The sequence below is a fragment of the Pipistrellus hanaki genome, assembly GCF_964339955.1.
Source record: "Pipistrellus hanaki genome assembly, chromosome: 5".
Lineage (NCBI taxonomy): Eukaryota > Metazoa > Chordata > Mammalia > Chiroptera > Vespertilionidae > Pipistrellus > Pipistrellus hanaki.
The window spans coordinates 82,687,423-82,830,635 of NC_140507.1; the positions used below are offsets into that span (position 1 = coordinate 82,687,423).

A 143,213-nucleotide genomic window follows, 5' to 3' on the forward strand; every position below is an offset into this window, starting at 1 on the left:
ACCACACACTCACACCCACCACACGCTCACACCCACCACTCACACATACAAACACATGCACTCATACCCACCACACACTCACACCCACCACACACACACCCACCACGCACTCATACTCACCACACACTCACACCCATCACACACTCACACCCACCACTCACACACCACACACTCACACATACAGACACATGCACTCATACCCACCACACATTCAAACATATACACCACACACTCACACCCACCACACACTCACACCCACCACACGATCACACCCACCACACACACTCACACATACAGACACACACTCATACCCACCACACACTCACACCCACCACACACACACACACACACACACACACACACACCACACTCATATCCACCACACACTCACACCCACACATACACTCACACAGATACACACTCACACTCACACACACCTTGCAAGTCCTAATTTTCAACATCAACTTGAAAACATCTGGTCCAGAGGAAAGCAGTATTGTCTTTTTGCTGGTTTACCCTGAGGGTATGTGTGTGCGTACCCTCTGGGAATCGTAAGGAGGAAAATACCTCCTGAAGGAAGCTATTGCAAGATGGCAGAAAGGGAAATGGAGCCTGAGACACTGCTTTTCTCAGGCACTGGAAGCAGGAGGGGCTGGTGACCGATGGGGAAAGCCGGGCTGTGGGCTGGGGTCCTGCGGTTTGCCTGTGGCGGTGCCTTTCCAGGATGCCAGCTCTGCCTGGGAGCTGCCAACGGGCCCCTCCTGTTTTCTAAGTATAGCCTCTGAGACCCAACCAGATGGGAGCCGGAGCCAGGATTTCCCTGGAAAGAGTTTGCTTTCACAGAGGCCTGGCGGGGCGCTGGGCAGGAGGCTGGCGGGCTGGAGGGTGGGCCAAGGTGCTCAGCCGCCTGGAGGGCCCTTGTCCATACAGATGGTCCTGAGGCCTGAGAGGGTGGTCCTCGCCCTCCGGTCTGATCGTGGGCAAAGCTGGAGCCAGAGCAGACCAAGCTCAGACTGGCGTTTTCAGGGGCTGGAGGAAGCGGGGTCCTGGAGGGCGGGGGCCGCTCTGATGGGCGGTGGAGGGGAAAAGCTAGGTGACCTTGGACCGGCTGACACTGGCCACTCACCACTGCTCCCTGGCTGTGCCTGTGCCCAGCTCCCCGCCTGGAGCCCCGCAATTTCCCTGACCCCTTCTCCTTTGGATTGGGAAATACTTGAGAACTCCATTCACTTTTCGGGGATCATCTCTCCTGGGATATTCATACTTCTGAACGCTTGCCCCAAAGAACAAAAAAATTTCATGCCTTTCTAGCATGAAATTTCAGGATTCTGGGATGGGAAGGGCTGTGCTGAGGGCGGGGGTCGGGGCTCCCTTCATCTGTGGGCAGGAGGGCAAGAGGAGCTCGGACACTACTCTGTGGCCTGCCCGGGACAGGGGACCGGGCTGTAGCCAGGGTGGAAAAAGAGGCAGCCTGGTGTCTGCATGATGGCCTCAACCAGGCCTCATGGCCAGGGACCTAGGCTAAGGTGACCAGACATCCTGCTTTTGGCGGGACAGTCCCGATTTTTAACAATTTGTCCCGCATCCTGTGGCGATTTCAAGAAGTCAAGATTTTCGGCTTCCCGAGTCACAGCGTCTTCCTGTGTGAAATGCAGGGCCCTATGGGGGTAGGTGCAAGTGCAGGTTTGGGAAGCCATGCAGCCCAGCCAGTGCCCCCAATTTCCCTTCCCTGGGCCTGGCCGGCACCCCCACCCCCCTGGCCTGCTCTGCTGCACCCCAGCTTCCTGCATGGAAAAACCAGCCGAGCAAAGGGAGCCTTGGCTTTGCACTAAGGTGACCAGACATCCCGCTTTTGGGGTAACCTTACACCCACAGGCTGTGAGCACTGGGCCCAAGAAGGCACCACTGGTGATGGGTCATGGCAGGCAAATCCTCCTGTTACTTCTGGGGTCAGGATTCCATTTGCCTCACCTGTCACCGACCATAAACGCTGTCATGAGCCACTTACTGTTCAATTAGCCCTAATGGAGGCAGTGGGGGCGGGGAGCAGGAGGGGGAATCTGTGCCTGTGTGTGCACATGTGTGGTTGTGAGTGTGCGCTGAGAGGCAGGGCTGAGTGGGGGAGGGGCCCTGTGTGAGGAAGGGCTGCCCTTGGGTGGGGAGCTCCCTTTGGCTGGGGTTTTGGTGGGTCACAAGCTGGCTCAGGCCCAGGCCTGTTCCGCACCCCCCCTCCCCCCCCCCCTTGCAAATTCCTCTTTGTTCCTCTCTTCCCCAGCTGCGCCCTCTTCCCCCAGGGCTTTCCCTTTGAGCCAGCCTTCTGGAGTTGAGACGGGGTAGCAGGGCGGGGGGAGACAGCTGATCAGAATCAGTCAGCTGTACCCCCGGGGCTGCAGCTTTGCTGGGGCCTCGGGAGCCTGGCTGCCGCTGTGGTTCATCACAGATGGAAGCCGTGGCATTGCGTTCACAAACAATAATCAGCTTGGCGAACAAGTTGTGATGGTAATAATAGTAGCCACACCAGCTTGGTTTATTGGGCATTATCTCATTTGATCGTCCAAACAATCTTCTGTGCCTGCACAACCGCAGCACAGGGTTAAGGAACTTGTCCAAGGTCAAGGGGCAGCTGTGGTGCAGCCAGCGCAGAATCCGCAGATGGAGCACGTGACCCCTGGCCACCCTGCTTTCCATGCAGGCACCTGGGCCTCCCATCCGGGCACCTGGGCCTCCCATCCGGGCACCTGGGCCTCCCATGCAGGCACCTGGGCCTCAGGTGGAACGGGACGGGGCAGCAGAGGAGGTTTTCTCACAAAGGTCATGACCGACAAGAAGACTGTCTTGGTGTTACTGAGCCCATATGGATGGTAGAGGTGACATTTCAGTGAATAGACTTTGATCAGCGGTTAGGTTCAGGTTTGCCGGGCTAGGTGTTGGAACCATAAACTGGAGAGGCTTGAAGCCCACTGAGAGCATTCGGAGGTCAGCGGGAAGCCCCCGAAGGGTGTGAGCAGAGGAGGGCGTGGTGGGAGCAGCACGGGGGGTACAGCCGCCTCTGTGTGCCGGTGTGTTTGATGGACCAGCATGGGGCACAGGAACCAGCAGGGTCAGCAGGGTCATCACGGTGACTGGGTCTGCCATGCTCTAGCTGTGTGACCTTAGGGAAGTCCTTTCCAGTCTCTCTGTAGCACATCTGTCAGTGAGGTGGGTGGAATGAGATGTCCTGGGCGTTCTGTGGTTCTGAAACTGAAGTATGGTAGCAACCATACTTAGGTAAAAACTGCTGTTTGAATTTTAACCCTGCTATCCTGGCTGCTGCACTCATTTACTTGTTTAAACAATAGGGTAGTTGTCTCAGCTTCCAGATTGAGACCTGGAAGCTAAGGCAATTTTCCTGTGCCTGGGACCAGGTCCACAGGAGATTGATTCCCATTGATTCAGTAGCTCCAGGAGTTGAAATTGCAGATAACCTGTAGAGATTAACTGCTCAGCTCTGCTTCTGTACTATCTGCTTTCGCAAGATAGGTCCACATTTCAACATCCAGCAGGATGTGGCTGGGAATGACCCTGTGGGCTGTTCCCAGCCTTTAGAATTTAGAATTTCGAACAAAAAAATTTTTTTGGTGGTTTAGACCTTTAAAAGGACTGCCTACACCTGAAACAGCATGGTCGTGAGGGTGGCCACCTGCGTGTGGTGCTCTTGTGGCCGTCCTGGCCAGTTTAATAAATCCTTGCCTGCTTTTTTAAAATCAATTAGCAGCCTCCGGTGGTCTTATTTTTTACTCCAGGGTTCAACCCCATAGCAAAACAAACTCAGCCGGGCCAGTGGATGCAGGAAGGAGAGAGGAGGGAGGCGAGGGCTTTAAGAACTAGACGCCACAGGACCTAGGCTCTGATTGGAGAGAGGATCAAGGAAAAGCAGGGCCCAAGTCAGTTCCCACTGCAAGACCACACTGGGATTTGAGAATAAAGCAGTCCTGGGGACGGTTCCAGTTATGCAGTGAGCTGGATGCATGTCTGCGGAGGCCCCAGCCAAGCTGGCCCTCCCGCCCCAACCAACAGACGTTTAAAAATACGTGTAGGTGGATACATTAATCGAGCATTTCTAAGCAAGTTACACGGAAACTTTGGCATCCACACAAGGATCATGCCATTTCACCAAGTGCTGGTTTTCACTGGCACACGTGGAAGAGCGATGCCTAATGCACCAGGCTCGTCCGTGGCCTTCATGGGACGTGATGGGCGGAGCTGTTTCGTGGGAGAGGAAGCGGGGCTCCAGGCTGCTCGGGGCTGCGGAGACACCCAGGTGTGGCAAGGAGAGATGCTGCGCTAGAGGACAGCGGGGAGCCTGCCAGGAAGCTGTCTGCTGAGGCCCCGGGAAGGGAAGATTTCCCAGAGAACCTGGGGAGGTGGGGGGCGCGGAGGGGGGGGGGGGAGGAAGGAGTGGGGAGAGGCCCCAGTTAGGAAAGGACAGTGGAAGGAGGGGAGCTCCCCTTTCCCTGTAGCAATTCCCCCTCCCTCTGCCTTCCAGCCCAGCACTGTCTGTGCACAGACCACGGTGCCCCTGTCTCCCTGGCAGCGCTCAGGGTCACCGGGATGGAGGGAGGCGCCCCCGCTTTATCTGTCACCCCCACCGCGTGAGGCCTGCGAGGGAAAGGGCCTCAGCTGCTTGCGTCCACCCTGCATCTCTCGTATCTGGATCAGAGCGTGGCGCCCAGTGGGACCCGGTAAATATTTGCTGAGTGAACGAGGGGATAGAGGGATGTTGGATGCGGTGCCTGTGACGCACGGCTTGCGCAGGGATCCGGGAGCGGCGTGGCCTTCCTCCCGGCACTCAGGAAGCACCAGCTGCGGAGGCTGCGTGGGGGCCGTGGCCCCTGCCTCCCTCCCCACAAGCTCGGTGGCAGGTGCACCCCGTCCCTGGCCCCATGAGCACGCCTGTGACCGCGCTGGGCGGGCCATGTTGAGGATCCCTCTGCTTGCTCTGGTCTCTCTCCCCCCCCACCCCACCCCTCTCATATTTGCCTTTTGTTCCCCCCTCCCCCCAAATAATAAGCAGGTTTGGAAGCTCAAGGAAGGCCTGTGTCTCCAGAGGAAGTGGGAGTGGGGAAAGCCATTGCTGCCCTCGTGGCTGCCAGCTCCTGTGGCTGGAAGTCACTTCCTGGCCTTCCCTCTCTGAGCCCTCTTCTTCCTTGCCCTTTGCCCTTCAGAGGGAGAGAGGCTTGCTGGCGTGGCCTGTCAGGGGCCTGGCTGCCGAGAGGGGTTAGTTATTTACTGCTAAGCCACATGATCACCCCTCCTCCCCCCATCGAGGGCGTAAGGACACTGCCATTTGATGTGTGCTGGGCGCTGAGGCCGGGGCTCTGGAAGGGCAGAAGCGAGAGGCCTCTGTTCCTCAGAACTGGCTGGGCCCCTGGTCACTGGCTCGGCTGCTCTTAGCTGGGGCCCAGCTGGGACAACAGGGCCTCCTGCCTCAGGGCGTCTCTCTAGTGGACTTGGGGGGCTTCTTACAAGGCAGCTCAGGGCCCCCAAGAGTATAAAAGTGGAAGGTGCAAGTGAGTCCCAGACGTGCCTGAGCTCCAGGGGAGGGGGCTACCCGGGAGTGAACAGGGAGACATAGTCCAGGGGTGTCACCCATGCAACAGCCTAGCAGCCTTGGGCTACATCGAGGAGGAAGACTGGACAGGGTCACCCCAGGCCGGACAGGACCCCTTTGCCTGGGAATGTGACCGATGAGGGATCTAATTCTGGCTTGGTCACTGCCCTTCCTCGGGCTGGAGGCTCATGGCAGCCTGGCCTTCCTCCCTCTGCAACGTGCTCCTGGCACCTGTGTGGGCGGAGGGGCCCTGGATGGTGTGAATGCAGGTCCTGGGATGAGTTTCTTTTCTTTCTTTCTTTTTAAAAATATATATTTTATTGAGTTTTTACAGAGAGGAAGAGAGAGGGATAGAGAGCCAGAAACATCGATGAGAGAGAAACATTGATCAGCTGCCTTTTGCACAACCTCTACTGGGGATGTGCCTGCAACCAAGGTACAGGCTCTTGATTGGAATAGAACCTGGGACCTTTCAGTCCGCAGGCCAACGTTCTAGCTGCTGAGCCAAACCTGTTTCAGCTCTTTTCCTTTTAAAATATATTTTTATTGATTTTTTTTTTTTTTTTTTTTACAAAGAGGAAGGAGTGGGATAGAGAGTCAGAAACATCGATGAGAGAGAAACATCGATCAGCTGCCTCCTGCACACCCTCCCACTGGAGATGTGCCCATAACCAAGGTATGTGCCCTTGACTGGAATTGAACCTGGGACCCCTCAGTCCACAGGCTGACACTCTACCTACTGAGCCAAACCGGTTTTGGCTGGGATGAGTTTCTTATTTCTCCCTCCTCCCACTCCACTCATGTCCCGCCCTTGCCCCTAACCCCTCCTGCCTGCCACCTTCCCCGGACATTCTGATCAGCCCCCTGCAGAGGCACTATCTCCCTTCTACCCTCACCCGGTCCACAGGCTGCCTCGTGTGCCTAGTTCCCTCTTTCCACAGCACCTGCTACCTGAGTGGACCCCCATTAAGCCTAGGACCTGAGCCCAGGGAAGCAGGTGACCCTGGTCCTGATAAATAAGGTGGACAGAGAGCAGGAGGCTGGCCAGATGGCCATGGTAGTGCCTGCACCTTCCCAGCTGGGAGGCCCTGAGCAGTGGACTCCTGCCAAAGTGGCCACGGGCAACAGACTAAGGGGCTGGCTGGTGAGGTGAGCGTGTGGGGGCGTGAGGCCTGGAAGGCCTCAGATGGGGCTGGGGGAGGGGCTCTTTTGGAAGGGACCCTCCTCGTTTGCAGAGGACCATGCCCCTTGGTCACCTTTTCCCTGCTCGGGGTCAGCCCAGGACCCATTCATAGGTAAGGCACAGGGTTGGTGAGTGGCAGGGTCCCACCGGCCAATACCGACCTCATAAGGCCTCCCACCTTCCCCAGTGGGAAGGGCGGCACCTCTGTTTCAAATGGAAAGGCCCCCGGACCACAGCCCAGGAAGGAGGGTGGCTGGCGTGGACAAAAGTGGCCATGGAAGACAGGAGAAATGGCATTCTTTATTCATAAATAAAAACATAAAATCACCAGAAATAGTTTACATGGCCAAAAGGGGCATCAAAAATAAAATAAAACGAAGCTGTCAAAAGCAAAGCAAACAAAACAAGAAGCAACCGAGAGAAAAATAACTGTACATATTCTTCCAAACGCTAGTCTGTCCAAAGGCAGCCTGGCTGGGGGTTCCGGCTCTGCCTGCAGACGCGGCACAGACGCTCCACACTGGAGTGCGTGGGGAGGGGTGGGGGGAGGTGGCTCCAGCTCAGGAGAACTCGGGATGCATGGACCGCCCCTCCTGAAGCTGCTGCTCCACCAGCCCAGCTGGCCTCACCCTGGGCAGCCTGGCTAGGTGGGGCAAGGCCAGAGGCTCAGCAGTTGCCTCTCAGGGAGAGACGGCCCCCACTCCCCAGAGCTCAGTGTCCATAGTGGGCGCCTGCCTGTGAGTCTGGTCGTCCCATGTCCCAGAGGCAGAAACCCCTCCTTGGAGAGGGGGTGCGGGCTGCTGTGCTCTCTGCAGACAGCTGGAGCATGTTTAGGCCAGGCACTCAGGGGCGCAAGCAAGCCAGCCAGCAGGAGTGCTCAGAGGGGAGGGCCCTGGGCCAGGCTGCCTGCCCCGAGGTGCAGTCGTCCAACCTCCCCAGTCCCTGCCAGCCTCTGCTGTCCAGAGCCCCGTCTGGAGAGGCTGGGTCTGGCGGGCACGGTCCAGGAGTGAGGACTGGAGAGGCTGAGTCTGGCGGGCATCCAGGAGGAGTAAGGAGTTTCCACAGGGTGGGAGGGGAAGAGAGCCACACGGTGGTGAGGTTGCTATGTTACAAGTCACTGATGCACCTGGTACCACCGTGGGCCATCCTGGGGCCTTGGGCCGGTGGCAGCCCAGGGTGAGATCCAAGGATTGGCTGAGGGCAGGGCTGTGGGGTGCAGGGCACAGTCATACCCCGGTTAGCACCCACCTCTTCTTGGGTGAGGCACTGCTCTTTGGGAGGGGCGTCGGGGTGTCTCCGGCCTGGGGAGGGGCCAGCAGCCCCGTTCTCTTGCCTGCGGGGCAGTCTCACCAGGAGGAAGGACTCAAGGCCCGGCTGGTGGGAATGGAGGGGGATGGGCTCAGCACGAGGAACGGGACATCTTTGACTTGGGGCTCTGCACTAGGCCCAGGGGAGGGGGCTCCTGGCCTGTGGATTCCAGGTGCAAATCTGGCTTATGACTAAGGGCCATGGCTTCGAATTCCAGAAGAGCTCCTCTGTTGTGTGAAGGCAGCAGGACAGGCACAGCGTCACCCGGGGGTGGAAAGGCAGAGCAACCCCAGAGAAGGTGGCCCTGCCCTCACCCCCGACTCGAACTCGGGGAAGAAATGTGGAGGGCCCTGGAGGGGCCGGGGCAGAAAGAGGAGCAGCTTCATTCCCACCAGGAGCCTGTAGCCAAAGGTCAGAGGTCGGGAGGCAGAAGGGGATTGGTGTGGAACTGCCAAGTGCCCCAGGGAGGCCCCCCTCCCCCGCCCCTCCCGCCACAGGCAGGCATGAGGTGCGGGCACCCAGCAAGGGCTGGCTGTCCTAGGAACAGCAGCTGTGCCTAGAGTCAAAAATAGAACATGGAACAGCCTGGCTGCCTGCTCGATATGGCTTCCTTTTAAAAAGACAAGGAAGAAAGAAAAAGAAATAAAAAAATAAAAAAAATCCTGAAACAAGCAACTGAGCAGCTCTACCTTTTCTGTCCTCCCCAGCGCTGCACATCCTGAGAAAGGAGACCCGCCTCCCCCGGAGCCGGCCCAGCTCCCAGCAGCTGCACCTCTGGCTTCCTGACAGTCCGGCTGGCGGGGTTCGGGGTGGAGGGAGGCCCGCGGTGGCCCTGGGACATGCACAGGCTGTGTCTGCGCCTCTCCCTCTCCCTGCCTGCACTCTGGGGACCCCTCCTGACCAGACAGGACTCTTGCCTGAACTGGCCCTGGAGCCGTGAGGGGAGGAGGCATGCCGCCGCCCAGGTCATCCTGACCATCCTAGCAGATACAGGTTATTTTGGATCCAGCAAGGGCTGGGCTCTTGGGAAGAAAACAAGGTCCACATGGCCGCTGGCCAACTGAGCCAGGTGGGGAAGCCGTGCTTCCAGACCCGAGCAGGCACTATCCGAGGGACAGCTGGAAAGCACATCCACGTGTGTCCCCGTGCCTGCAACCTTCCCTTCCCGGCACCTACCCAGGTCTCTATGGCTTTAAGAAAAGTGGTCACTGAGATCAGAGGCCACCAGCTGCCCAGAGGCCGCTCACCTTGTTGGCAGGCCCAGCAGGGTCGGGTCAGACTACTGAGCATCTCCCTCTGCCCCTGGGTCCTCACTGTCCTGAGCTACCCAGCTCTCCCTTCCTCTCTGTGGCTTGCCAGCTTTGGGACCACAGCGCTGATGTGGCTAAGCCAGCTTCTCAGCACCCCACCCCAACCCTTGCACCTCCTCAGCAAGAGGAACTCAGGTTATGACTGGGTCAGATTACAAGGATTCCAGTCACAAATGGCTTTGTTCTATTTCCAAGGCATCCCAGTGTGTCAGGGGAGAAAGACGGTGGGAAGGGGGTCGCTGGCCTCCATGGCAGCCACCACCATCCCTGGGGAAGGGTATCTCTAAGTACTTGAATAAAGGCCAAGGTGTAGGGAGACCTTGATCAAATGATGGAGACGCCTGGCCCATCTCGGGAAGGCTAGAGAGCTGGTGGGCGGCAGAATGGTGAGCACTGCGCCATGGGAATGGGGAGTAGGGACCATGGGGCAGTTCCTTCTCTCCCCTCTGCTTCCCTCCCTGGGAGGATCCCGGGTCTGTGCCTGGGCAGGCTTCTCTCAGAGAGGCTCCGCTAGTGAGCAGGGAGGAGGGGAGGGAGTGCCCTGGACAGGCCCTGCACCCTGCCTCCCCATGCCGGGCCCCGGCTCTCCCCCTCCCAGGAGGCTCCTCAGATCTCGGTGGCTATGATGTCCTCATAGGGGATGTCAGCCCCTTCCAGGTCGATCTCCAGCGGCTCCCCCGCACCGTCTCTGTGGGCCAGCTGCTGCAGGGCCTTCTCCAGGCGCTGGTTCCGCTGGTACATGGCCAGGTAGCTCTGCTGCAGCTGCTTCTGGTACTGGATCACCTTCTCCTTCTCCTCCTTCCACACCAGCCGCTCGTGCTGGAAGTCTGAGGACATCTGGTCGTGGCCTTGCTGCTCCTCCTTGAGCTCAGCCCGCAGCCGCTCCAGCTCCCGCTGCAGGGCGGGGATGTCCTCGGAGAAGGTGGGCCCCGGCCCCCGGGGCGTGCAGTCCCGCTGCAGGGCGGCCTGCGCCCGCAGGTCCTGCAGCTCCTGCTCCAGCAGGTTCACCTTCTCCCGCAGGAGCTCCGACTCGTTCTTCTTGCGCTGCAGCTCGTTCTCGCAGACCTCCAGCTCCAGGCCCTTGGTGTGCAGCGCGCTCTCCAGATCCCGCGTCTTCAGCTCCACGCCCTCCAGCTTGCCCCGCGTGTCCTTCAGCTGCGCCTTCAGGCTGAGGATCTCGCTGGCCTTGGCGTTGACCTCCAACTGGGACTCCTTCAGCTGCTGCTTCAGGAGGGAGATCTCGCCCGACTTCTGGCACACCTGCCGAGGGCCAGGCCGGGGTGGGAGAGAGGAGAGAGGGGGAGGTGAGAGGCCGTGGCCAGGGCGGGCGAGGGCTCTGCTGCCTCACAGAAGGAAGCTGTCCTGACGGCTCCCAGACAAGCTGGTCTGAGTGACCATGAAGGCCCCGCCCCTCCTTGAAAATCAGTAGCCTGGCTCGTTCTGTCCACATCCCTCCCTCACCCCCAATTCACAGTCAAAATCTCAGTCTATACCCACGCCTATAGTCACATGCAATTGATAACAGGGGTTTAACCTGCCTACTGCTGGCATCTCCATCATTCACATTTAATCAACATAAGTGGTATCGATTCCCATGTCTGCCACATCTCCATCACCATGTTTATGCACAAACACCCTGACCTCACCCCTGCACACACCCGGCTCCCCTGTCCTCCCTCCTGGGGTGAAGATCACATTCATGCATTCGCCCCACGATGAGGGCCACGCCTGGCTCAGAGACACCCCGATTCTGAGCTACCAAATGGCGGGCGATTGTGTTCTGCCGGCCCCCATGCCTCCACCATTTCTGTTCCTGTTCCCCAACGAATTTGGCCAAGATCCACAAATAACACCCAAGGCACTGGAGCAGACCGGTGTGTTTCTGGGTCTGGGTCATTCAGGGCCGTGAGTGGCTCAGAAGAAGGCCAAGGCCTGTCTGGGTGTGTGTCGCAGAGTGCCTCCTGCTGCCCTGGGAAGGCTGGTGGGATGAGCCCGGGGCCCGGGCCTCTAACAGGAGGGATTCTGGGAGCAAGGCTGGAAGCCACCTGAACATGTCTCACTTTTCCTCGGGATCCTCCTTGTCATGAACTACCTTGGAAGCACTGACTGGGACCAAGAACGCCTCTCCAGGGCGAAGCCTGTATCTGTTTATGGAGGGAGCAGCAGGAGTGATGGCTGAGGCACGGGCCTGGCTTGGGATCCTGACTTGACCCTTAGGACCTGAGTGACCCCTAGCATAGTGGCTGTATGGTATAGGGATTAGATATTTGAACTCTGGGGCCACGCTGTCAGGATCAAGTCCTGGCTCTGAGATTTATGAGGCGGTGGCCATGGGCGAGCCATTTCACTAGCTACTCTCTATCAGAACCTCTCTGTGCCTCAGTCTCCATAATTCAAAAAACTGAGGATTAGGAACAGTACCTCCTCCGTAGGGTAAGGAGTAGATGAGAGAACCTAGGGCCTGGCATTTAATAAACACTCTACACATTATCATCACGAATGGTTGAATATACTTATCTATAATAATAAAAGCATAATATGCTAATTAGACCAGACAGCCGAACGTCCTTCCTGACGACCTTCTGGACGAAGCAGGGGCTGTGAGGGCCGAGGCAAGGCGCTGTGGATGCCAGGGCTGAGCCCCTTGCACGAATTTCATGCATTGGGCCTCTAGTATAAATGTTTAATTGAATTTATTTAACTTATTGTTTTACTATATAGCCTGACTGGACAACCTGGGAGCAAGGTTTGCAGCCATGTCCACGGACAAGGAGGGATGCCCAATGCCAGCACTAGCTTACATCTCGGAGACGCCCCCAGGGGTCCCCAGGGCTGGCTGAGAAACGGTTGCTGCGGGAGGGTGTGCTGTGCCCACGTGGACATGGAGGAAGGCACTGCTCTCACGGCTCCCATTCCTTCCGCCCCAGAAAACCTGCACACAGGAAGTGGTGGTGCCCTCCTCCCCTGCCCCGTCCCCATCCATCTCTCCCACAGAAGGGATCTTTCCCTCTACAACTACGGGCAACACTTCATTCTGACTGCCGGGATCAGCACACACAGCTCTAGAGCAAACAGATGTTTGTGCTGCTAGGGTAGTGGTGCCAGTCCAACCAGACCCAGTGGCCCTTCGGTCCCTTTCCACACAGAGTTTGCGGGGCGGGGAGGAGGGGGGGTGTCACAGAGCTGCTATGCACACACTCCCGCCTGTCCCAGCACACCTCCCGGGGCCACCCGGGGAGAAAGGCTGCCTGCAGGCAGCAGGATGGGGTCTGAGCTGGTTCTCCAGCAGCCAGATGCAGAGGCCTCACCGCCAGGGTGTCATGTGCCTGCGTGAGCCCTTGTCTTCCTGTCCTGTTTCCATCTCAGACATGTGACAGAACCCCCATTGACACTTCTGGGGGGGTGATCCGTTCTGTCACTGAGACCTGCCACACATGGCGGCACTCTCACCAGTGGGTGGGGACCCTCCCCTCAAAAGCAACACATCCTATATTCTCATGGCTCTCGGACCGGCATGCACTCAGGTATGGCCGTGCTTCCACTGGGCCTCCTTGAGCAGAGGAAGCGAGCTGGCCCGCAGACACCCGCTGGGCCTTGCTTCCTATGGTTCCAGCGTCTTGGTCAGTGACTTGGTCAATAAATTCAATTCTAGGGGCCACGAGGCTCTGAGAAGGGAACAGAATGGGAAGCGCAGACCACCTGCATCCCTCATATGGGAGTCCCTCGCTGGGGTCAGGAAGCTGGCCCTTTAGTGCAGCGTGCTGGGCAGTTTGTGTCCACACACCGCTGTCCTGTAGGACCTGGAGGAAGGGACGGGAAGGGCTGGGCACCAGGCAGGGCGAGCCCTCCCCTGCCTTACCTCCCACTGCGTCTCCTCCAGCGCGGGGCCGAAGCTGGTCTTCTCCTTCTCGTAGGTCCGCAGCTTGCTCTCCAGCAGGTCCTGCTCCTTCATGAGGCTCTCGAGCTCCTGTCGGAGCTGCCGCTTCTCCTGCTGGAGCTGGAGCACCTGCAGGTGCAGCACCTGCTGGGCGCGCGGGCCCTTCTGCGAGGCCTTCAGCCGGCCGCCGCTCCTGGGCTCGGGCCCCTCCGGCTCCTCGGGGTAGCGCCACGGCCGCTCCTCGTAGGCCGGGCCGGAGGCCAGCTCCTTCTCCTCGAAGCTGCGCCGCAGCTTCTGCAGCTCGCCCTCCCGCTCCAGCAGCTTCTGCTCGAGCTCCTGGATGGCGCACTCGTCCGTGGAGATGGGCGAGCGCACGCACGAGGGGCCCCTGTCCGCCTTGCCCGGGTGGGCCAGCTTGCTGCCGCCGTCGGAGAAGGACAGCGCCTTCAGGCTCATCATGTTGCTGTCCTGGAGGAGGATGCCCTGCGTGATGTTGTGGGCCGAGCCCCCGAAACGGCTGGCGGGCCCCACGGCCGGGACCAGCGGGTCCAGCTGGTAGCTGCTGCTGGTGCTGTGCGTGGGCAGGCTGGACATGGAGTTGCGGCCGGAGTCGGACAGAGCCCCCGAGCACTGGCCGGGCCTCAGCTCCTGCTCCTTGGGCTTGTCCGGGGGGGCGGGGTGCAGCTGGTGGCCGGTGCCCTCGGGGGAGGCGTGCAGGACGGCTCCTGATCGTGGCAGCACCGGCTTGAAGGCCGTGGGCCGCACCGCACCCTTCTCTGAGGCCTGGGGAGAAAAAGAACCACGTGACCTTGGGGTTCCCTGTCCCCCCAGCCACGTGGCACCCTTCTTAGTCACAGCCCTAGGCGACCTCGCCTAGTACTCTGAGGCTGCCGAATATGCTGAATCTCTCAAGGAGAAGCCACTCTGTGCCATGAGCTGCCACCTGCCACCAGCTCCTCCCAGCCTCCCGAGAGGAACGGCTCCGGCTGCCCTGTGTGGTGCCGGCAGGGGCCCGGGGCTGGGTGGGCATGGCCTCCCTGCAGAAGTCCCTGCTCACCTTACCGCCCTTCCAGCAGACACCACCTTGGTCTCCTCAAAGGGTTTGTGAGGAGAACTTGACATAAACCCTTTTCTTAAAATCGTCATTTTCATGGGTAGCGCATTTGCAGTCTACCATCCCTTTTAAGCTGAAAAGGGTTCCATGCAGACACACGGGGCCACTTCCTAGTGCAGGGATTTTCAAACTATGGCCCGCGGGCCACATGCGGCCCGCAGAGGAGTCTGATCCGGCCCGCCAGGTTTTTTGGGCAGTGAGCGCAGCCGAGGTGTTACAGTAGGAATTAGTAGTTCATATAGTCCGGCCCTCCAGCTCTCTGAGGGACCGTGATCTGGCCCCCACTTTAAAAAGTTTGAGGACCCCTGTCCTAGTGGATCTAAGCCCACGTAACACCGGGGCTGAAGTAGGAACGTGGTTTCTGGCACCCACCCGTGGGCCCCATGAGAGCTTAATCTGGACTGAGGACCGGCTTTCTGGAGTCTGTAGGACTCTTCTGCCCTCATTGCTGCTAAAGATGATGGCAAGGAACTCACAGCCAGCTCCTGGCCCGGCTCGAGACGAGCTGCCACACCACCCAGCCGCACACGAGGATCTGCTCGCACAAGAGAAGCTGCCAGCTCTCCAGGCCGACTCTCCATCTGCTCCTCCGGGCGAGACCAGGGCTCCCTCTCCTTCCCATGCGCTTGAAAATGCAGCTGGTGGTCTTACGTTGACCGCCAGTTACACCCGGGAGCTCAGCAAGCCCTTCACTTCCCCTGCGCTTGGCTGAATGCTCACCTAAGATTGACCAACCTTTGGTCTCTGGTGAGCATTTCGGAGATCTGAATGTTTAGGTCACTCACTGCCACTGTGCTCTCCACCCTACCATGTTGCTCTCACCTGCCATTCCTACCCACCCGTCCTTACCAGAGAGACCCCCGACTTACCATTTCTAGCTGGTTGGAGAAGGGCATGAGCTTGGGTGGGGTAGACGGGCCGAAGTCCACCCCAACCTGGCCCCCCAGGTCCCCGCTGGACAGAGCAGTGTAGTCGGGGTGGTGGGCGCCCCGGGCCTTCTGGCTGACCTTAATGTAGAAGAAGTCTTCGCTCTTGCCCATTTTGGAGCTGGACTTGCCGTGCCCTGAGTCCTGGGAGAAGCCGAACCGGAGCAGCCCGTCCGAGTAGCGGTTGAGCTTCTTGAGGTGCGAGGACTTGCGCAGCTTGTACTGCGAGGCGCGGCAGTGCTTGCTGTGGAAGCCGTGGCCGGAGATGAGGCTGCTGACGCTGCCCATGGCGACGCGGGGCGGGGGAATGGGCAGGGCAGTGCGGGCACCTGGAGAGGCTGCAGCAGTGAGGGGCAGTCCTGGCTCCGGGAGGGGGCTGCGGTCATAGCAAAGGCCTCCAGGGCCTGGGAGAGTGCGGATCTGGAAGAGACACAGGGCAGCAGTCAGCAGGGCTGGCCGGGCAGTTCTGGTGGGACGGGAAGAGGAGTCCTCGCGGCTGGCTCTGGCGGTGGAGACACGCGTGCAGTCCTGTCCCTACGCTCTCCTTTCGTCCTTTGTCCCCAGATTCATCAGCGTTCCCTGAGGGCCCTGCTTCTGGAGTGGGGAGATAGGGTGGAGACTAAGACACTTACTGCCCCTGTGTCCAGGGGCACGTGTTCAGGGTGGTATGGATGGGCCATGGACAGCGTGCACCATCTCTAGTGACAGAGGTGCTACTGGGTAAAGCAGAGCACCTGGGACGGAATTCGGGGGGCTATTTATACATGGAGCACCAGGTGACAATGGCCTCTCTGCTGGGGGTACCATTTAAAAAGACCCCCCAAATGGGGGAGCGAGCTGCATGAGAATGTGGGGGGGAATGAAGCAGCTCAGAAGCAGCCCGCGTGCAGGCCCAAGTCCCCGCGGTGCAGCGTGCCAGGCGATGTGACCAGCGAGGGGGCCAGTCAGCTGGAAGCTGGTCAGCAGCAGGGAGGGGAGGGGAAGCCAGAGGCTAGCGGGCCCGGGCTGCACAGAGCCTGGGGCCCCAGGGCTTTGGCTGTTACTCTGTGGCTTTCAGCAGCAACACCATGATCTGCCTGATGCTATGGAGGGGCCTGGGTGGACATGGTGGGCTGATTATGCTAGGCCAGTGGTCGGCAAACTGCGGCTCGCGAGCCATATGAGGCTCTTTGGCCCCTTGAGTTTTTAGCAAAGGCCAGCTTAGGAGTACCCTAATCAAGTTAAAAACAATGTCCTACCTAAATAGTTTAAGTTTAAAAAATTTGGCTCTCAAAAGAAATTTTAATCGTTGCACTGTTGATATTTGGCTCTGTTGACTAATGAGTTTGCCGACCACTGTGCTAGGCAAGAGATACCATGGCTGGGATGGGGGTAGCTTTGGATCACAGGTTAGATTTAAGTTTCAGCTGCTAGGATTTGCTACCGGATCAATGCAGGGAGAAGAGAAAGAGAGGAAGGGGTCTAGTCAAGTAACTAGAATAAGTATGTTGCCATTTATTGAGATGTAAAGACCACAAAGGAGCCAGTTTAGGATGAAGCAGGGGTGGAAACGTCGGGAAGATGGTAAGGCCTGCTGGAGAGTAGGCAGCAGGGCGGGCGGGAGCTGCAGATTTGTGTGAACTGGAACCCTCTCCAATGAGGCCTTTCCTCCCACCAAACCGCTCTTGCTGAGGCCACCGGTGACCCCATGGCCAAATCCGCCCGCCAGTCCTCAGCCATCATCTTACTTCAGCAGTCCTGGCTCCATCCTCTTCCCCAGACGACTTCTTTCCGTGGCTGCCTTAGGCCTCCCGCATCAGCTGGGTGCTTCTTAGTTTCTCTTCCTCAGACTCCTCACCTCCTACCACCCTGAGTGGATCCTCAGACTTCTCTCTTTCCTCTCTTTCTCTTGCTCCCTGCATTGCTCCTGTAGCAAATTCTAGCAGCTGAAACTTAAATCTAAAGTGTAATCCAAAGCTACCTCCTGTCCCAGCCATGGTATCACTTGCCTAGCACAGTGGTCGGAGAGAAGCCAGCTCTGAGAGCAGAGGAGGCCGCGGAGGAAGCGGAGGCAGGAAGAGAGAGAAGTCTGAGGATCCGCTCGGGGTGGTAGGAGGTGAGGAGTCTGAGGAAGAGAAGCTGAGAAGCTCCCAGCTGATGCGGAAGGCCTAAGGCAGCCACGGAAAGAAGTCGTCTGGGGAAGAGGATGGAGCCAGGACTGCTGGAGTGAGATGATGGCTGAGCACTGGCGGGCGGATTTGGCCGTGGGGTCACTGGTGGCCTCAGCAAGAGCCGTTTTGGTGGAGTGGCGGGAGGAAAGGCCTCATTGGAGAGGGTTCCAGAGAGAATGAGGCGGGGAATAATTACACGCTTGAATGTTGAGCAGCAGTGATGGAAGGTTTGGATTCCCAGTTATGAGCCCTGCCTGCTACGACATGTGAGGCAAACTCTCTAACATCTTCAACCTTCAGTTTCATATACTAATGCTGAGACACACAATTTTTTTTTGTAAGTAATAGGAAGGCATCTTATAATAAATGCTGAAAACAATAATAACAACCTTGCCCCTCATTGGACAGAGGAATGAATACATTGGGATGTCAATGCCAACACACGCTGATCCAATTAAGAAAGACAGAGCTACACACTTAATAAAATGGGAAGTCAGACGCACCCTGTGCTCTTTATCCTGCTCTAAAGGATACTGTTAGCCCGGAAGGGGCAAAAGATGCCCAGGCAGGTCATGGAGAGGTGTGTGTGCACAGCGGGAGGAGCCAGAAGACTCCTCAACTCTGCATGTGAGGGCTTGGATTCAACTGAGCATTGCTATCCTGAAGAATCAAGAGGTTATGCATGACTAAATGTGTTCTATGTTCCATTAGTAAAAGCAGCACAGCAAAACAAGTTAATGGTCTCTTAGAATCTCGGAACGATATCCATACCTACTCCAGAGGTTCGTCATGAGGCGTGTGTGAGATACCACTGTAAGCTAAACGGTATGTATAGGCATTCAATAAATGGTGGCATTTTCATTGGTATCTATTATTATGTTATTACCATGGTTCCCTCCAGAATTCATCAACCTTGTAATCTTCAATGCCCCCCATTTCCAGAACAAGTTATCGCTTTTCTACATGCGACTTTCTTTCATCCTATTCCCTGACAATGCTACCTATGAGTATGGAGTTCCTCTGTTCGCTTAACAGGTGACAATGACTATATTTCTCATCCCCCAGGTCACCCATCTCTTGCTTAGCTGAGACCTTCAGGTCCTCTGAGACAAAGATTCTTCCGTTTTCCATATGTAGGAAAGCTAGTGTTGGCCAAAAGACTCCCCTGCACTCTGCACAGTATATCCCTTGGGCAACTGGTGACTTACTTTTGCCCATCCAGTTGCATATTTTTGAGCATCTGTAGGGGCAGTGTTGTGGAGATACGGCAGATCTGGATTTGAAAATCAACTCCTCTGAGGTTTCTTTGCTTACAAAATAAAAATAATCATTCCTTCCCAAGGACCAGCATGCTGATGAAGCAAACCGACAGCAGTCAAGGGCAACGCTCGCACATGGTAGGCACGCTGCAGGTGTGCAATCAATGCAAGGATGAGACGGGAGTGTTGCCCTCGAGAAGCGTAGACGAGTTAGATTACAAGTAGTGTCAGGCTCCATGGACCTGTTTGCATTCTTCTGCTCCACTGCCAGCTCCTCTCACTTGCACCTTCAGACAGACTCCAAACTTGTCTTTCCCCAGTCTGTTCACTTAGGCATCAGAAGGGGCACAACCGTCACACACCCTGTGAAACCCTTCAAGGCTTCCCACTGCCCTTGGAGTAAAGCAGACTCCTCACCAAACCCCGCAGGCCCCTGGCAGGCCTTGGTTTTGCTCCAATCACATCTCACCCCATTCTTCCCCTGCTCATAACTACAGTTGCAGCCCTCAACTTTTTCTATTGGTTGAACATAGCAAGCCTTTCCCCACCAATGGCCTTTTGCCCCTGCTGTTGCCTTTGCAGACAAGTCTGTCCCCTTAGCTCTTTACACAGAACATCCTCTCATCCATTAGTTCTCAACCCAAATATCACCTCCGAAAAGTAGTTTTCTCTGGTTGCCCTGGAAAAATCCATCTCCCCCATTACTCCCTATTACTCCAATCTATTCACTCTTTTGTAACACTTGCTTTAACCTGTAATAATAATCTTTTTAAATGTGTGTGTTGTGATGTGTCCAACAGGATATAAGCTCCATGAGAGCCAAGACTTTGCATCGATAGCTCCTGGTACAAAAATGAGGAATATGACGCACAGACTCAGAGAGGTCGGCATGGCCCTTGTTATTTGGTGACCAGTGACTCTGGGGGAACCTCGACCCAAGTTCATGAATCCACGCTACAGACACTGCTGAGGATTTTAGGTGAGGCTCAGGGATGTTAAGGTCAGTCCTAGATAGTAAAGTGAGTTTCCAGGTAGGAAGAAAAAGCCTGGAGTTCAACTCAAGATCGTCACTTCTAGCCATGGCTTCATTCCCTTTTGGGTGGCTGACAACAAGGTTCTGAGTACAGGTGAGCCCCTTTGCTTCCTGAGCAGCAGCCTGGATGCCTTGTGAAGCACAAGCACTGCCCTAGGCTCAAGGGCAGTGGTTCTCAACCTTTTTAATACCGCAACCCTTCAATACAGTTCCTCATGTTGTGGTGACCCCCAACCATAACGTTATTTTCGTTGCTACTTCATAACTGTAATTTTGCTACTGTTAATGAATCGTAATGTAAATATCTGAGTTTTCCGATGGTCTTAGCTGAGACTTTCAGGTCCTTTGAGGCAGGTTGAGAACCGCTAGCAGGGTCGTCGAAGACCATAGGAAAACACAGATATTTACATTACCATTCATAACAGTAGCGAAATTACAGCTATGAAGTAGCAACAAAAATAATTTTATGGTTGGGGTCACCACCACATGAGGAGCTGTATTAAAGGGTTGTGGTATTAAAAAGGTTGAGAACCACTGCCCTAGGGGATGGAGAGGAAAAGTCCAATGATGCGGGGAGCAGATGAGAGGAGGGGGTGAAGGATGGTGCCTCTGGCCTCCGAGTGCATCCTTAGCCCCTGATCCCTGCCCTCCCTCCACTCCCCAGGTCATGACATACAGAGGAGCTTTGAAGCTTGAGATTATCCCCAGATCCACTTGGAGCTAAACTAATTACCTTTAAATGCCTGGGCTCGTTCTGTTTTTAACTTGGAAAGAACTTCAGAGAAAACTTGGCGGTGGTCCAGCCCTAGTTTTCCCACCCGCCCAGCCTCGCAGGATTGTGTCTCTGTGCTCAGGGGGAAGGGCACGTTTTTATTTCTGGGAACCAAGCCCCACTGGCCAGGAGTACATACTCGGGGTGGAGATGAGCACACAGATCTTGGCGATCGAGCAGGAGAGAAGGAAGAGGGGAGGACTGGGGAGGGAAAAGGAAGGAACCATGGAACTCACACTGATCATGTTGGAGGAACCTTGTTCTGCATGACTTCCTACTGACTTCAGAGAAGGAATCCAGCAAGAATGAGATTTCAGGTCTTAAGGCAAGAGAGAACAGCCAGTGGAAAAGGATCCCCTCCCCCCATGCTATACTCAGAATCTGACCACAGAGAACTCAGGAGACTTCCCCCAGACTCAGTGCCTACCCTCCTCTCCCCTTCTTATTCCCTCCCCTAAATTACTAAGGCTTCTACACAAAGACAGACAATGACCTGGATCCTGGGACACCCCCAGCTTTGGCTGCTTCTACTCCCACCACAGCTGCCTTCCCTGACTCCATTCTGCACCCTCCTTCCCTTCCTGAAACATGGAGATAGAGGCATGGAGGTGAAGAGGGGCCTGTCTAGACTCGGGTGAGAAATAATGCTACACACCCTCCCAACCCAAACCACAGGGAGGAGCAGCTCTGGCCTACTCACATCAATCCAAACTTCTGGCCCTGGGAGGGGAGGCTCCATACCTGCCCTCTCCTCTCCCCTGGGCCTGGAGAGGTCACCACCAGATCAGGATGCTCAGCCTCGTTACCTCACTCCTTCTCACCCCCCATATTGCCCTTCCTGCTCCATTTTCTATCCCTTCTCCGCCCTCCTCATCTATTCTCTCCCCACACCCTCCCAGGGAAAGGTCCTGGCGGGAAGGTCAACCAGACACCACAGTCACCTTGGCATCTCCGTTCTCCTGCCAAGGAGGTGCCACCACCTAGTGCACACCCACAGGGACTCACAGAACTCGGGGAGGCTGTGCCAGTTCCGATGTGTAGCTTCCTCCAGCACCCAGGCTGAGCTGTGCTGCCCACTCCCGAGCCCACTGGCGGGGTGTGTCCCAGTAACTGCCGTGCCTTGTCACCTGCAGGCTAAGCCTGGATGATAGGGCCATATATATGGGGTTCATTCAATCATTTATTTGTTGAATATTTATTCAGCAACTGACAAGGACCAAGTATGCAAAATGCAGGGGGAGGGGGGAAAGGAGAACAGTAAGCACATAGAATGAAAAACAAAAGCCACAGAGATAGGAAGGAACGGGTGTGCACGCGCATTCACTGCTTCCCTGGCAGTGCCCAGTGAAGGCCTCTGAGACGGCACTCAGAGACGGCACTCAGAAACAGGCAGCCTGGTGACATTTCTGACAGAACGGTCCTTCGGGGAGAACAGCAATGTGAAAGCCTGAGGTACAGCGGTGGTTCTCAAGGTGTGTGTGTGTGTGTGTGTGTGTGTGTGTGTGTGTGTGTGACTTGGCAGGTTTGGAGACAGTCATGACTGCTATGACTGGGATCTAGGGACATGGCGACAGCACAGCCCCTATCTAGTCCATGTGACAAAAACAGCACCTTATGACAAAGAATGATCTGACCCAAACTGTCACTAGCACTGAGGGCGAGAAGTGTGGTTTTAGAGTAATAGAAAGAAAAATTTTACAACCTCAGTCCGGCCATCGACTGGGTGTGACTTACAGCAAGTGCCTCGAGGGCTCCGTGCGTTTCCTCACTTGTGAAGTGGAGGCAACCACGCCTGCTTTGCCACAGGACATCTGTCTTGACAACGGGTGGTCACCGGCACCAGGTCAGCACCAACTGGAAGCCCGATGTGAGGTGAAGCAAACTTAATTACTGCAAGCACCTTAATGGTGATGGCGCATGGCTGAGAACACATCAACCCTACTATAGAGTATGGCCCTGGGGCCAGGCCCCTCTTCCACCAGGAACTTCCGCTCTGCTCACAGATCTACTCACAGGTGCACCCGGGGACCTTCTCCAGTGTTCCAGTTCCAGCAGGGAAAACGAAGTCTTCCATCGGGGAAAGCGCATTCTCCTAGCCAATGAGGAGCTGGCTTATATAGACAGACATTCCCATCCCTGGCCCCTGATTGGCCAGAACAAAGCTGCTCTGATTGGTCAGAGCTGCGCAGCTCTGATTGGATGCAGAAAGCCTCAGTCCTATTGGTTGAAGTAGGACTCCAGGAGCTCTTTTATAAGGGCTGGTTCACAGGGCAGCAACACAGGCCAGGCCAGCAGTTTTGCAGCCCAAAGGTGGACAGAGGCTTCTCCCCAAATGAGAGGCCCCTGTGCAGAAATGGCTGATAGGCTGTTTTTTGTTGTGTGTGTGTGTGTGTGTTTAATTTGAGCACATTTAGCCACCAGGAGCATTTCTTAGCAGTTGTCTTTTCCTTTTTTAAATTCAAGGTTCACAGTCTGAACATGAAGGGAAGTTAGAGCTTAGCACGTATTTGGAGAAATCACCAGTGCTGGTTATTGTTGGTGTTGTTTTTCATTACTCTCCAGGCCAGTTCGCTGAGATATTCAATTATACAAGAGATGGCTTATTGCAGGAGCGCCCTGCACTCCCAGATCAACCTGGCCGACCTCCGTGGTCTGAGGACTGCGGCTTCCCATGATGCCCCTGTACCAGGGAGACACAGACGAGGGGCCAGGTGTAACCTCCCTTTACTGCACTGGGCCCAAGCATGAGCGGCTGGGTTCAGCTCAGTTCTCTGAGGCCTCTGGAGAATGAGTGGGAGCTGCTGACCCCCTCCTCACCAGTGCCTCCCCTCCAAGATTTGCTTATGGCTTCTCAGGGTTCCTTGACCCGCAATGCCCCTCGATTGACCCACGTTAAGCAGATTAATATATCCTGTGCTGGGGGATCAAATGTGAGCTTGGGGCTGTGAGGAGGGACAAATAACTTGGTCTTAGATTCTTGTCTTAACTAATGAGTCCCGGCTTTCCTTGGACTGGGGAGGTGGGAGCAAGGAGAGGAAGTGAAACGAAGGATACTTATCACCTCAGTGCAGCCTGCCCCTCCCAAACTCGGAAGCCAAGGCCTCGCAGCCCCCCTTCCCAGGACTGGGACAGATCTTCAGACCTACTTCAAAGAGGGTCATAAAATGAAAGGGGGGGCCAGGCAGGCAGAGGGGCTGCCACCTGGACCATGATGAGCAAGATTCTGGGTGGACACCTCATCAATGCTCGCCCGGGTCGCGACATGTCGCTATTTGAGCTTTCTTCTCCTATTTAACTTTGATTATTAAAATACCAGAAAGCTACAAAAATAACCTGGGTCGCTCATGCAGAATTGGCAACTGTTAAAAGTCATCATATTTGTTTCAGAAATAACATCTAAGTTGTAATCCTCATTCCCTATTCCTTTCTTTCCCCATCACTACCTCCCTAGGGTGGGGGTGGGGGTCCCTATCATGCATTTCCTGGGTACATTTTTTATATTAAACATATTTTTAACAGACTATTCTATATTGCCTTGTTTTCATCTTTTATAAATGGTATCATGTTGTATCATTCTGCAACCTCGAGTGTTTTATTTAACCTTTTGCATGCTGCGTAGTCATCCTGACACATTTTGCTGACCATTCCCTACTCAGGAGCTTCCATTTTGTTGCTAAAACCCTCTTACATATGATTACTTCCCCAGATGTGTGGGATTTTTGTAAGATTTACTTTCTTTGAGTCTTGGAAGACACCTAGTTTTTAAGGCCCCTCCCCTTTCCATTGAAACTTGCAGAAGAGGTGGTATCTGAAATCCATAGTGGCCAACATATCAAAGGAGGCAACAAGAGTGGGGCCAGAGCCCCAAATCCCACTTCCCCATTTTACTCCAGGGTGGAGGAGGCATGTCATTGTTATTAAGAAGAGGGTGCCACTGGCAGAGCAGAGGTGGAGGGGAAGGAGTCTTGGCCAGAGACACTGTCCTGCTGCAGGTGATAAGGGACCTTCCAGCTCTGAGGCAGCCTGGATACGGATCAAAACTCCAAAAAGCTGAAGCTGTTCAGGACCTTAGAGATAGTGTACTCCAAGTCTTTCATGACCCACAGAGACCAGGAGCAAGGAAGGGACTTACCCAGTCACATAAAAAGTTCTGGACTTGAGACCAGCATCCTTTCCATTTTACCAACAAGACAGGACTTCCATTTTCCAGACCCAGCAAGGGAGGGAGTGAGCAGCTAGCTCCCTGTATGAGTGGGCCAAGTGTGTAAGGGAGAGTGTGTGTGCACACGCATGCGTGTAAGGCTGCCTGATACAGATGGGATTCTATCCTGTGAGCTCTCAGCTCTTGGCACGGCTTCAATAAGAGATGATCCCCCTGGGGGTTGGTGCCTGGGAAGGCAGAGGAAGCAGCTTCGGGCAGGCTCTGCTTGGGCCCAGCCATGGGGAAAGAGGGAGCTGACCTGAGTCCAGCAATGGCTGATGGTTGCTGGGCCGAGCCCAGAGCTCTCTGCCTGCAGCTGTCTCCCTGACTCGGGGGGCATCACAGTCCAGGACAATTCCTATCAGCCTGGGAAGCCACGCCTTTGCTTTCTCAGTTCAGTTCTATCTGTGGAACCTGGATGACACACACTCACTATTATTCATTCCCGTTGTCCTTCAGGGTAGACCACGTGCCAAATATCACCTAGGGTGCCTTAAGAAGACAGGCAAGCCTGTCACAAAGAACTGGAACCTCGCAGTGAACCCTCAGCTTCCTTTCAAAGGAAGAATCTTGGGTGTCCCCACCCCGGGAAGCCTTGAAGACCACAGGAAGTCCCTCTGCAGGACGCAGACCCTTTGGTGCTCTGCCCACTGCACACTCAGTGATGAAGCCGGGACCACTTTTGCATTAGGGATGAAGGGTGATCTCTTCATTATCTTTAACCCTCCTGGAAGGCAGCAATGAGAGCAGCTTCTCTGTGCCCCACACAGTGCTGAGCACAGCGCTAAGGACACAATACATTCTCAGTGCAAGTTTTACTAAGATCAGCTCTCAGGCCACTGGCTGCGTTTGCCGAAGGGCAGGTGAGGCCCAGGGAGAGGTGGGATGAGGTCGGGTCCCACATGCAGACCGGAAGCCAGGTCTACAGAACTAGAACCCAAATCTGGCTTCAACTCAAACTTCCAGCTCTCAGACTGACTTTGAGTCAGTGGTCACCTTGGGGAGAAGGAGATTTACCCTCTCCTTGTTCCTCACATCCCAGTCCTGTTCAAAGGTTTCAGCCAAGACAAAAAAAATATATGCGGCAGTCTCTGTTTTCAGGGGATGGTGGAGAGACAATACAGGTAAGTAAAAAGCAGCACTAGTTGAACTAAGGCTTATGGCATATGAGTGGTGTTTAATGTTTTCTTTTATACAGAAGTGAGGTAAAAGTTCTCACTCTACTGTCTGCCTATTATGGACTAAAAGTTTGTGTGCCCCTAACATTCATGCATTGAAGCCCTAACCCCCAATAGATGGTACCAGGTGATCATCCTGGGAGGTGATTAAGGTGAGATGAGCATGAGGGTGGGGTCCTCATGGTGGGATTAGTGTCCTTAAAGAGACTAGAGAGCTCCTCCCTCCCTCCCTCCCTCCCTCCCTCCCTCCCTCCCTCCCTCCCTCCCTCCCTCCCTCCTTCCTTCCCTCCCTCCCTCCCTCCCTCTGCCTCTCCTCCCACCATGTGAGGACACAGCAAGAAGATACTTTCTACAAGGAAAGAAGAGAGGTCACACTAGAGACAGAATCCACCATTGCCTTGATTCTGGACTTCCAGACTCCAGAACTGTGAGAAGTAAATGTGTGTTGTTTAGGCCCCCATTTGTAGTATTTTGTTATAGCAGCCCAGCTAAGACACTGGCCCCTCTGCCCGCACCAGACACCCTGGCAGAAGATGCTATGTCGGTCACCCTATTTCTGGCATTGTCCTTATGTTCTTCCCTCCTGCTTCTCTGTCCACATGGTGCTGATTGCTCCGAAGTGCTCAGACCTGCTGTTGTTTGGGGACAGTCCTATAGCAGAATAATGCTTGGTGGAGGTTAGGGAAGCTCAGCTCTACCTCTGGTTCTGCCTCCTCCAGCTCTGAGACATGCAGCAAGCAGGTTGAGTTTCTGGCTCTGCTCACTGTGACTTTTTGCCCCTTCAGGCAACCCCCCTGAGGGCAGAGCCTGTGCCTGCAGAGCTATGAGTCCACAGGAGGGAGCCATCAGCACCATTCAGCAGGCCCCTACATGATGTATATGCCACCTGCATGATGGCATTAGGCTCTTGACCAAGGTTCACTGATTGGCGGACCTGTTTTGTCCCCTGGCATAAGGTTTAACCTTCCTGTGTCTCTATTCCACATGTGTCAGATAAGCACAGATGACACCTACCTCACCGGGGTGGCATTCATATGATTAGATTATATGTATATATATATTAGAGGCCCAGTGCACGGATTCGTGCACATTGAAAGGAAATTAATTAGAAGGTGGTTGGTGGGGCTGACTGGACGAGATGGGCCAGATATAACCTGGAGCCAACCTCCCGAGGTCCCTCCCGGCTGGCCACACCTGGGGCGGTGCCAGGGCTCGCAGGGTGTCTGTGGAGTGAGTGGGTCCCTCTGGCAGGTGGGGTCTCTCGGCCTGGCCTGCGGGGATTGGGCCGAAACCAGCAGTCCGAGATCCCCTGAGGGGTCCTGGAGTATGAGAGGACACTCTGCAAAGTTGTTGTTGCTCAGCAGCTCCTGCATGGAGCGTCTCCCCCCTGGTAGTCAGTGCACATCATAGCTACCGGCCGGACAGTCAAATGGTCAGACAGTCACTTAGGCTTTTATATATATGAAAATACTTGACTACAGTAATAAGAATATAGTGGATAAATTTACACCAAAGTGCTTATGAAATTATAAAGCAGTGTGGAAAGATGCTAGAACTAGATCCTCATGTCTTGAAATTAAAAAAGCAGATCTTTAGGGAAGGATGACCACCCCACCCCCACCCCACCTCCATCTCCTTGTGGAGAGTAGGGCCGGCCAGATCTGCCTCTCAGCCTGCTGGAGGGCAGTGGGGCTTGCAGAGTGTGAGAGCAGTCCAGTAGCATCTGCCTGCTGGGGCTGGGGGTGCTGGGATGGCCCCCAGCAGAGGTCTCCCTGGGGCTAAACAGGGCACATGCCCAGGGATTACCGGACTCCCCTTTCAAGATGACTCTTCCCCTGACCCTCTGTCCCCCACCCCAGTACACTGCCTGACTCAGCTTTCCTTATCTGGAATTCCAGTGTTTGTATTACTGTCCTTGACCTCTCCTGCCATTTGCTGCTCTGGATAAGGAATGGGGGAGAGGGGAGCTGGGGCCAGGGCTGGGGCAGGGGTGAGCCTGGGAGCTGGTTAATCATTTCAGCCCAATCTGCAACCCTCCCCATGCTTGCTTTGCTGGTGCCTGGAGGGCCCCATGTGCAAAGCTCAATACATATTTCTGGGTGAATGGCTGAATGAAAAAGAGGTGAGGAGGGAGAAGGGAGGAGGTAGGGGAGCGTGGGCAGTGCAGAGAGGCTGAGGGGGGACGGTTGCAGGTGGGCTGGGAGCAGGGGCCCACGCAGCTCTCAGTAAGAGCACTTGGGTTCCGTGGAAAGGCAGCAAGTGAAAGGGAAATCGCTGGTGGGCTGAGTCATCGCATTGGGTGAAGAATAGAAAGCAATTCTGCTTCCCACTGCTGGGAGGAGTCAAAAGCCATTCCGCCCGGCAGCCTTTTGTGAGCGGATCGGTCAGCTGCTGGCTGAGCCTTCCTGCTCCCCAGCGGGCAGTCTGTATCCCAACAGCGCTGATTGATGGCTCTTCTTAGGAACATGATTGCCCACCAACCCCACCCTGCCCTTCTCCTTCCCAAAATTAAACCACAGTTAACATGCAAAGCTCATGCAAATTTCACCCCTGCTGCGGTGAGTGAGCACAGCGGCTGCTCCCACGTGAGACAGCAGAAGGTGAGCCTCATCCATGCCTGTGACCAGGGCATCATGGGACATCGGGGCCCACTTCTCCCTCTTTAACTGTTCATAGTGGTGACTCCAGCGCTCAGAGGGGTAGCCTGTCCGACGGGGACTGTGTGCACCACACAGGAACCTGTGACCGTTCCTGACTGGTCTCTACACGTCCTGAGTTAATCCTCTCTTGGTACCAACTGATGCGTGCGACTAGGGAATTTTGACTTCTGGGTCACCTCTGCCCTGATTTCTTACCCTCGCTGTGTCCTCTTCCAGGGAGCGTTCCTGTTGGGGACCTGACAGCCTTGCAGCTGCTGACGGGCATCAGGTAACCCTGCTCCCCTGTAGAAGCCCCCTGCCCCCGCCGCCGCCGCCCTGACAGTGGGGTAATTACTGGAAAACCTGGGGATCCCTCAGGGTTGGCCAACAGCTGCTCCTGGAGCCCCTCACAACTGTCCCCTTCACCCTGGGATATTTTAACAGAGCTGCAGAGAGAGGCTCTGAAGAGCCTTTGGAGATGCTGGGACTAGAAGGTCGCTCCTGCTTCGCTGCTGCCCCTCCAGTGACGCTCACGGTTCCCCAAACTGCCTCTCAGTGCTTTGCCACACGGTCTGCCCTCTGCCAGGAAGGACCTCCCGGACCTGCCTGTTTCTCAGGGGAAGGCAGACAATCACCTCTCCTTCCTCAAGTGTGTCTGAAGGAGGCGATGCCAGTCCAATGCCGCATTGGGAAATCAAATCCAAGGCCACAGATACCCATTCCCTGAACTCTGGGGGAGGAGATCTCAGAGAAGACGTGCGATCTGGGCAGGAGGAGGGACCGCTAGCTGGGGAATCTTAAAGAACCCGGCAACATCTCCTGTGCTGTGTCCCCTTGACACTGTTTTGAGCTGGCATGGCAAAATGAGTCACCTCGTCCCTCAGTGCCTCTGTGGACATTAACCGCATCTACTTCATGTGATTTCTGTGAGGATTCAATGAACAATGCAAGCTGAACACAGACAGACACCCAATGCCCAGCACATCCTAAGCACTCAGCAATTGTTAGCTATCATCCTTGGATATCCTAAACCTTATTCACCTCAAGACCCACCTCGCGTGCTGCCTCTCTGGGGAGCTTCCCACATGAATTCAAGGCCTGTGGCTCTCTAGATGCTCTTTGGCAATGGTTCTCAGAGCACGGCCCCCAGCCCAGCCCAGCGTCCTCAGGGACCTTGTTAGACATGCACATTCTCAGGCCACCCCAACCCAGATTCCTGGGGCCCACTCATCTGTATTTTATCACCCCTCCAGAGGATTCTGATGCAGGGTAAAGCTTGAGAACCACTGTATTGGTATGTTCTCTGTAATTTATCATTGTATTGATCATGTGATTTAGCCTGACCTGAATTATTAAAAAAGCTCCTTGAGGGTAGACCTCGTCTTATATTCTGAGGAAAGGTTGGATAAGTCCATGTGATTTTGAATTAGATGAACATTTTAGTTAGATTTCATCTGAATAATTCCTAACCTTGCATTCTCTCTACCTCCATCCCCCTCAACCTTCCTATCCATCCAAGGCCCTGGGGAAATTTTTACCCTCCTTCACTCAGTAAAAGAAGATTTCCTCCTCTTCCCTCTCTCCCTTGCTTCATCCCTTCCTCCTCCCAACCTCCCTCCCTCCCATCTTCCAAGGTAGCCACTTAGGGCTCAAGAAAATGACAATGCAGAATAAGGGTGAAAGGTACTTTTGGAATGTTAGGAAACTCTAGATATTTAAGTTTGTGTCGGGGATATATATATATATATATATATATATCATATATAAACATTTTTTATTGATTTGAGAGAGGAAGGGAGAGGGAGAGAGAGATAGAAACACCAATGATGAGAGAGAATCATTGATCAGCTGACTCCTGCACACTCCCACTGGGGATTGAGCCTGCAACTGGAGCAAGTGCCTTGACTGGGAATCAAACCCTGACCTCCTGGTTCATAGGTTGACGGCTCAACCACTGAGCCATACCTGCTGGGTGGGGGGATATAAGATGTTGAGCTGTTCTCTCAAAATGCAAAACCAGGGCAAGGGAGTCTGGTCCTAAGCCCCTTGTACACAGATTCCTTACAGGATACTGACCACCTGCTTGTTGTAACCCATGGCATTACAGCCAACTGGCAGAGGGCCGGGGGCACCAGGACTCCCTTTAATACCTTCCCCATTGCCACTGTGCTGGCTGTGGGGCTCCTTTCCCAGGCCCTGAGGGCAGTATAGCTGAACGCTGTGGGAGACTATGGCCAAGGAAACATTATGTGCACATAAACATGTGATTTAGCCAAGCTGCCTGCCACTCTTAGTCCTCTCTGTGTCCAACTGAAGCCACTATCTCATGAAACACAAAGCTGTGAACAGAACACAGGCTATCTATCAGTAAGGTGATCATATGATTTGGACATGTTTAAGAGTAAATGAGGCACTGGTATTAATTACACTAGGACAGCAGACGTAAAGTGGGACGTGTAGTCACCTTACATATCCGCCATATTTCCTCCCATGAGGGCCAGGCCAGGAGTGAGGATATTGAGGAGGGAGGTTTGGTGTCTATTGGTTCCCTGCCTTCCCCCTTCAGCTACTTAGTGCTCAGTTCACTATAAGAGACAAGGAACGGAAGCAACTAGGAACTAGTGAGCGCCAGCTAAACGGACCACTTACCAGGTGCTCTGCCTACAGTGATACCTAGGGTACTGTGGCACCTTGTACTTCAAGCACCTACACAGCGGGTCCTTATCTCATCTGTCCTCTCCAGAGCCAGGGACAGGTAACAGAGCTCCAGGGTCACAGCTGGAAGAGCTGGTTCTAGAACCCAGGACTTCTAGCTCATAGGCCAGAGCTGATCCACTGCCACACAGCCCAGCCGTGGGGCAAGCAAGGTGAAAGCAGGATGGATATATCTGGCTGGGCAGGCATGGCTGTATGTCACCTTGCAGGACCTGTGTCAGTAGTTGCTTTGATAGGTAGAGACATCTGTCACTATGGGGTGAGCTGCTGGGAGCATGTGTACCTTTGTTTAACATTCACAGGGATTTTGTGAGCATTTATGACAGACAGTCACCATCAGGGCCCATAGACACAGCCGTGAGCAGAACAGAGCCTGCCCTTATCAACATACACAATGTCTCAGAAAGTGACAATCTAGCTTGCATTCAAGGCCCTGTACAATCTAACCCCAAGTTCTCGTCTCACCCCACCTGCCATTATCACAAGCTACACCAACTAAGCAAGCTTCCTGACTGGTCCAGGACATAGGGTCATTGATATGCAAGGGTGCAGCTGACATCTAGAGTGACCTCCTGGCCAGCATCCCTGAGCTCTCTCAGGGTCCATGTAGCCCTTTCCCTTCTACATGCCTTTGTCATGCCGCCGCCTCCCATCTGAGGCATAGTCCCTGACCCTCTCCTAGATCCATCCCTCCTGGTTTCTCCTGCTCAGAAGACTCAACATTGCTGACTAGTGTTTTTGTCACCTAGAGGGTCAACTCTCTTTGAGCCCATATTCTGATGGGCATACCAAGAAAAATCAAGAATCTCCAAGCAAGCCTTGGCTCTTGCTGCTGCCTTTTGTATTTCTCAAGTCAAATCTATGAAACCTTCTCCACTCTGCAAGCCTGTACCCACCTCTGCGCTTGACTCCTGCAGGCAACTTCATCTGTAAATCTCTCAATTCCTCAACGCAATTGAACTGCTTCTTGCCTCTTTGTGCCTCTCACTATGGCATGCCCTCACATCAAGTCATCCTTCCAGCTTTGCTCTGATTCCATCAACTCCAGCCTTCTCGGGGGTCTTGCTCCAAGGATCATGTTCTCTTCCTCCTATTTCAAGGTTTGGCTTTCTTTAATTCTCTCCCATGTGCACTTAAAGGTGCACATGTCTGCCAACTCAAAAGCAAAACACTAAATCCTACACTCATTTTCCCTCCAGGAACAACCATCGTTCCTCCCATTCACAGCCATGCTTCTGGAGAGAGAAGCTATACGCATTATTGCCACTTGGTCATTTCCAACTTGTCCTCAGTCCACAAAAGCCTGACCTCTGTTCCTACCAACCCTCTAGAACTGTTCTCCAGGGATATGGCTAAATCCAATGGACATTCTTCAATAGTTATCAAACTTGACCTCTTTGGCTCCATGTTTTGTTTGTTTTTTTCAACACCATCTTTTGAGACCATCTTTCCTTGGCCTCTCCTTCATTGTCCTTTTTAACCTCTTTCATCATGGAATGCTGGTTCTCTTTTGGGATTCCATCCTGAGCCTGTCCTCTGCTCCTGGTGGGCCCTTCCTTTCCCATGGTTTCCGCTGTATCCACCTGGTGATGAATTTTGGATCTGTGTCTGCAGCCCAATCCTCTCTCCTGAGCTCCTGACCTGAACCTCTAACTGCCTGCCAGCCATCTTCCCTTGGATGGGCTACCACGCCTCACACTGAGCATGTCCAAAATGGAATCTAACAGTTCCTCTTCCCTGCCATCACTCGCCTTCTCCCAACACGTCCTTGCTTCTGGCTCCTAGTCTTAGAGAATGGCACAACCAAGCCAGCAATCTGATTCTAAGAAATCTGACCAACAGTTGGGTATTAAACTTATCGGGGTCACCACTTTGTAAGTTATATAAATGTTTAATCACTATGTTGTACACTTGAAGCTAATATAATATTGTATGTCAGCTGCAATTGGGGGTGGGGGGGGAACTTGACCAAGCCAGAAAGCCTTGATTCCTTCTTCTCTCTCACCCCATCTGAAGAATCACTACATCCTGTCTTATGATTGAGTTTCTTCAAAGCCAGCATTCCACTCCAGCTCCACTTCTTCTACCTCACTCTCATTAGTCAACCGAGCCAAATATCAACAGTACAACGATCGAAATTTCTTTTGAGAGCCAAATTTTTTAAACTTAAACTTCTTCTAACGCCACTTCTTCAAAATAGACTCGCCCAGGCCATGGTATTTTGTTGAAGAGCCACACTCAAGGGGGTCAAAGAGCCGCATGTGGCTCGCGAGCCGCAGTTTGCCAACCACGGCCTTACTCTAAGTTTCTGCCATATTTTTCTTGGGATATTAATAGGCCTGTTATTTGCTCTTTTCCAAGGTCTCCCAAGGATTCCCTCTTGTCCAAAGGATAAAGTCCAAGTCCCCTAACATGGCAGAGAAGGCCGTCCTGATTACGACTGTTCACCCTTGCACCTTCCTGCTGTGTGGCACCACTGCGCCCGCACCCCTCCTGCCCTCCACCCATCCGACTGGTAGGAGTCGGGGTGCAGAGGTCTCCTCCTGGCCCTCTCCCGGTTTCCCTGTGCTGCTCCTTAGGCCTCCGTCCCTGGGATCTGCTGAGAAGGGCTTCTGTGAGGCCTTCCGTCCTCAGCGCACACCCTGCTTGTTCTTACACAGCGTTAATCACACCACAGCTCAGGGCCTCCTGACTCACATCTAGAAGACCGTGTTTTATTCAACACTGCATCCCTAGCTTCTAAGCCCAGTAGCTGCCCTGGAGTCCAATAAATGTTTGTGAAATGAATGGATAAGCATGAGTTTAAAATTCATATTCTATTTTATGGCTCCGCGAGCAGCACCCTTTCCTAGCTCAACACCATAAAACACGGCACAGTGGTTTACAAACCTTTTCAGTTAACCCCCTCCCCAGGGGGCTCCTTGGACCACACTGGGTAGCCTGAAGCAGAGCTGTGAGAACCCTCCATGCCCTAGAGGCGCCTTCTCTTGTGCCTCAGTGGCTCCCAGGTTTGAGTGTCTGGACCAGGGCAGGGCAGGGGTTTGCAAGCCCATGTAAGACCTTCCTTGTGCTGTAGGAGCGCAGCTGAATGGCTGGGCGCGCAGGGTACACATTTATGCACTGGACTCAGCATCCCTATTAGCATTAGGCTTCTCTAAGGCGTCTGCACTCTGAGCTCCATTTTGTGCAGAGAATCTGGGACTCACAGAGTGAGTGACCCGCTGACCAGATTTGCCTGGGACTGTGGGAATCCTGGGGTGTGAGAATTCAGCACTGAAACAGGAAAGTCCCAGGAAAACTGGGATGAGTGGGTGGCCTTATCTAGTCGGAAGTTGGAGTTAGTACAAAAGAAGATTGAATTAGTCCTAGTGACATCCTGACCTGACCCTCGACCCCTCACTGAGTGGCTCCCTGGAGTGATGTGATAGAAAACAAAGGTGGAGTAACTGCTTGTGTGTGGACGCGCACACGCAAAGGGTTACCTATCAGCGGTGTGATGCTGGGCTCCTGGAGGGAAATGTCTGTAGGGTCATGAGTTGAGGGCAAAGTAAAAGCCATAAAGAGGGGGAAACGTGAATCTTTACTGGTAAGCTGGGGGCCAAAAGAAAAGGAAGAACTGAGCACATCAGTTAGTCCCCATCCCTCCTCCTTCCTGACTGAAGCTTTCCTGAAGACCCCAGAGAGAGGTGAGCAGGAGCAGGTCTAAGAGCATTAGGGAAGGGTGGGACCCCAAAGGGTGAAGGGAAATCTGGGGAGGGGGAGAATAGAGAAAAGAGGGAGGAGGAGGGGAGGGAAAGTGCTGGTTGGCTCATCTGGGAGGCTCGGTTGGAAAGGGCGTTCATTTTTCAAATTTTATTTTATTTTATTGATTTTTTTACAGAGAGGAAGGGAGAGGGATAGAAGGGATAGAGAGCTAGAAACATCGATGAGAGAGAAACATCGACCAGCTGACTCCTGCACACCCTCCACCGGGGATGTGCCTGCAACCAATGTACATGCCCTTGACTAGAATCGAACCTGAGACCCTTCAGTCCGCAGGCCGACGCTCTATCCACTGAGCCAAACCGGTTTTGGCGAAAAGGGCCTTCACTGTGATGTAAATGCAGTGACCGAGAAGCGGGGTGGGGAGCTGCGTGTGGAAGGTGAGGGTCCTGCAGAAACATCAGTGGAGATAAAGGCAGAGATTATATCATAGCTGCTGGTTACGGAGATCTGATTTCTTCTGTGCACATGTCACATGCTGGATGAGCTGTTATTAACTCAAAGAAGTCAGGGCTTAGTAGTGAGCGGGTGTGTGGCTGAGTGCACTTTGGTACGGTGGAATCAGAAATCTCGCCGCCTGCAGAAATGAAGGCGGCTGTCAGGGACCCCCACACGTTTTAATAGGAAGAGACGTCGCTAACCAGTAGCCACCCACTCCCCCCATCACCACCACTATCAGCAAGAGAAGTAAAATAAAATATAAGTGTGAGAGAGGCCTGCAGGTTATCAACAAATAACAGAATGCAGAAGTAGACCTGCTTTATTTTATCCATTTTAAGGTACAATGGCTTGAAGAGTAGATAATTATTGGAGGTTTGCCCAGGAGTGAAGGAAAATATAGAAGATTGGTATTCCTTCCCCCCCCCCCCTCCCCCGCCTGGTATTAATTTTAACCAAGAAAAGAACGGTTTAAGAACTGGGCTTTGAACCAGGCACTTCACTTTGGAGGTCACTCTGAGTGGGAGGGAGGAGGGAGAATGCTAGAAAGCCCCAGCAGGCACCCTGTCCTGGAAGCACCTCCTTCTCTCTTTTACCCGCCGCAGAGCCAAGAATCTCCTGCAAGAGCCAAAACAACAGGATTCGTCAGCGTTCTGGAAATTTCCCAGAGGGGCTATCAGTGTCGATTGCCAACTCTGACTCGGTGCGGTTTGGGAATTCTGGGCCTGCAGGGAAGCTGGCGGGAGGACAATGAGAGTGGAGAGCCTCCCATGCACCCAGGCGTGCCCGGGAGGGGCGTGCGGCAACAGCCCCATTGACGGCGAGCCGCTGGGACTGTCTCTGTAGCACAGCGCCTGGCACACGGCTGGAGTGTTCATCGAGTAAATGAACTTGAGAAATGTTCATCGAGTAAATGGACGAGCAGCCGAAACCGGTTTGGCTCAGTGGATAGAGCGTCGGCCTGCGGATTGAAGGGTCCCAGGTTCGATTCCGGTCAAGGGCATGTACATTGGTTGTGGGCACATCCCCAGTGGGGGGTGTGCAGGAGGCAGCTGATGGATGTATCTCTCTCATCGATATTTCTGACTCTCTATTCCTTTCCCTTTCTCTGTAAAAAAATCAATAAAATGTTTAAAAAAAGAAAATAAAATGCAGAAATGTGTCATTCTATAAAAATAAAAAATAAATAAGTGAACGAGCAGACTTCCCGCCTTAGGTCTGTCTCTTCTAGCTCAGACAGGGCTTCCACATTGAACACTAAAAGCCGCCTTTCTGAAACACAGACCAGACATCGGGTCGACGGCCTTTTCAGCGTCTCCCCTTTGGAGTTAATGTCCTAATTTCCTTCCTCAGACACCTGTGCGTCCAGGGCATTCACGACTCTGCGTGACCTGGGCCCCAAGCCCTCTTCCCATTTCTGTTCCACGTTTTACCCTCCAAGACCGTTTTCCTCACCATTTAATACGACCCGCCTAGTCTTGCTCAGGTCCACCTAGAATCTCTTCCACAACTTCCCGTGACCCCAGCGTTCAGCCTGGGATAACCTTCAGAGTCCCACTCAAATACCGCTTCCTCGGGGAAGCCCTCCTGCATCTCCCCGGCCTCTTCTATCAGTCATTTCGCATCAGGGGGCCCGACTCCGGCCTGTCTCTTACATTGCTTGTTCTTTACCTATCATCCTGCATTCGTAATTGGGCTTCTTGAAGAACACTTTGTATGTGTCCCCACAGACTCAGCTTAATGACTCGTAAAGGAAGGAGGGAGAGAAGCCAGAGAGGCTGGAGGAAGAAACGCTAATGGGGTGGCGGTGGCGGTTGGAAAATACAGAACGGCAGACACCTAGCCCTTTGCCTCGGAAATTGCTGTCATTGGCACTGATTTCCTTTCCCCGATTTAGCTTCCATCCTGAGAAGCTGAACTGCTAATGAAAGAGGGGAGATGAGGGCGCCTCATTGCCCCCAACCCCACCAAGTTCCACCAGAGAGAAGCTGAGACTGGGTTTCCCTCCTTCCTTCCTCGGTTCTTCCCTCCAGCTCTGATCTGAGAGCTTCCCACAGCGAGGCCGCACCTTCCTCTCTCTCCCCTTTCATCTGCCCGGGCCCAGGCCTGACGGGAGGGCTTCCTCTCCCGCAGCCCTGCTGCGTCTGGCGTGAAAGCCCCCTCTCACTTTCTGGATGCGGCTGCTGCTCGGGCTGGCACCCTTCCTTGGAGCCCAGCTGTCATTCAGGCCCCATGAAAGGCGCCTCACAACGCGCCATTCACTGCGCCGCATTGTTCCCGGCCATTCACGGCCATTCACGGGCTGATTCCTCCTGTGCCACGTGCGGGAGGCGCGTGCACAGGCGGCCGGACCCGTGTTCCATTAGCCGTGAGGACACTTGAAAGAAAGGGCAGCGCTGGGCCCTCCCCCTCCGACAGCTGGGGCGGCCGCTGCGCAGTGTTATTTCAAGAAGCAGAGGGAGAAGTAGGGGAGGGAGGAGGGGGGGGGCGGGGGACGGGGGGGGGGGGGCCTCCGCAGAGCAGGCAGGGAGGAAGGGGCAGGGGCATCCCTACAACTCCTTTCTCTAAACACTGGCAGCTGCCTCACTCCAGACCGACCAACGCTGCTCTCCCTCCCAAGTGCCTGTTAGTTCTGGAGACCCAGCCCCTGCCTTCCTCTAGGCTGTCAGCCTGGCATCCAGAGGTCTCCACCAGCTGGCTCTCAAGGACCTTCCAGGCTCATGTGCTGCCTCCTCCCTCCACAGAGCCCTACCCCCTCCACCCAGGGCTGCTGCTGCGATCTGCTCGCACGCTTTGCTTAAGGCGTCTTTGAATCACTGCTGAGGGGCCAGGCGGGCACAATGCAACTCAGAGGAAACACTCTTTTCAGCGTTTTTTAAGGTAATGGTTAAGAAGACGGCTGTTAGGGCATGAAGAAGTCATTAGAGGAAGCAGGGCACATGTCAGACCAAGAAGGAGACAGAGGTGAGAGTGAGCGGTCTATTCTATCACTCGTCTGCCAAACCAGAGCCCCGCTTCCCCCGCCCAGGCCTGGCCTCAGAGTCAGGCTCATTCAGATGACAGGACCCCAATTCTCCCCTGAGCACTGAGGCCCCACTAAGAGGCTCCTAAGACCTACTCTAGGTCCACCTTCCCATAGGGAGACATCCCTGATTCCCACGGGGGCCCACACGCCTTCTGATGCCCACGGGCTTCTGGGCAATACCCTCACCTGGCACTTACCAGGCCCCTCCATGTGCACATGCTGTAACCACTCAGTGAGATCCCATCCCGTCACCCTCCAGAGAGAGCGCCTGCACCTGAGCAGCTGCTCCCCAAGCTCACGGGCTTTGGGTTAGGGGGTACAGCTGCCTGTCTGTTTGCAGAGTGAGAAAAACCTGTCCTCTCCCGGACAGGGGGCACTTTCTCTTGAACGGGGCATTTTGTAAGCACAGAAGTATGGGCTTTTGGGTCAGACAGATGCAGACAGCACGCAGCTTGGCCGCTGCCCAGCTATAAGGTCTCAGGGCAGCTGCTTGGCTCTGAACGCCAGTGTCTCTGTGTGCATTTGTAAATTGCAATTGGGTCTGCAGCCCTGGCATATTGACAAGTTGGGCGAGATCATTCTTTGTTGTGAGGGGCTGTCCTGGGTATTTAGGACGTTTAGCAGGATCCCCGGCCTCTAGCTACTAGATGCCAACGATACCTACTCTCCACCCTCTCCCAGTTGTGACAGAAATGTCTTAGGCATTGCAAAAGGTCCCGGGAGACAAAGTCTTTCTGGGCGGAAAAGCACTAATATGTACGCCCTGGGGTTGTTCTAAAGATGAGACAACGTCATCGCAGGCGTAAAGTGTCTGACACACAGAGCAGGTGCTCAATGAAGGTTAGTCCCATTCGGTATTTTAGGTAAAATCTGGCAGTCTGCCTGCCACCCTCACCTGCCAGGGCAGGTCCCTGGGCCTCGGAAGTGGGTGGAGTGGGGCAGCTCCGGGAAGAGCTCAGTGGAAGGTGTCTGAGCCCAACCCTCTCTCCAGTGGCTTCACTCTCTCAGGGGAGACGGCTCAGGCAGTCTCAGGAGTGCCTCGTGGGAAAGAGGTGGCGTAGCTGGAGGTCCAGAAAGGTTTCCACAGAAAGCCTTTTCCAAGCAGGCAGCCTGTTTCTGCTTCTCTCTCTCCTCCCCACCTGGCGGCTCTGGGGAGACACACAGCTCTTTCTAGATGAGGGACTCCAGCTTACAAAGAGCAGCAGTTTGTCCCAGCGAGGAGAACGTGTGGAAGACCCTGCCGAGAAGCTGGCATGGCCGGGGCACGGGAGGAAAGGGCATAGTACAACGGCTGAAACTGCAGGCCTCAGAGGACAGCCTGCCTGTCCGCCCACCCAGCCCTGGGCACATCTGGCCTTTGAAGCTGCCCCGCCCTCCTGCCCGCCCAGCTCCAGGCCTCCCACTGGGGCAGGAAGACAGAGGAAGGGGAGAGGTCTCTGGAGGCTGTACTTCCTTTGTCCCATGGACGTCCAAGTCCAGAAGTGGGTTGTATGAGAGTCAAAACTAGCCCAATATGGGAACCTCAGTGTTGTCCAAGTTATAGCCACCCCACCTCCTCGGGCTGGTTTTTCTAAACAGTGGAGTAGAAATGACAATGGGCTAGGGGCTTGAACTTGCTCCTCTGGACCAGTTGCCTGGTCCTGAGTGAGTCATTCTCTCCTGCACTCCCTTCATCATCTCCCTGGGGCAGCGTCAGGACTGCTCTCTCTGATACAGACTCTGAGAGGCTCTGGTGAGATCAACGACCAAACACACTTGGAGAAGAGAGAAAGGACGGCTGGTGTCCACCACCGCCAAGTTCAGCCTCGTGCTGAGGGAGCACGGGGCACAGCAGCGCCGTTTAAAAGGGAGTCACCGGATGAAAGGACTGAGCTAACAAGAGGAGCGCAAGCCAAGGAGGGTCCCCTCTGGGAGGCCTGAGGGCGCGGCCCTCTGAAGGTTAATAAGTTCAGTGTGTAACAGGAGCTGGAGCCAGCCCTCACCCCGTGAAGAGGCAGTCCAGCGGAGCAGATGTGGGACAGTTTGTTGTTTTGGGTTTAGATTTAATTATGAGATTAGCTGCCTGATCTGTGACTCCCTCCTCTGCACTGCTCCCTCCTCCCTCTCGGAGGGTCTGCATCCTCCCAGGCCCACCCCGTGGCTACAACCTTCAGGATGGCCTGCTGCCTCCCATTCTGCACAAAGGTCTTCTGAACACAGATTTCAACACTCTCATCACTTATCTTCCTGATAACCTTTCTGCTCCCATGGCCGAGCTCATCAAGACCCGCGCCACCATCTGCTCGTGTTACAGAACCTCTCCATTACCTGGTGAAACCCACCTTACTGCTTCCTTCCTCATGGTGAGACTTTGGCCAGGCCTTTTCACGCTGAGCCCTTTCCTCATCTCTGAAAATGGCCTTGCGTGTGTCCTCATGTGCAGTGAGGATCAATGACAGAGAGGATGTACCACCGTTACAATTCACTCAGGTCTCTTCCACCTTTCTCAAGGCCCATCCGAGATGGTTTTCTCCTGTTGTTTCTCTCCATAGGGATTTTCCCTCCTTCAACTGGCCAGCCAAGTCCTGCCCTCCAGGGCTCACTGGTCTTCTCATCCCGAGGTCCCCCTTCACTAAATGCACCTTTGGTACCCAGTCCCTATCCTGCCTCGGTTCTTTTGCACCCAGACAGGAGTTAGTGAGCCTCTCGCAATATGCCTGGGGTTAATCCATGACCTCATTCAATCCTTGCAATAAATGTAGCAAAGTGTCTGGATTCAAGGTCTGTATTCAAAAAACAATTGCACTTCTATATACTAGCACCAAATTAAAAAAAAATTTTTTAAACGTACCATTTAGAAAATATAGATGCCTGGGAACAACTATCGTTATACATGATCTCTACACTGAAAACTGTAAAGTACTGTTATGATGAATTAAAGGGAATCTAAGCAGACGCAGATTCATGGATTTGGAAGACTTAATATTCTAAAGATGTTCATTCTCTCCTAATCAATCTATAGCAGTGGTCAGCAAACTCATTAGTCAACAGAGCCAATTATCAACAGTACAACGATTGAAATTTCTTTTGAGAGCCAAATTTTTTAAACTTAAACTTCTTCTAGCACCACTTCTTTAAAATAGACTCGCCCAGGCCGTGGTATTTTGTGGAAGAGCCACACTCAAGGGGTCAAAGAACTGCATGTGGCTCGTGAGCCACGGTTTGCCGACCACGGATCTACGGGGTCAATTCAGCCCCAATCAAAATCCCAGCACTTATATAGGGTGTATTCACACTCCCAAAATGTATTCAAACACTGTGAATAATTATAAAGGCAATGTTTATTAAAATACATTTCATTTTCAAAATTGAGCTATCAGCTGTTAAAGTATGTATATAGGGGGGACATCCTATATAGTAAAATGCAAAGGGACAGGAATAACCAAGACCATTTTGATAAAAACAAAGCTGGAGGTGCATGTTACCAGACTATGAAGTGAGAGTAACGAAGACAATGTCAGATCAACAAACAGCTAGAGAAACTGACCACTGGGACAGAATAGTGTCACTTGACTTATGACAAAGGGGAGAGTGCAGAGCAGTGGGAAAATAAAGTTACGTTTAATTGCTGCTGGTTAACTGGTACCCATTTATAAAAGAAAATAAATTTTGACTCCTATGTCACCCTACCCACACAAATAGTTCCAGATGACCTGTAGATATAAATATGAAAGGTAACAGACTAAAGCTTCTAGAAGAAAACATAAAAAACAACTTTTTGGTCTTTGGATAGACAAAAATTTCTTAACAAGGACATCTAAAACACCAACCACACAGAAAATAATACTGACAAATTAAGGAGTTCTCTTCCTCAAAGGTCTCCCCTGAAATTAAACTGCAAAACAGAGTGGAAGGAGGTGTTTCTAAGACATATATCTGACAAAGGACTCCCATCCCAATACCAAAAAGAGCTCGTGTAAATCTCGATGGAAAGGCAGAAACCAAATTAAAATTGAACAAGAGATTTTAAGGAAGCACTTCATAAAACAGAATATGCCAAAGGCAAAAAATGTATAGACAGGCACTCCTCAGGATAATGCAAATTAAAACCGTGATTAAATACCACTGCACAACCATTGCAGTGGGTAAACGAGGAAGCCTTAGAACTCAAGTTCTGGCGAGGACATGATGCCAGTGGGGCATCTCACAGTGCCGGGGGCAGGGCAGGTGCCCTCGACCTCACTGAGAGGGGTTGGCAGATGCAAATCTTTTGCCCAGGGTTTGCACTTCTAGATGTGCACCCAGGAGACATGTTCCCACATTTACTAAAACGTTTACTAAAAAACCTAGCAGCATTGTGTGTACGAGTCCCCAACTGGAAGCACTGGGAAACCTCAATCCTATCCCCAGTGGAATATTTGTACAGTAGCACATTACGGAGCTATGAGAATGCCAGAACTACTGTTGCACACAACCACAGGACCTGCCTCCCCAAGGATCCATACAGGAGATTCTCTTAATAAGCTGTTTACAGAGAGGTAAGCATTGGTGCGGGCTGTGTGTGTGTGTGTGTGTGTGTGTGTGTGTGTGTGTGTACACGTAATCCAAAGAGGAGCAGAGCAGTTCCTGTAGTACCATTATGTTCTGTCTTCTGCCTTGGGTTTTATTTATATGAAAACTGTGAAAAATCATCTGACTGTCCATCCTGCCCGGGTACTTGTTCTGGCAATTAAGAAGGGTTCAGCAATCTGGAGAGAGGCTGTGTGCAACTTAAGTAAAAGTCCAGACACAAAAGATAATTTTGAAAGGCATTGAGGGTCAGAGGAGTCTTGCTAAAGAAACCTACCCTGTTTCCCCGAAAATAAGACAGTGTCTTATATTAATTTTTTCTCCCAAGGTTGAGCTAGGTCATATTTTCAGGGGATGTCTCATCTTTCCATGCGCTAGGTCTTATTTTCGGAGGATGTCTTATTTTCGGGGAAACACGGTAGTTCCCCTTGTCTCAGGACCCCTTGCTTTTTATTAACCCAAACTGTTCTAAAGCAAGGTGGAGATATACCCTTCAAAGGGTAGGGTTTAGTCTATAGAGTCCATTGTTAGAATGGGGAGTAGCCTATGGCTGTTCAGGTGTTTGGCCAGTAGGAGGCGATAACATGTAGATTAAGATGCCCTGAGCTGTCTGGTAGCAAACAATCAATTTAATGCATCCTTTTCAGGTTTGGGATAATGCCTTTAGCCATTCCAGCAGGTGACAACATATGTGACTCAGACCTTGTTGAGTCTCCAAGTTCCATCAACCTTTTGATGAAACTCTTGCAGTTATGACATGCTGGAATTGGCTTCCAGCATATCCATGAGTTGTGCATATTCTTGTATGTATATTATACTTGAATAAAAATTTCACTTAAAAAATTTCTACAAGGTGGTTTTTCATTTCATCCCCATTTACCAATGAGGAGACTGGGCTCAGAGAGAACAAGGAACTGGTCTCAGGTCACCTGGGGATGAGAGGTGGAGAGGATTCAAACCCACCTGGGAGGGCCCCAAAGCACCATATTCTGACTTGAGGCCAGTGCTGCTCTCTCCCTCAGTCGCTCAGTTCCTCACAGGGTTTTGCACCCTCACAGACAGGAACCCTGACCTTCCTGCTTTGTGCACCCCTTGCTGTCAGCACACGTCTGTGCACTGCAGCCCAAGGGATGCTCGGAGCTATGGACTGAATGCTTCTATCCCCCCCAAAGTCACACATAGAAGGCCTAACCCCAAGATGGTATTTGGAGGTGGAGCCTTTGGAGGGTGATGAGGTTGGAGGAGGTCACAAGGGTGGAGCCCCTTGACGGGATTAGTGCCCTTATAAGATAAGAAGAGGAAGAGACCAAGACCCTCTTTCTCCACCAGAAGGACACAGCAAGAAGGTGGCCATCTGCAAAGCAGGAAGCGGGCTATCAGCAGATGCCAAATCTGCCGGCACCTGGACCTGAGACGTCCCAGCCCCCAGCACTGTGAGAAATGCATGGTTATTGTTTCCGCCACCCACTATGGTATTTTGTTATAGCAGCCTGAGCTAAGACACAGGAGAGGAAGGCTGAAAGCTAAATTTATAAACTCACCCACCTGCCCTTTTTTTCCCTTCCTCCCTCCCTCCCTTTCTCTCCTGGGCTCTGAAAAGTGTTCTCCAGCTTGCCAGGCTCTTGACTCCGCCTACTGACTTGGCAGAAAGGTGTCACCTTTAGGATGGGGCTGGCAGGTGGCTTCAGCAGTGCTCCCAGACCTGGGGGTTCTCCTCCTTCACTCAGCTGCTCCTTGTGAGACCCTGCCAGGCACAGGGCGCTGGACGGCAGTGTCTGCTCACTCTCAACCCTCCTGGCTCCTCCAGCTCCCTCTCACCCTCGCAGCTCTTTTCTCCAAGGAAAGGGGTGGGGTGAAGCATGTTGGCAGATCACTGAGCAGTGCTTCCTTCCCACTGCCTCTCCCCTTCTTCCCCCGCACAGCTGGGGATCCTTAAGTCTCTGTCTCCCTGAAGAACCAGGACTGGAAGCTGTTGGCAGCCTCCTCTGGAAAAGCTGAGCACCAGCCCCCCCAGGGCTCAGGAATGGGGGCGCTGCTGCCCAGGAAAGGCCGTGGGAGCTGCCCTCCCCTCCCATCTCCTTTGCCAGAGGAGGATGTCCAAGCAGGACAGCAGAGGCCGGTGATGCCAAGAGTGGGAAGAGCTTCCTCATCAGCTCCCAGTGCTGAGAGTTTCCTTAGGTTTGGACTAAGCACCATGCACTCATGATCTGGTGCAAGCTGCACCCCAAAGCACCCCGAGAGCGAGGTCCTATCCTGATCCCCACTTGATGGACCAACAAATGAGGCCTCAGGTTTTGTACTGGCAAATGCAAGACCTGGCTTTGACCCTGAGTTGTGGTGAGTAACTAATCTGGTTCTTTATCTCCAGCAGTAGTCTCACCCCTGGTGGTGGTCTCCCTGGCCTCTACCCCCTGCCTCCTCCCTACAGGCCGGCAGCTTCTCCAGACCTCACCCTAACTGTGCCTGGTAGCCCAGCCCCTGCTCCATCACCCCCTGAGCTGTGGGTCAACCCTCGTCTTTGGCCACACTGCAACCCCTCCACACTCTGCTTCCTTCTGCAGACTGGAGCTGACGGCAGCGCCCGCCTCGCAGGGCTTCTGTGCAAATGGAGAGAAGTTTTCACTGCAAAGGCACTAGGATATAAGCAAGAGCTTAACAAATGGCAGCAGGTTTTGTTGTTGTTTCTAGACATATGGGGCTTGGTGACTCAAGACACCGCTGGGCTCTGAGGCTAGGCTCAAACTCCTGACCTATTTCTTTCCAACTCTGCAGGCCCCTGGTCTCCACCCTTTTCCTGGCATCAGCTAAAGAACTGGGGACACTTCCATTTGGGGCATTTAGCGATTAGATTTTTAAGAAGATGAGTAATCACTTATCAATTGTTTATAAGAATTGCTCTTAAAGGACTTAGGACTCACTGACCTGACAGGTAGATGGTAACACCACCCCTCAGGTCCCTGCCTCCCCCTTCCACTCCCCCTGCACAGAGTCTGCCAGGCAGGACTCCGGAGGCTCAAGGAGAGGAGCAGACAGTCAGCAGCTCACTGTGCAGGGGGAGCAGTCCCAGCCTCTGGCCTTGGTGAACAGAGGGTAGAGGTGAGGTGTGTGCAGCGGTAGCATCTCCTGCTCTGCAGTGCCTGGTGCTCCCAGAGGCATTTCTGTGCATCTCTGCCCTGCGGTCCTCCTGGGCTGCAGCACTGCCTCTGGTCTCCACTCTCAGCCCACATTTCCACCACTCCCTCCTGGAGGAAAACTAAACTTCACCTGTGGGGGCCCTTCCATCCGAGTCCAGGAAGGGGCAAGGAGAGGACAGGGGCCTGGGCAGAAAGAGTGACCGGGAGGCAGTGCCCTGAGCTGATGCACATTGAACACCCCTGGTTTTCTTGCAAAAGAAACCGTCCTAGTCACCAACTGCTCTTAGGAGCCAGCCTTTCTTCTGCCGGCGACCTTCTGTGACTCAATGTGGAAACACTTTTGCTGGCAAAGGCTGAGATCCTCTAAGGCCTCTGGTCCTCCGGAAAATGGGGTCCCCCGCCATCGGCTCCTGCAGAGCTGTCCTGGCTGCCTCAGCAGTGCTGTGCGGCCAGCACGGGTCTGGGGGAGGCAGGGAGGCAGCACTGTGATGACACCAGATCTGCAATTGACTGCTCCCAGAAATCCCCGCGCCTCCCTGCCCCAGCGCTGGTTGCTCAGGTTTGGGTGATGGAGCACAGTCCTCGGCTGCTGTGGAAAGGTGTGCGGGAGGGTGTGTGCTGCCATGCCCTGGCCCATCTCTGAGGACTGCTGGGCAGAGCCATCTGAAGCAGGCCTGTGTTCCCTTACCCAGGTCCCGGTCTCTGTCAGCTTCTCAGTCACAGAGCTCAGTCAGGGGGTGGTTCATAGACTGTCCAAGAGACTGTGAAGAGGGCAGTCAGTCCTTTGAACTTTGTTGGGAGGTGGGCAGGCAGATGCCCATTTTAGGGTGGGGGGCAGAGATGGCCCCAGGTAAGTCCCAGGACTTCTCTGTTCCTGGGCAGCGCTTTGAGATCTTTCCAAACTCTCCTGGTCCCACAATAGAGGCTTCTACAGCTGGGCTGGCACCCCTTCTCCCTAAATGCCATGTGAACCCCACGATGGTAGAGGCACTGCCTTCTCCCCCGTAGATACCAACATACAAGGACAGAGAAACCGCGAACCTAACGGCTGTGTGCCCTGGAGGAAATCCCTTCCCCTCTCTGGGCCTCACTATTAAAGCCAAGTTCTTTCTACTAAAAAAAAAAGCATCCAGAGGAAGAGGAGAGGCAGGCGGAAGGTGCGTTCAGTGCCCCCTGCTTGTTTCACGGGGAAGATGGGTGTCTGTGTGGCTGCTGGGGAATGTGTCCAACAGGAGTGGCTTCTCCTTGGTCTGGTCCGCCCTGCCCCGCCCCACCCCGCCAGGTGGGTGCCATAAATGATCTAATTTTCCAGTGCAGAATTCAGTCAGTTGTTTGTGTGATGCAGCCAGACCTTGGGCCCCCTCACATCTGTGCATCCCCCTCAACTGAATGCACAGAGAAGTTTCAGTTCACTTGTTTTTCTCTCTCCCCCTTCCCTGACCTTACGTGCTGCATCATCCAGATAGCAGTCCAAATGGGAAAGGCACTGGCCTGGAAGCGCGAGGCAGGAGGAAGGAAGGGACACAGCACATGCCCCTTCCATCCAGCCCTTCGTCCTGGGGGGAACCGTCCTCCATCTAGGTGCTGGAGTGGAGCTGCCGGTCTTCCCTGAGGCAGTGGGAACGCCCAGCTGAGCCCCGGCCTCTGGGCCCTCCTCCCACCTCCTTCTCTCCTTCTCACACATGGCTTACGCCCGAAATGAGCAAGGTATACTTTCAGCACCGAGTCTCAACCTAGGACATTCAATGATGTCTCCCTTACTGCTTCTGCCTCACCTCCTAGCTCAAATCAAAATGGAGTCACATTGACAGAGTGGATGGAGACCCCAGTGACAAGGTGGAGTGGTTCCCTCACATTGTTGTCAGCGACAATGGTCTCCCTTGGCAGAGGAAGCAGATAAGAAGGTAGTTGACACAGAAAATTCAGCCTGATTCCAAAGTTGGCCCTCCCTGACCCCCGGACATGTGCTTGGACCCCGGGCTCAGGAGCCTCCCAAACAGAGAAGTTACTCCTATGTCTGGCTCCCTTCCCTTGGAGCTGATGGGAGGGGGCTGAGGTTAACACAAATGAAGCTGATACTGTGTTTCATGTGTCTTTACTCATTTTGGCTCATGGAATTTTCATAAAAACTCTATACGGGACACAACGCATTTTACAGATGAGAAAAATGAGGCTCAGAGAGCCGAAGTGACATGCCCAATGCCACACAGCTAACAGTACGCATAGCTGGGATCAAAACCGTAGTCTCTGATTCCTTCTGCTGTCCGCCCCCAAACTTCCCACACTGGTTTCATGGAATCTTCAAGCAGGAAAAAGCCCATGTCTCACCTTTGGGACTTGCCTGCTCCCTCTGCCAGGGCTGTGGCTGCCACCCAGGTGAAGACGAATGTGGCAGGGGCTGAATTATTTCTGGAGGAAGGTGCCATGTACAGGTGTCACTTCACTCGAGACTTCACAGGACACTGCCCTGGTGTTGCCCTCTCTTGACCATGCAGGTAGTTAGCAAGCAAGAAGCAAGCTCTTGGGCAGGTGCCAGGCTGAGGAGCCTTGCAGAAGAAGGTGGGGAATAGTGTTCTGAGAGCTTCCTGGCTGTTCTCCTGAGAGTAATGGAGGTCCCTGACTTGACCAAGACCTGCCTCCTGTATGGAACTCTGCCCATGTGGCATCAACACTCTGGGCGGTTAGCATGGCTGATTGGCACCCACAACCTTTGCGTTTTGTTTGGATTTGGTTTAAACTGAGCTCGGGTGAGACAGAGGCAGAGAACAGGTTTTTCATTTCTGAAAGGCGCCAACTGGTAGTAAGCTTCATTGTCACAGCAGCTGGGAACGTCTCAGAACCCTCAGAACCAAGGAAAAGGCAGAGGAACAGAGGGAAACAAAAGGTCAGAAGCAGTCAGAGAGTAAGAAAGAAGACAGGAGAGAAGACGGAGGCCATGGCTATCAGCGGTCCCTGACATCCGGGGCTCCCTTGGCCTGCTGGGGAGAAATCCAGACCGAGAGCACTCACTGTGGATGTTCTTACGGGTCCCTGGGGCACACCTGCTGAACGTTCATGGTTGAGGATCTGACTAACTCTACTGGCCCTGCAGTCCTTGCTCCCTCTTACCTTGGGCGGCAAAAAGAGGAGGAGGAGGAGAAGGAGGAGGAGGAGGAGGAAGAGGAAGGAAGGAAGGAAGGCAGGCAGGCAGGCAGGCAGGCAGGCGAGCTGTGATTGGTCCCGGGTCCAAAGCAGTCCAAAGCAAGGTGTTAGTCATGTCTCCTGTTATAAGTCCTCCACATGGCACATGAACCCTGACCTTTGACCTCGGACGAGGAACTCCCCTTTCCTGGAGGCCTGGCCCCCCCACATTTCCAGGCTGCATGACATCTCTAAGAACATGAGTGATCAACAGGCAGACAGGGAGGATAGAGAGGCATTCTAACAAATGATGTTATTTCTGGAAAGTGTTCCCCTCTCACCTCCATTCTACACTCCATTGCTAGGTGAGCCTGCTAAAGCCCAGGTCTGCTCAGCCTGCTAAAGCCCAGGTCTGCTCCATCCCCTCCTATGGCTCCCCTCTGCTGCAGAACAGCACTCGAACCTAGAGCTGGGTGGGCAGGGTGCTCCTCAATTTGACTCATCTTGCCTTTGTTTCCCTGCCACTTATTGTCCCCATCTCTGCCACCCTCTCCGTCTTAAAATCTCTTAAAATCACTGCCAGCCCTAGCCGGCTTGGCTCAGTGGACAGAGCCTCAATCTACGGACTGAGGGGTCCCAGGTTTGATTCCAGTCAAGGGCACATCCCTCGGTTGCAGGCTCAATCCCTGGTCCTGATTGGGGTGTGTACAGGAGGCAACCAATTGATGTGTGTCTCTCCCATCGGTGTTTCTCTCCTTCTCTCCCCCTCCTTTCCACTCCCTCTAAAAATCAATGGGTGAGGATTAATCATAAGTATATAAATGAATAAAAATTTTAAAATTAAAAAAAAAAATCACAGCCAGCCCACAGGGTCCTTCTCAAATCCTACATCTTTGTCAGGTGATACATTTTAAGGTGTCTGTCTGCTCCCCCAATTCCAGGCCAGCTCTGCCACATTATCTGGGAACGTCTCAGAACCCTCAGAACCAGAGGGCTTGACAGGGACATAGCATCCTATGTCTTTGAAGGAATGGAACTAAAATAGAAAGAACTGTGTTCCTGGGTCCAGAATAGCCATTCTTGGAAGTAAGCAGGGAAAGAAGAGACAATTTGGGGGAGGAGATTTTGCTGGGGGTGGGGAAGGCGGCATGCAGACGGGGACTTAAAGATCCCTTCAACCCCAAGATTGTGTGTTTCTATGCAGAGCACTGGCCATCTCTTTAACGCAGGCTCTTCTGTTTCCAGGTAAATCCTGGACCCTGAGCTTGGAGGTCCTGCTGTAGCTCCAGCATAAAAGCAACTCTGTCAAAAATAGCAAGTTTCTAAGTCAACAGATGGCCCTGGCGCAGCGAGGAGGGAGGTCTGGGGAAGCTGAAAGCCTGGCTTCTAGTCTTCCAGGTGGATGAGGAAATGTCGCGTCAGGAAAAGCCCCGCATCCCACCCCCAGGCGCCCCGAGCTGGTGCAGAGCCTTCGGGCGGGAGAGGCTGTGGGCCAGCCGGGGAGGAGGCAGCAGCTGGAGGCCCTCCTGGTCCGGCTGCTCCCTTTCCAGGGCAGGTGGCGGCTGGGGGCTGCCTGGGGCTCGCTTTCCCCCACCTGCCTGCAGTGCGGTTTGTCTGCTGGCGCCACGGAGACGTGGGGGCTGGGGGAATTTGATCAGCAAGGAGCGGGAGGCTGTCTCCCCAAGACCTGAGCCCAGTCTAATCCTTCCCTCCTCCTCCTCCTGCACTGCAGAGAAGCCCTTCCCTGGGGCGCCAAAGGGAGCCCAAGCAGCCGAGTCTGAAGGTTGCAACCAATAAGGGAGGGTCCTGAGTGCTTCAAGTGTCTTCTGAAGCCCCCCCCCCTCTCCCCCCCCCCCCCCCCCCCCGCCCCCGACCTCACCGCTGAGGTGGTGGGGCAGCCCCGCAGGCCTCCGGAGACACTCAGACAGTCTGCCTCTTGGCGACTGGCAGAAGGTCAAGAGCGGGGCTCACTCCCCAGACTTCTGACCCTTGACATTCGGAGTGTGGTTTCCCAGTGCCCCTGCCTCCCCCCTAGCTGTGTAGCGGCTTTTGTTCTCAGAGTTTCCCCATTATCTTCCTGGAGGAGGGGGTGGGAGGGAACAGGGTGAGGGCCCACCACGTTCCAAGCTGGTGTGGGCTGTTGCTGTGTTCCCCTTCCACCCTGCCCCTGGCAGACCAAACAAATGTTATCAGGGACTCCGAGCACCTCCTGTCAGGGTCACCCTGACCTTGCCCGGTGATGTCTCTGCTGTCTGATGGGAGAGCCGCTCGTGGTCACCTCCTGCCAGCCCCAGGGTAATGCTGGATGAGCCATCCTGGAGCCGCAACGCACAGCAACGCACAGCACCGCACCGGAGCCTCCGCACCGGGACACGGGGCTCCGAGTGTCCGCTTCCCCAGCTGGCCCGCTTTCCCTCCCTGCAACTTCCTCCCCAGGATGGGAGGCCAACCCTGAAGCTCCTCTGTCATTCCTGCTACTCTTAAAAAAAAAAAAAAAAAAAAAAAAAATATATATATATATATATATATATATATATATATATATATATATATTTTATTGTTTTTTTTACAGAGAGAAAGGGAGAGGGATAGAGAGTTAGAAACATTGATCAGCCGCCTCCTGCACACCCCCCCACCAGGGATGTGCCTGCAACCAAGGTACATGCCCTTGACGGGAATCGAGCCCGGGACCCTTCAGTCTGCAGGCCGACGCTCTATCCACTGAGCCAGACCGGTTTTGGCTCATTCCTGCTAGTCTTGGCTGCCTTGGTCCAGATCCGGAGCCCCTTGGGCAGCACGGGGAGATCTGAAGTCGCTGGGCAGGAAGGACCACGGCAGGCTCTCCATTATCAGTCTCATCCGTTTGGGGCTGAGCCCTGACTGTGTCCAGGGCCTGGCGCTACACACCTGAGGCATGACACACTTCCTCTTTCAAGGGGTTTATAGTCTAGGCAGGGAGTAGGGGAGCGATGAGAAATAATCACACTTGGGAACAGGCGCTCACTGGGCGTGAAGCACCTACTGTAGAACTTAGAGACCAGGGAGCTAAGGAGGGTGAGGTCTCTCTCTCCCCACAGCTGATGTCCTTTCCCCCCTCCAGACCGAACAGGGGCTGCCCCTCAGTAGTGTGTGTTCCCCTCTCACCCTCTCACCCCTGCTGCTCCTCCTGCTGAGCCCAGACCCGCACAACCCATGCTCACTGCCCCTTCTGCCCTCCAACATTATTGGGGTCAGGGGGAAAGGTGCTGGGGGACCCAAGCTTTGTTTCCCTGCCTCCTTCACTTTCTCTTAGCTCCTTCCCTCTCTCCTTCCCTTGCCTGCCTTATACTCAATTCTCTCGCTTTTCAGCAGGAATATAATGTTCGGCTGCTTTACACCCACTCTCTGAAAGCTGCCAGTGAATAATGACTAAGGTGGTGGGTGGAAGTACAGCAAGTTGAGACCAATTTAGCAGTCCGGGGTGCCAGGAGGAGGCTGACTGAGCAGCAAATGGCTTTGCCACAGCAAGGAGAGTGCGGCTGCCCCGGAGCCAGCAGGCCAGCCAGCCTCCTGCACAGCCCCGGGGCCCGGCGGGCACTGCCTCGGCCACCCACAGCCTGGGCACAGCGTTGTAGCCATGCATGGGGCTGGGTTTGTCCTCAGACACGATTGGATTTCCAGAGCTATACCCATCCCACCCGATCTTAGCTCTGCTTCTGGCCCCCTCAAGGGGCTGTTTCCTTGTCCATTCCCTGGGCTGGGAGTTCCACCCAGCCCTTTATCTCTGCTTCTGAGGGATGCTTTGGCCTGGGGGGCATCAGCAGCTCTAAAGGGCTGATGGCAGCCAATCTGACTGCTCTGGGCATGGCAGAAATGGAGGTCCTGGGTGTCAGGGAGGTCGGCTGCCCGAGTATACACCACATCATGCCACCGAGAGGCCAACCCAGATGCAACTGTGAGTGTGGGCACCACAGGAGGGCATGTCTGAGAGGGAGAAATGACAAGACTGGATAAATGAATGAGTGTGAGTGTGTGTGTGTGTGTGTGTGTGTGTGTGTGTGTGTGCTGGCTGCCATCCTGAAGGCAGTCATCTTCTCCCACAGTGACTCACTGACATGGAAGCAAATCTATGGGTGATCTGGGTACAGTAGCTCTTCACTGCCTTTGTTCCAGGTCCTAGATATAACCCACATCATCTGTTCGAATACAAATTTGGCCTGTCACTTAGTAAGAAAAATCACCTCTCTGCTGGATTGATTAGAAGAGCAATTAGTGAGCGCGCGTGTGCCTCTCCCCCATCCCCCCCTTTCCCCATCCCTGCTCCATTCGAATCTCTCCTAAACGTCTCCTCATTGGAGGCAGCCTCCACGTGCGACCACCTCCCAAGCCTGGTTCCCACGCTCTGCTCACATTGCCAGGGGGGAGACTGCCAGCCCACTTTTCTTTGGAACTTACTTCGTGCCCATGGCGGACACACTGACAAAGAGAATGCAGTCAAGTTTGGTATTCCAGTGAAATGTCATGCATTCAGATTCTGTGAAGGCAAAATCTGCTATAATTTCAATGTGGAGGAATGAAACCTTACGGATTGACCAGCTATAAAGAAAGAACTGATGTGAGAGAAAAGTTCATTTCCTAAAGTGAATCTCCAGTAGACATTCCATTATTCGAGATACGTCCTAATTTATTGTTGATTGATTCAACAGACATGCATGACAAGTGGTTAGGGAGAAGGCAGCTTAGAAAAAGTGAAGAAAACTCTGACTCCCATCACGCTTGTGATCATAATAATTACGAAAGCAACTGAGTTCTCATGATTTTAAAAATATATATATTTTTTGCCCAGTTGGCATGGTTGAGCATTGACCTAAGAAATATTTGTTTTGCCCAGTTGGCATGGTTGAGCATTGACCTAAGAACCAAGAGGTCACGGTTTGATTCCCAGTCAGGGCACATGCCTGAACTGCGGGCTCCATCCCCAGCGTGGGGCACACAGGAGGCAGCTGATTAATGATTCTCTCTCATCATTGATATTTCTCTCTCTCTCTCCCTATGAAATCAGGAAAAAAATATCTTTTTAAAATATGCCCCCCTCCCTCTAAAGATTAAACATTTGCCCAGATTGGCAGTCAGGATGGCTGGCTGGGTTCAAATCCCAGCGTTCCACTTAAAATCTTGGGTAAACTCTTTTACCTCGGAAGAGCTCACTCAGTTTTCTCCTCTGTCACATTGTAGACGAAATCTTCCTACAAAGCCGTTAATAACAACGTCCCTTTTAAGATGTAAAGTCCTGGACAGATAAAGGGGCTATTGGAACCATTACTGCAGGAAGGCCAGGAACGGCGTTCACCGTCTGGTGGAAGTCGATGTCTGGCAGGAAGCAAGCGAGTGAGAGAAGCAGGATGGAGATCGCAGACACAGAGGCAGCCGTGCCAAGGGCAGCTCGCCCAAACCGAAGCCCAACTCCACTGTGCTCGGCTGCGACACCTCCCCACGCACGCACGGCTCTCAATCCTTGGAGGAGGAGGCCCGGGCCAGGCTGCACACTCGTTTGGCTGCAGGCAGTTGTAAGAGGTGAGCCCTCCCACCTTCATTCCCTGTCTGAGCAGGGTGACTGGCTGAGTGGGAAAGGAGGTAACAGGGTGCCCCCAGGGCTCCTCCTGGAAGACAAAGCCCCGTCCCCTCAGCTCTCAGCTTTCATCCTGGAGCTGTGACCTGGCTGCTCCGTCTCCTCTCTCCTACCTTCTTGAGGGTCAGTCCACCATCACTTCCTTCTTCCTGACATCCTTGAGCTCACCTTCCTCAGGCTGAGCTGCTGCTTCGTTTAAAGTTAGTATAATCTGCCCTAGCCGGTTTGGCTCAGTGGATAGAGTGATGGCCTGTGGACTGAGGGGTCCCGGGTTCGATTCCGGCCAGGGGCACGTGCCCAGGCTGTGGGCTCTATCCCCAGTAGGGGGCATGCAGGAGGTAGCCGATCAATGATTCTCTCTCATCATTGATGTTTCTATCTATCCCTCTCCCTTCTTCTCTGAAATCATTAAAGAAATATATTTTAAAAAAATAAATAAAGTTAGTATAATTTGTCATTGATTCCTGTGTGCTGCCCTCCTTCCCAATTCTCATCACAAAATATTTAGCCTTTTTTTTTTTTTTTTTTTTAAGATCTCCCATCAACCTGATGGAAATTCATGATGTACTTTGCACTGGGAGTTCATGAACTCAGGAAGGTCCGTGACCTTGAATGGGTAAGACCTTTTACAAACAGAGAAATGCAGAGTTTTTCAAACGTGAGTCATGATCTTTGAGAGGAAAACTGAAGTCATCACAATCCCTGCGAAGGCATGGGGCAACCCTGATGAGAAATAACGGGGTGGTCCTAAAAGCTTTGGAAGGGAGACGCCAGACTGTGCCTGGGTGACCTTGGGCAAATCACGGCCAGATTACCTCCCCAAACATGGCAGCAATTCACCCTGGCAGCAGCAGAGTCAGAGTGTCCAGTTGAGATCAGTGGCTTTCAAACGCAGCAACACAAAGACCTGTTCACAAAGACCTATTCAAAAGGAAGCTCGAAGACCAGCCGTGTAAATTGCCTGAAGATTCCCCAGGCCTTTGGACACTTCTTTGCTGGCCAAGTGCCAGAAACACCTCATCATTGCCCTGGAACCACTGGCCCCCTGGGGTTCCAAGTCTAGATCACACATAGCGCCTCCCTGTATCATCCTACTTGTGGGTTGACTGGGCTGGAAATGGAGTGGATTGACAGATAGAATGGGGGGTAGCGGGGTAGGAGGTAGGCTTTCTTAGGCTCCCAGACTATTGGAGGCAGGAGCTGGGATGGAGAAGCCCTGATGAGGCAGAGCCTCTGAAGGAACTGGCGCAAAGCAGAGGCCGGGAGTATCAGAGGCCAGGCCACACAGCTGCTGTTGGGAAGAGTGCTCCCTGCCCAGGGTCTCTCTTTTCTCTCCTATCACTCCATTAAACAAGCATTGACTAAGGGCCTACACAGAGTAGCCAGACATTGTACTTTGGGCTGGGAATTCATGACACAATCTCCGCCTCTAAGAACGTTGCTGGCTCTTGAGGAGCCAGTGGGCACAGGTGGGATAGCATGGATGATGACAGGAACTGTGGAAGGCCCGGGACCCAGGCTTAAGGAAAGAAAGGAGATGGTTTCTTGGAGGGGTTGATTCATGTGGTTAAAAGCAGAAGTGCAAGCGGGGGCTAGCTAGGTGGAGGGACTGGGCAAGAACGTTTTACAGAGAAGGAACACGTATTTCTACGTTCAAAGGTAGCAGGAGAAGAGCCAGGATGGAGAGCTGAGGTCAAATCTTCGCTCCCTCCTCCATTTGCTATCTCCTCCTCAGATCATCACACATACCCTGTAGGGCTGAGATAATGGATGGATGAGATAATGGATAAAAAAAATACCGGGCACAGAGTACGCAGTGGACGTTATTAGATGTCGTGAACTATTACCCATTACGCTCCTCTGTAAGCTGCTTAATGACAGGTTTGCCATCATTACTTTACTCATCTTTGAAGCCTCACCGCCTGGCCCAGAGCCTTGCATTTTGTTGGCACCGGCTGAATACTTATTAAATGAACGTGGAATGCACGTAAAGGTATATAAATAAATGTGGGAAATGAGAAGGCCGTATTTTATGGCTGAAGCCCACCTACCTCTCGGTCTATACAGGCAGGTGCCCGGCTTCTCAAAACTGCCCGGCAAATCCTCGCCTGACACATGCCCAATGCTCAGGCTCTCCCAACGCACACAAGTGCACAGCAGCGCCCCATGATGGCAGCTAATCTGCCACAGGTCTACCGAGGCACACGCACAGACACACATGCACACGCTGAACGGCTGAAGCAGGTTTTACCTCGAGAAGCACACAGAGGCGGCCGTGATGTTAAATGACAAATATCCTCCCTCTTGTTCGCCCACACCTTCGAGAGACACCCTTCTTCCTCCACCTGAGCTTCTCCTCGCAGCTCAAGCCCAGTGAGTCCCCCACTCACATCTGTCCAGCTGAGACTTCGTACTTGAACTCCCAGTGGCTGAGTCCAAGTCTGCTCCCCTTAGCTGTGGGCCCCGGGGAAAGCCCTGCCCCTCTGGGTGCCTCAGTCTCCTCACTGGTAAACACGGAGAGGTAACCATGCTTCCTGCCCACCTGGTGGTTATGGTGTCAGGATAATGGAGATAGCAAAGAAGATAGCATCTGTGAGAGGCAGAAAGTGCCTCAGAAGAAAGGCGCTGGATAAATATAAGGTGCAGACACCACGCCTGGTTAGCGTATATGCCTCTGCCCACGGACCTGGCTCTTTTCCACCCGGGAGCACAGACGCCCTTCCCCCTGCGAACTTGGTCTCTCATGCCCACTTCCACGTGCATGCATAGACATTCTCCCAGCACCTGCCTTTCCCCCAGCAAATTGTTTTTGAACTTGGAGGAAGCTCAGGTTACAAACACTCTTGCTCCCACAGACCATTCTCAAGGGTCTCCCAAGAATCGCCAAGCAGACAGCTCATCTCCCTGCCCGTGGCTGGGCTCCTCTGCTCCCACAATTATAATGAGGCTGCACTTCCAGCAGGGCAGGCGCCCCTTATCTGGCGCAGCTCCTGCCAAGAGCTCCCCAGAACCCGGAGCCTCCTCGTTCATTTGCCAGCACCCAAGACCCGTACGGAGGGAATAGAGAGGAAGAAGGATCTGGGAACTTCAGATGCTCAGAGCCCCAAGCACTCCTTGTTCCTGGGAAAAGTGAGGGCTCTGAAGCTAATAAGCCTGGGACACTTTTCCTGAGGCTGACATGCTCGTGGGCGAGCGGAACACTCATTTGCTCCGCAGTCCAATCCTTTCCACTTGGAGCAAGAAAGGGAAAGATCACCTGGCTCTTGTTTCGGTGCCTGAAGCATGTGGAAGGGTGTGTGTGTGTGTAGGAGTGCAGAGTGGTGGTGGTGGTGGGGGGGGTTGGCTGCCTGTGGTGGGAGAGAGAAATAAGTGAATGTGATGTGTGTGTGTGTGTGTGTGTGTGTGTGTGTGTTGTGTTGTGTGCATGTTCAGGACTGATCCTGGTGGCTTGCAGTACCAGGGGGTCACTTAAATTCTGGGGTTATCAGCCCCCTCTCTATCTACCTCATCCTTTGTGACATACTCCTCCAGGGAAATATTGCAAACCTCTAACTGCATCAGTGTCCCTTGCCACTGATGCGGACACAGCCCATCACCAAAGTCCCAGAAGGCCAAGTTCAGGGATCAAGGCTTCAGCTGTCAAACTCTCTGTCTGGGGCCAGGGCCCCTCCAGCCTCACCATCACCTCTGGCTCCCTCATCAGTGTCACCCAACACTTTTGCCTATCAGATTCGGGGCTGGGAGTAGATACACCCCGTCTGCAGGAGACAGAGATGAAGACAGAAGGACAGACATACCATCATTCTCTCTTCTGGGCTGGGACCAGCCAGCAGACCCACCCTGGCGGAGGGGAGACCCTGACAGTTAACGTACAGAGACAAAGACACCTAGACAGACCGGGCGCACACAAAGACTGACGGATGCGCGGACGCGCTGCACCCCTCGGGGAGCGCGGGGTCCCCCGGAACCTGGGCGTCCTCCGTGGCAACAGACCCTTGTGGAGGCGAGCGAGACCCCACGTTCGCCGCACCTTACCTGCCCCCGCGCCTCGGGTTGACTTGAGAATGATTTCTCAGTGGCTCTGCAGTTTGCTTTCGCCCCTCCTTTCTCAGAGGTGCGGGGTGGCTATGGGTCCCGGGACGAAGCGGGCGGAGAAACTTCGGCCGCTCCTCCCGCGCGCTGCCCGCCGCCCGCCCGCTCCCAGCGCGCCTGCCTCTGCTCGGTGTCCCGGAGCCACGGGCGCGCAGGCGGGAGGGGCCGCGGGCGGGGCGGGGCGGGGCGAGACAGGCACTTCTCATTGGCCATGTCTGGTATGGGCGGAGCCTCGGGCGGGGATGGGCGGGGCCAGAGCCGGGCCCGGCGCCGCTCATTGGCCGGGGCGGGGCAGAGTAGCGGCAGGCGGGGCGGGGCCGGTCATTGGTCAGAGCAGGGCGGGGCGGGACGAGCGCCGGCGCCGGCGCCGCTCATTGGCTCAGGCGCGGCCCGCAGCCTCCCCCTCCCCTCTCCGTGGCCTTTGTTTCTGGCTGACAGCTGGGGCTGCTGGCGACCTCCGGGCTCCTGTGCGTCCCTGTGCGAGAGCAGAGTCTCTGGCCCCCATATCCCCGCTCTCACTTCCAGCAAAACCCGCCGAGCGGCCCTGGGTCTTTCTCTCCTCCCTTCCTCCCAATGTTCCCATCTCACTCTTCTCCTCTCCCTCTTTTCTTTAGTTACCTGCACTCGGTTCTGACTCCAATTTCCTTTATCCATTCCTTCTCTTTCTCCTCTTCTCCGTATTTGCCGTCTTACAAGGTTTCCCCACTCCAAGCCCCAAACCCCGCCAAAGGGCTGGATTTCTAGGTTCAGAGACTTGACCAGCAGCCTAGTGAGGGGCATTGCTTCCCCATGCCAGCATTCCAGACTGGAACCCAGAGCCTGGCATTCTTACTCCCAAGACATTTCAAAGGCAAACTTTTTCAGTTCCCTCCCAGGGACTGCGCTTCAGGGAAAAGCTGAGGCCTGTTTCAAGTTTATAGCTATTAATTTCACCCAGTGCCTTTCCAACACTATCATTTTCTTTTACCACACTCACTTTCAACTGTTCGTAATTGAGCTAGGAGGAAAACCAAGCTTACAAGCTTTGGTTGGACAGTTAAACGGGGTGCCAGGTGTTGCATGAAGCTCTGGTTCTGAGGGTGCACTGGAGATAATCCTCTAAAAGCCAAGCCTGGCTCTGCCCAGGCAGCATCAACCTTAGACAAAAGAGGTGTGTGTGTGTGTGTGTGTGTGTGTGTGTGTGTGATGGCGGGGAATATTTAGTAGCTGACCTCTGATTATAAGTAGAATGGAGGAAGACAACACCCTTTTGTTTCTGCCACCCTCTGCTCAGTACCCTGTAGGAGATCCTTCTAGACCCTTCCTAGAAGCCAGCATAGCACGGGGCTTGAGAGCACAGGCAGGTTCTGTCACTTATTATCTGTGTGACCCTGAGCAGTGCTTTAACCTCCTTAGATCTCAGTTTTTTTTCATGTGTAACACGGGGGTGACAATTCCCAGTATGTAAACTCTCGAGGGCAGGGACTATTCTCATGTTCATGGCCGAGGGAGTCAGTCTTGTTTTGTTCATGGATGTATATTCCCAACACCTAGAACTTGCCTGGCATGTAGTGGGCACTCAATAAATTCTTGTTAAATAATGAATTCATAGATTGTAGTTTGTTGTGAGGATTCAGTGAGAATCCTGACATGTGGTCAATACTTACCCATGGGAATTATTATAAGTAATACGACAGCTTCTCTGTGTCCCCCAAAGGCTATTCATTCTTCTCTGAACTTCACCTCTTCTCTCCCACTTTGTGTATACTTGTTCCTCCACTGAAAAGCCTTTCTCTACCTGTCAAAAATTTGAGACCTACCAATGCACACCTTCTCTGATCACCCCAGGCAGAATTATGGTCCCTTTATCTAAAGCCCCAGGCTTTCTGTAGCCCATTCATGGACATAGCATACGCATGCTTGCTTGCATGGTGGCTGACACTGTAGGTCTGCTTCCCTAGAGTGTGAGTGGCCCTTAGTCAGGAACTGGACTTTATACAAAGCTCCAGAGACAAATGTGGTGCCTCCCAGGTGGCAGTTTCTCAGGAATATTTGCTGAGTGGGTTAATATTGACCAAACAGCCCAGCCCCTTAAGTAAAGGGTAGAATCTTAGAAGGTAGAGTAAGGGATCAGGGGGGCTCCAGACTTCAGTCAAACTCATTTGTGGTTACTTCAGATGTGGAATTCTATGGAAGAGGCAAACGGCTTCTGGAGGCCTGCTGCTCCTGGTTTTGATCCCACCAATGACTATTTAAATGCTCTTGGGAAAGCCATGTCCTTGGCTAGGCCTCAGTTTCTCCCCTCCCTCCCCTCTCCCCCTTTCTCCCAATGTTCCCATCTTACTCTTCTCCCCTCCCTCTTTCCTTTTATCACCTGCACTCCACTCTGACTCCAGGTTTCCTTTATCCATTCATTCTCTTTCTCCTCTTCTCTGTATTTGCCATCTTCTTTATCTATTTCTCCCTACACCGCCTCTCCTCTCCCTTGTATTCTCTCTAAAAATCAATGGGAAAAATACCCTTACTTTAGGTGAGGATTTAAAAAAAGGAAGAGACATCCTGGGCAAGGGATGCTTCAGAGATAAAGGTGCGTTGACCATAGAGGTGGAAATAAGGGAGTGAAATGGAGGGAGGAGAGCGGTGATGGTATAGTCTCTCTCTCTCTCTCTCTCTCTCTCTCTCTCTCTCTCTCTCTCTGTGTGTGTGCGTGTGTGTGTGTGTGTGTGTGTGTGTGTGAGTGCAGTTCATAAAAGCCTCAGGAATGTGGTTTCCAGGCGCACAAAGCCATAATTACTCCCTGATTCAGCCGTTTGGTATGGTAATGCAATGGCTGGGTGTGTCTGCCCCTAAAACCCCTGGTGAGATTCTCAGTGTGGCCCCTCTTCCTGCCTTCCTCTCCTGAAGAAGTGCTGCTGTTCCTGGGCCCTGGGTATCCCCTTTGGACATCTGCATCACTCAGGCTTGCCCTTGTCTGAGCTATAGTCTGGAAAGCTGGGTTATGAAGCATGTTCTTATAAAAAGTCTTTTGCCGTCTTCATCCACTCATCACTCAAGACCAAGCAGTTTACTGTTCTGGCTTATCATTTTGTTCTTCATCTCTGGAACGTAGGATTGGCCATATAGGGCAGTTCCATGGACCAGCAGCTTGTCTGGATGAGGACCATCTCCGCCTTTCCAATGGACTTATCACAGTTCAAATAATTGTCTTCCTTATCGTTCACCGTCAACTCTTCTGTAAGTTTCTCATTCAAGACCAATTCTTTCTTATTCAGCATTAAATCCCCAACACATTGTTGGTGTTTGGCAAACACTCAAAAAATACTTGATCCAAAACCAGTTTGGCTCAGTGGATAGAGCGTCAGTCTGTGGACTGAGGGGTCCCAAGTTCGGTTTCAGTCAGGGGTATATACATCTGTTGCGGGCACATCCCCGGTGGGGGGTGTGGAGGAGGCAGCTGGTCGATGTTTCTCTCTCATCAATGTTTCTAGCTCTCTATTCCTCTCCCTTCCTTTCTGTAAAAAATCAATAATATATATATATTCTTTTTTTAAAAAAAAATCCTTGAATGAGTTCTATGGAGGGGGCAGAATGATGTCTCAGAAAGGCATGGACTCACACACAGAAGATCTGCATCGACTCCCACTTTTCACACATGTGCTCTTGTCATAACCTTTTAGACTCAGTTTGCTCACTGGTAAAATGGGCCCAATAACATTTGCCCTATTTGTCTTGTGGCAATGACACAAAGACGAAAAGAATGAATAAAGGCAGAGGTGTTAAGAAAAGTAAAAATGTTAAATAATTTTTTAATTTCTTTTAAGTCTAAAAATCCAGGGCCTTGTATTGGGAGATAGAAAGGCTAGCTAGCCCTGGCCAGTGTTGCTCAGTAGTTATTAGAGCGCTGGCCCATGCACCAAAGGGTCACAGTTTCTATTCTGGTCAAGGGCACATACCTTGTTGCAGGTTCAATTCCCAGCCCTGAGTTGGGGTGGGGTGGACTGGAGACATATATGTGAGACAACCAATTAATGTATCTCTATCACATCTCTCTCTCTCTCTCTCTCTCTCTCTCTCTCTCTCTCTCTCTCTCTCTCCCCTTACTCTTTTTTTCTTCCTCCCTTTCACTCTCTCTAAAAATCAATGGAAATAAAGGCTGACTATAGTTGAGGTTAAGTACTCTCCAAAAGTAAATGAGAAAAGATCATTGAGAAAAGCTTTCAGGGAACAGGCTTCCACTACTCCATTTATCTCCCACTAACCAGAAAAAGTACAAGACTTTTTTCCTGCAGGTGGAGCCAGGCCTTCTGACCTTAAAGGTCCTGTCTCCCTTTAGGGTACAAAATGGGTCCCCAGGAGTTGCCTTGGATGTGTAGCTCTTAGAACCAGACTCTACCTTCCCCACCTGTAAGGCCTGGGGCACCTTGCCTCTTATCTCTGTGCTTCAATAAACTCTCCTTTGTATGAAAAGAGCTCCTCCTAGACTTGTCTGAGTGTTAAGTGAGATAAAATGCAAGGGGCATTTCTCATTTTCTAGGAAGTACTACCAGACTTCAAGGAATTGTTTATCACTACCATTATCCTCCTCACCATCAGTAGCATCATTGTCTATAGCGATGCTGAGTGTTGTGTTCAGGCTCAGGCAACCAGGGTAAAGTAGAGGGAACAAATTCTTCAGGGCCCTAGGGGAAACTTACTGACCTCAGAATTCCTGTCCAAGGGTGACTCAACCCAACGAGCATGCTCAAGTTACATCAGGAAAGATGTCCACCCCACTCTTTCATCAAAAGGAAAACTGAGTCCAAGGGCAAGAGAATAAACGGATTCAGTTTCACGGAAGATAGGACCCCCGGGGTTGAAGGCATGTGTCCCTTTCCTGCCTCAGAAACCGTGTAAGTGATGCGGTGCCTCGAGGTGGTTTGGTTTGGGCAGTGTAGCCCTTAGGCAGTCAGCCTTCCCCTGAGAACGGTGAACCAGACATCTTGGCTAATGTAAAACAGGACTCAAATGGCACTAACTAGCTTCTAGTGCAAATATACTTTAGTTAGCCTCTAGTTGACAAGGCTCATGATAATCGTTTAGCAAACCCTTCGATATAAATGCAGGGTGGAATAAGGTGACAGAGAAATAAGAAGGAAATATTCAAATTTTACTTCCCTCACCCCCAAACACCATTTCAAATGGATACTGATAGATTAAATAGAGAAGGTAGACCAGAGACCGAGATGGCAGGACACACAGGCTTTATTGAGGGAAGGGTACCCCTGCCAGCTGCTTCCACCGAGAGGTGCAGAAGAGAGTGAGTGAGGGGCTTACAAGCACCTTTAAGGATAGAGGGTGGGGCTTAGGGAACTCAGCACACGCTGATTGATTAGGGACCTAGGGTCTTAGGAATGGGGGCTTAGGGTATTTGGCAGGTTCAGAGCTCAGGAATGTCTGGCTGCAGGTGGGGTTTATGTCTGTCCATCAACTGAGGGAAGGGAGGATCTATCAGATACAATAGACTATTTCTTTTTTCTTTCTTTCTTTTTTTCTTTTTCTTTTTTTTTACTTAGCAATTTAGTAGCTTTAATAAAGAGATCTTATTACCTGGGGGGATATGGACAACTGAGGGACAAGGAAACATTTGTAAAAAGAAAAATGTGTTGTTGGCTAGCTAGGATGCACTGAGACGTGTGTCCATCCTGTCTGCAGAATCAATGAGTGGATGTGGGGACAGCTTTATCATGTGATGGAAAGCAATCAGTGACCAATGACTTCTTTACAATAGACTATTTCTAATTCAGTATCCTCACTCTGAAAGGTCCAGGCCCATCCAAAGGTTCTGGAATCTATCTCTTCCATGGTTTTGACTAGTTTCTCTAAAGCTGTGAATCAGGAAGATGTTTCCACTTACAGCTAACAAAAACAAAACAACAAACAAACAAACAAACAAACAAAGCCAAATCACACTGGCTTAAACAATAGAAAATACTTCATGAAAGAGATAAGTTAAGAGATCACCTCCCAGGTTACTTCATACCTTGGCTTCACGGCGTCATCAGAGAAGTATCTTTCCTAGGATCAAGGAAACCTTTCCTGAAAGGCTCTCGGCCGACTCTGGACAGGCTTGGCAACATCATCTGACAATCATCGGCAAGCTCAAGGAGATTACCATGGTTGGCTTTGACCAATTGGATAGGGTGGAATAGATATAGGGATATATCTGGTCTTTCCATCTCTATGTGCTTACAATCCAGAGTACAGCTCTCCTTCTGGATGGCTGCTTCAGGACTGCGCCCATAGGTCTAGTAGTCACACCCAGAACCAGCAGTGGGCTGAGGAATAAAAGGCCTTTGTTCCTACATCTCTTTCCTGGGATCAAGGAAACCTTTCCTGGAAGGCTCTTGGCAACATCATCTGACAATCATTGGCAAGCTCAAGGAGATTACCATGGTTGGCTTTCACCACTTGGTTAGGGTGGAATAGATATAGGGATATATCTGTATATCTCATCTTTGTCTTCCAGGAGAAAGGGGAAAGCTGGAGGAAAACAGTCATTGCTGCCTATTATGCACCATGGTTTTTGCTGGACTGTTTAATCTATGGGATTTTATTTAATACAGTAATCATTATTGCTATTTTCTAAATAAAGGCATTGCAACTCAGGGTGGTTCAATGATGTGCCTCAAATTCCACCACTAATATATAGAGAAAAAAAGGACTGAATCAGGTCCATCTAAAGCCTTGTCTCTCTGTCTGCTGGTCCAGCTGGCTCTCGAGAGTTGACTCTTCCCAACTCTACCCAAGTCCAGAGACCCCAAACTGAGCCAGAGCCTTCCTCTTACCATCAAGTTTGCACTTCTTTGCTTAGCTCTAAACACCTCGACACTGTGACCCCATCCTTACCTACTCCCCCCATTTCTCCCTCTTCCCCAACGTGTACCTCTCCTCAGTTCCATGCTGCTTCCCATCTCCATCAAGGCCATGTCCTCCTCCTAGCTCTTGCTCTCCTTCAAGCCAGAATGAAAGTGTCTTTGAAGACCCTTCCCAATCCCTGACCCAGCCCTCCTGGGTCCCCCATCCCCACCCCATTGAAGTCCCATTAAAGAGCCCATCCATGTCCTGCTGTTCTTTCCTTCACTGTGCACGTTGTAACTTGTGTTCTGTTGTTCCAGGTGAATGAAGCTCATTTTCCTACTGGGTTTTTAAGTGCTCAGCTCAGTGCCCGGCATACCATGGGCACTCAACAAATATTTAATGGTAAATGAAGGCAGGGACCACCTCTTGTTTCTCTAATAACACCCAGCCTACTGCTGAGCACATGGGGGGTGACTAATGGGTTAATTGACTTTGGGCTAATTTCTCCCCAGGGCTGAGGAAGAGCACGCAGACAGAGACGTTGGCATGACCTTTGTCAGTTCTGAGAGAGGCCTTCGGCAAACGGGTCCCGTCAAGCTTACATTTGCTGTAGCCCTAAACTCATTTAAGCAAATAGAACACATGAGACCAGGACGCCAGGGAGATCATTTAGTTCCCCCATGGGGAATGTTGGCTCGCTCGTTTCCTCCTCCCAGGAGGGCAGAAACAAATAGCAGAGGCTTTTACATCCCGCGTGTTGAAATTTAATTTACACATGGACTCAGCCATTTCTCAGGAAGTCCTAAATGACAAGGCCCATGCTGTCCCCTAGGAGCTCGTGGGGTCAGAGACAGGAAAGTCTGGGACAAAGGACCGTCCTGGGCTTGGGCTCCTGCTGGCCCACCTGGCTCTCTAATGGAATCCTCCAGGTCCCTGCCCCTCTCAGCTAGAACTGCCAGTCTCCCCACATGTCTTCCGAGATTAACCTCACTCCCTTTACTTTTGTATATCAGATTCTCTAGGTGTCGGCCACATCCTTGGCTTTATTTCCAGACTGAATGTGGTCTCTATCAGAAGGCCTCAATCTTATCACTGGCAAAAATAAAGGAGGAGGAGGAGGAGAGAAGGGAACAGAGGGGAGGCAAGTGCCTGCGGCTGCCTCAGGTTATCTCCACGGTCACTTCTAGCATTTTCTGACTCTTTAGCTGGAGGGTGTCTGGGAGCAGCTCAGGACTGCTGCAGTGGCCCCAGGAGAGGCTGTAGGTAAACTTGGAGGGATTTTCTCTTTTGCCTTGAGTACAGTCGAGGCAAAGTGGGAAACAGCATCCGTTAGCCTGAGGTTTCCGGTACCAGTGCCCACATGCCTGTGTGGCTGGGAGGGTTTGATATTTGTGATGTGGGTGGCACAGCACCCGCCAGACAGGAACCCCCTACTGTTGTTGTTCCTCACCAACTGCCTCCCCCAGTGCAGACCCAGAGCCTTTTCTACCCTAAATCTCCTCATCGGAATCAGCCTCCTGATTTGTCCTGAAGCAGACTCAGCAAGGGGTGAGGGGAAGTGAACAGCATTTTGAGTCTAGGCTGGAGGTGAGATCTGGGTTTGAATTCGACTGTACTTAGTAGCTGCATGACCTTGGCCCATTCTCTTGCCCTCATAGCCTCAGTTTTAGGAACATTGACAGTATAACTCCACAGGCAGGGGGACAGGGACGCACATAGAGCAGACTAAATGACATTTACTACCGTTCTTGGGGCTACTGGTACTGCCACCAAATAGAGCTCTTCACACCAAGTGGTGTGTGACACACAGCTTCTCGCTGCTTCCTTCCCAGCTCCACCTCCCATCCCCTTCTCTAGGGGGGAAGCGTTTGAATTTTATCAAAGAAGATAAGCTAACTGTATGAGCTTTCTGGCACAAGCTGTGGGCAGAGGAGGTACTGGGGAGGTCAGTGGGGCTGCATCTTGTCCTTGAGATCCCAAGGTCAGGTTCCCAGCAGAGCGGGAATGCTGAGTGCGGAGGAGCTAGCTCAAAGTCAAGGGCGGGCAGGCAGTGGGGAGCCGGTCCAAAATGGCAGCTTGAGAGGAAGTCTGGGCTGCCTGTTCTGGAACCTCTCAGCGCGGTGTTTAGCATGTTCTCTCATTAATCCTATTTAAAGCCCGGCTGCTGAGAGGGGAGGCGGGGAGTCCTGTTTCAACTTGCAGCGGTGAAGTTCCCTGTGCTGCAGGGCTGAGCCCGGCGCGGGGAGGGGGGGGGGCTTTCTGGGACCACCGGGAAGCCTTTTAGAAGAGCTTCTGAGGCTTCCCGGTAGACCTGCACCTCCCTGGGGCGACCCCTGCCTTTCCCCGCCGGCCCTGGCCCTGACCTGTGCTGAGGGAGAGGCTGCTTGCTCAGAGAGCCGGAGTGTGGGCTGCAGGCTGGGCCCCAGTGGGTTGGTGACAGGTGAGGAACGCTTCCCTGTGGTGCAGGCTGGGGAGGGAGGGACAAAAGAGAGTGGGCTCTTGTGCAAGAGTGTTTGCTGGGAAAGCCCCTCTCCCTCTGGGCATGGGCAGCCTCAGCTGGTCTACAGGCTGATGGCAAACACTCCCAGCTTCTGTCACCGGGGTCCTCCTGGAGAAGCCAGATGCAAGTGACCTCGAAGGGGAAACGTGTGAGCGAGCCCACTGTTGATGCCAACAGAGGGTCAGCCTTTTGCAGAGAGGGACTCATGGACAGTGTTTGCTTCTCTGGCATTGCTTCTGGGAGACTGAAAAGAAACTTCCTAAGTCTATCACTGTAAAGGAGAGTTGATGCTTGAGATTCTTGGTCGGCAAACTCATTAGTCAACAGAGCCAAATATCAATGGTACAACTATTGAAATTCCTTTGGAGAGCCAAAACTTTTAAACTTAAACTTCTTCTAATGCCACTTCTTCAAAATAGACTCGTCCAGGCCGTGGTATTTTGTGGAAGAGCCACACTCAAGGGGCCAAAGAGCCGCATGTGGCAGTTTGCCGACCATGGTACTAGGGCCAGGCAAAATCTGCTAGTCTTGTCCAAAAACCAGAGTTGATGGGAGCTCTGACATTTACCAGCTACATGACCATGGGTGCCATTTAATCTCAGCTGATTTTCTATAAAGTGAAGAGAGAGCCACCCCAGCTCCCACACCCCCATCTGTCATACATCCCCCTGGGTTGTCACCGAATTTGCGATCAGATCAGGAGACAATATGAAAGTTCTTTTAAGTTGCAAGTCAATGTACACCTGTGGCGGATGCACCCCTTTTACTCAGCCAGACATTAAGCTTGTTCCCTATTAGTCTGATAAGCTTCTAGGGCTGACCACTGGAATTCACAGCAGAGTTAAGGTTGCTCTCATAGTTACTTCCTCTAGTTCTGAGGACCCTTAATTTAAAAAAATTTTAAATTGATTTTGAGAGAGAGAGAGAGAAATCAATTGGCTGGAGAGAAAGAGAGAGAGAGAGAGAGAGAGAGAGAGAGAGAGAGAGAGAGAGAGAGAAAGATCAATTGGCTGCTGTACAACTTGGGTATGTGCTCTGACCAGGAATCAAACCCACCACTTTTTGGTGTACAGGACTACGTTCCAACCAACTCAGCCACATGCACCCAGGCCTAAGGACTCTTCCCTCACCTGGGCCTTCTTTGGATTGTCTGAGAAGGTGTCATGATCAAGGTCAGAGCCTTTCTTAGTAAGATCCACACACCATGATCATGACTGGATTGGAGTAGAATCAACCCATGGAAAAGGCAGGAGCATCTGACGATGTCTGAAGATTTAGTAGCAAGAGTGACGTGCTAGTAGGAAGCCAACTTTGTAAGCTCAGGTCCAGCGCTGCTGGGACCAAGTGAGATCTATGAAAAGGCACTTAATTGTTTTGTATCTTAGTTTTTCCTCTCAGTAAAATGGGGATAATAAAACCCAACTTGTGGTTCCATTTGGCTTATGGTGATGGGGGGTTGGGAAGGAAAGGCTGAGATGTAAGGTAATTTAGGCCCCGGCGACTGTCAGGCTGTCCTTGATAAAAGCCTATTTGGCGGCACTCTCGCTGTCTTGAAGCACAGCCAGCCTCACTATGATTTGCATGAAACTCCCACAATGCCAGGCGCCATTCTCATTGCCTTGAAAGCAGGAAAGCAGTTGGGCAGAATATGCTATTTTAAGACTTAAAACTGAAGGAAAAAAAAAAATCAATGTGAGCATAAGGGATAATTTAACAGAATTGTACTCATGAGGAAAGGGAAGAGACATTATATGTTAACTTCGAGTCAGGTGCAAGTTGACATTTATGTACCAAGTGAAATCACTACAACTAAAAAGAACAAGTTAACAGCCCTATTATCACCAGGCAGGGACAGAGAGGGAGAGGTTCAACACTTCTCTAAAATGTCCAGAGGGAACCGAGGAAAAACACTTGTTTTAGCCTGACAGTGTCTTGGCCTGGACTTCAGAAGACCTGGTACTTCAGAATTTCCATTTCTTCCCCTGGAGCAATATTTGTAGAACACTTCACACTTTTGAAATCCAAACATCGTCTCATTTGATCTTGGCCAACCTTTTAATGGAGGAAAGACAGGTATTATTATCCCACTTAGCAGCTGAGAAAGCTGAGGCTCAGGAAGATTAAGTCTCATACTTAACAGGCCACAGATTGAGGCAGAAGCCACTTCATTCTTTGATTCACATTCCACATGTCCAAGCTGGAACAGCCCGCAGTTAGAATTTCCATAAAATTCCAAATTCCATAGAATTGATGGAGCTAAACGTCCCAACCTCACCCAACCCTAGAATCCTCACAACAGCACACATAGCAGGTGGCTGTCCAACTCTGGTTGGAGATTTATATTAACAGAGAACCCATCATTTTATGAGATGAACCATTCTATGTTAGACGTCTGTAAATGTTGGGTAGTTTGAAAGAAAAACCCCCACCTCTCTCTCCCTAATGCCTGGCCACTAAATGTTGAATCCTGAACAGAACTTAGAAAGGATGAAATAATGGCTCAGGTCTAAGAGATGAGACTCCTGTGGGTTGGGGAGTGAGTTCAGGGCCATGAGTACCAGCCAGGGCCTCGTGGGTCTGCCACACCATGCTCACTGCACTATGAGCAACCCAAATAAGCTTTCTCCTTCTTCCACCGGAAAATCTTGCACATACTCAAAAACCACAATCCAGTCCACTTGGGTTTCTTCCTTTCCAAATTGAATGTTGCCATTTTACTTTGCCATTATTCATATGATGTGATTTTTCTCATTTATTCAATAAATATTTCAAGAGAACCAACCATACTCATCACTGTGCCAGGTGCTAGGAACATAGCAAGAACAAGACAGATATGTCCTTGTGTTCACGAAGCTTACCGTCTGGCATGGAATATGGTCACCGAGCAAAGAAAATAAGATGTGGTGAATGCAGTGCTATGGGAGGTGAGGTACAGGACATCTAGGATCTATGTTGGGAAGCCACCTAAACTGTGCTGCCATTGACCACTCTTTTAAAAAAAATGTTTTTATTGATTTTAGAGAGAGGAAGAGAGAGGGAGAGGGAAACATCGATCTGAGAAAGAAAGATCCATTGGTTGCCTCCCATAGGCCCCCTGACCAGGAGTTGAACCTGCAACTTGGAAATGTGCCTTGATCAGCAACCTTTCAGTGCACAGGAGGATGCTCAACCCACTGAACCACACCAGTCAGGACTGCCACTAACCACTCTTGTTATTATGCGCCCATATGCTGTCTAGTTAGAGACATTCTCCCTCCTGCCCTCTCCTCTCCTCCCTCTCTCTCATTTTCCACACTAAAATTCTGGTAAGGCAAGCTAAGACTGAGTTTGCTCCGCCCCCCCCCCCTCCCCAAATGCTGGATTTTTAATAAATTAAGCTCCCCTCAAATCTTTACAATCTACTGTCCAGACAGACCTGATTAATTTTTAAAATTGAAATGAAGCAATTCACAATTTACTCATATTACATCTCATCCATTTGGTTTGGGCCCAAGGTTATATTCTTGTCTCTCTATAACAAAGCTATGTTTGCAGGAACTAGAAACACACTCATGTTATCTCAATTTATGGGAGCATTGTAAGGACAAGGAAAGCTTCTGCAGACGCCCAGCGAGGGCTCTCAGAGGATGGAGAAGAGGTAACCACAGCAGCTGCAAAAGGGGAACCAGCCTGGGGACCTGTCTGACACTTAAGCAGTCTTCTTCCTCCACCTCTCCTTTCTGCTCCTCTGTCTATTTTTTCCTTCCTCCTTCTGCCTTTTTTTTTTTTTTTTTTTTTTTAATTCTTGGCTTCCTTTTGCTCTTTCTGTGTTTCCATTTCTACACTGTTCTGTCAGCTGCTTTTAATCTGATTTAAGCTAGCCATCCCTCTCAAGAATCAAGAACCCTTATAGCCCTGGCTATTTGACTCAAGCTCTGTCCCCAAACTAATCAATGATGGGCGGGACTGTGTGGCATCCCTACGCACAAGGGGTCTCTCAAAAGAGACATGTGGATGTGCAGCCCCAGAGAAGAGCCTCTTAAACTCTAAAAGTGTCTGAGTGCTTCACCATTATCCCCTTACCTATCTCTCTCAACGTATGTTTTCGTTTTCTGGGTTTTATCTGTTTGTGTTTCCGTTTTAGACCTCATACCTTCCCTTTCAAAATGAGCACTTTCACTTTTCCTCTTCACGGACATGCTAAGAGCAAAGACCATGATCCCAAACACTTGTCACATTTAATGTAAATTATGCATGGAATAAGAGGAATGTCTTATGCATCAAAGAAGATAATGTTCAAACTTCTGGTTATTCAATTTCCCTTCTTGTTACCACATCCAGCCTTTGAAGGACATCAGGGAAAGGAGACTCAGGGCTGGTTCTCTGAGGTGGAGACATACGCCTCTGTGGTCAGCCATTCCAACACTTTTTGTTTGGGACAATGTCATAGTTTTTGCAGAACTTGAAAGCTGCCATTCAAAGTCGTATCTGACCAAGTTCATTAGCTACTGCCTATTTCAACATGGAATAAATGCAATTACTCCTCCGACTGCCAGCAAGCGAAGAATGAAGGTAGCCAACTTGTGGCTGGCCTTTATAACTTCTGAGCTTATATATCTACTAGAGGCCTGGTGCACAAAATTTGTGCACTGGGTGTGGTGGTGGTGGGGGGGATGTCCCTCAGCTTAGCCTGGGCCCTTTTGCAGTCCAGGAGTCCTCAGAGAATGTCTGGCAGTCAGACATCCTTAGTGCTGCCATGGAAGTGGGAAAAGCTACCGCCACCACTGCTGTGCTCGCCAGCCGTGAGTCTGGCTTCTGGCTGAACAGTGCTCCCCCTAAGCTCCTGCGTTGAATATCTGCCCCCTGATAGTCAGTGTGCATCATAGTGACTGGTCATTCTGCCTTTTGGTCAATTGCATATTAGCCTTTTATTATATAGGATAGACATAACAGCATAATTAAGATCGATAAGGGAAGACAGGTCCTTTAAATATGACATTAAATTATTATTCAAGGATAATTGTGTCATAGCATCAATATACTCCTATTGTTTTCTTGTTATTTTCAAAGTTTAAAAATTTTTTAGAAATCCAAATTCTCGGGCACCACCCCCACCTACTGGATCAGAAACTTTGGGACCAGAGACCACCAATCTGTGTTTTAACAGGTGGTCTTAATGCACACTCAAGTTGGAGAATCACTGCTTTTAGTCTGAGAACCAGGGACATTTTTACAAATATTACTAAGCAAGGTAAAGGTCAAAATAGATCTGCATTATATAAAAAATAGATGTGCATTATATAGAGATTTATAATTGTAAATAAAACTGTGTGTATGTGCATATTGTATGTAAATATATTTAATATACATCTTACATTTATATATTTCATATATATACACCAATATGTATATTTATATTTTATGAAATTATTTTTATAAAATATGGGAAATATTATAAAATATATAAATATTTTATTTCTAATATTTATAAAATTATCCTATATAATGAAAGGCTAATAGGCAAATTGATCAAACTGTGGAATGACTGGTTGCTATGATGCACACAGACCACCATGGAACAGGCAGGCCACCAGGGGAGCAGGCCTAAGCTATCAGTCAGACATCCCTGAGGGCTCCTGGACTGTGAGAGGGTGCAGGCCAGGCTAAAGGACTCACCTTCCCCCAAGTGCATAAATTTCATACACCGGGCCTCTAGTATTTTATATAGTACACACAGGTGTGTGTATGAGTATTTAAAATAAGCCTTGTCAACTACTATACAACTTGAAGATGATGTTCTTTTGTGGGTTTAAATAGGACCATTCTTTTCTACTTTGCGTTCACAACCAATTGTCAATAAGACAAAAAAAAAAAAAAAAAAAAAAGTGGATGGAGTTAAAAACTCATCACAACACCTTTATTACTAACAAAGCCCAGATTGGAGAATGTGGATGGAGTCAGTGGGCAAATGTTCTTGTTAATATACCAAGAAATGCTCCTGTGGGGAGACAGAGAAAAGTCAGGAATGCCACACTTCATATCAAGAATGGCGACAAAGTATTTCTCTCAAACAACCCTGGATACTTAACCCATGGGGTTTAGCCCTTAAGCCAAGAGTCAACCAAGAATATGGCCTCCAGCTCACTCTCCCCAGGCTGGACATCAGAACAGCAATGCTCCTCCCCCCCCCCGCCCCCCCAGTGCCCACTTCCCAGAACCAGCTGTGGCCTTTGAGTATCTTCCTGGGACCTCTGATGACCCGGAAGGTTCTGAAATGGGTCCAAACAGTCCACTAGTTTAATAAAACTAAGACTTCTCTGTACCCATGGTTGAAAACTGACTCATTTTCCCATCTCAAATTATGTCGAACCACGTTTTCCAACAGCATAGCAGGTTCTTCATTGATATTGAATGACTCATTGAGATCTTTCAATTATAAATGTATAAAGACAACTCCATAATAAAATGGGAATTGTCAACAATTTAGGAATGCTCCAGATTTTAATATAAGTGTCCCTCATTATCAAATTCCCAGGGAGAATTTGAAGTTCAAAGAGTCAATTTCCTTGGCAAGTCTAAGTACAAAGAAGCTGATCTCTATAATCAAATTCACTTGATTTTATGAGTTGAAGTTAAGGAAATTAAAGTCTGAACTTCATCCTCTGCCATTTCTTACTGTGTTGAAACTCAGCCAGAGAACTTCCTGATGGTTGGGTTGAACTGGAGTTCCTTTAAAAGATGTACCCTGAACTCTCAATGGATGGTGAATATTTTTAGGGCCTTGGGAGTTTTATTAATCCAATGCCGAGCCTCAACCGCCTCCCTTTTAAAGAGCTTGATCAATTAATATAATACATAGCTTATCAAGTACAGACCTCATAGGTCCCCATACCCCCGACAAAGATTCTCTCCTGGACCAAACTCTAAGCAGGCTTCTCTAAGCCCATTTTCAACCAGGCCCAGCTCTTGGGCATGTTTTCAAGAGCTCAATTTTAAAGATTTTTAAAATATATATTTTTTATTTATTTCAGAAAGGAATGGAGAGGGAAAGAGAGGTAGAAATATCAAAGATGAAAAAGAATCATTGATCAGCTTCTTCCTGCATGCCCCCTACTGAAGATTAAGCCCACAACCTAGGAATATGCCCTTGACCAGAACTGAACCCGGGACCCTCAGTCCGCAGTGTGATGCTCTAGCCACTGAGCCAAACCAGGTAGGGCAAGAGCTTAATTTTAGCAAGAATTCTGCTAGGTCAGTTCAGCCAGAATTCCCCATCCTGGATATCTGATCATCTGCGATTTCTAATCAGGTTCTTCATCCTCCACATCCCCAGTTGATATCTGATTATTCTGGCCAGTCTTTAGCAAGACTCCTGTTAGGACAAGTTAACCAAAATTTCCCCTTATTCCTGACGTTTCCTCTTGGTAATTTTCCATCCACCTGTAATCAAGTAAAAGCTTGACCATCTTGAGAAAGTACAGAATTCACGCTTCTTTTATGTCAGGGGAAGGGGGAATGGGAGGGGTTTGAGGTTAGGAGGTGATTGATGACTACAGACATCTGGACATGAGCAAGGGTCCAAGGGGAATGGTGAAACTTCAAATTCTAGTTGCGATATTCCCAGTCATGAGATACCTGTAAATCTTTTGATAAGCAATCATTATTTTTATACATACCTTTCTTATCTCCTTGGGGAGATATTTTTGAGCAGGGAGGTTGTTTCAATAATTCCTAGGCTACAGGTTAGATTCCTTTAATGATTAGCATATCTATGTGCACAACTAGGCATGTTATGGGAACTGGGCAGGCTCGAGCAAGATGCAGTTAGGAAGACTGATTATTATATTCTATTACACACTGACTCCCATCAGCTTCTTTTCTTTTCCTTGTATTCTAAGTTGAACCCAATCTCTCTCCCCTACTGCAAAACCCCAATTGCAGTGGTCCCGATATTTCTCATGATATTTCCCCTGAATAAAGTCCACCTTACCTTTCTTTAACAAGTGCTGGAAGGAATACTTCTTTTCTTTAACAGTTCCAGTTGACAGAACCATTCAACCTCCAGCAGTTATCCTAAGCAAAGTTGTGTTCTCAAATTGCAATTATTTAGTGCTGCCCAAGGACTATTCTACCTGAGGGGAGAAAGAAAGACAAACAGAATCTTGGCTTCTGTTTCATCATTCTGCCTCTCAGTGACTTCAGTCGTTTGGAATCCACAGCTGATGAACTTAACTTCAACTGAAGGAAAGCTCGTAGTAAGAGATTAATTTTGGCACTGAGCATTGATTTTGGCACCATGTTTACCTAAACCAGGCAAGAGTCCACCTGTGCATACTGCCTGCACTCTCTGAGAAGGGCATTGAGACACTGTTGCCTTCTTGCAGAGCTTGCAAATTTGCATAAGCATTGCTCCTCTAGGCCTGAAGTCCTGGATTTTCAGTGTTGCATTGAGTGTGAGCCTCATCTGGTAGCATGGCTTCTGCTCTATCTCCTGAGCAGACATTTTTAGTTCTGGGGTCACACAGGGGGATATTACTGTCCCTTATTTTGGAATTTTTAGGACCAAGGTCCTTCTGAACATTTGCTTCAGTTGGAAAATCATCCTCTGTTGGTTCTGGCTGGGAGCTACTGGACTTCTAAACCTTTGCCCCTGTGACCTAGAAAGCACCAATGCCTTCATCTTGACTTCTCAAAACACTGTATTTTCTTGACTTGTGAATTCCATACATTTCTTGGCCCTGTTCCCTCAGGACCCAGGCACAGGACCCAAATGCCCACCAACATAACTGTAATACTTTGAAACACACCTGTTAACACTTTCATTATTTTCTTCTCTTGTACCCCAGGATAAGCCTCGTGAATACAGTCAGTTCTTTCAGACACACCTCTTTGACCCTATTAAAGAAGGAAATTCAACCTAGTAAATTTGACTATCTAATTTGCTTTTATTAAGCAATTCAAATGAATCTGGAAGCATCCCATCTAGCAACTAAAAGGGTGGGGCAAAGGAGCTATTAGCAAAAAAAAAAAAAAAAAAAAAAAAGGAAGAATTATTTTTATTTTTTAAAATATATTTTATTGATTTTTTACAGAGAGGAAGAGAGAGAGATAGAGAGCTAGAAACGTTGATGAGAGAGAAACATCAACCAGCTGCCTCTTGCACATCCCCTACTGGGGATGTGCCTGCAACCCAGGTACATGCCCTTGTCCGGAATGGAACCTGGGACCTTTCAGTCCGCAGACCAATGTTCTACCACTGAGCCAAACCGGTTTAGGCGGAAGGATTATTTTTAATCCAGAAAGTCTTTTAGGGGAAGGAAAAGGTAAGAATTTTATCATGCAGATTTCCTCGTCTTCCTATAAAGATCAAGAGCCCACCTGACAGATTACTTCAGTGGCGTTGACCAGAGAATTCCAGATTGGTTAAGATTACATTTCTGGTTAAGGTTGAAACTGCATTTAGCACAAGTGATACCATTTTGGGCTTGTGCTTTTCTCTTAGACAACTCTGACCCCAAATGGAATTTGGGGAAAAGGTGGCTTTGCCAATCTGAGCTGACATTAAGGATGAGAAGCTAAAACCCAGCTAATGTCTATAACACCCAGGAAATTGCACTGCCTAGCAGTTTCCAAGGAACTAACCTTGTTCTGCCCACCAAGGCCTGCGAAGTTTTAACCTGTGACACAAGTCCAAGCTGCTTCTTTACAGTGAGTTGCAGCAGCCTGCATGGGGACTACTGCTTCTCTGCTGAAGCCAAGATGGCCACTTGGGGCTGGCTAGTCTTGCATGTGCCCGGATCAACCATGTGACCCAAGTACCTTTGCTTAAGGCAGTTATGACCTGGGCATCGTTTGCTTGAAGTTACCTGTCATTCAATCTTGTCTTTGTGGGTACAGTCACTCTCCTGAGGATAAAACAAACATAAGCTTCTGCTCAGGGCACAGTGTTAAAAGACAACTGGTAAAAACACACAATGGTAAGCCCTAACCAGTTTGGCTCAGTGGATAGAGTGTTGGCCTACGGACTGAAAGGTCCCAGGTTCAAGTCCAGTAAAGACCACGTGCCTTGGTTGCAGGCACATCCCCATAGGGAGTGTGTGGAAGGCGGCAGATGGATGTTTCTAACTCTCTAACCCTCTCCCTTCCTCTCTGTAAAAAATCAATTCAATATATTTAAAACAGTTGGATATCCCCTGAGGGGTCCCAAATTGGAGAGGGTGCAGGCAGGACTAAAGGACATGCCCCCCTCCTGCACAAACCGGACCTCTAATATATATATATATATATATATATATATATATATATATATATATATATATATATATATATATATAAAAGCCTAAGCAACTGAACGACTGAACAACCAAACGGCTGAACCATCTCTGTCCAAGACTTTCTTTAACAGACATTCTTCTGTCACTGTGCTGAGCACTGTCCCTGATGCCGCCTCCAGGAAACCAAACCTGGTCTCTTGCCATGTTGAGCCCTGGACCATCAGCCCTTCTCTTTCCCCCAGCTTCTGTCATCACCCTCGTTCCACCTCCACTCTCTTCCTAGACTTTCCAACTTCTTTTCTGGCAAGCAGTACCGGGAAGAGAGGAACACAGAATCTGAAGTCAGACAAGCCCAAATCAGCACCTGCCCTTCTCTTGTTAACAGTATAAACTAAGAGAAGTTACTTACCCCCTCATCGTTAGGTGGAGATAATTATAGCTCCCAGAGAAGGTGGGTGGTGGTGGTGGTGTGAAGATTAAATGAGATCATGCAACTAAGGCATTTAGCGGTGTCTGGCCCCTGGAACATGGTCTGAAATTGGTAGCAGCTGTTATTATTTCTGCCTTGGGCTGGGCCAGAAGCTCACTCCAGTGGGGTGCAGAGGTGCCCTAGTCAGCTACGGCCCCCAGCCTCAGCCTGTGCTGTTCCCTAACCTTCCATTTCTTTGTGAATTAGCTCTGCCATTGAACTCTGACAAGGGGAGGCAGGAGTCCAGTTACCAAAATGTCTAACACCGTGACTTGACTCTAGTCCTCCCAAGTTTGAGGCTTTTAGGTTTGTTACTGGGGCTGGGGCTGGAGGAGGGGGCAGGGCTACATGGCTGCCTCCACACATATTTCTGCAGCCTTGCCTCAGGAAGCTCATCTATCCCCTTCCAACCACTCAAATGTGGAGAAAAGTCAGCCCTCCCTTCAATGTTCAAATACATTTCTGCATGGAGGTGCCTAGGCCATGGGCATTTTCCAGCCACCTCCCATCCCATCCCAGCCCCTCCCCACCCCACACTCTCCAAGGGCCACAGTGTTCTTTCCCAGGGCTGGTGTTGTTTCAGGCAGTCAGAACAGGCTGGTCCTCAGAGTCCCTGAGCAGCTCCCAAGCCTGGAGATGTTTCTTCATTTCCCCCCCTAGTGCACAGTACTCAATAGTGCTCAGTCAGTATTTCTGGACCCATGAGTCACCTGGGTTCCTTTCCTTCTCTGGGAGCCCAGCTGAGTTTGGAATGAAAGGGAAGTGAAGTAAACATCTCAGGCCCCATAGCCCATCGGGGCCAAGACATTCACAGCACCGGGTGAGTCAGAGCTGACCCTCCTTTGTCTTCTCCCCAGGCGGAACTAAGAGCATAAACAGAGGCAGAAGGGGAGGAGGGTTTCTGCATCCAGGGACTTGTCTCTGGGTAATGCTCTGTCAAACCCACAGTTCTCAGCAATACACTTCTGGTAGAAATGCGTTAGAGCCTGACTAGCTGTGAGTGTCTGTGTACAGAAGATGTTAAACTCTCATAATGCCTTTATGAGGGATGTTTTTTTTGCAAGTTAAAAGGCAGTCAAAGCCATGATCAAGTTGTTCTTCTTTAGCTTATTTTTAAAGACTTTCATTGCATCGGAGCAGGAAGGCACATGGTCTGTCTAGTTTAGGGGTGTCGAACTCAATCAGAGAAGGGGCCAAAATCTAAAATCCAGCCTAAATCGCGGGCCGAATGGTTTACTGAACAGTTATAAACTGACAATGTCATAAACTGACAGCGGAGTGCAGTGATGACAGCGCGGTGCGGGCCACATTGCAAGGCCTGGCGGGCTGGATTTGGCCCGCGGGCCTTGTGTTTGACACATGTGGTCTAGTTAGATAGGTGGCCAGGGTATGGAAAAGGGGAGATGTTTCACCAGGAACTGTCTGTTATTAGATAGGCTGAGGGCCTGTGATTCCAAGTTAGATTTTCAATTTTGCCTACAGGCATTTGATGGAGTCATTTAAGGGTGTTTTCTCAGGCTCATAATAAATGTTGAGTTGAAACCCTTTCCTATTCCTCTTTGTTTACAGATGCTCCAGAAATAGAATGGAGAAAGGTGAAGTGATTTGCTCAAAGCACGTGATCTGTTAGGCTCAGTGCTAAGACCAGGACCAAGGTTGTCTGCTTTCCAGTTCACGGCTCTTTTCAACCCATCAGGCTATTTCTTCCCCTGTCTGTGCTTCACTTTTCCCTCTACCTATGGAGATCTATTGACTGAGAAAATATTAAGAGTTTGGAGACACCGTAGAGATCATTTAGCTTGAAGCCTCTCAAACTTTTCTCCTGAAAGCAAAGCAGAGTAAACATCTCCCCAGTAATGTCATATACATTTCTCTTTTGATCTTGTGTTTTTCATTGTAAAAATCATGTCTATATCTGGTGCCCCTCTCCACCAATTGGTCCATAGGGCCAGCCTCTAAGCAACTTTCTCACCTTAACTAAAGAACTTAGTCATTTAGATGTTATCTATTGGGAATTTGAAGTTTAAACCAAAACAGACTCAAAGTTAGTGGTCTAGAAGGAAAATATCAGGAACTCCTACCGCTGAGGCCTTCAGAGTTGCTCTGGCTCCACCACTTACCAATGCCATCTTGTTCTAACTGAGATTTGCCTCAAATAACTTCCTCTATTGCTCTGGGCAGTTGGAATTCAGTGCTTCTCAGATCTAGGATAACTAAGTATTACAAAGGAATTCTAGAGTTTTACCCAAGAAAATCTCACCAAGTGAAAAGGGTGACCATAAAAGTTCTAAATTTTATTCCTTGTGCTTTATCTTCTTGGAAATCTTTTGCCTTTATCCCTGTTGCCAGAGCCACACCAGACTTCTGGGTGCTTGTTCTGTAGCTCTCTATTGCTCAAACCTAGGTTGATTTTATAGCTTAGTTTACAACACAGATACAAGACTTCCACATCAGTTCATGTTGGAATACCTACGACTATACTTACCTTCCTGCTGTAAACAACTAGAAAACTGAGAAAAATACTGTATATCAGGCATTCGTATGTCTCATCTTAATTTTGTACACTGGGCAATAAGTAGTTAAGGACTGTGGTCCCGAGGGAAAGAAAAAAAGATAAGGTGAGCTCTAAGATTGCTTCAACTTTCTGCCTGGAGGCACTCTGGATGTCAGCTCACAGTGGTAACCCCAAATAGAACAGCAGCCTTTCAGAGTGGAGCTGAGAACAGAGTTTGGGAAGGCTAAGGGAGTCAGAACTTCTGTAACAGTGTTCCAAAGACGAGAGAGCTGCCTGGGAAAAGAGCCTCAGAAGTCTACAAGGTAGTCCCCTTAAATCTACTCTCAGTAATAAGCTACACATGCCTAGGGAGAAACTCTACAAGGCCAGGGTAAGGAGAATTCAGGGAAACACAGAACTGAACACAGTCTGGAAGATGTTTGAGTTCTGACCAGCAGGAGTGTAGGCTCCTCACTGAGCACTTACAGGGCTTGCAGTGAAAACTCCAGGGAGTATCTCTAAAGCCACTGTACTAAAGCTTTAAAAGAAGCTCTGGAAGGATTAAGCATATACATAAGGAACTTAACTGTCGGCTAGAATTAAGTGTAATACTACTAATATATTAAAAAATATTCAGCACACCAAATATAAAACATGATTTCTAGCATTTCATGAAAAATTACTAGACTATGAAGAAACAGAAGTATGAGATCCACAATCAGGAAAAGCATCAGCTAATAGAAATAGCCACAGAAATGACAGAAATAATGAAATTAGTTGACTAGGACTTTTAAAACAACTAATATTTAATATGCTCAAAAATTCAAGGGAACATATAACTAAAGAAAAAATATATTTAAAAAGAAACAAATGAAACTTCTAGGAATTAAAAAAAATATAAAATGAAAAAATCATTGGATGGAATTAATAAAAGTTTGGAGACTGGAAACAAAGATTAGTGAACTTGAAGACATAACAATAGAAATTCAATAAGGTGCATTTCCACTTTAAGGAGCTAGATAAAAAAATGAGTGAATAAGTCTAAAGTACCTACAAGGAAAAATAAAGAGCAGAAATCAACAAAACAAATAATTGGCAAAAATAGGGGGGGGGGATCCCACAAAAAAACCAACAAAGCAGAACAAAAACTTATTCTTTAAAAAGATAAATAAAATGTATAAACCTCTAGCTAGGCTGATCTCAACAAATAAAAAGAGAAATCATAAATTAACAATGTCAGGAATGCAAGAGAGATCTGCATTCGGCAAAACGGACTCATGTCCCTGCTTGATGCGTGGGCTGAGGCTGTGGTGAAGACATTGAAGATGCTAGAGGTCTTTGTAGAGTGAGTTCAGATGGTCTCTGCCATCACGAGGAAGCAGGTTGCGTGTAGAAAGAATGGGCAGAAGTAGTGGGAAACAAGCTAAAGATGAGTAAACTGTATTTTGTGTCACCCTTGTAAAAGTATTAACTCACTTAGAAGACACATCGTGTCACTATGAAGACTCATAGAGTTATGTCACATCTAAAGAACAACCATCTAAGCAGAGGTCAGATTGCTACTGTTATCTCCCCTAGTCTGCCAGGGGGATAGAAGTATAGCTCATAGACCCTCCTATTATTAACATCTCCTCTCCTCACCTATTCTCTAGGGCTCAGCAATTCCTCGAAACCTCTAACTCATCTACTCAAGAAAGTAATCTTACTCTTCATGTTTTCCTGTTTCCACAACATCGTTCTCTTCACTATCTCCCTTAATATGGCCATGTCCTTCAGAAAAATGTGCTTCAAATACTTGACCCCTCTATCCTCCCAGGCAAAATTCCCTAGGGAGTGTATTACATCTTCATTTTGACTGGTTTTTATTTCTGGAATTTAATTGTTTGGATTTTGTCCACGTTTTTCTCTTAAAATAGAAATGAAGATGGAGGCTATGATGGTGGTGTGATGGTGGGATAAATTTTTGAATCCTCACACAAACACTTAATTCTGACATATTTGTGAAGGTCGGCTATTTAGCTTGGTATTATTTTAGGCATGTATTTAAATGTTCTTGAACTCATAAATATTTTGTTAAATTTATGTTTTACAATTTGTGCTTATGGGAAAAATATAAAATTTGTAGAAGAAAAATTAGCATAGTTTATCATATACCTCAAAGATATGCAACTTTTTTACAAATTTTATTTCTAAGAAAAAATCTTAATAAAATCATTATGAAGTTATGCAAAAACAAGGATATTTCTATAACAATGATGACAAAAAGTGATGTGTTCTAAAGAATCTTATATCCAAGTGGAAAGAAGTTAAAAAAATAAATTATGGTATATACAACCTAAAACAATGTTATAAAATACTTCTTAATGGCAAGGCTTTAAAATGTCCAATAGGTTTTAATATGTAGTTCAATAATTATAGAAAACCACATAATTAAAAGATGTCATTTTTATTGAAAAACGTAGTTGATTCATATTGAGGAAAGACGGAGTCATCTGCAACAAATAGCATAATAGTCGGGTGACACAATTTTTCATCTTTGAGCTTTTCTGTTTTTTGACAGTGTATGTGTATATGAGTTAGGGAAGCTCTTGGTTACCTATAAATTACAAAAACCCAACTTTAGTGGATCAATTAAAGAGATTCCCCCTCCACTAACTAGAAATCTCAAAATGGATGGATTCTAGTCCTGGCTCAGCATCTTGACAATGTCGGGGAAGACCAGCATCTTTGAGACTTTTGTCTTCTTCCTCACATTTGTCCCCTTGGCCACAAGTTGGCTGCTGAAGTTCTAGCAGTCATGCCTGCATCCCAGGCAGAAAGAACAAATAAGGGGAAAGTGGCCACACAACAGGCCATCACTTCAGTCCTATTGGCCAAAATTCAAATGTGTGCCCTCTGCCCCTCCTCAACTCCAAGGAATAATGGGAAGTTGAGTGTCTTAGCTTTTCCAGCCTCATAATTACAGGGAGAAATGTCCAAGAAAGCTTGGTTGAGCCAACCTCTGGTGTGTGTAATTTTGTATGTAATATGTCAGTATGCATTACTTTGATAATTAGATTAAATTTTAAAAAAGAGATTACTAAAAATTAATATATCACTTAAAATGGAGGCCAAGTAAATAATGTAGAATAAAGAATTTGATGATATGGGTTGTTTGTTTATAAAATTTTTTGTTTTTTTAAATATATTTTATTGATTTTTTACAGAGAGGTAAGGAGAGGGATAGAGAGTTAGAAACATTGATGAGAGAGAAACATGGACCAGCTGCCTCCTGCACACCCCCTACCAGGGATGTGCTCGGAACCAAGGTACATGCCCTTGATCGGAATCGAACCTAGGACCTTTCAGTCCCTCAGGCTGACGCTCTATCCACTGAGCCAAACTGGTTTCAGCATTGCTTTTTTATTTAAATTAAAAAATGCCCAATTCTAGCCGAAACTGGTTTTGCTCAGTGGATAGAGCATCGGTCTGCAGACTGAAAGGTCCCAGGTTTGATTCTGGTCAAGGGCATGTACATTGGTTGTGGGCACATCCCCGGTAGGGGATGTGCAGGAGGCAGCTGGTCGATGTTTCTCTCTCATCAATGTTTCTAGCTCTCTATCCCTCTTTCTTCCTCTCTGTGGAAAATCAATAAAATATATTTAAAAAAAATGCCCAATTCTATAATATATCCTCTCTATGTTGTATTGTGTGTTCACCACCCCAAGTCAAGTCAAGTACATCACCCCCTATACCTTTTTCTACTTCCCCATGCCCTCCTTTTCCTCTTGTGATAATATTTATTGTTTAAAATTGTTGATGTACATAATTATTGTGAACAGAATTGTACAAAATGTTATGGAGACAAAGGGAACTTCTGACATGATTAGCCATTGAAACACTTGTAATCTAGTTTAGGATACATGTCCTGTATTCAGAACATAGTATAGACTACAACAAGGAAAAAGTAGAGAAGCCAATGGTAGAGGCAATTATTGCCCTGACATGTCAGCAAAGAACTAGGTAGGGGCAGAGAAGCTTCTGGAGGAGACAGCACTTGAGCTGGAATTTAAAGGGTGGGCATAAGGAAGGACTCTCTGAGCTGGGCAATATCCCTGGAGAAAGCCGCAGAGATGGCAATGCAAATTTCATGTGTGGGTCAGTGCAGAGGTTGGGCAAACTTAAAATGAAGAGCTGGGAGTGCTACAGTGAACGTGAGCAGATTGTCAAACAGATATGAAAATATTTTCATTCCAAGGTGAAGGGATGGCCACGTGTCCCTCCAGGGAGCTCTTACCCCATCCCTGTGGCCTCAGCATCTCTGCAGGCTCCTTCCTGTTATTTCCAAGAGCCTAGAAAACCAGAGAGATTCCTACCACTAGGCACCTGCCTGCACTTTTTGTCCTCTCAGGGGCTGCTCTGCTTAGACGTCTGTCTCCTGGCCTCACACAGCTGCTTTGCCAACTCTGCCATTTCTTTTCTACCTCCCACCAGGAAGAAACCTGGCCATGACTTTAGGAGGCCACCTCAAGTGCCAGCCTCTGTCTGGGGTTTGTGCTTTGTGCTGACACTGGGATCTATTATAAGAATGCTTGGAGATAGTGATTTCAGGCAGTCCGACAACATGAGATAAAAGGCAGGAATAATATTGACCCAGGGAGGGATGGTGTCAATGTTATAGGGACAGGAGACTGTCATCAATGTGACTGCCTCCAGTGCTCCCAGTGCACCTTCATGATGGTCCCTTGCTCCATAATACATCCTGGGTGAGTACTGCACTTCAAGTTGCTCTCAGCTTGGTGAGGAAGCAGACACATATGTTGATATTGCAACATAAATAGTAACGGCTGGGGCCGAGTTAATTCAGGGAACCAATGGGTGTGGTGATTCAGGAGAGCTGCCCTAGAGGAGGTAATGTCTATTGTGAGAAGTAAACGTTGAAAAACAGTGGTGATCAAATCAAAGAGACAGTAATTACCCGACATAGCTGCCAGGGACACAAATCATTGACCATTTGCTCCCTAGGGTTTGTCCTGCTTTGCCTCTAACTTTTGAACTTGTGTTAATAACCAAAATATAACTGAATCAATTTGAAGATATAATTGGCTTTATTAAATGATTCATGAATCAGGCAGCATCTTATCTAGCAAGCAGAGAGATACTCCTAGGCTTGAAAGAAAGAAGGGTTGGACAAGGAAGCCATCTTGTAAGAGCAAAATGAAGTTTTATGGAAGGAAAGCAAGAGTTCAGGTGACTACAGCTCTTATTGGCTGAGCTGTGGTGTTTCAGTTGGTTGGGATTGTTGCTGGGCAGGAGGAAAATCTTCCTCCTGTTGGGGTAGTAAAGTAGTTGCACTTCCTGTTTGGGAGTGCAAGGTACAAGGTACATCTCCTCCTGTTGGGGTCTGCAATTGACCTCTTCCTGTTGGGGTAACTGATGAGTGGCAGGGCATGAGAACTGTCTCTACAGGTTTCCCAACTCCAATTTTAGTTGAGGTTTCCTTGATTAATTTTCACATTAGTTGCTTCCTTTATACTTTGATGAGTGGAAAGAATATAAGAAATGGAGTCAGGAGACCTGGGCTGCTGTCCTAGCTCCTTGTGATTTATGACATGACCTAGGTCATTCACTTCATCTCTGGATCACTGTTGCCTCTGCTATAATATGAAGGGTACATGGACATTTGTCTTTGAATCCCTTTCTCCATTTGGTGAATCCCTCATGTAAACATTTTTGGTCTAAAGTGGAGTTCACTTCTCACCAAAGAACCTATCTATCTATATAAAAGCCTAAGCAACCATTATGATGGAATGACCAGAATGACCAGAACAACTGAAACAACTGGTCGCTATGACATGCTCTGTCCACCAGGGGCAGATGCTCAACACAGGAGCTGCCTCCAACCTGCAGGCCCCGATTGCTGATGGGGCCTGCTGGCCAACCTCCCGGTCCCTCCCCCTGGCCAGCAGGTTCTGATCACCCAATTAGGACTGGGACCCTGGACTAGGTGGCAGTGGATACGGCCCCTTTCCCAGGGGGACTGAGGGTCGGCTCCCTCCTTGGAGTGGGCAGTCAACAACCCAGGCCCTTCCCTTGTCCCTCCACGCGGCTGGCAGGCCCAGATCGCCCGATGGGGGCCTGCTGGCCAACCTCCTGATCCCTCCCCTCCCCCAGCCGGGCTCTGAGCTGGGATGGGGAACTAGGGGTGGGTGGTGGAGGATGTGGGTGAAAGAAGGAGGAGGCAGTGAACCTGGTCGCCAGCCAGGCCTAGGGACCCCACCCATGCACTGGGCTTCTAATGAGAAAATATACTTGTTTCCTGCCCTCCTTTTTATTTTTATTTTTAAAAAATATTTTTATTGATTTTTTACAGAGAGGAAGGGAGAGGGATAGAGAGTTAGAAACACTGATGAGAGAGAAACATTGATCAGCTGCCTCCTGCTCACCTCCTACTGGGAATGTGCCTGCAGCCAATGTACATGCCCTTGACCGGAATCGAACCTGGGACCCTTCAGTCCGCAGACTGACTCTCTATCCACTGAGCCAAACTGGTTTCAGCCTTGCCCTCCTTTTTAGCTGGAGTGGAGACTGGTGGCATAGAATCTTCCAATCAGAATCTGAGTCAGAATCTGAGTCAAAAAAGCAAGGACAGCCAAAACCGGTTTGGCTCAGTGGATAGAGTGACTGCCTGCGGACTGAGAGGTCCCGGGTTCGATTCCAGTCAAGGGCATGTACCTTGGTTGTGGGCACATCCCCAGTAGGAGACAGCTGATCAGTGTTTTTCTCTCATCGATGTTTCAAACTCTCTATCCCTCTTTCTCCCTTCCTCTCTGTAAAAAATCAATAAAATATATTAAAAAAAAAAAAGCAAGACAATGGAGGCTCCTCCTGGGAGCGTCATAAACAGGAAGTACAAGCCATGAAGTCCAGTGCCCCCTGAGAGTGGCAACAGTTCTCCCCTGACCATGATGATGGGCTTTGCAGGGCTCCAGGCCCCATTCTCCAACTCCCCCACTATCCTTTTAATATATTCCTTTCCTGCCTAGGGTAGCCCATATCAGTTTCCACGGCTTGCATCTACTAGTCAGTATCTTAATTGACACCAGCACTTGAACCAGATGCCTTCCAAGGTTCCTTCCAGTCGGTATTCTGTGATTCAGATCTTGTCTTCTGACTGGCTGGGCCCTTAATGAATGCTAACTGACGAAATAGGCACAGGTCTGTCTTAGACTTCCTCTTCCCTAGGCTTTTCCTGAGCTCACTTAGAGATCTAAGCCACACCTGCAAGAAGGTAGCGGGAGCCACATCAGCAAGAACGAGAAAGCACTGTCTCCCGGCATGGTGTTTTGCCAGAAGGAGGCAGGAGATGTGGGAGGCATGCTGTGTGTCCCCGAAGAGCTACAGTCTGATTAGCACAATGAGATGAGCACATTTTAAATGCTCAGTGCTAATGATGTGGAAGACACCTGGGCTCGGAGAATGGAGAATCCAGTGAACAGAGAGAAAGAAGTCACGTAGGGTGTAGTTTGAGTGGGATTTAGATGAGCAGGAGGAAGTTCTTACCTGGTGAGGAACACGGCACAAGCAGGGGCTGGAGGGGTGGCATGAGAACGAGCGGGGAAAGTGTGTGGTGTGGGGGAGTCACCCTGGGGCGGCAGGAACAGAGGTGAAGCCCCGTCTCCAGAGCTGTGATCGCACCGTGACTATGAGAACCAGCGCATTCCATATTTTACTTATGGGTCCAGAAAACAAAGAACAGGAACAGCAAAAAGGGAAACCGCTGGCCCAATTCAGAAGGAAATCATTCGGAGACTGAACAGGGAGAATTCAATTTGATTCTGTAAGTACTCTGAGTGCTGTTGTGTGTCAGGCATTGTTCCAGAAACAAGCAAAACCTAGTTTGTTTTCATGGAGTCTGTGTTCTCTTAGGGCCATTGATATCTCTCCCTCTCTCTCTCTCTCTCTCTCTCCCTCTCCCTCTCTCTCTCTCTCTCACACACACACACACACACACACACACACGCTCAGGTGGTGATGAATATCTAGAGAAAATGAAGCAGAAAGAGGGGATGAATTGTATATGGGGAGGTCAGGTCACTATCTGAAAAGGTGATGTTTGAGCAGAAATGAAAGGAAGAGAGTTCTTTGGATATCTGAGGGAAGACTCTTCTACAGACAAAACAGCAAGGGCAAGGCCCTGAGGCACGTTTGATGTGTTTGAGGAGTAAGAAGAAAGCTAGTGAGGCTGAAGCCAAAGGAGCCAGGGGAGAGAGATAGTAGGGAAGTCGGGGGGGGGGGGGGGCTACATCCTGATAGGCCGTGGAAAACAACCCACTTGGTGCACCAGAGTAAACATTATCCACTGCAACCCATCCTCCTCCTCCCCCCTGCGTTTGGATGATTTAGGTACATCAGGAGCTGTACCTGGAATTCTAGACCTCCTAAGGGAGTGCTGGTGTGGAGAGAATGTGTCCCCACTCCTTCCGTTTCCACTGAAGTCCTCCCCGGGAGCCCCACTTCCCTGCTCTGTCACACCGTCAGCTGGTCTTCTGATCCAGTGGTCGGCAAACTCATTAGTCAACAGAGCCAAATATCAACAGTAAAACGATTGAAATATCTTTAGAGAGCCGAAAGCCGACTTCTGCGCATGGGCCACGAAGTTTCAATCACACTGTAAGTGCACGCCCGCACGTGGTATTTTGTGGAAGAGCCACACTCAAGGGGTCAAAGAGCCTCATGTGGCTCGTGAGCTGCAGTTTGCCGACCACTGTGCTAATGTCATGCCATCAGGAGTGAAGCTGGCTTGGTTCACGCTCCCCCTGGGCCTGTGCTGGCTATGACAACATGCAGGAGGTGCTGGGTTTCCACGGGTGACAATAGAAGTGACTGGTGATGGTACCTCTAGGAACTCTTGTTCCGAATGCCTATTTGGGCCATGTCAGCAATCGCCACGGGCACATAGCACTGAAGCTCTGAGATTCTCTCCTTTCTCTCTTTAAGGATACCCACCAGGGTTATGGCTCCCTATCTGCCCAAAGGGTGGTGGACCCCTTGCCTGTAACCCTAGTTTTCTCAACAACCAATACTATGAGGATCCACTCTTCTTCAGCATCTTCTAATATCGTTCCCATCCTCTGGGGGCTTCTTCCTTTGCATCGCTATTAAACACCTACAGGAAGAAAACACAGTCTAGTGTGGTTGTTGCTAGGTGATCTAAAAGTGGGGGGATCTTTGGGGTTTTTACAAGATCAGAGCAGGGCAGAATTGCACAGAAATGGAAAGGACAGGTTTGGGAGCAGCCTGGCTAATCTTAGGCTGACAGGAAAGCCAGCTGCCTCTAGGAAGCTCTGTGTCAGCTGATCTCCAAGTGGCAGCCCACAGGAGTGGCTCAGGATGTCCTTGAAGGTAGGGGCTCACAGCAGCCAGAGGGGGAGTCTCTGACTCTTCAGTCGCCCCACCTCGCCAGGGCTCTGAAGTCTCTCAGTGGCATCATGCCCTTCCCTGCGTGCTTCCACCCTCAGTGACCTGTGACTGACCTGAGGGGCCGGGCAGTGGATGCTCCAGCCCCTGGGCTCTGAGCCAGACAGCCTGGCTTCCACCCGGCTGTGTAGGTTTCTAGCCTGAGACCTTGGGCGAGTGACTCAGCATCTCTGTGCCTCCATCTCATTATCTGCAAAGTGGGATAGTGACAGCCCCTACTTTCAAGGCTGTTGTAAGGTTTATTCGGGTAAATACAGGTAAAGCTCTTGGAATCACTGATGCACAAAAAGCAGCCAGCACTTCTATTGATGTAACTAACTCCACAGCATTTGCTGGCTCAAGGTCCGGTGAAGTCTCCCAGGCCTTTGCCTGTCTCTGTCTAGAGTCCGCCAGCATGAATGATACGTGCAGATATAGGTACTGTCTCTTTTTAATGAATGAAGAAATGAATGAACAAGCACAGGGAACCTCAGATTGTTAAACAAATAGATAAGCTCTCTTTCATAGCCACCTCCTTGGAGCTATAGCTTCTTTTTGCCTATATAGAGAAGAATCTAGAATAGGAAAGTTAGGGTGAGGGAGCGTGCAGAAAAATGGTCTTATGCAAACTGAGACCTCTCTTCCCTTGGTTAATACACACACTTGACTTCGCATTAGACCACCACAAAGGAGATTTAAAAATTAGCAGGATATACCAGCTGGTATGGCTCAGTGGTTGAATGTCGACCTATGAGCCAGAAGGATATGGTTTGATTTCTGATCAAGGGCATATGCATGGGTTGCAGGCTCGATACCCAGCAGGGGTGTGCAGGAGGCAGCCCATCAATGATTTTCTCTAATTTTTGTTGAAATTGTTGTACATTAGCAATCAATCTCTTTTGACCTCTCCCTTCCTCTCTAAAATCAATAAAAAGTTAACAAGATTTGATTTTTTCCTTTCAAAGGACTTACAATTTTCATCGGTGTTGTTAAGCCTCACCTGAGGATATATTTTCCATTGATTTCTTTTTAGAGAGAGTGGAAGGAAAGGAGAGTTAGAGATAGAAACATCGATGGGAGACACATTGGTTGGCTGCCTCCTGTACCATACCCTGACTGGGGCAGTGGATCGAGCCTGCAACCGAGGTATGTGCCCTTGTCCAGAATTGAACTCTAGATCTTCAGTTTGAGGACTGACGCTCTATCCACTGAGTTAAACTCACCAAAGCTTGGAACTTACACTCTTATTAAAAGATAAGATAAAAAAAAAATGAGGTGCTGAATCCAGTGAGAGGTTAGAGAGAAGGGGAATGTGGATGAGGGTTAGAGTGTGCTGGGAGGCAGTCTTCACTACAGAGACAGGTCCATTTGAGCAGGTGGGAGGGAGAGCATTTCAGTGGAGTGCGGGCACCAAGGCAAGGATGGGCATAGGATTCATCCATAAAGAGAGCCAGGGAAGCAAGTTTACATCCCGGGAGGGTCCCAATCTCAAAGAATCTGCATCATTTATCTTCAATTCTACAGGCTTTCCTCTGTGTTTGGGATAGCAAGTCTGTGTCTCTAGGGTAATAGAAAACTCTTGACAGCCCTCCATTCATAAGCCTCGTGTAAAGGACAGGTCTAACTAACAGCGATCAAGGCAGTATTTTTTAAAACAAATAGCTCATTTACATAACGGAATACTATGCAGGCGAGATAATAGGGCGGGACCTGGGGATTATTATACAAAGTGGAATAGGCCAGTCAGAGAAGGACAAATAGTGCATGACCTCACTTATATGTGGAGTCTAATGAACAAAATAAACTGATGAATGGAATAAAACCAGTGTCATGGATTATAGAACCATTCCAAAGTAGACTGAGGAATCTCAGAGGGAAGGAGAGAGGGGAGAAGGAGAAGAGATTAACCCAAAAACGTATAGGCACATACACATTGCCCATGGACACAGGCAATAGGGTGGTGAAGGCCTAGGGTGGGGCGGGACATCTGTAATACTCTCAGCAATAGAGATTGAAAAAATAAAATTCCTTGCTCATTAACAAAAATAATAATAATTAAAAAAAACCCCTAGATACCTCATACAATGGCACTAAAGATGGTGTTCCTGCACGTGTCTTACCTATGGAGTCAGGAGATCAAAGGGGAGAAGGTCTATATCACGCTGCTGAGCTGGTGAGTGTCAGCATGGAGGTCTGGACCCCATGGCTTTTCCCACAGGGGGACTCCAAGTTCACTTGCTGCAGGAGGAAGGGAGGGCCTTTAGGGGTGCTTGCTCTCCATATAGATGGGGAACCCTTAAACATCATCCCCAGGACCGCCTCCCACACATCTCCCATCCCAGATCCCCTTCTTCTCTGTGCTGCAAAAGATTTCAGGCCCAGGGACCCAGAGGCATGGGACTATAGGGTGGTGGACTCATGCAGAAGGGGCTGTGTGGTGATGACAACAGAGGGTGAGGGCAGGGAGCACTGGCTGGGTCAGGAGAAATGGCTTCTTGTCCTGAATCTGTCATCCGTGTTCTTGAGCACCAGTTCTCTCATCCGTGAAAGGCTTGCACTAAACGTTAGTGACTAAAGCGTTCTCACTCTCTCTATGATCTCTTTTTACCCTAGAGTTTAATGGAAGGTGAAGCTGTCAGTGACATTGTGGCATTCCTCTTCTCTGCTCCATGTTCTCAGTATCAGCGGACACCCCTTTGTCCGAGGGGGAGACGGGAGGCTTACTCCTAGCTTCTGGTCCTTACCTTTCCTTTCCATCCCTCCTGTGTCACCAGCCTGAATTGCCTGGATGTACCAGCAGCTGTCCAATCAGCAGCCAAAAACCTCCTTCCTGCGCTAATGCATTTGCTTTCCCGGTGCGGATTGCAGGAAACCAGATTGGCTTGGCATGCTCTCAGGTTCAGGCGGGGGCCGGGGGGAGGGGGGCATTGGCAGAATTGCCGGTGGTGTTTGGTGTGAGAAGGGTGGGTGCTTTGAAGGAGGTGTGTGTGGGGTTAATGCCTGGCAGAGCTTCCTCACAGCTTGGAGGCCCCTGGAGGCAGAGGTACGGCCCCCCTTATTCCTGGAGCTCAGGCACAGATGGCCCTGTCGGCCCTTGAATGGGGCAGGGTTCTCACTCCCGATAATCTGGGGAGGGGTCTCTAGAGGCCTCTGCCCAGCCATCCTGCCTGAGACATTGTTTAGTATAGAAGGTGGCAGGAGGTGGGGGGAGTTGGGGAGAGAAGGACCAGATGGGCCACAGCCTTTCCGCCTAGAGGTGTAAACTCCATTTCCACCTTAGTCATATGGGGGTGGGGTGGGGGGAGAAAGAGACACCTCTTTGTGAGGAGCTGTTTGTTTGGCAATTAAGCCAGGTGCCTGGAGAGCACTCAAGACTAACGCCAGAGTGTGGCAGCCAGTCTGCTGCTGAAGTCTTTGTGGAGTGGGGTGGGGTGGGGTGGCAGCCGGTCTGCTGCTGAAGTCTTTGTGGAGTGGGGTGGGGTGGGGTGTTGAGGGGTCCTTACAGGCCGGATGGCTTGAGATCCCGGATGCTGGACACTGGGACACCGAGGTGGGATAGCAACCGGAAGTGAGAGGGCCATTTGGAAGGCATTTCCTGGAAGGGAAGACGGTGCCCAGAGAGAGCAAAGGAAGCAGTCCCCTTGACCTGTGTCTGGGCCCCTGGCTTTAGGGAGTGAGTGCTGCAGAGCGTATGGTCCAGAGAAGCCTCTGGCTGAGATGGGCATGCTGCCCTTTGCAGCTACTCCCCTCCTGAAGTTGCTCCCCTGAGCCTTTGCTTCCTGAGACTGTCTTTCCCTCCGCAGGGAGGCTGCTCCTGTGCCTCCTGAACCTCTTGGGACAGGAAGTGGAGAGCAGAACAAGAAGTCCCCATCGCCAACAGGGTTGTCACTTGATGCTGGCGTGGCACCTTAGAACCAAATGGGCTGGAGAGCGAGGCCCTGTGGACAGGAAGGCAGGCACGGGGGCTTCTGCCTGTGCAACCCAACCGGGCACCTGTCCTGCGCTTTCAGGAGACTCCCATCCGGGGCTGTCAGGGAGGTGGCTACTGGCAAGGAGGAGCGCAGGCAGGCAGGGGGGCTGTGGGGTAGAGAGCCAATTGGATCTGAGTTTGAATCTTTCTCCCTAGCTCAGCAACCTTAAGCAAGCTGCTTAAGCCTTGGCCTCCGAGTTTTGAGGACAATGACAGTCATATACCCCCCCCCCCCCGGGTCTGATTGGAGATTAAATGAGGGAATACAGGTAAATGTGCCATTGTGTTATTTGCTCACGGGCCTTGGGAGGATAAGGTTGGACAACACTGCAGGTGCTGGGGGTGAAATTCCAGCTTGGAGTAAAGCAGGGGGAAAAGGAAAGCCACTGTTATCTTTCGAGATCCCTCTCCTCTATGGGTTCAGCGGGTGGGAGAGATGGTGGGATGGGAAGCAGTGTTCTCAGCCAGGCCCAACCCTGGCAACTTCAAGGTGAATCATTTCCCGGTTTCTCTAATTCACGGGCACAGGCCGTGCTTTCGTCAGAGTGAATACATCCTGTTTCCCTGTGACACTGTTTTTCAAATGCACATACATGCTGTTGCGATGATCAAAATGTGGATTTGTTTCAAAGCATCACGGAATTCACGGTGGCTTTTTGGTTTGGTGCATTTCTTGAATAAGAGAGGCTATTTGGTGGGGATACTGGAAGGATTGGTACCACTAATGGATGGGTGGGGACCTCTGCAGAAGGGTAGGGCTTCTTGATGGAGACAAGATGCAGCACATCTGAGGAGAGGGGCTGGGAGCCAGGGCCTGGGCCTGAGGGTGGGGGGAGGCTGTTGGCTGGCCCTGATGAGACATGGAGCTGCACCCAACCCCCCTCCACCCAGGCCTTCACCATTGTGTTGTCTGTGTCCATGGGTTATGTATATGTGCATACAAATGCTTTGGATGATCTCTTCCCGCCCACCCACCCTCCCCCGCCTTCCCTCTGAAGTTCAAGTCTGTTCCATGCTTATATGTCTCTGGATCTATTTGTCCATCTGTTTATTTTGTTCATTAGATTCCACATATGAGTGAGATCATGTGATACTTATCTTTCTCTGACTGGCTTATTTCGCTTAGCATAATGCTCTCCAGGCCCATCCATGCTATTGCAAATGGTAAGAGTTCTTCTTCTTTTTTTTTTTTTTAAATTTTTAATTTAATTAAAAAAATTTTTTTTTCCAGCTCTGTAGTATTCCATTGTGTAAATGTGCTATGAACATAGGGGTGCATAAATTCTTTCTGATTGGTGTTTCTGATTTCTTAGGATATGTTCCTAGAAGTGGGATCACTGGGTCAAATGGGAGTTCCATTTTTTTTTTTTTTTTGGGGGGGGGACTCCATACTGTCTCCCACAGTGGCTGCACCAGTCTGCATTCCCACCAGCAGTGCACGAGGGTTCCTTTTTCTCCACATCCTCGCTAGCACGTGTCGCTTGTTGATTTGTTGATGACAGCCATTCTGACGGGTGTGAGGTGGGTCCTTGAAAATGTGAGATGAATAACCAAAAGATGGCATCCTCTGTCTTTTCCTTCTTGTACTGTCTTTGGTCCACAGTTCCCTAGATAAGTTGCTCAGAAACGCAGGTCTAAACTTAGAGGGTTTAATTAAGAAGAACAACAACCTCTTCTGTTTATAGTCTCTCTAAGAAGCAGGGGAGGGGAGGGATCCCATATTTAGCCCTGGCCTCTCTTCCTTGAAGGAAGGCACTGCACTGTTGTCAGCGGGTTTTCTGGCTCCTTCTCTGTCGTTTGCTTGACTGTACTGGTCCTGGGTGCTCAAGGCCTGGGTTAAACATCCCTCCGGCCATCAGGGGCCTGCGAGGCTGCCGAGGGTAAAGGAGCATCAGAGCAGCCATTGGCTGAGGTTTGGGACTGGCATTCACCTCTGACACAAAGTAGGGGCTCACTCACCATCTGTGCTGAGTGAGGGAATGAATGAATGAATGAATGAATGAATGAATGGCAGTCCATGGCTTGCCCTGTAAAGTCCCAGCTGAGAGGTTTGCCATGCAGAAGCAAGACACGGAATCCAGGGAGGAGGTTTTAATCTGCACTCCCGGGCGAAGCTCGCTGGTCCAAGGGTGGGCCAGGGAAGTTCGCGCCAAAAGGCAGCATAGGTACTTCTTTTATACAGCTGTTCAGGGAGGGGAGGGCGGAGGGCATGAGAGGTGTGGAATTCCTGCCTTGGGCCAGGGGTCTAGGAAGGCCCTAGGAAGGCGCCAGCTAGCCAGCTATCTTTGTCACCACCCACCTTGCAGATGCTTGTATCGGCTCTGGCTTCCCCCCAGCCTCGACCTAACATGCCCTACCTGGGCAACTGCTAGGGCCTTTGCAGTGATCTCTCCTTCTCTTGCTGCCTGGTCACCCAGGCCCCTGGCAGAGCCAGTCTGAGGTCAGGAGCTCTACCTAGCCCCCTTCCCCGGGGGAGTGAGAACGCAGACGCAGGGGGTTGGGAGCAGTACCGTCCACTGTACGGCCTGATCCTCAGCCCTGAACCTCAGCCTTGCTCCTGATATCGGGACGAGGGGGGGGGGGGCACCTTTGTTTCTGAGATGGGGCTGCCAGAATCCCAGGCATGAAGCCTGTCCCTCCCCCACCCCAATCAATCTGCGCTCCTTTCTAACCAGAGTTCAGTTTTAAAAAAGGTGGCAAACCATTCACATCACTAACACTAAGGTGATAACAACTTGGAGTGGGCCTCCTGGGAACGCTGGCATTTTACAGTGTGCTTAGGGCCCCTCATGTTCTGCAGAGAGGCAGCTTCTGTGAACAAGGGGAGGTGGACTGAGTTTTAAAAAGTTGAATTAGATAAAACAGCCAGAGTATAAAAGAGTGCAAATTATCCCATACATTCTTTTTTTTTTAAATTTTATTGATTTTTTTACAGAGAGTAAGGGAGAGGGATAGAGAGCTAGAAACATCGATGAGAGAGAAACATCGACCAGCTGCCTCCTGCACACCCCCTACTGGGGATGTGCCCACAACCAATGTACATGCCCTTGACTGAAATCGAACCTGGGACCCTTCAGTCCGTAGACCAATGCTCTATCCACTGAGCTAAACCGGTTTCGGCTATCCCATACATTCTTTATAACAATTTCCTGAGACAGGTACTATTAGTGGCACCATTTTACAGATGAGAAAACAAAGGCCCAGAGAAGTAAAGTGTCTTTCTTGCCTTAGGTTCTGAGCTATTAGGGAGCAGAACCAGGAAGCAAACCCAGGAGATATGATGCCAGCATCTCCCCACTTCCCACCATCCATCCAGCCTCTCCCTCTCACATTCATAAAGTAATTCTGTCCCATGTACAGATCGGAATGGGACTGTGTGATGCTACCTGGCACTAAAGAGGGCACGAGCGATGCGCGAGGGCTGAGGGATTGCCCTGTGGGCAGCACCACACCTGTGGCCAGCACACTGCCCAGCTCCAGCATGTGTGGCCCGGGGGTAAAAGAGGTGACATGGGAAGGGAGGAGGAGGGGAGGCAGATGATAGACAGCTGAGAAAACTTTCCCTCAGCTCTCATTCCCCCCTCTTGCCCCCCAGTTTCTGTAGCATTCAGATTTGCCAGCCCTCATAACCACGTGAGCCAATTCCTTCACACACACACACACACACACACACACACACACACACATACACACACTATTAGTTCTGCTTTGGTGTCTTATTACCCTTACTAGACATGGTTCTAAGCTTTTCATATGTATTAAGCCATTTAATTTTTATTCCAGCCATATGAAGTGAGTATTACCGTTGTCCCTCTTTTACAGTGGATGGTGCTGAGGCACAGAAAGGTTAGGCAAGTTGTTCAATGTCACACAGCTAGTGAGCCCCTCCGGGGCCTGCTTTCTGGACCTTTGGCTGTGCTGCCTCCAGGGTGCAAGCCCATAGACCTGGGCATGAAATGAGCGCCCACACAGAGACCAGAGGTCGTATAGTCTCCCAGGACAGGGCACTAGTCAACCAGTCACCTCAGCAGACAGGGGACGTGCTCACTGCTGGGAATGGTCCCTGCGGTGTTGAGCCTCTTCTGCTCAAGGTGAATCAACCGAGACCTGGCTGCTGCCGCCACACCCTGCTGCACCCTGGCTCAGGATGGCAGGGATGGCACTGTGCGTGGACGCTGGCACTCAGGGGCTGCGGAGTGACAAGGAGGTGGGCGGCCCAACAAGCAACCAAAGAGTCACCTCCTAACTGGGGGAGCTGGTGGAGGTTTACATAATCTCAAAAAAACGAGGCGCTTCTGGCTCAAGCCTGAGTTCACACGTTTGCCTCCCCTGCCTCCCAACCCCCCCTGAAGTGGCAGCAAAGATATAAAAAGGAACTCAATCCTTGGCTGCGCTGAGCACAGCAGGGGTGGCTCTCTGTGCCAGGGATTCTGATGACTTTCTGAAAGCCAGGGAGGAGCTGGGAACACAGGGAAGGGTGACCTGGAGAGGCGCAGCTCAGAAGATGGTTAGGGAAGGGCTGCAGGTTACTCTTCAGCACTGCTGGAGAAACAGACCATGTGCCGTAGGACTTTCATAGGGCCCCGGTAAGTATAGGAAAGAATAGATTTCCTCACTTTGCGTCTGCCTGGCATGGTCCGCATTGACATGGAGGTATGTAACCAGGGTCTGGCCGCTGCTGCCCAGCTCCTGTTCCTGGGGCAGGAATCTTCCACTGGGGGCCTAGCGGTTTGGGGGTGGGGGCACACGTAGACCTCAAGGGGCTAAAGCTCCTGAGGCCATGAGCAAACATTATTGCTTTCTTGGGCATTTTATGGGGCCATGCGGTCAAGGGGCCATCACGTTGGTTAGATGTGCAAAAAACTTCATGACTCAGGGCTGAGGGCACTATTAGAGTTTTATGACGACTTTCCCAGTTTCCTGTAGATGCTTGGTGGTTGAGTGGCTCCCCTTGGCTCTTAGTCATCAGTACTTTCTGTCTCTGCTACCAAAATAGCACTTTTCAGCCCAGCTGGTGTGGCAGTGGTTGAGCATCGACCTATGAGTCAAGAGGTCACCGTTTTGATTCCCTGTCACGGCACATGCCCAGATTGTGGGCTCCATTCCCAGTGTGGGGCATGCAGGAGGCAGCCGACCAATGATCCTCTCTCACTACTGATGTTTCCATCTCTCTCTCTCTCCCTTTCTCTCTAAAGTCAATAAAATATAGTAAAAGACATACTCTTACTTAAAAAAGAAAAATAGCACTTTTCTGAATGCTTCTGTGTATCTTGTCCTATTTGAGTCTCACAATAGCCCACGGAGAAGGACAGGCATGTAGCGCCATCCTTCTAGAGAAAAGAGGGCTCTCAGACACAGTGAGGTTAAGGGGTTCACCCAGGCATGTAGCCAAGCAGTGGCAGAGCGTCCGGGCCTCCGGCCTCCAGGCCCTGGCCCCGCCCTCTTTGCTGCTTCCTTAGTCTCCTAACAAACCAGAGGAGCCCTGCTGGCCTCCGCACTCGCCAAGTCCACACAAGCAGCAGACTGTTCGCACGCCTCTAAATACCTGGTCCAGCAACCCAGGGTGTGACCTCGAAATACATCCTGGCCAGAGCCTAAATCCTCACATCTGCCTTTCCCTGAGTAAGAACTATCATTACCAAGGGAGCGGCAGGGGCAAAGGAAATTCCAGTTCCCCTTTGATGCTATCCCCTCCTTAGCCGCCCCCCCCCCCCCCCACTCCACCAGTGGCATCCCTAGCACTTTCTGTCTCCATAGGCCCAGAAGAGATGGCCGTCCCCTCCTTCTGCACCCCCTCTCTGAGTCGGTGTGTCCCACCGAGACCTTTCCTTGGCTTTAAATGATGGCTAATTACCACCCACAGACCTCCAGCCTGTAATGAGTGGTGAGCCAGGGCCACTGGGATTCGACCAGCAGTCCTTAGAATCAGAGCCGTTCGCACAGATGGCCTAAGCGGCTCTTCTCCTCTCGGTCCCTCCTTGTCTAGGAATAGCAGCCTGCCAGAGAGACTTGTCCCACATCTGCACCCTGACCGGCACAGCTGCCGACACACATCTGCCGGCTCTTCTGGCCAGAAACCACAGCAGTGAGCTGGGATGGCTAATTGGCCATCCTTGTCTCCATCTGTGGGTACATCCAAAGATTCAGCTCTGGGAGGTGCCCAGCTAATTGGCTAGCGGCTGGGTTTTGGATAGACAGCTGTCCTTTGTGGTTATCCCATTCCTGGCCTAGGTGGACCTTGTCACATTCCACTGGAGCCTTAAATTACTCATAGGCATTCGGTGGGCGTGGGGGTTGTCCAAAGTGCCATTTTCACTCCCAGCTCTCAAACCTCGCTTGTTGGGAGGACTGAAGAAGTGAATCCTTGTTTACATGCTAAGAGCAGTTGCTGGCCCGTAGTTAGCCCTTCGAGAATGTCGACTATTGTCACAGGTATTTGAGATCATGCCCCGAAAGCCCAGACTCTACTGGCCATTATTATGATAAGCCTTATCCAGCACAGGAAGCTTCCAGAAACAAAACTATTCCTTTTCCCACCCTCAGCGTGCAGCCAAATGGGTACTCATTGGAGACATATTGGTGCCTTAGGAGTTACCCTAGATCTGAAGCAGAAGGCCTGAACTCCAGTCTTAGCTCTGTCATTAGTTGTCCGTACAATCTAGTCCGAGTCCCTTTAGTCTCTAGGGTTCATTCCCTGGAGGTGGATATACCACAGTTTATTTTTCCATTTACCTGTTGACAGCCTCTGGGTTGTATCCAGGGTCCCTGTTATTTTTAAACATACACAGGACACTCTAATCTGTCTTCTGTTCGGTACCCAGACGTGGCGGAGTGGCCCTGACCAGGGCACTGGGATTCTCTTTCCCTCCCGGGGCAGCAGGACAGGCCTTTGTAAGTCCCAGAGAACCTGGTTCCAAGCAGAAACCTGCTAATCCAATCTCTTTACGGGTAACTAGTATAACTCTATGTAAGGGGGTTAGGATAGCGCTTGACCAGGCTGCACTCAAACGAAAGGACCAAGCAATAGGTCTTGAAAAATCACTGAATATTTTTCAAATTTACATCCAATGACAGAATCAGAAAAACCAGCCACGCTTGTTTTATAATCCACTTGTTTTTCAGGATGATAATTGGTGTTTTATAAATAAAAACACCCCTTCTCTCCCCAAAAAACCCACCCAGATTTCTTGATTACTTCAATTTTGGAAATGCCAAGTTAAAAAAATTTAAATTTAACTTGATTTATTACAAACTTTGCAGAGCCTTTAACACATTAATGTTAATGTTCACAATACATTCTAAGGGCCATGTTATGGGATGTGAATTTAATTTGAAATTTCCCAAATGTACATATTTAATTTAATTGCCAAATATTTTTCCTTGTAAACTGATACTTCACAGAACACACTTTGAGACACGCTCTTTTCAGACTTAATGATTCCCAAAAGCAACTTAAAAAAAAATCTTTTTATTGATTTCAGAGAGGAAGGGAGAGGCATAAAGGGATAGAAACATCAATAATGGGAAAAAATAATTGATTGGCAATCTTCTGCATGCCCCCTTTTAGGGATCAAGCCCACAATCTGGGCATGTGCCCTGATCGGGAATGGAACTATGACCTCCTGGTTCATAGGTCGATGCTCAATCAGCGAGCCGTTCGGATCAGACCCCCAAAGCAATTTTAATGTAAAGGAAAAGGCAAGTAGATAATAAAATACAGGAAAGCGAACCTAAGTTAGAATCAAGATTTTTTAAATCGGGGGATCCAGTTTCAGGGGATTCCTTGAATCACAAATAGATGGTCTGTTAGTGCAATAAGCCAATGACTTCTATCACCTCCCTTTTCTAAGTCCTTTGTTGTGCTAGCATTGGCACAACAAGATAAGCCTTATCCAGCACAGGAAGTCCTTTGTCCCAATATGACAATATTAATGTTATTTTGTTTTATAGTAAGTGGCTCCCCAGTGGACCCTTCTCTCTGTGGACTCAGAATTGTTTTAGGCAATTGTTTTCTCAGCTAGCTTCTCTTGGCCCTTGATCGCTCTCATCCCTCCAGAGGTAGGTGGCCCTATGGGGCCACCCCTCAGCGGTGGAAGACCTGCCACCTGCATTGCCTAGGCTCCACCCAACAGGTGTGCTCTTCCTGATGAGAACGTGCTGGTGCTTACGGGATTCCATAAAGCTCCATCTTTTTGCTTGATAAGCTCTCTACTGTAATCCAAACTCTGTAAACGAGCCATTCCTTTGCATAATGAACGGATGAGGCTGTTTTATGCACTTTTATGTTGTTCCAAGTCTGTGGTTTTACTAAATTTCCACCTCAAAGATATGTAATTAGAGTCTCAACAATCTGCTATCTTAGCCCCACCCCCCTCCTCTGGAATCCACAATAATCTCACAGGCTGGTTTCTGGCAGGAACAAACTCACAGCAGTGTGTGTGTGTGTGTGTGTGTGTGTGTGTGTGTGTATGGTGTGCATGTCCATACTCATGTGCATATGTTTGTCTGTCGGTTTGTGTGGCTTCAGTTTTCTAGAAAGTGAGATGGATGGGTGGATGAGGCCTGGGTGCCAGATGTCTCCCTTTTGCTGACCTCTGGCTTTTGGGCCCACTCTGGGGCTGTTCACCATCTCCTCTCCCAGGCCCCAGGCTCCATAGAGGTTTATCTTCTCACTGTCTCTACATAAACCTTGTCATTTCCCACCCAAGCTTTTGTTCATGTGGTTCCCACAGTTCTTCTCTCTTCCAAAGTCGTTTTTCTTCTCAGACTCTGTTTTTTTTCCAGGAAACCTCTTTGCCCTTTCGTCCTTAACAATCTTTCTTTCCTCATTGTTGTACTATAAGTAGATCCCACAAAGCTCAGCATTATATGTTTTTTTTGTGTGTGTGTTGACCAGAAGTTAAGCTCCTTCAGATTGGAGACCGCATCCAATATTTCCCTGTACATGTGCTCAATGGGCAGTGATCCTCTGACTGCCTTTGGCTGAGGAGGAGATAATGGAGCCACATCTTATGAGGCTCCAGACAAGGCCCCACACTTCTGTATTAATTGTTATTCACTGGATTATACAGCATCTCAATTTTCTAGAGATAGAAGTTGGGATGAAGCAGATCCAACCCAGGCTCTATCCAAGGTGGATATAAAAAGCCATATCAAGATGGCCTGCTCATAGCCACCTCAGTTTTCAGAGCAGCCTGTGTGTGACCTGGGTGCTATGTGTTCTGTGCAAAGTCCTTCCCCTCCCTTGGCCCAGCCCTAGGAGAGGACCCCAGCAGAAAAGAGACCACCAATGCCATAAATTGTGATATGGTGAGGCAGATAGTGAGTTTTAGAATCAAATACATTAGGGTTTATTTCTTGGCTTTGAATTTCCTAATTATGTGACATTGGGTAAATTAGCTGACATTGAGCCTCAGGATAAGTACTGGGACTGTCTCTCTTTCTTTGGGGTCAGAGAATAGGATATAGAAAAAGGTGTTGAGGCCCCTGAGATTACACTGCAAAGCAGGAAGTAAACTAGAGTTAAGGGAAAAGCACAACAGCTGCATTTTGGATGGCCCAGTACACCTGGGTTACCCTGGATCTCAGATCTGCCACATCTCCTGTGATCTGACCAGAAGGCTGAGCTAGAATTCACAGGAGATAATGTTGTACAAGATTTAGGAGACCTCTGGAGAAAGTACCAAGTGTGGCACCATCTGATAGTCTTCCACTTTCTGTCGGGATCTTCCAGAGCTGAGCCCAGCACAAACTGTTGATCCACAGACTTAGGAGGAAATAGAATGGTTGTTTATGTATCCACAAAATTTGGGGGGGTAAATTTTTCTAAATTTACCATGAGCAGGCCATCTTGATATGGCTTTTTATATCCACCTTGGATAGAGCCTGGGTTGGATCTGCTTCATCCCAACTTCTATCTCTAGATAGAAAAAGGTCACCTTTTTCTAAATCCTATTCTCTGACCCCAGTACTTATCCTGAGGCTCAATGTCAGCTAATTTACCCAATGTCACATAATTAGGAAATTCAAAGCCAAGAAATAAACCCTAATGTATTTGATTCTAAAACTCACTATCTGCCTCACCATATCACAATTTATGGCATTGGTGGTCTCTTTTCTGCTGGGGTCCTCTCCTAGGGCTGGGCCAAGGGAGGGGAAGGACTTTGCACAGAACACATAGCACCCAGGTCACACACAGGCTGCTCTTGGGTAAATCCCCAGTAAAGGGCATACAGAAGGCAGCCAATTGATTATGTTTCTATCTCTCCCTCTCCCTTTCTTTCTCTGAATTCAATAAAAATATTGAAAAAAATCTAAAATATATATTAATGGATTACATAGGCAGAATCTAGAAGTGGAGTGTATTAAGGTTTTACACTCACTGCTCATTCATTTATTCACTTTAATTTTGATGCTAATATGTCCATGGCATTCAGTTATTCACATAGACACACAAAGACACAAACACATATATTATCACATTCTGACCTGTGATTTTTCACATTTAAAATGAGATGGCTAATGCCTTCAGGGTAAGGTGGCTGGGACGATAGACCTTACTGAAAGGCTGCCATGATCACCATCAGAAATTGGTGGCAAACAATGGAGGGCAGAGAATGCATCTAGTCAGACTTATATCACCTTTCCCCACAGCTATCACTGAGGCCTACTCAGGGTCATCTTGTACAACATTATCTCCTGTGAATTGTAGCTCAGCCTGCTGGTCAGATCACAGGAGATGTGGCAGATCTGAGATCCAGGGTAACCCAGGTGTCCTGGGCCATCCAAAATGCAGCTGTTGTGCTTTCCCCCTAACTCTAGTTTACTTCCTGCTTTGCAGTGTAATCTCAGGGGCCTCAACACCTTTTTCTAAATCCTATTCTCTGACCCCAAAGAAAGAGAGACAGTCCCAGTACTTATCCTGAGGCTCAATGTAAAGGAATCCTCAAAGGAAGAGGGGGTGAATGAAAAGGTTAACACATTCTCACCAACCATTTAGGAATGCTGGAAATGAGAGATGCCTTGGGGCTATTGAAACTGAGGTCCAGAGAGAGGAAACTGACCAGCTCAAGGACACAGCCAAGGAGCAGTAAAATCAGGCCTCAAGCATTTATTGCCTGGCTTCCAGTTCACTTCTCTGACCCCACTCCATGGAGCCTTCTGTGCATCAAAGAACAGCCACTGGGCTGGGCCCTTGTTCTACATCCTTGGCATTCCTAAGAACTCCCTGAATTTCTTCCACACCCTGGTTACTTGTCTCTCTTGCTGAGAGAAATGACAGAGGAGTAAAGTCAACTCCACTGAGCAAATTTTTTATTAATGGATGACAGCCCTGCCAGTGTGGCTCAGTGATTGAATGTCGATCTATGAATCAGGAGGTCACAGTTCGATTTCCGGTCAGGACACATGCCCTGATTGCGGGCTTGATCCCCAGTAAAGGGCATAGAGAAGGCAGCCAAATTGATTGTTTCTATCTCTCCCTCTCCCTTTCTTTCTCTGAATTCAATAAAAATATTGAAAAAAATCTAAAATATATATTAATGGATTACATAGGCAGAATCTAGAAGTGGAGTGTATTAAGGTTTTACACTCACTGCTCATTCATTTATTCACTTTAATTCTGATGCTAATATGTCCATGGCATTCAGTTATTCACATAGACACACAAAGACACAAACACATATATTATCACTTTTGCTATCATTACCCCCCCAAATTTTGTGGATACATAAACAACCATTCTATTTCCTTCTAAGTCTGTGGATCAACAGTTTGTGCTGGGCTCAGCTCTGGAAGATCCCGACAGAAAGTGGGAGACTATAGATGGTGCCACACTTGGTACTTTCTCCAGAGGTCACTAAAGTGGTTGTAGCCAGAGGGTGGCTTGACTAGATTTCAGTGTCAAAGATGGCCTCACCCACACGTCTGTTATTCAGGCTTCTCTCTCCACACAGTCTCCCATCCTCAAGAAAGTGATGGCAGAATTCTTATCTAAGAGAGCAAGGGTGGCATTTGTGAGACCTAGACAAGGAAACCATGTCATGTCACACCTGCCATATTCTATTGTCCTGTTTAATTGTCAAAGCAAGTCACAGGGCCAGCCAAGATTCAAGGAAAAGAGACATAGACTCTATTTCTTTTTCTTTTCTTTTAAAAAAAATATATTTTATTGATTTTTCACAGAGAGGAAGAGAGAGGGATAGAGAATTACAAACATCAATGAGAGAGAAACATCGATCAGCTGCCTTTTGCACACCCCCCTTGACTGGAATTGAACCCAGGACCCTTCAGTCTGCAGGCCGACGCTCTATCCACTGAGCCAAACCGGTTTCGGCTAGACTCTATTTCTTGAGGGGATAGCAAAGTCTCATTTAATGGAGTGTGCATACAGGACCAGAAAGGGTTGTTCCTGTGGCCATTCTGTCTCTGTCTCTATCATCTATATATCATCTGCCTTATCTGGATAAACATAAATATGAATAGGTGGATCAATATTCTTGAATATAGCAATGTTTTTATTTATTTATTTAAAATATATTTTTTATTGATTTTTACAAAGAGGAAGGGAGAGGGATAGAAAGGGAAAGAACATCAATGAGAGAGACATCGATCAGCTGCCTTCTGCATGCCGTCTACTGGGAACCGAGCCTGCAACCAAGATACATGCCCTTGACCAGAATTGAACCTGGGACTCTTCAGTCCAAGGGCAGATGCTCTATATACTGAGCCAGACCAGGTAGGGCTGCATAAATATTTACATCTAAATGCAAATACAAGCAAACACACGTTCTTGTCCCAGGGCAGCTCACAGTCTAGTTGCACAGACTTAGTTTGAGATTTGAAAAGTGACAGTAAGAAAGGCAAAATGAGCTCAGGGAAGGGAGAGATCCCTGTGGGCCCACGTGAGAGTGAGTGGGCACTGCGGGGCTTGAGGGTTCACTGGGAGCACACATGGAATGGGGAGGGAAGGTGTGTGAAGCCTATCCCATGAGTGGAACAGTCCAGAAAAGGTGAGGGGTAGGGTGAGGCGAGGCCAAAATTGGGTGGGCAGTTAGACTGAATCAAGCCAACTTCTCAGCGTGCTGGCTGAGGAATTCCGATCTGGATAAGGGGGAGCCATGGAAAGGTACTGAGAAGGCATGGCTTTTATTTTTAAATTGTTTTGGCCATGAGCTTGGGCATTTCCCTTTTCACACTCGCCTGCCCCCACCCTGCCCCAAGCTTCAGGGAAAGATTCTCCCCCTTTTCTTCCAGGAGCGTGGGCAGGTATGCTGGGCCAGCCCGCTGAAAACTGCGGCCTACTGAAGCCACCTCCAGCTTGGCCAGAAGCTGAGCTCTTTACTGGTCCTGAAACTGTGGGTCATTCCCGTCCTTTTATTTAGCACATTTAGTGGAGCCAACTCTCGTCCAGATACTATTCTACAGCTCATATTCATATTTCCTTATTTAAGGCTCAAGACAATCACCACCTTGAACATGAAGAAACCAAGGTCTGGATGAGGAATGGGTTCAAGGTCACATGAGATTCTAATTCAGACACAGACCTGGCCTCTGGCTCCCACCCCCACTCCGGGTCCAGCCTCTTTCCACTGTGCCTGCCACTGACTAGAGAAGTTCTCTCTGCCCAGTGGGCTTTCTTGGGAGTGTGGGGGGCTCCACAAAAGGGGCATATTTGGGCAGGCTCCCCTGGAGGAGTATTTACAGGACATCGAGGGGCCAGTGAGTCCCCCCTTTTTGTCACTGGGCAGGCGGCAGCATGCTGGTGGCCCCTTATCTCTAGGCCCATCAGCTGTGGAGCAGCCTTTGAGCACCTGGAGGAAATGGTGTGGGTTCCACCGGGCGGGGCAGTGGGGGAGGTTGGGGGGGGGGGCAGCACCACAGCAGAGAGCCGCCAGGGACAGGGAGGGCCGGGTGGGACTGAAGGACATGCCTCTCACATACTTTTACCTGAGAGGACTTGGGTTAGCTGGATGGTTCTTCTGTATTAATTTAACCTTGCTTTTGCATTAAAAAAAAAACATTTCTATTCATTTCAGAGAGAGGAAGGGAGAGGGAGAGAATGAGAGAGAAACATCATGATGACAGAGAACCATTGATCGATCACCTCCTGCACGCCCCCCACTGGGGACTGAGCCCACAACCCTGGCATGTGCCCTGACTGGGAATTGAACCGTGACCTTCTGGTTCACAGGTTGATGCTCAACCACTGAGCCACACCAGCCGGGCTGCTTTTGCATTTTTACCCATAAACATTATGACGCTTTCACATCTATTCTTTCATTTTGTTCTTGTAATATGCCCAAGACAGTACTGGCATGGGCGCTATTGTCCTCATGTCACTCATGGATAAACTGAGGAGCGACATTAGGAAACGAAGGGAACATATTTACTGAGTGCATATGTGCTGGCACTGTCAGGCACTTTCATACAGTAACACATGTAATCTTCTCGATGACAGCATTTCAGGGACTAGGAAACTGAGGCACAGAGAAGGAGGTGGGGCCTCAAAGGAATTCCAGTCTAGCAGTTACAGAGCTGGGACAAAATTCAGCACCTCAGACACCCAGGGTCTGACTCTTGCCTCCAGGAGGCCCTGTCCCTTGGGTGAGACTCAGGCTTCCCTCTCTCTTGGCCCCCGCCGGACCGGGAAGGCATGCAGAGGATGTGAGGACACTCTCAGAGCAGCTGGGCTGGACGTGGGGAGATACACTTACTGCTCTGCCAAGGCCACTCCTTAAAGGATGGACTCCCACCTCCCCCATCTTCCAGAGCGGCGCCTCTGCTCCCAGCAGTCCCCTCTTCGGCAGTGGGGGCCTGTGCATGCCCTCAGCTCACAGCCGCCCAGGCCTGGGGCTTCCCACCAGGCCCAACAGTGAGTTCTCCTCACCCTCGGGTCTGGGCCTCTGGGGCCTCCTCTAAAGGCCCCGTGCTCTCTCACTGATTTGCCCCAGGGGCACGGGCCTCTCCAAGGCCCAGAGTTCAGAAGCCCAGGCACTTTGCTTTTTGTGACTTATTCTTCCTCTCTGCATGAAAAGGTGAAAGAACCCTCCAGAGGATCATGAAAGAGAAGAACAAAGACAAACATGGAAAATACCATTTCATTACCGAGCACCTGGAGGGCTGCTGACACTGTGTGAGGCTCTGCAGGTGACAGAAAACACACAGGGAAAGTCCCTTGCTTTCAAGGTGTTTACAGCATACTAAAGAAATTAAGATAATGAAAACACAGTAACGCATATTCAGTCTCACTGAATATTCCTTCGTTTCCTTCTCCTTTTTGGTCCAAGGTTTCCAGGATCCACCCACTTGTTCATTCACTCATTCATTGATCTATTAGCGGTGAAATGACACCAGAATTGGACCTTGGTTACCAGTGATTGGACCTTGGTTCAGCAACCCGGGCACTTGAGTTCTGGCTAAGAAAGAATTCAGAACCAAGACTCAAATATAGGGTGTTCCAAAAGATGTATACACACATTTTGAATAATTATAAAGACGGTGTTAAAATACATTTCATTTTCCAGATTAAGCTATCAGCTGTTAAAATATGTATACATTCTTAGGGGGACAGCCTAAATAAGCAAAAGTTTATTTAGAAAGTCACAGAGGTAGAAGTGAGCCAGCTGGGCTGTGTGGGCTCAGAAAACAAGGTAGAGGCAAAAGAAGGGTTCTTGGAGCTTAGCGCTTAGGAGAGAGAAAGGCAGAGAGAATGCGACTGAGGGAAGGAGAGGGAGAAAGGCACAGCTGAGAAAGAGAGAGAGAGAGAGAGAGAGAGAGAGAGGGAGAGAGAGAGAGAGAGGGAGAGAGAGAGATTGGGAAGCCCTAGAAGGGTGGCTCAGTTGGTTGGAGTATTGCCCTATACACCCAAAGGCTACAGGTTCAATTCCAGTCAGGGTACATATCTAAGTTGCAAGTTCAATCCCTGGTCAAGGTACATAAAGGAGATAAATAAATAAATAAATAAATAAATAAATAAATAAAAGAAGGGGGTGGGGAAAGGCACGGGCATGCTCAAAAGAGAGAAAGAGCCTTATCCGAAGTGATTGTTTTGAGGTCTCAGAGATGATCAAGAGAATATTCATCAGCTTTCCAGATGTGTCCTTTCAGGGTCATGGGCTTTACCCATTGGTCTGCACAGGGGAGGGGGTCCTCATGTCAGCTATGGTGTCACCCTGCCTGGTCTGGCTGCTTTTCTGGGCCTGGAGCTTAAATATAACTGAGGACTCGATAGCTGTAGAGCCTAAGACCATCGGAAAACACAGATATTTACATTATGATTCATAACAGTAGCAAAATTACAGTTATGAAGTAGCAATGAAAATAATTTTATGGTTCGGGGTCACCACAACATCGAAGCATTAGGATGGTTGAGAACCACTGCTCTAGGGCTTAATGCTTATGGGAGTGGTCATGCAAGGGCTTGCATGGGATTTGTATGAAGACCCTTTATTCCTCCTCCTCCTCATGTGAGGGGCCTACCACATGACTATTGGCATGCTAGGGGAGGAAAGGTCAGTTTGGGTACGAGGTCCCACCCTACAGTTGTCCATTGCTGGGTGCCTTCCATACCTGGCCTATTGTCCTTGCTCTGCTGATGCCTGTCTAATTGCCTACTACAGATCCTTCCATCCATCCATCCATCCATCCATCTATCCATCCACCATCCACCTCTTCATTTGTTTGGTCACCCAGTAATTTATGGAGTACAAAGTACTCGTCTAAATACTAGAGATACAAAGAGGACACCACAGACCCTGCCCTGAGGAAGGAGGTTGGCTGTGTAGTAGATGGCAGTGAAGTGGACTCCAGTAAAGACCTTGGCTTAACAAAGAGCTGAGCTATAATCCTACCACCGAGCACAGCTCTCAATTGTGTATTGATGTCTGTGTCCATCTCTCCCATGCCCCTCAGGTATTCCATTCTATTTTCAGGATCCCTATTGCATAGTTCCTGGCCCCACATACTATCCCAATAAATGTTGACTGAGAGAACAAATGAAATGAAGCAGAGAGTTGCTGTCCCTCTCTATGTACTTTCCCCTGTGAGGAATGGGTATTGAGGCTAGCCTGGAAGGGGCTAAATGAATGCAGCACTCTGTATGCCTAAAGGGAGGCAGCACCTAGCTCTGTAACCATTCCTTTTTGCTCCCTTTTTGTATGTCCCTGTCTGCTTTTTTGAATGTCTGCTATTTTGAACATCCTTTTTGAATGTCCCTGTCTGCTCTCAACCCCTTTTTACAATCTAACGCTGAAGGGGTCAGCCCGCTGTCTAAGATCCTGACCCAGTTTGATTCCCAATACTGGATACTAGTTTAGTGCTCGGCCTTGTTCCTGAGGAAGGTTCTGTGTGCTTCTCAGAGCTGTTAGGCACGACTCCTTAAATATTAATGATCAATTAAATATGAATCATCTGTAAGATGCTTCAGGCTCCTCAGGGTCAGACCTCAGTGCTTAGAAAAATATCATAGGGGATGTTCCTAACCCTGAACCAGTGCCCACCACAGCTTTCTTTTTCCTTTTCTTTTCCCCGATACAGGCCACTGTTTTTTGTTGATTGTGTGGATTTCAGCTTGGCTTTTTAGCGACTGTCCCTGCTTTAGGTCTGAGAAACAAAGCTGCTTATATGGGAGGTTTTGATTTAATGAGTGAACAGGGACAGGATGCTGTAGGACTTAGGTAGTCATCCAAAATGGCACGTGGGGGCCCCCTGCTGTCAATCAGCCACCAGGGGTTTGGACAAGAAAACCCTGGTGTTTGGTCTGTATTGCCCCCTGGTGGCGAGACCCATTTTTGACTGCCAGGGCGGGCTCTTCCTGAGCCAGGCTCAGAGCCACTAGAAAAACTGCAGATACGTTAGTTCCAGTGAATTTCTCTGGCACTTTTTAGGCTGCCCAAGATACCTTGGGGATCGTACAAGAAGAACAAGGAATCAATCTGCCTCCAGGGAATTTGCTTTCTGGCCTCTGACTTTCTGCTGTCTTCTGGACTTCTCACTCATTGACTCATTCATTACCTTCAACAAACATTATTGAGCGCCTTCTGTGTTCCATAATGGGTGCTGGGGTTACAGAGGTAAATGAAGCAAATAAGCTCTACCCTCCTGGGTGTTTACACTCTCGGGTCCCTGCCTGAGTGTCTGGTCCTTGACACGCTCACACTGTCACACTCCTATGAAACTTGGCGTACACCTGATGGTCAGTGACTTTCTTGTTGAGTTAGAACTTACGATGTTCTCCTTCTATGGGATATTTAGAGTTTATTCAAGAGAGAGATGCAGGGCCCTGGCCGGGGTCACTCAGTGGGTTAGAGTGTTGTCCTGATACACCAAAACTGTGGGTTTGATCTCCAGTCAGGGCACATACAAGAAGCAACAGATGAATCCATAGATAAATAAAACAACAAAATCAACATTTCTCTCTCTCCTTTCCTCTCTCTCTCTCTCTCTCTCTCTCTCTCTCTCTCTCTCTCTCTCAAATCAATAAATAAAAAATTTAGCCCTAACCAGTTTGGCTCAATGGCTAGAGTGTCAACCTGTAGACTGAAGGGTCCAGGTTTGATTCTGGTCAAGGACATGTACTTTGGTTGCAGGCATGTACCCAGTAGGGGGTGTGCAGAAGGCAGTTGCTTGATGTTTCTCTCTCATCGATGTTTCTAACTATCTATCCCTCTCCCTTCATCTCTGTAAAAAAAAAAAATCAATAAAATATATTTAAAATAGTAATCATTAAAAAAAAATTAGAAAGGTATTTGTGGAAAAGAGAAACATCAAAGACCTGGAATATATTATTATTATTTTAAAACTTTTTTTTAACACTTCATTTAAAAAAAAATCCTCATCCAAGGGTATTTTCCCATTGATTTTTAGAAAGATTGGAAGAGAGAAAGACAGAGAGAAATAGTAATGTGAGAGAAACGCATGGATTGGTTGCCTCCTGCATGAACCTGCGAGTGAGGTACATGCCCATTGACCAGAATTGAACCCAGGACCCTTTTGGTCTGCAGGCCTATGCTCTATTCGCTGAATCATACCAGCTAGGGCTAGAATACATTATTAATGGTAGAATTTTAGGGTGGGGAGTTTGGAGCACAATTGGGAAATACCTGGCATTCTCCAAAACTGCCACCCAGGCCATGTCCTGCTCTGCCTGTGTGTACTGGCTCTGCCAGCTCTCTTATCCCAGGGTTGGTTGGGGCGACATCAAGAACAGTGTGAGTTCTGAACGTGACCCTGAACTCCACGGGAGCACTGTGTGGAGTTTCTTTCCAATATAAAGAAGAAAAAAATCCCAATTTTCATTGTTCTAATCTTAAGGACTTTATCATGTTCTAAGAGGAGAAAGAAGTTATGCACATATACAGTTATAAGAGTGGCACAAGGATGGGCTGGAGGAGCTCTCAGTGGGAAGAGTCTATTCATAGTGGGAGGCTCAAGGAAAATTTTATTGGAAGAGTGTTTGACTGGTTATATTATTACTAGAGGCCCGGTGCATGAAATTTGTGCACGGAGGAGGGGTGTCCCTCAGCCCAGCCTGCACCCTCTCCAATCTGGGATATCCCTCTCACAATCCAGGAATGCTAGCTCCCAACTGCTTGCCTGATTGCCCCTAACCACTTCTGCCTGCCAGCCTGATCACCTCCTAACCACTCCCATGCCAACCTGATTGATGCCTGACTGCTCCCCTGCCAGCCTGTTTGCCCCCAACTACCCTCCTCTGCCAGCCTGGTCACCCCTAACTGCCCTCCCCTGCAGGGTTGATTGCCTCCAACTACCCTCCCCTGCTTGCCTGGTCCCTCCCAACTGCCCTCCCCTGCTGGCCATCTTGTGGTGGCCATCTTGTGTCCACATGTGATCTTTTACCACATGGGGGCAGCCATCTTGTGTGTTGGAGTGATGGTCAATCTGCATATTACTCTTTTATTAGATAGGATATTGTTATTAAATGAAACCTTGATGTAGCAGGAGACCTGGAGAAAGAAGAGGTGCTCAGACAGCAGTTGGGAAAGTGAAGCTTGAGAACAGATGGCTTGAGGACATTGTTCTCATTTGGCCTCTGGAGATGCTTTAGAGCAGTGTTTCCCAAAGTGTGGTACACGTACCCCCAGGGGTCCGGGAAGAGTTTGGTGGGGTACGTGTTGCACTGGAGTTTGGTGGGGATATGCACTGCACCGTGCTTAGCTGCGCCTAAATCTATGTTCTCATGAGTACGAGGGGTACTCAGAGTTATGAAAATTATAGAAGGGGTACACATATGTCAAAAGTTTGGGAAACACTGCTCTAGAGAATTGCTGGTTTCCTCAGTCAATGTGCTCTCACAGTCCCTCCCCACTCTTCACCCAACCCCACCCTCCCAGTACTAGTGGGCCAGGTCATTGAGCTAACAGTCACTCCCGTGGATGGCCTCTCTGTCATATGCCTCAGATTCATTAATACTCTGAGTTTCTGTCAGATTTGCATATTGGCACGAGTCAGCTCAATAGCAAGTTTCTCCCACATTAGTTCAGGATTCTGTGTTTGTTTTTTCTCCTTGTCTAGGTATTTGCCACTCTGCTATATTTCAGGCTGGGGATTAGCTTTAGTTTGGAAAATGCTAATGCTTTAGTTCTGTCTTTTGTATTTTGAAGCTGTGTTGGGTGCTAGGTGCAGTCATATTATCCATCCTTTGGCGATTGGGAACAGTGGGACACCCGAAAGCTGGGGGTTGTTGGATTAATTCACATTTGGGCTGTGGAAGGAACTACACTCAACCCAGTGAAAGGGACCCCAGGTGCCCAAGCTGAAGCAAGAGCCCTGCTTCTATCCGGGATTCTTTCTGAGACCACACTGACAGATCCCAGGGAAGAACTGCGGGCAGAATGTCACCTGTGCTGTGGGACATGGGATAACGGGCAGTTTCCTCGGTTCCGCTGGCTGAAGTTCTCCGCATCAGGTTGGCTGCTCTTCAGTCTCCTGCCACCAGAGGGCGACCTGTCCACAGCTCTTTCGAAATAAGCCTGCAAGTAGGAGGGTTCAGGCACACTCGCCTTCTTTCCCTCTTGCTGTTTCGGCAGACCTGCCCCTGTGTTTGGTCCAGAGAGAAAAGTAGGCTGCACAAGGGATTTGAGCCTAAGGCACACGTTCCAGTCAGACTTCTCCTGGTGAATCCTGGATCGGGGTCACATAGGGGTTGATAGCCAATGGTAATGCCGCTTGTGTGCAAACTCCCTTGAAAATGTCAAGGGGGGGACACGTGACTGATGGATGTGACTAAGGCATTTCTAGGTCCTTCCTTACTCACCAGATGTCACCATCTATCTGTTCCTAATGCCCTGCTGGTTGCTCAGGTACATAGAGCCCTAAAGGCCTTTCAAAATCCACCCCACTGACCCGGATTTCTTTTCTTTTCGAATATATTTTATTGATTTTTTACAGAGGGGAAGAAGGAGGGTTAGAGAGTTAGAAACATCGATGAGAGAGAATCATCGATCAGCTGCCTCCTGCATATTCCCTACTGGGAATGTGCCCGCAACCAAGGTACATGCCCTTGACGGGAATCGAACCTGGGACCCTGCAGCCCGCAGGCCGACACTCTATCCACTGAGCCAAACCAGTCAGGGCTGACCTGCCACATTTGTCTTCTCTGATTGCTGCCGACCATGGTCATTCCTGGGCCTTTCCTTCAACTCTTTCAAGACGTTGTAGCCCTCACGTGCTGTTGCTTCTTCTGGAAAAGTCTTTGCCACCACTATTTATTTATTTATTTTTATTGGGAAAGTCCTTCCTTTTCTTCAAGCTACAGCACAGATATGTCATATTCGGTAAAACTTCTCTAACTGCCCCAACCTCTCTCGGTAACCATGCGACCGTATTGTTAGAAGGCGGAACTGTGGACCTAGCTGTCTTCCTCTGACATACTCATTCTTGTGTCCCTAAACCCTTGCATCATGCCTGGCACATATGAGATGCTCAACCCATTGTGGAATGATTGATGGTGTGTTTGTGTACGTGTGGCATTCTGGGGTTGCAGCACCGTATGGGCAAAGCGTGTGGGGAGAGAAGGAACATGCCAGGTCCCTGGCTCTTTGTCCAGCAACCGCATACTCGACACCAGTTGTCATGGTTCACACACAAACTGGGGAGAGGAGGCTGCCATCTGCGTCTCACCACAGGACTGCCTGCTCCGCGAACCAGCCCGGCAGCCCGGGTGCGGCCCGGCCATGAATCATTCTGACCCACCAGGCTCCGCTGGGCCCCTGAGCAGATGGTGATCATTTAGAACCATTCCAGCCCCTTTAGCGGAATCGAGCTTTTTATTGCTGCCGACTTGGCTGCCGGGCCTGCTTCCCCCACGTCCTGGGTTGGAGAAGTCAGCCAAGTAAGACGAGCGGGCGAGTTCCCAGCAGAGGCTGCCGCCGCCCCTCCCTTTCCTTCCCATCGGGGAGACCTGCTCCGGAGTCCACTGCCCTTCTGTTCCTCCCACATATAGACGATGGGAAAGGGCCCGTCCTGGCAGCATCTTGAATGTCAAAGGAAAAGGACTCACCTGCCCCCACTCTGCTCTCTGCTAAGCATGTCGTGTGCCCTGCATAGGCTGAAGCTATGGTCAGGGTATAGCTGATCTGTAAGTCTCCGTTCTTCTCGTGGCTGCTGCACATGCCCCAGGGAAGACCAAGAACTGGAATCTGAAGGAGATGGAAAACACACCGATTGGTCTAGGGAGGGCACCAGCCACCTGCAGCTGAAGACTCCTGTGTCCTCCTGTACCAGGGCTCTTTACAAAGAAAGTTGTTATTGATTTCAGAAAGGGGAAGGGAGAGGGAGAAAGAATCATAGATTGGCTACCTCGTGCCCCCTACTGGGGATTGAGCACACAACCTGGGCGTGTGCCCTGATGGGGAATGGAACTGTGACTTCCTGGTTCATAGTCTGACACTCAACCACTGACCCACACCAGCTGGGCCAAGGGGGTCTTTATTGTCTGGGGCTGACATGCTTTCTCCCGCTGTGCACCTGCCCCCTTCTCCTCCTGTCCCCTCTAATGGTTCCAAGAGGCTCTGGCAGGACCATGTTTCTCCTGCATTGGGGCCCAGGCCAGGGCATCACGTTTTTGTTATTTGTTTGTCTTCCAGAGAGAGGGCAGTTTGGTGAATGTCTGTAGCAGGTGGATGGCTGTAATTCTACCCGGTCTGCCGTCTCACCAGGCTGCGGCCCCCACTTCCAGCCCCAGACCATCCACATTCAGGACATAAATCAGCCGCTGCTGGCGAGCCGCATCCCTGGACAAGAACCTGGACGGGTCTCTGTGGCTTTTGCATCCAAACTACTGCCTGGTTTTCAAGATCCTTCACATTCTGCTTCTGTTATCAATCCAAACAACTGTATCTCCAGCACAGTTGTCTCTACACTCCCCACTCCCAACTCCCATCACGGAAAATACACCAGAATTAAAAAAAAAAAAAAAAAAAAATTGAAAATCCAGGCAGGCTTAGTTTTATGTTCTAGTCGAGAAGCATCCTTCATGCTCACTCTCTGGCTCAATACTACCCATCTTTTGAGTCCAGTTTCAAATCCAGCCCCTTAGAGCACCTGAAGCCACAGTGACAGCTTTCCTGACGGCCCAGAGCACTCTGCCTGCGCCAGGCGGTTGGTGTGCAGTTGTGCTCCAGATGCTGACATTGAGTTGTTTACCCTCATTTCCCCCATTGTTCTGCAATCATCACTGAGAGTTGTTATTCCGATCCAGGTGTCGTCTCATTCGTTAGTCCAGGAGTGGTCTGACTCTTTCTCTCACCCCCACCACCTATCAAGTGGGCTGAGATGCTTCCAAACTGTGTGCTATACCCAGCCACTCCTCCACCCTCCACCCTCCACCCTCCACCCCTCCGCCCCTCCACCCTCCACCCTCCACCCCTCCACCCTCCACCCTCCACCATCTACCCCTCCACCCTCCACCCCTCCACCCCTCCACCTCTCAACTCCTCCACTCCTCCACCCCTCCACTCCTCCACTCCTCCACCCCTCCACCTCTTCACCCCACCACCCTCCACTCCTCCACCCCTCCACCCCCACCCCTCCATCCTGCATCCTTCCACCCCTCCACCCCTCTACCCTTCCACCACTCCTCCCCTCCCCTTCAGTCCTTCACCCCTCCACCCCTCTCCCCTTCTACCCATCTTCCCCTTCCCCCTCCAGCCTTCCACCCCTCCACCCCTCTACCTCTCCACTCCTCCACTCCTCCCCTCCAGCCCTCCAGCCCTCCAGCCCAACACCCTTCCACCCCTTCACTCCTCCACCTCTCCACCTGTCCACCTCTCCACCCCTCCACCCCTCCACCTCTCCACTCTTATGTCTCCTGTCTGGACTACCAAAACAGTCTTCTCACTGGCCTGCCACTCCCATTCCTGTCCCCATGCAATTCATTCATGAAAACAAAGTGAGTGTTGAAGGAGGAGACCAGATTATCGTGGTTCATCACCTTGGCTAGAACCTCCCGGTGGTGTTCAATCACACTCAGCATCAGGTAGAAGTAGGAAATAAAGTAGTGCCCGCCCCCTTCCACCAGCTCCTAAGGCTGCTTGTTGTTTGGCCTCTGCCCTTCTCCCCAGTGGCCGCTCTGCTTCCCTCCCTTCTGTCCTGGGCTCAGCCTCCTGGCCTTCCTTCCATGCCTGCCAGCGCCTGCCAGCCCCTGAGCCGGTCCCTTGCTGCTTCTGCCTGGAATGCTCTTTCCAGACGTGTAGGCCACTGATTCTACGTCACCTTCATTTGGGATTTAGCTCAAATATCATCGACTTAGAGAAGCCTTCGCTGACCTTATTTTATTCACTTACATATTATTTATTCAGTTAAAATATTTATTTACTTTTATTGATTTCAGAGAGAGGAAGGGAGAGGAAGAGAGATGGGGGGGTAGAGAGAAAAAGAGAGAGAGAGAGAGAGAGAGAGAGAGAGAGAGAGAGAGAGAGAGAGAGGGAGATAAATATCCATCGGCTTCCCTTTGCATAACTCGGGCATGTGCCCTGACTGGGAACCAGACAGGTGACCTCTCGGTGAATGGGTCAGCCCTGAATCACCGAGCCACACTGGCGGGGCCTCCGCTGACCTTATTTGAAATGTTGCCTCTTGGACTCATGGTTCGGCTTTCCCCATTAGGCTCTTTTCTTCCCTCTGTAGCACTGGTCTTACCCATCCAGTGGTTCCTTTCATTGCCCCCCACTACCTCCCCCACCCCACCATCACCCCCTCCGGAATGCAGTTGAAAGCAGGGCTCTCCCAGCCTGTCCCCCCGCCCCCCCCGCCCCCCGCAGCAGAGCTGCCAGCACCTTGGACAGGGGCTGGCACTCAGAGACTCAGCTGAAGGAAGGAATGAGGGGCTAGATGAGGGTGTGAAGAGTGTATCCAAGGTGAATCAACAGCCCCTGCCTCCAAATAGTTCACAGGATGCATGCTTGTGAAGGAGAGTGACTAATGAGTATTTCCCACCCAAGGAAACAAATGCCGTAACAGAGACACGTATAAAAGCACTATTTGAGTGCAGATGGGGGAATAATTAAATCTGCCTCCAATGCCTGAGCTTTATCTTTGCTTATAAGCTCTGTAAGGACAAAGGGTAGTGTAGCCTCTATTGTCCCCCTGCAGCTGTTTCTACCAGCCAGGCCTGGACAAGCTGCAGCCAAACCACCCAGGGGCCTAAAAGCCACCACAGAGTCTGGTTCTGAGTCTGCAGGTCTGAGCAGAGCGCCGGGCTGTGGCTTTGTTCCCTGGGCATTTCTGAGCCCCTCGGCTTGGGGACCCCTGTGCCACAGAGCCCAGTGCAGGGCTAGGTGCACTGCTAGGGCCCGCAGGCCTGCCGGAACGGAAGGAAAACCATCACTGCCCCTTCCTTTCTCTGCCCAAGCAGCCCCAGCTGAAGGCAGGGTGAATCACCGTGTGTGTGTGTGTGTGTGTGTGTGTGTGTGTGTGTGTGTCTGCTGCTCCTGTGACCGGTGGGGAGAGCGGGAGAAGATGTGGGCAATCACTCCTTTTCCCAGCGTGATGGCTTTAGTGTCGCTCATATCTCTTCACAGGGATGGTTATTGCCAGCCTGAAGGGTCCTTTTATATTTTATTTTTTCAACTGAGCAGCACCCAGGCTTTCTCCTCTCTGTCCTGCACCTTGTAAATATCTCATGGCAGCCCGGGGGGGGGGGGTGAGAAGTAGGGGAGGGGAGGTGGGGGGGATCATCTCCTCTTATTATAGGTGGCCGGCCAGGTGGAAGGGCCCGTGAGAGTCTGGGCGTGTGTGCTGATGTCAGATCGGAGCCCGGGGCCACTGAAGTGCCGATGGACTTGCATACACTCTGGTGCTTACGCACCAGGGCCTGGGCTCCGCAGTCTGGTGCAGAGTGTGCAAGTCAGAGACTGGCTTCCCTCCAGCACTGGGAAGCCTCTGGGATCTTTGACGGGTTACGGTGCCCTGATCCCGACTTGTCATTGTGGAGGATGCTCTCCAAGCGTGCCCGGGGAGCCAGGGCTGACCAACCGGTGTCCTGGATGCTGGTGCCCCCAGAATCTTTATGCAGGAAGGACTCAGGGGAGGCGATATTTCCAAGGGAGAGTGAGAGATCTTTTCTAGAAAGTATGTTTTATAGCAGGCACATTGCTTGTATTGATATTTGGATTGAATGTTGGGAAGGGGTCGCCTCGGGGTCTGGTGAAGGTTATAGGGAGAGAACACTAGAGTCCCCTCCCCCTGCCTCCCCCCTCCTCACATCCACACCAATGCCATCTGCCTGTGCCTCTCAGGAATGCCATCTCTATTCTTCTTCTTCTTTTTTTTTTTTAATATATTATATTGATTTTTTTTACAGAGAGGAAGAGAGAGGGATAGAGAGTTAGAAACACCGATGAGAGAGATTCATCGATCAGCTACCTCCTTGCACACCCCCTACTGGGGATGTGCCCACAACCAAGGTACATGCCCTTGACTGGAATCGAACCTGGGACCCTTGAGTCCATAGGCCACCCTCTATCTGCTGAGCCAAACTGGTTTCGGTGCCACCTCTATTCTTATGGTTGAATCCTGGAAGCAAAGTTTCTCCAAATCTTGTCTCCTCACCTCTCTTCTTTCTTCACTCCCTTACACCAACTGAGATCATCACAAAAGCAATACATTCTTAGCTCAGCTTGCTTTCAGCATTCTGGCTGCCGATGAACAGACTCTATGCGCATCATAGACTTTACGCCAGGTACTTGGATCATGGCAGAAATGAGGAAGTAAGGGAAGGGGTTTCAGAGCAGGCAGGGTCGTCCCAGCGAAATGGGCTAAGGCTCATGCCTTTGGCAGAGGGAGAACCTTGGTCCTGCACACAGAGGGACCCTTTTTCCTCTTCTTCCATCTGTGGCATCGAGAGTTGGTGTTTGACTTTCCAGCTCATGGTACACGTGAAATAGCAGATTAGAAGGAAGCAGAGATTGCTGGGAGCAGGTATAATGATGGTGAGAAAAAGAAAGAGAGACAGGCAGGCAGATAAGCAGACTGAGAATGACGTGCTGAGCTGGGCACTCCAATGGGCAGCATTTGGCCAGACGCCCAGGTGGCCACATGGAAGGTGTGGGGCCCGGGAATCAGAACACCCAAGTTCACATGCTTGTTCTACCACTCACTCCCTCCCTGCATGGCCTTGGCCAAGTCTGTTCATTCTCTAGGAATTTTCACATCTGCAGAAAATCAGTAATTACAGCCCAAATGCCCTTGGACTCTATCCAAGGAGGGAACAAGGGTCAGAGTGCTGATTTCTCCTGTTTTCTGTTTGCTTGGTACAAAAATAAACTGGTTTGTTGTATAAACTACTTACTGGTAAAATAAAAAAAAAATAAAGAAAGAAAAGAAAAGAGATGGAGTGATTCAGAGGTACATGGAGTTAAAAGAGAAAATCATATCTACCTTTTCACACTACCTCTTCCTCCAGATTCTCTTCCTCCTTCCAGAGGCAACCACTGTCCCCAGGCGGGATGCTTCTCTCAGACCTCAGAGTGTTACAGAAAACCGAAGAAGGAGAATCCAAGATGGCTGCACAGGTAAACACCTAGCCGCAGCCCCACGCAACAATTTCAACAAAATACAACTAAAATATAAAATGGACATTACCCAGAACTACAGGAAAGTCAACTGACTGGAAACTCTACAATGAGAAGCAAGAAGAAAACCAAAAGAAAGAGCAGAGGAGTTGTAAAAGCCTAAGGTGCGGAGACACACAGTGCGTGCTGAGAGGACGGAGCTGGAGAGAAAGGGCGGGGTGGCTGAGTGCCTGGCTGGCGTTCCCTAGATGGAAGGAGATAAAAGCTCCGACTGTGCTGGGCCCCAGTTCCGACTGCTCTGAACCCCAGTTCTAGTCCAGACTCCGGGGACCCAGGCTCATCCATAGGGAGCTGGGCTGTAAGGCGGAACCCCGGGGGAGCGGCGAAAGGAGGTCCCGGAGGCGCGCACATTGCTCACAGAGAAGGGACGGTTGGCTGTGCCGTGGGATTGCCCTGGTGGGGAGGAGACAGGGGCTCCAGACTGCTCTGAACGCCACCTCCAATCCCACTTCCAACTGGACTGAACCCCAGTTCCGGGCCCACTGGGGGAGAGACTAGACTGTTTGGTAGCAGGCAAAAATTGTGTTACAGAAAACCAAAGAAGGAGAATCCAAGATGGCTGCACAGGTAAACACCTAGCCGCAGCCCCACGCAACAATTTCAACAAAATACAACTAAAATATAAAATGGACATTACCCAGAACTATAGGAAAGTCAACTGACTGGAAACTCTACAATGAGAAGCAAGAAGAAAACCAAAGGGTGGGGTGGGAACCTGGTGGAGGAGAGCAATGGAGGGGCGGGGAAAGGAACATTTGTAATGATATGAACAATAAAAATTTATTAAAAAAAATAAATAAAGTATCTTGAATTAACAAAAAAAGAAAAAAAGAAAAAAAGAAAACCGAAGAAGAACAAACCAATACTTAGAGAGATGGAGTTACATTTATTACACGTGCAGGTCCAGGGGAAAATGTATGTCAAATTCTGGGCCCCCAACATGCAGGAATTCTCCCTATTTATATGATTTTGTTGTACTGAGATTCCATGACCCCCAAAGACCACCAGGGAGCCAAGTTCGATGCAATTAACAAGAGAGCCTCTTCCATGTTAACATGGGCTCTGTCCCACACACACTGACCGCATGGCGGATGAGAGAGCAAACTTCGCCAAGCCCCAGGGTTTTACACCGGTGGTGATGTCACTGCTTTGGCTGACCCTGATTGGTTGGGTGAGGGCTAGGGTCTAGTTACACAAAATGGAGGATAACTCCGCCCTGTCCCACAGTGGAGTCCGGAGTTTATCCTCACCTTGCCCTGCCCTCTCATTTTTACCTTCTTTGTCTCCCAAATATGGAGTGTTTCCGGCCCCGTTTTGCAAGTTCTTAAAGAGCCAGTGTGTACTGGAGCCTTGAGACCTCAACCAGAGGCCTGGTCTGGTGCCAGCACTGATGACCTTGTCTGGGGAAGGTTAAATCCACAGAAGCCAAATGCTTCAAGAGAGCTCTGCAAACGTGTGTGGAGAACAAAGATGGGGATGGGAACCCAAGAGCCCATTATACCTCAGCAGGCAAGAGGGCCTCTCTGTATAAGAACTTGGAAAAAGGACGTCTTTTATGAATGCAAAAACAAATAAACAAAACACTGAGAAGTCTCTGTGGAGTGCAGCACATTCTGCTTAGTCAGGCCCCCAGGGAGGCAGTCCTTGCTTTCCATAGACTTCCCTGACCGCTTCCCACTCCGCAGCAGCTCTGGTGGGGAGAGGAGACCTTCCCATGTTGGTGACGCAGGTGGAAAAGCTCACAAACTACACTCTCCTTGTGTTGCCCTTACCATAGGTTTACAACATGCACAACTGGTGGAAAGTTAATCCCTCCCAGTATGCAGAGCAGATACCAAAAGCAGCTGGCGAAATCCTCCCCCCTGGTTTGCTTTATCAGTGAGTACAAGTTCGTGTTGATCTTTGTTTTGTGTCTGCTTCTGTTTCTTTCTTTCTTCTTCTTCTTTTTTAAAATATATTTTATTGATTTTTTACAGAGAGGAAGAGAGAGGGATAGAGAGTTAGAAACATCGATGAGAGAGAATCATCGGTCAGCTGCCTCCTGCACACCTCCTAATGGGGATGTGCCCGCAACCAAGGTACATGCCCTTGACTGGAATCGAACCCGGGATCCTTCAGTCCACAGTTCAATGTTCTATCCAGTGAGCCAAACCAGTTAGAGCTCCCCCAAGATTTCAATATGAGCTGGATCAGCTAAACAACTTTGCCTTGCCTGCATTTGGGCTCTGCCTTCTCTGGTTGGATTCTGTTTCTCCAGTCCCTCATGTCTAGCTTTGGTCACTCTGGAAATGGGGAATGTCCCCCTGCCTCTATGTGGACAGCTCAGTGGGGGGAGAGGGTGTCCCCTCTGTTTTGGAAAGAAATGCCACATGGTGGAAATTCTCCCAGACTCAGGAATAGGAGACCTCGATTTAGAAATGAGTGCGTGTGGTCTTCCATGTCACTCCTTGGAGTTTCAGTTTTCTCCTCTGTCAAATGATGTTTCCAGCTCGGATGTTTTTGGATTCTAGGATTCTGTGCTTAATTCTGGTTTGCCTGTTAATGTTTGCCTACAATGTGGCTCCAAGTTCTATTTTTGCCCCTGTGGCTGGGTTCTTTGGTTGTCCGGAGACCCAGATGCAGCCCCCAGGTGTGGGATACCAAGGAGAGGGGCTGGTTACTCCTCAGAGCAGTGGTCAGCAAACTGCGGTTCTCGAGCCTCATGCTGCTCTTTGGCCCCTTGAGTTTTTAGCAAAGGCCAGCTTAGGAGTACCCTAATTAAGTTAATAACAATGTACCTACCTATATAGTTTAAGTTTTAAAAAATTGGCTCACAAAAGAAATTTCAATTGTTGTACCGTTGATATTTGGCTCTGTTGACTAATGAGTTTGCGGACCACTGCCTCAGGGGATTCATCCACCCAGCTCTGCCTGAGGACTCAGGCTAGAGAATACAAAAGAGTTGGCACTCCAGAGGACCGCAGGGTGTAAAGCTTTGACCATTTCTCATCAGGAAGAGAGGCTTAAATTAGCCTCAATATGGGGCTCAAGAAACCACAAAATTATAGAAGTTGAACTGAAAGGGTTTTCAATAGATTTTTAAAATTTAGTATTTTTATGCCTGGCCAGTGTGCCTCAGTGGACTGAGTGTTTTCCCGTGCATCAAGAGGTTGCTGGTTCGATCCCTGGTCAGGGCACATATCCAGGTTGTGGACTCATTCCCTGTAGGAGACATGCAGGAGACAGCCAATGGATGATTCTATCTCCCTCTCCCTCTCTTTTATCTCTACAATCAATAAAAACGTATTTTTAAAAAGTTAGGTTTCTTTTCTAAATTATAAAAATTATACATGACCTGGCTAAAAAAAAAAAGTTCCAACAGTAGTTAATGGTATAAAATGGAAAGCAAAAACGCTCTTGATCTCCACCCTCAGTGTTATGCCCCAAGGAATTTGCTGGAAAGAGTTTCTTACACACGTGCTGAGAATGTGTCTACACACAGCCATGTGTTTACATGCCTTACATATAGGCACTTGGGCTCACACACACAAAGGGGGCCGTTTCACAAAGCCTGTGTCTTGCTTTTTGCATTTGACCAAATGTGTTGGAAATTTTCCACGCCATCGCTCAGGGGTCTGCCGTGGGCTCTGTAAGGCCTAGCTTTCTGGGAGAGGAGGAGGTTGGCTGCAGCAAGCAGTGGACACCAGGTTTTTCCAGCTGTTGTCAGAGCAAACAGTGCTCAGAGAGCCTTTGTGTCAGTGTTTTCTCAGGTTTAATTCTTGGAACACGAGCCTTTAGAGATGCTCAGTGTCAGAAACAAACAAACTAAAAAGCCAAACAAACAAAAAATGGAGGTTAAACATGGCAAGTGCAGCATTAGATTCCCCTCTTCCAATAGCCTCCTGCAAGCTCCAGATTCCGGTCAAGGGCATGTACCTTGGTTGCGGGCACATCCCCAGTGAGGGGTGTGCAAGAGGCAGCTGGTCGATGTTTCTCTCTCATCGATGTTTCTAACTCTCTGTCCCTCCCAATTCCTCTCTGTGTAAAAATCAATAAAAATACATTAAAACATGGCTTCAAGCAATGTTTCTCAAACTTGTCTTTTTTTATTTATTTAAATATATCCTTATTGATTTCAGAGAGGAAGGGAAAGGGGAGAGAGAGAAGTATCAATTAGAGAGACTCATTGATTGGCTGCTTCCTGCATGCCCCCTGCTGAGGATCGAGCTCGCAACCTGGGCATGCGCCCTTGACCAGAATCAAACCCAGGACCCTTCAGTCTGCAGGCTGACACTTTATCCACTAAGCCAAACCAGCTAGGGCTCTCAAACTTGTTTTTGACCATTTCACTGCTGAAAGCATTCTCTCCCAATTACCTACTTTGAGTGTAAGTGCACACCTGCTAAAGTTGTACAGTACATGAAAACATTCTCCGATGAAGACACCTTGAAAATCTGCTCCTTTATCCACAGATGGGGCTGAGGCTCCGAGAGGGAGTCACTGGCATGAGGCTACGCTCGTGATGAGTGGGAGGAACAGGAAGGAAACCCAAAGCTTATACTTTTCCCTCCATACTGCGTTTGAAAGCCCCTTCTCAGGCCATAGAGCATTTGAACCAAAGCTCACTGAGTGCAGGGAGAAAGCGGTGTGTCATAACATATGCCTGGATATCACCTGGGTTAAAAAAAAGCGAGTTTAAAGGATGCAATGACTTTAATAAGAACAGTTTGGTAAGTTCACTGGTTGGTAACTAGGTTCACACTCACAGAGCTTCATGTGTCATTTTGGTAATACCACAGTGTTCTACCGGGAATTGTCTGAGAACCCAGATCTCATCACAATGTAGTGTCCGGACAGAGGTGAGGTGGACTTGGAGCTGGGGGTTAGGGGATGACCTTTTTTAAATTTTTATTTATTGATTTTTGTACAGAGAGGAAGGGAGAGGGATAGAGAGAAACATCGATGAGAGAGAAACATCAATCAGCTGCCTTCTGCACACTCCCTGCTGGGGATATGCCTGCAACCAAGGTACATGCCCTGGACCAGAATCGAACCTGGGACCCTTGAGTCTGCAGGCCAATGATCTATCCACTGTGCCAAACTAGTTAGGGCAGGGGAGGGGGCGACCTTTTGACTTTGTCTTTCAAAGCCTCCCAAAAAGTCAGATGGGGGAGGTCTATGAGGCCTGTGATGCAGATTTCATGTGATGGGATCACAGGGTGCAGAGATATCTGACTAAACATTATTTCCGGGTATGTCTGTGAGGGTGTCTACAGATGGAAGTAGCTTTTGAATTGGTTAACTCAGGTGGATGGTCCTCCCCATTGTGGGTGGGCATCTCCCAATCTGCTGAGAGCCTGTTTAGAACTTAAGGGGAGGAAGAAGGAATTCGGTCTTTCCTGCCTGGTTGCTTGAGCTGCAACTTTGCTCAGTGCTCCGGGTCCTCAGGCCTTTGGTCTTGGCCTGAGTCACCCTTGGCTCTCCTGCATTTTCATCCTGCGACTTGCCAGCTTTTATAATTGCACGAGCCAAGTCTTTATATTTCTTCACATACATCTCCTCCTGGTTCTGTTTCTCTGGAGAAGCCTGAGGAGAAGGATGTAGAAGCCAACACGTTCTCAGCTTCTTCTGATTGCATTTTGGAATGCTTAGAAAGCTTTCTAGAACAGATTCTTAACCCACTCAAGGAAACGGCTTGTCTGTGCAGACTAGATCTAGAGAACCTCTGTAGAGTTAAGGAAGGAAAGAAGGAATAGAGAAGCTTCTCTGGACCAGGAATAGCACCCACATACACTGTCTCATGTGAACATTACATAGAAAATACCTGAACATTTCATAGAGAAGGAAATTGAGGACACAGAGATAAAATGACTTTTCTAGAGTCACCCTGAGCTGAACTGATATCTTTGGAGGATGGTTCTGAATTACTGGCAAGGCCAGTCATAAATCTGTCTTATGTTAAATCTTGTCTTTAGCTGGACTGTGTGGTTTTCAGGGCTCCTGAGAGTCTGAATGAATATGACCCTCCCAGGCCCTCAGCTGCAGAGCAGCCATTGTACAGATGGTGTTGGGTAAACACTAGGTCCACGATGTAAGGGCAGCCTTGTCCCGGCCTTTCCTAGCTGTGTGAGGTTAGACAGCTTATCAGACCATCCTATGCTGGTTTCCTCAGCTGTGAATTCGAAACGATGAAACCCACTTTCCCATGCTGTTGGAATTTAACACAAATAGGCAAGCACGTTTAGCTCAGTCCTGGCATGTGGTTTTGATCCATCCCCTTCATCATGCTGGGCCACACTGGAGGTCCCCATGGCTGATCTCACAGTGTCACCCACTCTTTCGGCACATCGAATGCTGCTGTGGGCCCTGGTTGCCTTTTTTTTTTTTTTTTTTTTTTAGACGTTGAATACAGTTTTTATTTTTTAAAAATATTTTATTGATTTTTTTACAGGGAGAAAAGAAGAGGGATAGAGAGTTGGAAACATCGATGAGAGAGAGTCATCGATCAGCTGCCTCCTGCACACATCCTACTGGGGATGTGCCCTCAACCAAGGTACATGCCCTTGACTGGAATCGAACCTGGGACCCCTTAGTCTTCAGGCCAATGCTCTATCCACTGAGCCAAACCAGTTAGGGCTTCTGGTTGGCTTTTGCTGTCTATGTTGGATGGCGAGACCAGACAGTAAGGGTGTCACACGTACTGGGTACTCCATAAACATTTGCTGGCTGACTGGATAATTGATCTCCCTTTCACCTCCATCACTAGCGCTTGTCTTTTTTCTTTAACTGTTTACTTATTGCCTGCCCCTGGAAGCTCAACTGGTATCCAAGGACAATGAAGTGACCTCCAAATTACCCGCCTGCTTCTACTCATTGACTGAGACAACAGCTTTTCCCTGGACCAGCTATGATGTGTTCCCTTTGGGGGCTCGAGCTCTTTCTTGGTTCTGCTTCTCAGGGGTTGGCACCCACTGGGGTCACCTGGCACTCCCTTCCAGGAATTATGGCACTCACTGCCCTCATCATTTCTCCCATCTTTTTTCCTGTATTGATAACGGTGGGGTGCTGGGTTGCCATGACAACTGATTGATTAGCATCCAATTCCCGGACAGAAAACATGCAGCTATAAAGAATTACAAATGATGCCTGATTGTCTGCTGCCAATAGCCTGATTGCTGCCATTTTCTGGCAGGTAGCTCAGCCCTAACAGGAAACCCTGTGCTGTGCAATTATTGAGGCTTGATTGATGCCTCACTATAGTTACAATCCGCGGTGTTCCCAGCTCAGGAGACTTTTTTTTTTCCTCAAAGAAGAAAAAATTTCCTTTCAGATGGAAATTCTTATAAATGAGGAAGAAGTATGGAGTGGGGAAGGGACGTGGGGCTGGCAAGGGAGGTGAGTAGGGGCTAACAGCCCAATGGCGTTTCAGAGGTGATGAAGGGAGAGGGGGCAGGAGCAGCAGCACATGGCCGGAGAGAGGGGGAAAGAGATGACCGCTGCCTGTGCCCCCTGCCCCCTCCACCTCTTGGGCCTTGCAGCACGCTAAGGGGTGGTTCAGGAACCTCTTCCAAACTCCAGTCCAGAAAAAGCAGGGGTGTGTGGGAGGGAGAACAAAAAATACTGGGGCCGCAGGTGGCATGCTGCTCAGGCCAATTACGGAAGCTGCTCTCCTGAGTCTAAATCATTTGTGCTGGGCAGAGAGCAAGCACCTGGGCCTGGAAGTAGCCAGGGAAAGAGGCCATGGTGCCAGGTGGACGCTGGGCGGAGAGTGGGCTGGTATAGGGTCGAGCCTGCAGTGAGGCCGGTGCACAGAGGCTTTGGGGCAAAAAGACCTTTTCATTTGACCTAGGGACAAGGTGCTGCCCTTAATCGGATAAATACTTCTCAAGCTGGTAGAGAGGGAGAAAGAATGAGATATCTGTGACAGTTAGGGCCGGACTTATTGCTAAAGATGCAGTCTTTTTGTTAAATTGTTGAAAAAAGTACAGATGTTCCCCATTTCCCCCTTTTGCCCCTGCCTCACCCCAGACCTTCACCACACTATGGTCTGTGTCCACAGGCTACGCATTTATGCATATAAGTTCTTGGGTGGATCTCTTCCCATCCCCCCACCCTCTGAGATCTGTCCGTCTGTTTCATGCTTCCATGCCTCTAGATCTATTTTGTTCGCCAGTGTATTTTGTTTATTAGATTCCACATATAAGTGAGATTATGTGATGTTTGTCTTTCTCTGTCTGGCTTATTTTGCTTAACATAATAAATAATCGTCAGGTCCATCCATGCTGTTACAAAGGGTAAGAGCTCCTTCTTTTTTATAGCTGCATAGTATTCCATTGTGTAAATATATCACAGTTGTTTTTTTTTTTAATCTACTTATCTACGAATCTACTGATGGGCACTTGGACTGTTTCCAGATCGTAGCTATTGTAAATAACACTGATATGAGTATAGGGGTGTGTATATTCTTTCTGAGTAGTGTTTTTGGGATTCTGAGGATATAGTCCCAGATGTGGGATTGCTGGGTCAAACAGCAGTTCCATTTTTAATTTTTTGAAGAAACTCCTTACTGTTTTCCACAGTGGCTGCACCGGTCTGCATTCCCACCAGCAGTGTGCTAGAGTTCCCTTTGTCCACATCCTTGCCAGCTTTTGTTGTTGATTTATTGATGGCAGCCATCCTTGCAAGTGTGAGCTGATACTGCCTTGTCCTTGTAATTTGCATCTATCTGAAGGTTAGTGACATTGAGCATTTTTTTTTAAAATGTTTCTTGGCCATCTGTATGTCTTCTTTGGAGAAATGTTATTCTTTGTCCATTTTTTAGTTGGTTTGTTTGTCTTCCTTTTGTTGAGTTGTATGAGTTCTTTATATATTTAACTCATTAAATATATGGGAAATTAACCCATTATCAGATGTATCATTGGTCCCATACAGACAGTAGATTCCCTTTTTATTTTGATGATAGAGTCTTTTGCTGTGCAGAGCTTTTTAGTTTGATGTAGTTCCATTTGTTTAATTTTCCCTTTGTTTCTCTTGCCCTAGGAGATGTATTGGCAAAAATCTCATTGCATGACATGTTTGAGATTTTATTGCCTATGTTTTCTTCTAGGATTTTTATGATTTCCGCTTTGCTGAGAGCTTTTTTAAATTTTTTTATTATAAATGAGTGCTGGATTTTATCAAATGCTTTTTCTGCATCTACGGTATTGATATGATTATGTGATTTTTATCCTTCATTTTGTTTGTGTGATGTATCACTTTCATTGATTTGTGAATATTTTACCAGCATTGTATCCCTGGAGTAAATCCCGAGTGGACATGGTGTAAGATCTCTTTAAGGTATTGCTTGATCCAATTTTTTAATATTTTGTTGAGGATTTTAATATCTATGGTCATCAGGGATAATGGCCTGCAGTTTTGTTTCTTTGTGGTATCTTTATCTGATTTTGGAATTAGGATAATGCTGACCTCATAAAAAGAGGTTGGAAATCTTTTTTACTGTTGAATTTTCTGGAATAGTTTGAGGAGTGTTAGTTCTCTGAATGTTTGGTAAAACTCACCTGTGAAGCCATCTGATCCAAGACTTCTGTTTGCTGGGAGTTTTTTGATTACTGCTTCAATTTCATCAGCTGTTATTGGTTTATTCAGGTTTTCTGTTTCTTCCTGTTTGAGCTTTGGAAGATTGCATGTTTCTAGGAATTTTTACATTTTTCCCAGGTTGTCCAATTTGTTGGCAGATAGTTTTTCGTCATAATTCCTTGTGATCCTTTGTATTTCTGTGATTTCAGTTGCTACTTTGGCTCTTTCATTTCTGACTCTATTTATTGGGTCCTCTCTGTTTCTTGATGAGTCTGGCTAAAGGCTCATCAATCTTATTTATCTTTTCAAAGAATGAGCTCTTGGTTTCACTGATCATATATATATATATATATATATATATATATATATATATATATATATAAATTATACACATATATAGTATAATTTTATTATTATTATTATTATTTTAGTCTCTATGTCATTTATTTCCACTTTGATCTTTATTATTTTCTTTCTTCTACTTACTTTGGGCTTTTCGTGTTGCTCTCTCCCTAATTCTTTTAGTTGTAGGGTTAGATAATTTATATGAGATTTATTTATTTATTTTTTTTAATTTTTGAGGATTGACCTGTAGTGCTATGGATTTCTCTATCAGGACTATGTTCACTGTGTCCCATAGATTTTGGATGGTTGTATGTCATTTTCATTTGTTTTTAGAAAGTTTTTTATTTCTTCCTTCATCTCGTTGGTAACCCATTCATTGTGTAATAACATGCTATTTAGCCTCCATGTGTTTGCACACTTTTGAATATTTTTATTGTAGTTGATTTCTAGTTTTATGCAACTCCACACCTTGCTGTGAAATGTTAGGTAGACTGTTGAACATCAGTTTTTCTCTATGTAAAATGAGGAATAAAACAGCACTGATTTCATAAGGTATTTAAAAAGATGAGTTGAGAGGATGCATGCAAAGCAGATAGTACATACAGTAGCAAGAATTCAGTAAGTGTTGTGTTATTATTATAATATTTAATTCCTGACTTAGAAGTCAAATGCTTTTTATTCCTGACTTAGAAGTCAAACATAAGTAATCACTTGAAAAGATAACATATTGGTATACCTCCAGCTAATGTCTTGTTTCTTGTTGAACAGCAGCTATAAAATACTTGTGTTATGGCCCAAATGTAAAAATAAGTCCTCTTGTATTTAGGAGAGTAACTATGTCCACATTTGTAGTACTGTTCAGAGCCATTGAAAACCATCAGCATTAATGTCCCTGACTTGAGATAACCTAGACAGATAAAAGCCAGTTTCCATGGGAACGAGCTTTGCTTTCTCTTCCATAGAATTAAAATCCATTTATCCAAGACTGAATGTTTTAGAAGTACCTTCCAGTGAGTTCATTTGGTTTACTAAGTTCAGTGCCAGCACAGGCAACGTACCATTTGCAACATCAGTTAACTTCTGTCAAGTGTTGGGACAGATTCTTCTCATATCTGGTTCAATTGTAGTTCAGACTTGACAAGGATCAGTTTCCACAGTGTTCTATGCACCCATGGCATCTAATGTTCTGTAGTCTTTCTGAGGAGTCAAAGTTTGGTCAACTTTCTTGGTGAGAGAGGTTGCAGGACTGTGATACACATTTCTTTGCATGTATCTGAGGGCAATGCTTACATCTTAGGGATTTTGATTCAGCCATTCAATTCCAATGTATTTGAATGGCACCTTTAACCTCCAATCCACTCACACACTGCATTTTCACCATGCCCCTGCAGAGTCCTTGCTTTCTTTGCTCTTTCCTCAGAGAAGGAAGTAGAGGAACTCTCTTAACTCAATTTCTGTTTCCTAGTGTTTTGTTGTTTTTTTTAATTGTTGTTTACATTTTAAAACTTATTTTAAAAATACTTTTTAAATTTTTCAATTATGGTTGACATAAAATATTACATTAGTTTCAGGTGTACTACATAGGGATTAGACATTTATATACTTTATAAAGTGATCACCTAAGCTAGTTCCATCTGACACCATATATAATTATTGCAATACTATTGACTATATTCCCTATGCTGTAATTTACATCGCTGTGACTTTTTATAACTGGCAATTTGCACATCTTAATTCTTTTCACCCATCTCCCTACCTCCCCCTCACCTGGCACCTATCAAAATATTCTCTGTATCTATAAGTTTGTTTTTATTTTATTCGTTTATTCAGATATTTAGGTCACACATTTAAGTGAAATCATATTGTATCTGTCTTTCTCTGTCTGACTTATTTCACTTAGCATAATACCCGCTAGGTTCGTGGTCGGCAAACTGCAGCTCGCGAGTCACATGCGGCTCTTTGGCCCCTTGAGTGTGGCTCTTCCACAAAATACCACGGCCTGGGCGAGTCTATTTTGAAGACGTGGCATTAGAAGAAGTTTAAGTTTAAAATTTTTGGCTCTCAAAATAAATTTCAATCGTTGTACTGTTGATATTTGGCTCTGTTGAGTTAGGTCCACCCATGCTGTCGCAAATGGCAAGATTTTGTTTCCTAGTGTTGAATAACTGTTATCGTCATCATTTTCTATCCTCAGGAAGAGTCCTTTTCACAACTTAGCTTGTCTAGGCTGTTGGAGGGCTGGGAAGATATCCCAGATTTGAGCCGGGCTGCCTGTCAGAGGAGGGAAGAAGAGGACCATGGGAGCCCACTACACAACTCGGGAATCAAACACCTTCAAACGAGAGCATCGCTGCCCGTCCTTTCTTCCTCCATGTTGGAAATCATTAGTGTTCTCTTTAGCTATTTTCATTCAGCGTGCCCCTGGAGCTGCCAGGAGCCACGAAGCTGCCCCAGTCCCCTGTCTCTTCCTACTCATTGCACTGGTGGCAAGAGGCACCTGGGCTTCTCTGGCAAGCTTTGGGGTCTTCACACGATGTGGCCTCTACTTATTGCCAGGTTTCTGCCACCTGTTCTGCTTGGAGGAGACAGATAAGGGCGGGGAGGGCGAGGAAGCCCCTGCCAGTTGGCAGGCATGTCTGCCGAGCTGAGCAAGCTGCAGCCTTTTAGACTGGAATTGCCTTGGAACAAATCCGTGCAGGGAATGGCCAGATCCTGGCAGAGGACAATGGGAGCCCAGATGGAGAAGAAAGCTTGAGAGGGTAATGGACTTGGAGCAGGCTTCATTGAAGGCTCCGGGGGATCCTGTCAACATGCTTCCCTGGGCTCCTTGGGCGAGGCTCCAGGAAGGGACCGGTCAGCTTCTCATATGCAGCAGCACCTACCCCCATGCCCTGCTGTTTGCTCCACGACCAGCTTACAATACCAGGCTTCTCAAAGGTGGGGATTGAGTCTTCATCCCTCCTTGTGTCCGCAGACTTTAGCCAGGGCCTGGCAGCGAATCAGGACTCACTTAACTTTTCCTGATTCGAATGGAATTGAGGGAAATTGCTGGAATATGGTTAGGGCCAGAGAGACACCTGGGTGCCTTAGACAAGCTAACAACTTGGCACAACTTTAACCAGTATTGTTAAATATTTTCTCAACAATTATGTAGGGAAGAGGTTGAAGGCTGAGTGAACAAAGAGCTGTTAAGGAGGACTGCCCCTCCCACCCCCACCCCCACCCCCACCCCAACCCCGCCCCACAAATCTCACTCATTTTTAGACCCCGTCAGATAAAACAAAGACCTACAGCGGAAACAGACCCACCCTCCTTAGAAACATTTGAACAGTTGTTACTTCAGCCTGCCCCATGGGGTGGTGGTGATGGAGGTCTCTATAGGAAGTGGTTACAGGGTTAAGCCTGGGATTGACCTGCTGGCAAAGTTGCAAACAAGTCCCAGCTTGGAGGGCACAGACCTGTAAGCATAATTAAGCTTGATCTTGTAACTGCTCCCTAGATCTCTCCTGGGTAGCTAGTGGGCTGTGGGAGGGGCAGTAAGAGCTGCCAAAACAAGTGAAATTTACAACAACCTTGTAAATTACCTTGTTTGTCCCTGATTATAAATAAAGCCTCAGCTTTGCAGTCTGAATGTGTTCTGTGACCTCAGCCAGGCACAGAAGATCCACCCCATCTTTTTCTCTTTGTCTGTCTTTTCTCCATCCTTCGTTGCCCTGCTCAGGCTAGCCGAACCATTGGCTGTGCTGGCGTGGCACAGGTCTCTACATGGATATTTCCTTCGTAGGAGTTCTGATAAATACTTTCTCTGCCAGATTTCCAATGATGTCTTAATGTCTATTGGAGCAGTGCTCCAGGCCTGGCCTGGATGCTGTTGGCCTAATCCAATGTGCAAATGCATCTATCTTTAGAAATGGGGTTAAGTCAACTACTACTGATTTTGTTTTGTTGTGTTAAATAAATGTATGTATTAGTATAACAACTTTAAAGGCCCTTTCAACTGAAAAACAAATTACTCTCTATCACAAGAGTAATAGGTTTTATTTTTGTGTATTCTGGAGACTTCGGCCATAATCATACATATTTTACATCAATGTAATTCTAGTGAACATAACATTTTCTTTCTTCTTTCTTCTCTTCACATTACATCAAATGTTTTTCTATATTTTTCCATTCTTTTTTCTATTTTAATAGCCGTATGCTATTTCATCAAGTGGATAAACAAACTATTTAGATTGTTGACGTGTTTTCTGCTATCATAAGGAACCAAGCAACGACAATTTTGTATTATGGCTTTTTTTTTCTTGTTGAAATTATTTTGATTAGGGTTCATTTTTAGGAGAAGGATCAAAGGCACTGGTGGGCTGGAGCTAGGGCATACCAGCTTGTGAGAGCCCATTTTGCAAACCTCTTGAACTCCCTTGAAATCAGCAGTAATAGGTAGGATGCTTTACACCACAAAAATGGACAAATACTGCAAATCAGGGCTTTTTGTTTTTGTTTTGTTTTTGGAGAGCTGGCTTGCTAACAATAATGATCAAAGGGCATAAAATTGTTTATAGTGCTTGCTATATTACTGATTGCCATATTATTTTTTAAAGAACTACATATATAATATACATATAACACACATATATTCAGTTTAATTGAGACATTTTAATTTATTGAGGTGTAATTATGAAATATTTATATTTCTTCAATAATTGCTAGGCTGTGTTTTGTCAACACTTCCTTTCCCGCTGGGTTTGGGTTCCCTTAATACAGGTTGTCCCCCAAAGTGCATACACACTGTAACAGATAATAGCTCAATTTTGAAAATGAAATGTATTTTACTAAACACTGCCTTTATAATTATTCAGTGTGTGTGTGTACATTTTTTGGGGGACACCCTATATATATGATTAATAAATTTAGAGAAAAATGCAAAGGAACCACAATGGCTAAGGCAACTTTGAAAAAAGGAAAACAAAGTTGGAGGACTTGTCACTACTTAACTTTGAACTTATAAATCTCTAGTAATTAAGACAATATGGTATACATGTAAAGATAGACAAATATATCAATGGAACAGAATAGAGAGTCTGGAAATAGACCACATATATATGGTCAATCTATTTTCAACAAAATTGCAAAAGCAATTTGGTTAGTGGAAAAAAGATGGTCTTTTCAACAAACTGGGCTGAAATGAATGGATAGCCATAAGCAAAAAATCCCCCAAAACAACAATAATAAGAAAATTATACTTATTCCTTATACCATATACAAAAATTAAATTAACATGGATCATATATCTGTGAACCCCCAAACTACACAACTTCTCAATGAAAACATAGAAGAGAATCTTTGTGATCATGGATTAGGGAAATATATCTTAACTATAATACAAAATGTATGATCCATTATAGAAAGAGTTAATATTATTAATAACACGGCAAGGAAAAAACCAACTTCATAGATAGTCAATAGCATGGTGATTACCAGAGGGGAAGGCGGATGGGGGAGGTAAAAGAGGGTATATGGGGATAAATGATGATGGAAGAAGACTTGACTTTGGGTGGTAAACACATAATACAATACAAATGATGTATTATAAAATTGTACTCTTGAAACCTATATAATGTTATTAACCAATGTCACCCTAATAAATAAAATTAAAAACTTAATACATTTGACTTAGAACTTCTGCCTTTCAAGCTATACTAAGATAGTAAGCAGGTGAGCATAAACTAGAGGCATTTATTCACAAATCAGAAATCTCTTAAAGGAATTGACTTCAGAATTTGTGAAGAATTCTCAAAATTCAAGTAAAAATGAGTTTTTAAAATGGACAAATTTAAACAGCATTTCACCAAAGAATACACTGATGGTAAATAAGCACACGGAAATATGCTTAACATTATTATTTATGAGAGAAATGCAAATTAGAAGCACAATGAGAAACCACTCATTACACACCTATTAGACACCCCTGAATGGAAAAGATGGACCATCTGAAGTGCTGATGAAGACGTGGGGCACCTGGAACGCTCAGCTGCTGCCGGGAATGTGAAATAGCACAGCCACTTAGGAAAGCAGCTCGGCTGTCAATCATACACCTACCATATGACCTAATCCACCCCTAGGATTTTATCCAAGAGAAATGAAAGTGTGTGTTCATGTAGAGACTTGTACTTGCCAGTTAGAGCAGCTTTATTTTGTCATAGCCCTAAACTGAAAGCAGCCCAACTATCCATCAAACTGAGTGAATATAATAAACTGTGGTAAATCTGTTCAATGGAAAACTATTTAGCAATAAAAAGGATTACAGTTCTGATATAACCTACAACTTGGATAAATCACAAAGTGATGTGCCAGGTAAAAGAAGCCAGACACAGCCGGGACCGGTTTGGCTCAGTGGATAGAGCGTCCGCTTGGGGACTGAAGTGTCCCGGGTTCAATTCTGGTCAAGGGCATGTACCTTGGTTGTGGGCATATCCCCAGTAGGAGGTGTGCAAGAGGCAGCTGATCGATGACTCTCTTTCATCGATGTTTCTCTCTCTCTATCTCTCTCCCTTCCTCTCTGTATAAAATCAATAAAATATATTTTTTAAAAAAGAAAAAAAAGAAGCCAGACACAAAAGAGTATGCTATATAATTTTAGAAATGCAAAATAATCTTTTTTTATATGTCAATTATATCTTTTTAAAAAATTTACTTATTGTCTAAAGTTTTACATATGTCTCCTTTTTTCCTGATTGGCACCCCCGCCCTCCCCGCCCCGCACACCAGTAATTCTCACCCCCGGGAAGCCCCCCATTGCTCCAGTGTCTGTGTCCATTGGTCATGCTAATATGTTTGCATACAAGTCCTTTGGTTGATTTCTAACCCCCCGCCCCCCTGCCATTTGTCTCTGGATCTATTCTTGTTCATCAAATTATATTGATCATTATATCCCACATATGAGTGAGATCATGTGATATTTATCTTTCTCTGGTTTATTTCACTTAGCATAATACTCTCCAGTTTCATCCATGCTGTTGCAAATGGTAAAAGTTCCTTCTTTTTTTTATAGCAGCATAATATTCCATTGTGTAGATGTACCACAGTTTTTTAATCCACTCATCCACTGATGGGCACTTAGGCTGTTTCCAAATCTTAGCTATTGTAAACTGTGCTGCTATGAACATAGGGGTGCATATATCCTTTCTAATTGGTATTTCTGGTTTCTTGGGATATAGTCCCAGAAGTGGGATGACGGGGTCAAATGAAAGTTCCATTTTTAACTTTTTGAGGAAACTTCATACTGTCTTCCACAGTGGCTGCACCAGTCTGCATTCCCACAGCAGTGCATGAGGGTTCCTTTTTCTCCACATCTTCGCCAGCACTTCTTGTTTGTTGATTATAGGTATTCTGACAGATGTGAGATGGTACCTCATTGTTGTTTTGATTTGTATCTCTCCAGTGATTAGTAACTTTGAGCATGTTTTCATATATCTCAGCCTCCTGTATATCCTCTATTGAAAAGTGTCTATTTAGGTCCTTTGCCCATTTTTTGATTGGGTCATATATCTTCCTTTTGTTAAGTTCTCTGTAAATTTTGGAGATTAAAACCTTATCTGAAATACCATTGGCAAATATGTTCTCCCATGCAGTGAGCTTTCTTGTTTTGTTGATGGTTTCTTCTACTGTGCAGAAGCTTTTTATTTTGATGTAGTCCCATTTGTTTATTTTCTCCTTAGTCTGCATTGCCCTAGGAGCTGTGTCAGTAAAGATATTGCTTCGGCACATGTCTGCTATTTTGCTGCCTATGGAGTCTTGTAGGATGTTTATGGTTTCCCATCTTACATTTAAGTCCTTTAGCCATTTTGAGTTTGTTTTTGTGTATGGTGTAAGTTGATGATCTAGTTTCATTTTTTTGCATGTCTCTGACTGTATTTCCCAGCACCATTTATTGAATAAACTATCTTGACTCCATTGCATGCTCTTGCTTCCTTTGTCAAATATTTATTGAGCATAATGGCTTGGGTCTATTTCTGGGTTCTCTGATCTGTCCCATTGGTCTACAAAATAATTTTTACTGAAGGAAAGCAGGTCAGTGGCTGCCTGAGGACGCAAGGAATGGGCAGTGGTATGAGGAACTGGATTACAATTGGGTAAGAAGGACGATTTGGGGTTTGATGTATAGGTCCATTATCTTGTTTGAAGTGATGGTTTCATAGGTGCTTCCATATGTAAAAACTTATCAAATTATATATTGTATTTTAAATAAATGTATTTTATTACATGTTAATTATTCCTGGATAAAGTTGTTAAAAATAGTTAAAAACTGTGGGCATAAGCTCATTGTGCCATGATATACAGTATCCAAAAATAATATTCCATCTAAAAGGGAATGTCCCCCAAATTTGGCCACTATGTCTCCTGTGAACATCAATATTATAACATAAGGCCAACACAAAAATCACGTAGATATGCCATACATGAAATGGACAGAAGGTAAACGACAAAAAAATTTTCCACAATTTAATCAAGAAATGAGATTCTGTGATGTTTTAAGGATAAAAGTAAATATGGAGTCGCTCAATAATTAGCTTAGGAACTGCCAAAAACAAAACAAAACAAACAAACAAACAAAAAACACCTAGCAGATGCCTTTATGGCAAAGTGGACTTGCCTGGGTATGGGGCAGTAGAGTAACCCTGTAAACTTCTGCAAACCTAGTCAGTCACATGGACATTGACACATATTATAGCAGGGATCACCATGCATTAATAGTATTATCTAATCTTTTGCTTAGAAATATCAGAGTCACAAATGCAATAGCAGGAATATTTTTATTTAATTTGTATGAAATTTGGTCAAATTCAGTAAAAGCCTTTGGATGTCATTGGAAAAACACACACACAAAACAACACCACCACCAAGGGACACATTGCTAGATTCTGCCCATTTCTTTTTTCTTTGACTTTAAACAAATTTTTATAACACAAAGTTCACACAGTTGGGTATTTCTCTACTTTGTATGCAATTATTCTTACTCTCCACAGAAAGGCTGCTTCTTAACTTCTCATCAGGAGATGGCAAGGACTAAAATCCTGATATTAACAGGATAGTAGTAAAAATGCCCCAGTGATTTAAGTTGAAAGTAATACATTGATACATTGCTCTTGCATTTAGTTATCAAGAATCTTCAAATGTATTTTTATTCAAAAATACAAAATAAACTATCTGTAGGCATGGAGAATGGTAGCAGCAAACCATTGTATGTTATCAGCTGAAACCAGAAACTGATGTTATAGTGATTTTCATTAAAAAATGTATTTATTGATTTCAGAGAGAAGGGAGAGATAGAGATGGAAACATCAATGACGAGAGAATCACTGATGAGCTGCTTCCTGCACAGTCTGTACTAGGAATTGAGCCCACAACCTGGGCATGTGCCCTTCCCAGAAAAATGCCCTCCTCAACAGCAACTCATGTAGCATTCAAGGCTTCTGTGATTCTGTCTTTTTTTCATTCACTTCAACATCACTTGTCCCACCAACCTTCAGCACAGCTACTCCATCTGAGAGTTTTGCCAGATGTTTATTTAGTTTTTCCTTTTCATATTCACTAGTCATGATATTTAATGGCTCAATGATTTCTTGAATACATTTTTTAACTTGAGCCTTGTCACCTTTCCTTTTAAGAGCATGGCATCACCTTTGGTCACAATGACCTCTCCAACCTCTCCTAAGTCATAAGGCTGAATATCTTTAAGATTTAGAGTCAATCTTTCTTCTCCCACCACAGTAGCAATAGCCATGACTGTAAGCTGATTCTTTCTATCATCACTCAAACCTGGAGCTCTGACTGCTACAAACTGAAGGCCAACCTTTAACTTATTCAAAACAAGTGAACTTAGAGCTTTTCCTTCAACACCTTTAGCAATTATGACCAAGGGCTTACTGTGAGCATTGGAGTTTCAAGAATAGGTACACTTGGTTGCGGGCACATCCCCGGTAGGGGGTGTGCAAGAGGCAGCTGGTCGATGTTACTACTCTCTCATTGTTTCTAGCTCTCTATCTCTTTGTAAAAAAAAAAAAAAATAAGAACAGGTACAATGGACTGAACACTAGACATTTTCTTTTCACTCAATAGAACACAGGCATCTTGGGATTTACATTTCTGATCTTTTGCTGTATTAATAAAGTATGAATATAACCTCCATCAAACTTCATGCGTCCAATCGTTTCTAATTCATCATTCAGTGTGTTTTTTTCATCCTTTACTATGATGACACCCTTTCTTCCAACCATTTTGATTGGGTCGAAAATTATGTTGC

The 143,213-nt window shown here is 49.1% G+C and overlaps 1 protein-coding gene and 2 pseudogenes across 4 annotated transcripts in view; all 3 read right to left on the bottom strand.

Moving 5' to 3' along the window:
• Positions 1-7,053: 7,053 nt before the first annotated feature.
• LZTS1 (leucine zipper tumor suppressor 1) lies at positions 7,054-59,115 on the bottom strand. Of its 2 annotated transcripts, XR_014795004.1 has the most exons (5): positions 58,926-59,115; positions 15,252-15,728; positions 13,251-14,051; positions 7,788-10,651; positions 7,054-7,744 (listed from the first exon to the last, which is right to left on the bottom strand). XR_014795004.1 is itself a non-coding variant. In XM_084883796.1 (4 exons), exons 2-4 carry the CDS (start codon positions 15,594-15,596, stop codon positions 9,998-10,000), a joined length of 1,800 nt encoding a protein of 599 aa, XP_084739922.1. In that variant the 5' UTR covers positions 15,597-15,728; positions 58,926-59,115; the 3' UTR covers positions 7,054-9,997. The 2 variants fall into 2 exon arrangements, 1 of the variants encoding a protein (XP_084739922.1); XM_084883796.1 differs by having other exon boundaries at positions 7,054-10,651.
• An 81,866-nt stretch (positions 59,116-140,981) lies between these two features.
• LOC311623390 (60 kDa heat shock protein, mitochondrial-like) lies at positions 140,982-142,885 on the bottom strand (annotated as a pseudogene). Its single transcript has 2 exons — positions 142,300-142,885; positions 140,982-140,992 (listed from the first exon to the last, which is right to left on the bottom strand). The product of its transcript is annotated as a 60 kDa heat shock protein, mitochondrial-like (transcript).
• Positions 142,886-142,942: 57 nt separating this feature from the next.
• The window catches only part of LOC311623391 (60 kDa heat shock protein, mitochondrial-like), a 966-nt pseudogene continuing 695 nt past the window's right edge, over positions 142,943-143,213 (bottom strand). The window contains exon 2 of the transcript in view: positions 142,943-143,213. This exon is cut by the window's right edge and continues 504 nt beyond it. The product of the transcript in view is annotated as a 60 kDa heat shock protein, mitochondrial-like (transcript).

Excerpts from the sequence above, each read along its gene's own strand:
- LZTS1 (XM_084883796.1), bottom strand. The coding sequence starts at position 15,596 with ATGGGCAGCGTCAGCAGCCTCATCTCCGGCCACGGCTTCCACAGCAAG. Across the intron at positions 14,052-15,251 it reads TCTCCAACCAGCTAGAAATG|GCCTCAGAGAAGGGTGCGGT; the intron begins GTAAGTCGGGGG and ends TTTTCTCCCCAG. Across the intron at positions 10,652-13,250 it reads TGGAGGAGACGCAGTGGGAG|GTGTGCCAGAAGTCGGGCGA; the intron begins GTAAGGCAGGGG and ends GGCCCTCGGCAG.